At 31.5% G+C, this 143,141-nt stretch overlaps 13 protein-coding genes across 38 annotated transcripts; 8 read left to right on the top strand and 5 right to left on the bottom strand.

Moving 5' to 3' along the window:
- Window positions 1–5,871: 5,871 nt before the first annotated feature.
- LOC123198158 (delta(12)-acyl-lipid-desaturase-like) lies at window positions 5,872–9,083 on the bottom strand. 2 transcript variants are annotated; one of them, XM_044612802.1, is made up of 3 exons: window positions 8,953–9,073; window positions 8,371–8,430; window positions 5,872–7,168 (listed from the first exon to the last, which is right to left on the bottom strand). In XM_044612802.1, exon 3 carries the CDS (start codon window positions 7,156–7,158, stop codon window positions 6,007–6,009), a length of 1,152 nt encoding a protein of 383 aa, XP_044468737.1. In that variant the 5' UTR covers window positions 7,159–7,168; window positions 8,371–8,430; window positions 8,953–9,073; the 3' UTR covers window positions 5,872–6,006. The 2 variants fall into 2 exon arrangements, with proteins under 2 accessions (XP_044468737.1, XP_044468730.1); XM_044612795.1 differs by lacking the exon at window positions 8,371–8,430 and having other exon boundaries at window positions 8,953–9,083.
- Window positions 9,084–17,003: 7,920 nt separating this feature from the next.
- Window positions 17,004–22,821, top strand: LOC123209446 (nucleolar complex protein 2 homolog). Of its 2 annotated transcripts, XM_044627512.1 has the most exons (12): window positions 17,004–17,106; window positions 17,256–17,293; window positions 17,420–17,619; window positions 18,241–18,312; window positions 18,399–18,935; window positions 19,552–19,854; window positions 20,605–20,934; window positions 21,021–21,227; window positions 21,416–21,502; window positions 21,887–21,981; window positions 22,064–22,201; window positions 22,286–22,821. In XM_044627512.1, exons 2-12 carry the CDS (start codon window positions 17,275–17,277, stop codon window positions 22,626–22,628), a joined length of 2,331 nt encoding a protein of 776 aa, XP_044483447.1. In that variant the 5' UTR covers window positions 17,004–17,106; window positions 17,256–17,274; the 3' UTR covers window positions 22,629–22,821. The 2 variants fall into 2 exon arrangements, with proteins under 2 accessions (XP_044483447.1, XP_044483446.1); XM_044627511.1 differs by having other exon boundaries at window positions 17,046–17,293.
- Window positions 22,822–29,880: 7,059 nt separating this feature from the next.
- Window positions 29,881–40,934, top strand: LOC123208441 (alpha-glucosidase 2). 8 transcript variants are annotated; one of them, XM_044625970.1, is made up of 26 exons: window positions 29,918–30,007; window positions 31,335–31,371; window positions 31,655–31,703; window positions 32,223–32,341; window positions 32,861–33,152; window positions 33,282–33,350; window positions 33,435–33,572; window positions 33,805–33,922; window positions 34,744–34,826; window positions 35,009–35,104; window positions 35,330–35,498; window positions 35,572–35,714; window positions 35,790–35,876; window positions 36,106–36,291; window positions 36,514–36,681; window positions 37,536–37,656; window positions 37,758–37,827; window positions 38,254–38,341; window positions 38,457–38,577; window positions 38,707–38,900; window positions 38,974–39,082; window positions 39,235–39,390; window positions 39,551–39,653; window positions 39,907–40,086; window positions 40,233–40,378; window positions 40,598–40,934. In XM_044625970.1, the coding sequence occupies exons 4-26, from the start codon at window positions 32,241–32,243 to the stop codon at window positions 40,789–40,791; spliced, it is 3,132 nt and encodes a 1,043-aa protein (XP_044481905.1). In that variant the 5' UTR covers window positions 29,918–30,007; window positions 31,335–31,371; window positions 31,655–31,703; window positions 32,223–32,240; the 3' UTR covers window positions 40,792–40,934. The 8 variants fall into 8 exon arrangements, with proteins under 8 accessions (XP_044481904.1, XP_044481908.1, XP_044481910.1 ...); XM_044625972.1 differs by lacking the exon at window positions 31,335–31,371 and adding an exon at window positions 30,162–30,248 and having other exon boundaries at window positions 29,992–30,007; XM_044625969.1 differs by lacking the exon at window positions 31,335–31,371 and having other exon boundaries at window positions 29,881–30,007.
- Window positions 40,935–59,897: 18,963 nt separating this feature from the next.
- LOC123208594 lies at window positions 59,898–73,273 on the top strand. Its single transcript, XM_044626130.1, has 26 exons — window positions 59,898–60,033; window positions 61,617–61,702; window positions 62,861–63,152; window positions 63,282–63,350; window positions 63,435–63,572; window positions 63,806–63,923; window positions 64,744–64,826; window positions 65,009–65,104; window positions 65,330–65,498; window positions 65,573–65,715; window positions 65,791–65,877; window positions 66,107–66,292; window positions 66,505–66,672; window positions 67,524–67,644; window positions 67,746–67,815; window positions 68,231–68,318; window positions 68,434–68,554; window positions 68,687–68,880; window positions 68,954–69,090; window positions 69,213–69,318; window positions 69,789–70,747; window positions 70,802–70,949; window positions 71,675–71,877; window positions 72,239–72,418; window positions 72,572–72,717; window positions 72,937–73,273. The coding sequence occupies exons 3-26, from the start codon at window positions 62,910–62,912 to the stop codon at window positions 73,128–73,130; spliced, it is 4,167 nt and encodes a 1,388-aa protein (XP_044482065.1). The 5' UTR covers window positions 59,898–60,033; window positions 61,617–61,702; window positions 62,861–62,909; the 3' UTR covers window positions 73,131–73,273.
- A 41-nt stretch (window positions 73,274–73,314) lies between these two features.
- Window positions 73,315–78,445, bottom strand: LOC123208443 (zinc finger CCCH domain-containing protein 14-like). Its single transcript, XM_044625978.1, has 3 exons — window positions 78,174–78,445; window positions 76,229–76,289; window positions 73,315–74,366 (listed from the first exon to the last, which is right to left on the bottom strand). The coding sequence occupies exons 1-3, from the start codon at window positions 78,253–78,255 to the stop codon at window positions 73,613–73,615; spliced, it is 897 nt and encodes a 298-aa protein (XP_044481913.1). The 5' UTR covers window positions 78,256–78,445; the 3' UTR covers window positions 73,315–73,612.
- A 7,349-nt stretch (window positions 78,446–85,794) lies between these two features.
- LOC123207470 (protein NRT1/ PTR FAMILY 7.1-like) lies at window positions 85,795–89,007 on the bottom strand. The gene is made up of 6 exons (XM_044624935.1): window positions 88,805–89,007; window positions 88,310–88,372; window positions 88,049–88,187; window positions 87,702–87,919; window positions 87,061–87,617; window positions 85,795–86,893 (listed from the first exon to the last, which is right to left on the bottom strand). Exons 2-6 carry the CDS (start codon window positions 88,358–88,360, stop codon window positions 86,029–86,031), a joined length of 1,830 nt encoding a protein of 609 aa, XP_044480870.1. The 5' UTR covers window positions 88,361–88,372; window positions 88,805–89,007; the 3' UTR covers window positions 85,795–86,028.
- Window positions 89,008–93,296: 4,289 nt separating this feature from the next.
- On the top strand, window positions 93,297–94,451 carry LOC123208593 (AP2/ERF and B3 domain-containing transcription factor At1g50680-like). Its single transcript, XM_044626129.1, has one exon. The coding sequence runs from the start codon at window positions 93,297–93,299 to the stop codon at window positions 94,449–94,451; it is 1,155 nt and encodes a 384-aa protein (XP_044482064.1).
- Window positions 94,452–99,305: 4,854 nt separating this feature from the next.
- Window positions 99,306–103,255, top strand: LOC123209812 (enoyl-[acyl-carrier-protein] reductase [NADH], chloroplastic-like). 3 transcript variants are annotated; one of them, XM_044627966.1, is made up of 13 exons: window positions 99,306–99,491; window positions 100,166–100,479; window positions 100,974–101,083; window positions 101,188–101,243; window positions 101,329–101,413; window positions 101,506–101,553; window positions 101,863–101,937; window positions 102,014–102,125; window positions 102,229–102,280; window positions 102,375–102,426; window positions 102,536–102,593; window positions 102,673–102,771; window positions 102,868–103,255. In XM_044627966.1, exons 2-13 carry the CDS (start codon window positions 100,203–100,205, stop codon window positions 103,020–103,022), a joined length of 1,179 nt encoding a protein of 392 aa, XP_044483901.1. In that variant the 5' UTR covers window positions 99,306–99,491; window positions 100,166–100,202; the 3' UTR covers window positions 103,023–103,255. The 3 variants fall into 3 exon arrangements, with proteins under 3 accessions (XP_044483901.1, XP_044483903.1, XP_044483904.1); XM_044627968.1 differs by having other exon boundaries at window positions 100,154–100,479; XM_044627969.1 differs by having other exon boundaries at window positions 100,128–100,479.
- Window positions 103,256–106,840: 3,585 nt separating this feature from the next.
- LOC123208424 (calponin homology domain-containing protein DDB_G0272472-like) lies at window positions 106,841–111,697 on the top strand. Of its 2 annotated transcripts, XM_044625943.1 has the most exons (3): window positions 106,842–107,443; window positions 107,540–108,269; window positions 110,433–111,697. In XM_044625943.1, the coding sequence occupies exons 1-3, from the start codon at window positions 107,103–107,105 to the stop codon at window positions 111,486–111,488; spliced, it is 2,127 nt and encodes a 708-aa protein (XP_044481878.1). In that variant the 5' UTR covers window positions 106,842–107,102; the 3' UTR covers window positions 111,489–111,697. The 2 variants fall into 2 exon arrangements, with proteins under 2 accessions (XP_044481877.1, XP_044481878.1); XM_044625942.1 differs by having other exon boundaries at window positions 106,841–108,269.
- Window positions 111,698–116,039: 4,342 nt separating this feature from the next.
- Window positions 116,040–118,168, top strand: LOC123208423. Its single transcript, XM_044625941.1, has 2 exons — window positions 116,040–116,534; window positions 117,753–118,168. Exons 1-2 carry the CDS (start codon window positions 116,180–116,182, stop codon window positions 118,073–118,075), a joined length of 678 nt encoding a protein of 225 aa, XP_044481876.1. The 5' UTR covers window positions 116,040–116,179; the 3' UTR covers window positions 118,076–118,168.
- A 192-nt stretch (window positions 118,169–118,360) lies between these two features.
- Window positions 118,361–122,871, bottom strand: LOC123208422 (protein EMSY-LIKE 3). 13 transcript variants are annotated; one of them, XM_044625938.1, is made up of 12 exons: window positions 122,534–122,865; window positions 122,125–122,228; window positions 121,441–121,541; window positions 121,117–121,325; window positions 120,913–121,022; window positions 120,567–120,804; window positions 120,263–120,490; window positions 120,118–120,186; window positions 119,418–119,663; window positions 119,266–119,334; window positions 119,113–119,176; window positions 118,361–118,762 (listed from the first exon to the last, which is right to left on the bottom strand). In XM_044625938.1, the coding sequence occupies exons 4-12, from the start codon at window positions 121,216–121,218 to the stop codon at window positions 118,635–118,637; spliced, it is 1,254 nt and encodes a 417-aa protein (XP_044481873.1). In that variant the 5' UTR covers window positions 121,219–121,325; window positions 121,441–121,541; window positions 122,125–122,228; window positions 122,534–122,865; the 3' UTR covers window positions 118,361–118,634. The 13 variants fall into 13 exon arrangements, with proteins under 13 accessions (XP_044481873.1, XP_044481861.1, XP_044481871.1 ...); XM_044625926.1 differs by lacking the exons at window positions 121,441–121,541; window positions 122,125–122,228 and adding an exon at window positions 122,264–122,375 and having other exon boundaries at window positions 122,534–122,867; XM_044625936.1 differs by lacking the exon at window positions 121,441–121,541.
- A 5,254-nt stretch (window positions 122,872–128,125) lies between these two features.
- Window positions 128,126–134,113, top strand: LOC123208421 (protein adenylyltransferase SelO). Its single transcript, XM_044625925.1, has 8 exons — window positions 128,126–128,534; window positions 130,061–130,170; window positions 130,804–130,860; window positions 130,946–131,245; window positions 131,624–131,871; window positions 132,615–132,921; window positions 133,018–133,291; window positions 133,665–134,113. Exons 1-8 carry the CDS (start codon window positions 128,157–128,159, stop codon window positions 133,917–133,919), a joined length of 1,929 nt encoding a protein of 642 aa, XP_044481860.1. The 5' UTR covers window positions 128,126–128,156; the 3' UTR covers window positions 133,920–134,113.
- Window positions 134,114–138,277: 4,164 nt separating this feature from the next.
- Window positions 138,278–142,239, bottom strand: LOC123209466 (cytochrome c oxidase assembly protein COX19-like). 2 transcript variants are annotated; one of them, XM_044627538.1, is made up of 5 exons: window positions 141,997–142,239; window positions 140,590–140,677; window positions 140,313–140,401; window positions 139,664–139,761; window positions 138,278–138,585 (listed from the first exon to the last, which is right to left on the bottom strand). In XM_044627538.1, the coding sequence occupies exons 2-5, from the start codon at window positions 140,597–140,599 to the stop codon at window positions 138,492–138,494; spliced, it is 291 nt and encodes a 96-aa protein (XP_044483473.1). In that variant the 5' UTR covers window positions 140,600–140,677; window positions 141,997–142,239; the 3' UTR covers window positions 138,278–138,491. The 2 variants fall into 2 exon arrangements, with proteins under 2 accessions (XP_044483473.1, XP_044483472.1); XM_044627537.1 differs by having other exon boundaries at window positions 140,590–140,656; window positions 141,997–142,238.
- Window positions 142,240–143,141: the final 902 nt, after the last annotated feature.

Below are 143,141 nucleotides of genomic sequence, written 5' to 3'. Positions count from 1 at the left end.
AAAACAATTTAATTTATTTTCATTTCATTCTCAGCATTTTTTCCTCTTTTCTTGTAGACGGGTGTTTTTATTATATAATTGTATGTTAAGGGGTAAATAATAATTTTTGAAAATATCAAGAGTTTTTATGAAATTTTTGAAAGGTTTATTTGATATTCAATAAAGTTTGGGGACTTCTGGAAAATTTTAAAATATCAATTTATCTCTAATAGTTAAAAAAATGACAATTAAACCCTCAAAAAATTGAATAAAATGCAACAATGTTTTTTAAAGGTCAAATTATTATGTTTAAAATATTTGAGTACCATTGAAAGTGGTTGCTTTTTATTTTTAAAATTAATATATAGTAAATTTACTTACCAAAAAATTACTTACCAAAAAAATTACTTACCAAAAAAAATTACTTATCAAAAAAATTACTTTTTATTTTTTAAGTCTTTTCTATGCTTATAAAATCTTAAAAAAATTATTTGTTATAAAATTATTATTTTACCCTTACACTGTTAGTTTTTTTAAACAGAATTTGAGTTTAGGTGAAAAACTGTTGTTTATGAAAAATGTGGAAAAGCGTTTTTAGACCAAACCTTGAGTGGGAAAATGTTAATTACTCTTCCTTTGACAAAGACAAGTTTGTGAATTAATTTTTTTGATATTATATATAAGTTTTTATTTTTTATCAACTTAATGATATTAAGAAAGGGTTGAAGGATTAATTATTTATAATGTCTATTCAGAATCTCCTAATACTATTAGATTGATAAAATTTGTTAAGAATTAATCAAATTGAAGATATAGCATCATCATTTGTGGGAATTGAAATATCTAAATGCCTAGGTAAAATTTTATATTTATTGTTAGTGTTACATTTTTCTAATTTCAGTAAGTTATATTGTTCGCTTATAATGGATGAGGTTTGTCGTTTGCATATAAGACAACTCAAAATTTAGTTTTTCATTAATGAAAACATTATTTCGTCTTTACTCAAAAAATATTTCTCAGAAAGTGAACCATACCTGCTCTCTCTCAAAACTTTCCGACATCCTTGCTTCTTATATGATAATTTTCTTGTCTTTTTGCTTCTTTTTTTTGAAGATTTTGTGGCCACTTATGGTATCAAAGCCAAAGATGATTAGCATTGATCTCATGGTTGATGAAAAAAGTTCTTTATCTCTGAAACGAGTTCGTTTGTCAATCTCTCATATGCAACTTCTATGATGTTAGAGCAAACTCTCTCTTTATCTGTCTTGTCATCAATCTGTAGTCAATCTCACCGAAACTCATTAAATCTAATTATTGGTTCTAAAAATTACAAGTCTTGTTTATTGTCGTTGCGTATAACTTAGAGGAGCATCTCACCAGTATAACCAATGTCTTATGACGTTAATACATTTTCAAGTTTCTTACTGAGCTTATGATATACTCAAAAAATCGAATCTAGATTACTTATTGTGGAAAAGAGTAGATAAACTTTTAGTCAACTAATTATTGAGTTCCATATTTGAAAGTGTGTTTCGTATAATTTCAACTTGAAAATTTGCTTCAAAAATCTAGAATACACTTGGATATGGGTTCTCAGTTAAGTCTTGGTCTCAAATGATATACCCATTAGGAATTTTCTTTGAAGTACTAAGAATAATGATTTGAGTATCAGTCAGTATGTTCTTAAGATAAAGAATTATGCTGAAATATTAATTTTTGATGGTCATAGTTTAGCAAACGAGGAACTAATTAATTACATACTAGTAATATTTTTAAAATCAAATCAGTTATCTTACTAGTTTGTAGTTTAAATGGTTCAACTTATTTAAAAATTATTATATATTTCTTGAATAGTATCAAATATTTATCACGTTTTTAAACATAAAACATACTAAACATAATTTCAAATATATTAATTAAACAATCGATATTTCATTACATAGATAAAGAAAAAAAACTAATTATAAATTTTATCATTATTTTACAAATTATAACTATTTTAAGTTTTAATACAATAAAATTATGTAATATTATGTAAACCCGATTTTGTTTGTTTAAATATTTTTTTCAGTTTAACAGATTTATCTAATTTGATTGAATTTTAAATTAGTTATTATTTATATATAAATTAAATTAAATTATAAAATCAGACCAGATTATAAATTAATTTATAGTTTAACCCGTTGATTCGTTCCAACTTAAAAAAGACGGCATATTAGATAGTTTGGGTTTTGACTATGATGTTGTGGTGGCTAATTTAACCTCTAAGTTAAAATCCATAACGGATGCTCTCTCTACAAGAGGCGCAATTAACATGAGTTGAGTGGAAAAAACATCTAAGGCTCTTAATTATGCAGTGGCTATGGAGTTTCAATCAGGCTTTACAAATATTGTCAACTTAGAATAACAAACCTAGCCCAGTGGCAAAAGCCTGTATCCACATAACATTCATCAATTGCATACTACGGTGAATCTTTCATTCACACGGTCTACACATAGTGGACAGATTAGAATTCACATTACAGCAACCGGCCCCACAACTCCTGGAACTTTTCAAGTACCTATAATCACTGTTAATCATTCCTATTCATCCTACAACCCCTTAGTGGCCCTCTATCTGATCAGGTCTTTCAATACAATAATGCTAGTGGCAGGGTAAAGGATATGGTAGGGAAAAAGTTGCATGTGGAGTGTGTGGGAATCATGGGCACATGACCCTAAAACGTAATTTGAATAACAAAAAAATAAATTTTTATGTATAAAAAAATATGAATTTAATTTTTTTTAATAATAGATTAAAATTAAAATTTTAATTTATTTGATTTAATAATTATAGAATTTGTCACTAAATCTAAAATTTATTCTATTTAATATGATATAAAATATAACAATTCAGTTTGAGTAAGATTTTTCGTTTTAAAAGAAAAAAAAGGATTCATGACCCTCCAATGTTAGCATTGATTCAATATAGCCTATAATGTGCCTGTAGTCATCCCCCAATTCCACTTTCTCTCAGGACACACTAGAACGCCTGTAGCGCAATTAATGTATCCTGTTCTTCACACTGAGCATTTAAAAGTGTCTGATCCATTCATGTCAACTAACTAAAATACTTACCAACCAAAAGGAACAGTTAATACATATTTTCTCGTTGGAGTCATCTTCTTCCCTAACAACCCACCTGGACACCCAGTCAATTATACCTTTCCATCACCAAGCTATCCCCCACCTACACCAGGCTATCCTTCATCCATTCTTATCATAAATACAGCCACCTAAGCCTTTGTATCTCATCAACAACCTTCTTTCTTACGCAATAACAATCAACCATTGCTTCATTCCAATCCTTCAGCTTAGCTGCCCCTAAAACCATTCAAGATGTTGCTAGTAAATGGACTAAGGAGCCACTAACCACATGACCTTAGACCTGTCTCAACTCTCAGTTGATGCTTCTTATCGTGGTTCAGATCACTTGCAAGTTGGTAACAGTGAGGATTTCCCTATATCGTACCCTGATCATACTATTTCACCTAGTTATTTCTATTCTAAAGCATTGCATTTAAACAATGTCCTTGGTATACCTCACCAAGAGCTTAGTTAATATATAAAAAATAACTATAGATAACAATGCTGTTGCGGAATTCTCTACTGATTACTGTGTTATTATAGATGAAGTCACTCATGTTATGTTATTAGAAATGGAAATTAACAATGATCTATATCAGTTATTTCCCTCCTTTGAAAATCATTAACCATTTGCTCTACTAACACCACCTGTAGCTAACATTGCACTAAATTAGAAAGACACATTCTATCAATGTTTGGTGGCACGATAGTTTATAGGTTAGGATATAAAGGCCCTTGCATATAAACTTAATTACTTGTAATTGCCTCATCAATTCCCATCAACTTTCTTTTGTCCACCACGTCAATTTGGGAAATTGTCTCAAAGTAATTTACTCAAAAATTGTCCCATAGTCACATGGCCCTTGAATTAATTCATTCTGACAATTGGGGTCTTTCACCCCGTATTTCAGTTGAACGGTATAAATATTATATTTATGAATTAATATGGGCCCTTCACCCCATATTAATTCGTTATGGCATTTAGTGCCAGAGGATCCTAAAGCTGTCGATATTTAGTTGGATAAAGATGAAGATAACGTATCATTATCTCTTCATCAGACAAAAATGATACGAAAATGTTATGATGGAAAGGCCAACTGCGGGAGAAGAAGACGGTGGAAAGGTTAATTGACAGTGAAAATATATTTTGATTACCAAAAAAAGAAAAAAAATCATAAGAAAAAAAATAAAATTTTCAAACTTTTGAGTGAAAAAAATATTAATTTTTTAAACTAAAAGAGAAAATAAAATAAAATTTTAGTTTTAATAAATTTTTTTATCAAATGATAATTCTACCTTTAACTTTAATAAAATTTTTTAATAAAAGAGTAAATATTTATATTTTTGAAACTTTATAAGAGAAAATTTGAAAATACAACAAATCTGAGGTGGGAAAAACAAAATGATCACTTATTAATAAATTTGATATGAAATTATAAATCATCAATTCACGCATATTTTTGAAAAAAAATGGAAGGGTTTGCAAATGATTTATTTTGTATATAAATACAAATAAATGTAAAAAAGAAAAAAAAACTTAGTTAAATATTGTTTGTATAAAATTGATTTTGCATACCCAACCAAACATTCTCTTTATCAAAGATTTAAACAATTTGAATAGGTATTGAACTTTTATGTTAACTGTTACTACTTAATTCATAGTAAATAAAAATATAGTTACCTACCGAATAAATTGGAATATCTCTAGTTGCATGATATTAGATATATGGCAAATTAATTTTCATATTCTTTAATTGTTGGAAACTTAACTAATTGATAGCTAATACACACATAATAGCTATATGGCTTAAATTCTAAGTAATAATGATACTATAATATTGTTAATGACATGAAATAAAATGTTTATAACTAAATAATTTAATTGACTACAAATTTGAATATTTTATAGTTAATGCACAAATAATAGATATATAGTTAAACTATTAGTTAATAATAATATTCTATATAGAGGTGGATACAAACCAAACCGAATTTTAATAATCTTTTGTTTGAGTTCAGTTTGAATGAAAAATAGCTCATTCGAGTTTCGTAAGAATTCGTTAAGCCAATAATAAATGTGGTTCAAATTTGATTTGAATGAAAATAATTTAGTTTGAATTTAACTTGAATTTATAGTTTAATTCTATGACTTAGATACGTGACTCAGATTTATAATTTGAATCCTTAGCTCATTGATAAAACGATGTTATTGAACAATTACTTAACATAATTTGAAGTAAGCATGAGTCAAGTTCAAATCTAATCAAGTTATCTATTCAGCTGACGAGTGAAATGAAGTTGAACTCTCTCTAACTCGAGTTTGACTTGGTTTTAAAATGAGTCAAATTTCATAATTTGAACTAGGCTCAAATTCAAATTAAATAAATTCAAATTGAGCCGAATCAAGCCAAACTAACTTTCAAACCCAAGCTAGCTCAATTTGGGTCCTGCACTAATTATATGTCATGGATATAAAATATTTATAACTAAATGCCTTAATTACTATGTTTTCCATAACTAAAGCATTGTGCTTAAACAACTAGCTATTATTACAATTTTAATAAGTTAAACAAGGGTCAAATATTAGTTCAAATGATGAATTTTTACCATGATTTCAATTAGTTATAAATATTAACTGTGGTAACTATAATTATGTGTTTGTAGTTGTTTTTTAAATTTCCGCAACTAACTTTAATAGCTATATGTCGATAGTATTGTAGTGCATTTTTATGAACGAGTTAGTAAAAATAGGAAGTAGATGTGATATTATTTAACAAATAATGCGTAATTTTCATTCATTTATAGGCATTACATGCAACCACAACCATACTGCAGATACTGCTAGGGTGCAACTACTAGATAGCATTGCTTGTTATTCAACCTCGGCCGACCGAAGCAATATCAGATTTTGTTCCGATACCAGAAAACTCCTTTTGCCGGAGAACCCTCGTCCGGCTCAACATAAATACACTCTCTAGCTTCCCTCCACATTGCCTTGTAAAATGGAGTATCATCAAATTGGTAATACTCACCCAATATTGGCTTGATTGCTTCGGTCGCCTCCATCGCATGGTAATGTGGCATGGTGGAGAAGAGATGGTGAGCTACATGTGTATCTGTAATGTTATGGAAAACCTTGTTCAACACCCCATAGTCTCTGTCTGCAGTCGCCAGAGCCCCTCTCAGCCAGTCCCATTCTAACGAGTCGTAGTGTGGCAGTGCCGGATGCGTGTGCTGCAAGTATGTGATCAAGACGAGGAAGCCATTGACAATAAGTAATGGAACTCCATAAATGCATACAAGCCAAGCTAGCCCTTTCGCCATTGCCACAAGGTAGAGAACATATATTGCGGTGAAGATGCCAGCATCAGAAATGAAAATTTGAATCCTTTCGCGATCTGAGTATATGGGACTATAGGGATCATAATGGCACGCAAAACGATGATAAGGCTTGCCTGAAACATTGAAGATTAAATACAAAGGCCAGCCGAGAGTCAGTGTGACTAGAAGGGTGAAAGCTCTCCCCGGAGGGTTGTTTAAGTATTTGGAAAACCATGGGGTTTGGGACTTGGTTTTGGGGACGAATACTTCATCTCGCTCGAGAGAACCAGTGTTTGAGTGGTGGCGACGGTGACTGTACTTCCACGAGAAGTAGGGGACTAAAAGGGCGGAGTGGAGGATGAGGCCAACGGTGTCATCAACCCATTGGTAGTTACTAAAGGCATGGTGACCACACTCATGGGCTATGACCCAGATGCCAGTGAGAACACAGCCTTGTAAAATCCAGTAAAAGGGCCACGCAAAGTAGCTAAGCGGATAAGGGAGGAGAGGGAAATAATTGGAGGCAATACAGTAGAAGATAGACACCAAGGTAAGGTCATAAACAACGTAGGAGAATGACCGGAAGAGCAAGCGCTGGAAGCAGTGAGGCGGGATGGCATTCTTCAATTGGCTAAGAGTGAAAGGAGGCTTCGTATAAGGTGCACGCCTGATAGGGCTTTCCTTCCCCGCGTGCTTACCGTTGGCGACTGTCATCCGGCCACCGGCTTCCATTGTTGCTTACCTATAATTCAAATGTAGGTTCACATTATCTAAATTTTCTGTTAAATTTGCACAACAGCCAATTTAGTAAATTAAAGGGCAAATAAATGCAAATTTTTAATTTTACATATATATATATATATATATATATACAGATTCATATTTAACTACATGTCCACCCATACTTAATCACAGGCCAACCATTTTTCATGTCGCCATATGGGGACGATAAAGTATATACATGAGACACAACAGTATGGCCAACCATTTTTCAAGTCGCCATACGGGGACGACAAAGTACATACATGAGACACAACAGTATGGCCTGATAATAGTGAACCATTTCGACCAAAAGAAGATAAAAACAAGAAGGTTTCTGATCGATGATCAGTGGCTATGAGTTTTCAAGACTGACGTGTGGACAAAATTTATCGTCATGCGAATGTGAACAAGTAGAGCACAATGTTCCGAATTCACAATCCCATGTGCTATGAAAAAGGAAAGGTGCACAACCAAAACTACAACCAAGGTGGTAATAATGAGAAATTTGGCGGACCCCTTTTGCTCACTTCATAAATCTCATTTATGTACACATTATATTAGTTGTCACATCTAAAAATTATATATACTTATTTTTAAATATATAAATAAATATATATTTATATATATTATTATATAATTAAATATTATTTTATTTTTAATTTAAAATTATCAATATATATTAAATATAAATTTATTTATGGATTCTATCTCTCTGAAAAACTTCAAAGAAATCTAATAGAATTCTATCAAACTCACTATTATTCAAAAATGGTGATGTCAAGCAAGTGCTTTAAATTCTTTTTAACAGATGGAAAGGTAAAATACTTCTTGAATCTTTACTCCTCGACCTTGACATAATGGGAATAAATTAGAAATTAAGCAAGAATTTGCTTCTTCTAAAAACAGAAATATGTTTTATAATAAAAAGAAAAAAAAAAGAAAAGGAAAAACTACAATAATTTAAAAGGGATGAATAAGCAGTCAGCCAGGTAATTATAAATTATATACGTCCAGACAAGTCTGACAAGATATACTAATAAAAAATAGCTTTGAAAACAAATAAATGTAGCAATTAAAGTGAGTTACAAAATAATAATAAAATGACGTCAATACCAAGGGAAATAATGAGAATTAATTACACAAAACAGAAACTGCAGATAATCAGGGAAATATCATAACCACCTGAAATGACCGACTTCTTCTACTGTATTTTCTCACCAGCCAAACACGTCCTTATTGTAACTAAAACCACAAGCACCACGATCATCCTCTTCATCGTTTGATAATTTGACTTTATTTTAAAAAAAAGAAAAAGCCAAACACTAAACTTGACAAGCCATTTTAGATATGAATCCATGGAAACTTGATACAGTTTGATTCGAGTTTAGCGAGTTGTGTGATTCATGAGTGATGATACATCTTATCTGATATATCCTTTTTTTTATGACCTAGTAATTTTTTGCTTGTTTAATTAATCTGAGTTTAAAACTCAAAATCAAATTTGACTGAACTTAAATTATGTAAAAATTCAAGGAAAATACATAATATTTATAAGTCTCATAAATGGAAATTTTCGTATGGATATTTTGAAAATTCTTTTCGTTTTTTCGCCGAAAAACGGAGAAGCATGGAAAGAGAACGCGCATTGCACCAAAAATCACAAAAAAAAAAAATAATAAATAAATAAATAAATTTATGAAATAAAATAAGAGTAGCAAGTATATGCAAATATCTAGACATGCATGACGAAGAGGAAGAAGTTACCTGATGCAGTAAGCGTTTTTTCTCTGGAAGCACTTCAGGGAGGGCAGAAATCTTTCTCTCTCTCTTCTTTCTTTATTTGTGTTTATTTTCTTCCTTCTTTTGAGTTGGCTTGTGGTCACTTACAAATGGCTTCCGTATTTAAGCACGCAAGTGATAGTCAGATGGTAACATCTGCACGTGAGGACACGTGGAGGATATTCATTGGAAGAATTCGATACGTAAGAGATGAGAATCATCAACAGATTAATCAGTAATCAAGAAAAGAACGTTTTAGATTTTGCTTGTGTTTCTGAAGTTTGTAGGTAATACGAAGTGTGTTTTTTTTTTTTTTTAATTAACATATAAATAAAGCCCAAATGACTATTTCCCGACCATAGTCACATAAACCAATAAATTCTCATTTTTTTAGTTTAAAAAGTTTAATTTTTATCAATCATCTATTTTTGTTAAAATTTTGTTACGTGTGGAAGAATAAAAATGTTATTTTAATATAAATTATAAATAACAATTCAAAAAATATTTAAAATATATAATTTTTTTTTATTCACAATATTTGCACATGTATCTTTCTCTATTTTCTCATTGTTATCTATTTCTCTTATTATCCTATTTATTTATCTTCAATAAATTTTAACATCTCCCTTCATCTCTCCTTTTTTTTTTTAACTAGAAAATCCGATCCGATTTTGTCAAAAAAATAAACTCTGAGGTACAATAATCAAACTTATAATTATTATTTTAGATACACTAAGAATTTGCCTTGTATGGTTACTATTTAATCTCAAGTTAATCAATCCAAATTTCATTCACATGAGTAATCATACTATTTGAACCTTGACCTTTTGTCTTCCTCTTCTTTATTCTACCCATTTTCACTCATTCATTTTCAATAAATACCCATCTACCTTGTCCACTTCTTTATACCACTCAATTTTTTTTTTTCAATATATTTCAATTTACCTCTTTCTCTTTAATCTCCCACTCATTTACTTTCAATTTTAGTAATTGTAAATTTAGAGTTATAGGAAGACTTTCATAAGGGAGGCCTTCTTCAAACAACGGTCTCAAATTCAATGGCTCGCCTTGGGAGATAAGAACTTTTCATAAGTCACTAATTCATTGACAAGATAGGGTCCACAGCTTAATGGATGAGGATGGTAATTGCGTGCACTAGTGATGGGAGAGACATGGGGAACATGGCTGTGAGATATTTTCAGAGCCTACTCGTCCCCTTTGCCAGCTTTGCTTGATAATGCTTCTAGGTGATTTTCGGGTTGGATTCTAATACGGTGACTTCTTTGATTGCTCTCATTACTAATGAAGGGATTGATCATACTTTATCCTCAATTTTTAATAGGATCTTGGTGGGCACACTTCCCTCTTTTCCAAAAAAGCTTGGGACATTATTGGTGCTAACTTTCTTGTTGTTATGAGATATTTATCTACCACCATGCCTAGATGTCTTACTTTGGACCCTAAAGTTAAGAATCCAACAACTATAAGTGAATCTCAAGGATAATTGTGAGCTGATTGAAGGCTTTCCTCGTTGAGGTTATTAGGGCTTCTCAATCGGCCTTGATCCCAAGTAGACAACTTAAGTGAAATCCTCCTTTCTTAAGAGAGACTACGTAATTACCATTTTGACAGTAAATCATACATATGCCTTTTTTAGGTAGACATCCATAAAGCTTTTGATTTTGAGAGCTAGGATTTTATTTTATTGGGGCTACAGACTAGTGGTATTCCCGATTGTTTGGTTTGTTGCATTGAGGCTTGTATGACTTATCCGTATTTCTCAGTGGCTATTAATGGGGAGTTACATGGTTTCTTTCCCTCATCCGAAGAGTCAGGTAAAGAGACCTATTCTCTCATTATCTCTTTGTTTTGGCTATAGAAGAATTGAGTGCTATTCATATTGCTTCTTCTCAGACTCCCGATATCCAATTCCACTAGAGATGCCAACATACAGCTATTACTCATTTCTGCCTTGCATATGATTTAGTGCTTTTTTGTCATGCAAATGTTTTTTTCCATTAGGGTTCTCAAGTCCAGCCTAGACTTGTAGCTAACTTTCTAGTTTAGGTACACATGCAAAGAAAAGAAACCTTTTTCTTATTGGTGTTGATAATGAGGTTTGATCTTAGATATAATATGTCTTGGGTTTCCAAATGGGCAAATTTTCAGTTAGATTTTTAGGAGTCCTTTTAATCACTACCTGCGTCTAACACTCTGATTGATGACCTTTATTGGAGTAGATTGTTTCCAAGATCAGACTATGGACTTAGCTTCCTTGACTTATGTGTGTCACTTTTAGTTTATCAAATTGGTTCTTTTCTGCATCTAAGTCTCTGGTCTTCCATGTTCCTTTTACCGAAAGCCACTGTAAAGAATATTAAAAGTATTTTAGCTACCTTTACATGGAAGGGGACTTCCCTATCTTCTTCAAGAGCTAAGGTAGCTTAGGCATTTGTCTGCTATCTTTTGAAAGAAAAGAGTTTGGGGATCAAGCGGGTATAAGATTGGAACCAAGAGATAATCCTCAATCAGGTCTGGTGTCTACTCACTGACCACCACTCTATATGGTCCTCCTGGGTTCGTTCAATCCTCTTGAGTGGTCGATTCTTCTGGTATATCAAGGTGACCTTCGAGGTCTCATGGACATGGAAAAATTTTTTTCTTAATCAGGATTGGTGTAGGGGTCTTATGGTCTCACGTACAGGGAATGGACAAGATACCTCAGTATGACAAGATTATTGACTTCTGCAGGGACCTTTATGGGATATGTTTTCTTTTCAGACTTTATCCTCCATAGGTCTACCTTTAAATGCCTGAGTGCTAGATATCATCTCTGATGGCTCATGGGGTTTTCTATCGAGCAGCCCAGACCTCCAACACATATAGGAATATACATATATTGATGCATGAGATAATTTTCTTTTGATTTAACGTATAAATTAATAAAGTGGCAGTAGCAATTGAGATCGAAATGATGGGTTGAGATTGTGAGCCTTGTTGTGGTATTACTGTCTTGGGTGTTTCGCTTAGGCGAGCTTTTTTTTGTCCTCTGGCTCCTTGCTTGAGGTTTCGGTTTTGTTTTGTTTATAATGTACTTGCTTTAAAAAAAAAATGCTTTTACCGTTCTTTCATTTAGCTTGGGCTTAGGTGCCTCCTCACTTTGAAGTTACATTTGAGTTTTGAGTTTAAATTTTGTTTTTATTGTTTATTTTTCTCTCTTGTGTTGTATAGGAAATGTTAATGTGATACATAATTTGAAGACAACAAATTATATACAATGATAATGAAAAGTAATATTAGTTTATTATATAATGGTCTCATAGCCAAGAAAAAAGAATTACATATAATGTCATTATAAAGCCTAGTGCAATTACCATTAGAGTCAAAATATTAACAAAGACCACTCAAAATAGAAGATAATAATATATATTATAAAAGCAAATTTGTCTTTGGATATAATGGGCAACTCAAGTTAGAATTTCGCATATTCAATCTTTCTAATCACACATTAACTAATGTAAGCTTGGTATTGCTAGGATACAATATAAAAAGCTCTGAATCCTGGCATAAAAACATAAAATTATATTTGGTTATTTGTGTGACAAGAAGGATCAGATAAGTAAAGCTTTAACACTTAGGATATAGTGATTAAATCTACAATTATTGTATCAAGTAAATAAAAGTTTTATAAATATGACAAAAACCCAAATTTTAGTCCTTATCTTATAAGTTTTAATATTCCATCAATTTTACTAATTTTTAAGGTTTAACTTGAGGTATTGATTATATCTAAATCACATTTTCTTTTATAATGTATATTATCATTCATTTTTCAAGTAATCTTTGGAATCTAATCCCGTTTGCACTAAATTTTATCACGACATATGCAATCAACTCTCCTTGGTTGTTAGAATAATAAAACCAATTGATATCACATATCAAAGTAATTTTATTGCAATTTTCATAAGAGGAGTAGCAACTCTTGCTGCCACTTTGCCTTGTATCCTAATTTATGCTTTAGATTAAATTGGGTTAGGGTTAAGTTTTTTTAAAGCAAAATTTATTTTGAATTACTCTTATACGGCTCGAAATTAAATAAGATAGTATTAAAGTTCACACGAAAATAACCTAGCACGATTCGAATTGCCTCGAATGTCCTAGAGAAATATTACTTTAATAGAATTTACTATAAATAAATTATAAAAATGTTAAAAGATAATATCAACAGTATTTGAAATCTTTATAGGTTTTATATAGTTATATATTCATACAATTGTAATTTATGACATTACTTTTTATTTTTATTTAAATATTTTATTTTATTATTAAATAGTATATATATAATTTGGTTAGTTAGATTATTAATATACTTTAAAAGTTTTAGTATATAATTTTTAGACAATTTGTAAATAAGATAGAATATTATATTATGTGTTTTATTAATTGTAAATTAGAATAAATTTAGTGGATCAATTAAGATAGAAAAAATGTTTTAGAGAGTGAAAACAATAGATAATTTTAGATCAATTTAGGTTGAATTGGATCAATTCAAATATTTAAGGATTGAATTAGGGTTAAAAATTTCAATAAGATTCTAATTCAAATTGGGTTAGAGTTAAATATATCTGACACAAAATCCAAATTAATATAACACAAACACAACTCTATGCATGAACTATCAGGTCTGTTCAAAGTTTTTCTAAATGTCAAAATAATGTTAGTTTTGAGCAATTTTTTGCAAAACAAAAAAAAAAAATTGTAGGAAAGACCAGCTAATGTCAATAACAGACAACTTCTAAGTTGTTTCAAACAATATCTTGGGTAAAAGCAATTAAGACATATTTGTCCCCCATTTATTCTTTTTCTATTCTCGTCCCTAATTAATTATTTGTATCCATTTTTAATATATAAATATATATACACTTATATGTATCATCATATAATTGATTGAGTTTGAATTAAAAATAAAAAAAATAAAATTTAATCATTTAATAACACAAATAAATGTATATATATATTTATGTACTCAAAATGAATATATATAATATTACTGTTACTTATTATAGCATAGAGACATAAACTATAATCTATGGTAATTTGGTCATTACAATTAGTAATTTACAGCTGTTCCAAAATAATTACCAAGAACTTAATCATAATCTAAAATGCAAATCAAATTAAAGTTTCATTCTATTATTATATATATTGAACCATTATAATAACTAAATTATAATTGTGTCATGAATATTGACACTTCTAAGATCATTCTTAATAAAAATTACAACCATCAATATTTGATACTTCTAAGTTCCTTCTTTGAAAAACTACAACCATCAGCATCTAATCAACTAAGCAATTTTAAGTTTCATTCACTTAGGAGATGAGAGCATAAGACATATTTATCTTGATAGTGTCATCTACAGATTCTTACTCAATAAGATGAGCCCCAAATCTTACGTCCATCTCTCACATAAAATAATACATATTGATATTGTTTTCACCACCGCCATTTGATATTGTGTCTATCACCCACATTTTTGTTACCATGAAGCAGAAAAATTGCACCGCCAACATATTTTGATCTTATTCTTGCAACCATCACTCACGTATTGGAACCTTATATTGACTACGATATTTCTAATAGAACCAAATTTTTCCGGCAAAAACTTGAATTTTCTTTAAGAAGGACAACCAAAATAATAGTCCATCCAATGAACACCAAGTAACAAAAAAATCAATTAAGAAAAACAATGGTTTTCCTAACGTGTTATAAAAAGTTACTTGTTATTTCACAACCATTTTAACAGATACCTTATATCCGACAACACATAAATATTTGGGTTGGTTCCACAAGATTTATACAAAACAAATTGAGTCACAATATTTAAAGATGGAGAGAGATTTTTAGGGTTTGCATTAGAGGCATCCATAGAGTTCTTTGTTTGATGGTGGAGAGAAAAAGGGAAATTATAAAAAATAGCCAAAATTTAGGGGGTCTAACAAAATTGCCCAAAATATTCAGGTTTAAGCAAAAATGCCCAAGTTTTGTGAAATGACGAAACTGCCCCCATATATAAACACAGCAAATTTCCTTACTTCTCACGGTCATTTCACTGTGCAAATTCAAAGAAAATTCAAAAATTCCTACTTTCCCACGGTCATCCCACGATCGACCAAATTTTCGTTGATTTTCTTGCTTTCCGACAACCGCAAATGGCAAAGAAGGTTAATATATCTCTCATAATCTTGTTTGAATCAAGTTATTGCTCATATTATTGAGATTTGATTAAAATTTTGAGGTTTGAAATTTTAGGGTTTCGATTTGAACAATACTTAAAATGTTTTGATTCTTGGTTGTTTTCGTTGAATTGATTGAGGAGTTTTGTGTTATACAACGTGTAGATTTGATTTATGTGGAATTCAGAGGTCGAAACAATCAAATTTTGGCCGAAAATGGCTGCCAAAGGATCGACAGTCTGACCGTGGGAACAGTGTTTCCCATGGTCAAACGAATTCTCCCACGGTCAGTAGACATTGACCGTGGGTTAGGGGGTAAAATAGCTTTTTTAAAATATTGGGGTGTTGGGGAGAGTCCTTAGCCCACGACAGGTTTTTCTAAAATTTACTGCTTGACCGTTGGTTTTCCATTCTCCCACGTTCATCCCACGGTTCGAAACTTCCCAATCAGATTTTCTTCGATTTTCTTGCTTTCCGACAACGACAAATGACAAATAAGGTTAGTATATCTCCCGTAATCTTATTTAAATCAAGTTATTACTCATATTATTGAGATTTGATTGAGATTTTGGGGTTTGAAATTTTAGGGTTTCGATTTGAACAATGCTTAAAATGTTTTAATTCTTGGTTGTTTTCGTTGAATTGATTGAGGGGTTTTGTGTTATACAACGTGTAGATTTGATTTATGTAAAAATCGGAGGCCGAAACAACCAAATTTTGGTCGAAAATGGCTACAAAGGATCGGCAGTTCGATCGTGGGAATAGTGTTTCCCACGGTCAAACGATTTCTCCCACGGTCAGCAGATATTGACCGTGGGTTAGGGGGGTAAAATAGATTTTTTAAAATATTAGGGAGCCAACGGAGATTTCTTAGAACACAATGGGTTTTTTGAAATTTGTTATGTAACAGCAGACCTGTTTACAATATAAAATATCTAAAAACCCTCTCATATTTATCTAAAATTTATTTAACCCTTATAGTGAGTGAGAAGTTAAATAAATGAGGGGAAGGATAATTTTGGTATTTTTTGCTTAGAAATAGTGATTTTCGGTATTTTTGCTTGGAAATAGTGATTTTGGGCATTTTTACTTAATAAGAGGCTATTTCAACCATTTTTTAAAATTTCCCAGAGAAAAATGTTGTGTTTGAATTAAAGGTATTTTTGTAACAAATATTTGTAAACCGTGTGGAGTGACACAAAAATAAAATGTGCTAGTTCTTAATTCTTGCCTCTAAATATTTAATTTTTATCTTTTAGCTCCCCTTCCTTTACATAGTATTTGATTAGAATTGAGTTGATTTGGGCTCAAAAGCTAGTTCAGCTGAAATTATTTAGTTCAAATATGAACTGAATTTAAGTTAAGAGGTTCATTTTGTTTTAAAACTGAGTCAAACTCGAGCTGATAAGAGTTTGAATTGCTTTGACTTACGAGCTAGATAGATTACTCAATTCAATACAAACTTGGCTCGTGGCTCAATTCAAATTATGTTAAGTAATTGTTAAATAATATCGTTTTGTTAATAAATTATGAATTCAAACTATGAATCTGAATCATATATCTGAGTTATGAATATAAACCATAAATTCGAGTTAAACTAAACTCAAACTGAACTTGAATCACCCTTAATGTTAGCTTGATGAATTTAAACCAAACTCAAATAAAACTATTTTTTATTCAAATTAAACTTAAAACAAAAGATATTCAAGTTTGATTTGATTTATATGGACCTCTACCCTTGCACAAGCATTGCTAGTCTAAATACAAGAGCCTTTTAGTACCCCTAAAAATATTAGGGGGCAAATGATAAGCTTCAAAATATAGAGCTTTATGAAAAACCAAAGGTGAAAGGAGGCCAGAGAATTAGCCGCAAGGTCAAAACCCTGAAAATCAAAACCATAGGTTTTTAGTTTCGTTTCTCTCAGTGCCCCCTCTCTTATCGTTCTTCATTTTCTTAGTCGTTCCATCTATTCACTTTGATTTCGAAATCTTATTACATTTTCTTGTTACGAATTACGATTTTTGGATTCTTAATTGGATTGTCTGTGCAGTTGTTTAGCTATTATCAAAATGGGCGCCAAAAGCAAAGGTCTTTTTATTTATTTTTTATTTTCGTAATTTATGATTGATTTGTAAGTTTCTTGATGTTTCTGTATGTACTTGCGGATTCTGAATTCAATCACTTTTTCTTTGGTGATCGCTGTGCGGAGTGTAGACTATGAAGGCGATGAAATGGAAGAAGAAGTAGAGGAAGTGGAAGAAGAAGATGGTGATGAGGAAGATGGAGAAGAAGGATTTGAAGAATTGGAAGCAGAATATGATGATGAGGAGGAGGAGAAAAGTGTGCCAGTATCGAAATCTCGGAAAAAATCGGCAAAGGAACATAAGGAGCAATTACAAAGGCTTCAGAAGAAGGTTGGAATTTTTTTCTCTCTTTTTTTTAAAATCTTGAATTGATTATTTTACCAGCAATGACGGGTTGAGCTGATCAAGAATTATTTAGAAAATTTCTGTATATGGGAAAGGTTATTGTTAAATGTGTTGGCTGGTACTTTTTGAGCCATTTGTGAAGGTCATGTTTGTTTTGTATTCTGGATAGATCATGTGATGGGGGATTTCTGTAGGCTGCTTTGTCTAGTGAGAGTAAAGTTTAAGGAACTGAATGTTGTTATGAGGTCAATATATTGTGGCGTGTAGAATAATTTGTCTCTGTTGTTGGTTGCATTGAGTCACTGTTGTGTTGCACCATTAACTGTATTTTTGCTGGAATTCACTTTAGCTACTGCAAATCTTGGAAAAAAAAAATTTTGGTTGTACGGTTGAGTCATCCTAGTTTTGTTGTTGTACTGTGATTTTGTTTTTACAAATTTGATAACTATGATGGATATGACTATTTTATTTAATGCAATTATTCATAAAAGCTAAAACATTATATTATGAAAACTGAAGTATGGAATTTTTAGTTGACTTCGTGAAATTCTGATCTGCATTTGGACCACTGTAGTTTTTACTGATCTTGATAAATGTTTTCTGCAGGACCCAGAATTCTATAAGTTTCTGCAAGAACACGATAAGGAGCTTCTAGATTTTGATGATGAGGACATTGAAGTGAGTCTTGATTTTTTTCAAGTTTGTAATAGTTTTAGTATGTGTGGAACTGATGGATGCATCAAATTTGTTGCAATGCTATGCAGGATGATGATATGGAAGATACAGAAATGCAAGTAGACAAGGAAATTGATGAGCATGATGTGGAAGAGGAAGAAGAGAAACCATCAAAAAAAGTTATAACTACTGCAATGGTTGATTCTTGGTGTGTTTCAATAAAAGAAAATGGACAGTTAGGTGCTGTTCGTTCTCTTATGAGAGCTTTTAGGATTGCTTGTCACTATGGTGATGATGCTGGAGATGATTCATCCATGAAGTTTAGTATAATGTCCAGTAGTGTCTTTAATAAAATTATGTTATTTGTCCTGAGCGAAATGGATGGAATTCTTAGAAAGTTGTTGAAACTCCCCTCTTCTGGTGGAAAGAAAGAGACCATAACAGATCTGATGCACACACCACAATGGAAGAAACACAATCATTTAGTGAAGTCTTACCTTGGAAATTCTCTACATGTTTTAAATCAAATGACTGACGCAGAAATGATATCATTTACTTTACGGCGTCTCAAATATTCATCCTTATTCTTGGTTGCATTTCCAAGCCTTCTAAGGAAATATGTTAAGGTATGCCCAAAGCTGTAAAGGTTGATGTCTTCATTGAGTTTCTTGTCTGTCCAGTTATGTGATTAGTTAGGGTCTTCATATGCTGGTCTATTTCAATATAAAATTATGCATGTGCATGCTTGCTTTAAAGGTTTGAAATTTCCAATTATGATGGTCAGGACCTTCATGATTTATCTAATGACTTAAGTTTTGGGTCGAATATATCAATATGGTATTGGAGCCTCTGTGTGTGTGTGTGTTTGTGTTTGCTTGTGACATTAAAAATCAGATGTATTACCCTCTTAAGAGGGTCTACATGTATATTGGTTGTGGAATAATTTGACATTGCTAATTTTTGAGTAATTGAGTTTCTCATCTCATTAATGCTTTTTTTTAATCAATTTATTAATACAGATATTTATGTTTAGATTTGAATCATGTGCGGGCTAACATGAAGCCTTTTAGATTGTGTGACATGAAGTTTAGAGGATGCCTACATGGGGCATTATTGAAATGCACTCTATGTAATAGGTTGCCCCACTGTTGTAGGTTTTGGTTAGATAATTTTTCATTCTTTTGTTATTATATTTTTCTGTTAATTATAAATGATGCATGGTTATCTTCTGATTATCTCCAGGTTGCACTTCATTTTTGGGGTACAGGAGGAGGTGCACTCCCTGTGGTTGCTTTTCTGTTTCTAAGAGATATATGCATTCGGCTGGGGTCTGATTGTTTGGATGACTGTTTCAGGGGGATATACAAAGCTTATATACTGAACTGTCACTTCATAAATGCAGTAAAATTACAGCATATCCAGTTTCTTAGCAACTGTGTTGTAGAACTTCTTGGAGTTGACCTTCGAACTGCATATCAGCACGCCTTTGTTTTCATCCGGCAGTTGGCAATGATTTTGCGGGATGCATTTAATGTTAAAACAAAGGTTCTTTTTTTTGTCTCCTTCTTAAGAAATTGTAGTTTCACTATTTCCTTTGTACATAAGATTGTTGATTAACCTAAATTATGTTGTATTACATCTGCCAATTAGTATCATCGGATCGTGTTCGGGTTTTGTGTCAAAGACCTGCAACTCTATTCTGATTTGAATTGGAATTATGTCAAAAAATTTTAACCCTAAACCCGACCTTTTAATGTTCAAATTGACCCAACACACCCTAATTTGACTCAATATTGTCTATTGTTTTCACTTTCCTAAGTGTTTGTAGCATTTTTTATTTTTTCACCAAATTACCTCAACCTACTATTAATAAAACATACAATATAACATTTTTTTAGTTTACAAATGTTTCAACGTTAACACTATCCGATTTAGTTTTGAATCGCGTTGAGTTGACTCGAAATAAATTTTATGTAAAAAAAACCTTAACCCTAACTTGATTTTGTCGTGTTATATTATGTCGAGTTAACAGATTGTATTGAAAATTGTCAACTCTTTGTTGTTCTATGGTTTATTTTGTACCTCTCATCTATTCTCTGATGTTGAAAGATTTACACATTATTTTATCCCATTTAATTTGGGAAAATGTGATCTTCTCATGGGTCTCCAATCCTACCAGTTTACACTGATTGACATAGTACGGTGCATCTCACCATTACCTTGCTGCTGGCTGGCCAATTACTTCACCTTCCTTAATACCATTTTTTCACTGTAGTTTCTCTCCCTTTCTTGTAGGAAGCATTCCGAAAGGTTTATGAGTGGAAGTTCATGAACTGCCTTGAGGTCTGGACTGGAGCTATCTGTGCCTATGGCTCAGAAGCAGATTTCAAGCCCCTTGCTTATCCATTGACCCAAATAATTTCTGGGGTTGCTCATTTAGTTCCAACCGCACGCTATTTTCCCCTTAGATTGAGATGTGTTAAAATGCTTAACCGCATTGCTGCTTCTACTGGTACTTTTATACCTGTTTCTTTGCTCCTTTTGGATATGCTAGAGATGAAAGAACTGAATAGGCCCCCCACTGGAGGTGTTGGTAAAGCTGTTGATCTGCGTACTGTGCTCAAGGTATTTTAAGCATGGATATCTCACCAATGTCAATTTACTGTTGCCCCATAAGTTTTTTCTTTATGACTGGAGGATCTCTATGGCAGGTAAGCAAGCCAATTGTGAAGACACGAGCATTTCAAGAGGCATGTGTTTTCTCTGTTGTTGAAGAGCTTGCTGAACATTTAGCACAATGGAGCTATTCTGTTTCTTTCTTTGAGTTGTCATTTATTCCAGTTGTGCGGTTGCGTAGCTTTTGCAAAACTACAAAAGTTGAAAGATTCCGGAAAGAAATGAGGGAACTTGTTCGTCAGGTATGTTCCTTAATAATCAAGATTTGCTCTGCTGAGTAGAAGTGGATCAATGGGAATAATGTTAAAAGGAAATAAGAATACTCTTAATTCTTATTGTTTAACTGGTTCAGTTTTCATGTATAAATAATCCATTTACATTTATGGAGCTTTTGTGCATTCTCTAATATTTTAATTCTTTCATTTTCCAGATTGAAGCTAATTCCAAGTTTACAAATGAAAGGCGTATGTCAATCAATTTTCAACCAAATGATCCTGCAGCATTCTCATTTCTTGAGGTTTGCAAATTATTTACTCTTTTTTCTAGTTGTATACTGATTTTTATGTGCATCCAAGATTCATTTTCAATTTTTGTGTTGACCTTTTTCAGTACATAGTTTATGTATAGTTTTCAGCTTTGGATAATTCATTAGAGTATGCTGACTATGGGACATGTATCTATGCTTTGTTACATGGTCAATGAGTTGGTGACATAAGAGAGTGAACTCAGAAGAATTGATTAGCACTTGGCCAGCTGTGTAAAAAATGTATATATTGGCCTTGGAGCTGTGTACTTAATGTTTTGTGATACTTCCAACCTGTCTTCTCTGATCTCACAAATGCTTCAATTTTGCTTCACTTTATGCCATTTGGAGAAACTGATGGATTGTATTATGTCATAGGATGAGAAAAAGTCAGGGTCTAGCCCTCTGTCACTATATGTTGCAACTCAACGACAGAAAGCAAAACAAAGACATGATTCATTGCTGGAATCCAGGTTTTCCATTGTCCCTGTTTGATGCCTTTGTATATACACATTGCCATGTATGTAATTCTCACTTTGTTCTTGTCATTTACAGTGTTCTGGTGGGTGAGAAGTCTTCCATCTTTGGTGGTAAGAAAATAGCGGAGAGTGATGAAGAAGAAGAAGATGAGGCCGGGAATGAACCGGGTGCTGCTGTTTTCAGTTCATCCTGGTTACCTGGAAGCACTTCAAAGTATGTTTATCAGAATTTCCCACTACTCTCTCTAGTTTCTTGCCTCCTGCAGTTCATTATGGGTGCATCTTTTTTTCTGTGTAGAGATAAGTCTCCTAAAGAGGAGAAGAAGGAAAAGAAGAAAAAGATGCGGCAAGAGGCAGAAGCAGTGGATGAAGATGTTGTTGAGGACTTGATTCTGAGTTCCGATGAAGACGGCTCTATAAGTGATGCCCCTTGCAATGAAGACGGTTCCATGAGTGAACACTCCCAGTCTGATAGTGAAGATGAAAACTCAAAGCCTGTGCTTCTAAGAGGACATTCCAAGAAGCAGAAATCTGCAAACTTGTCAGAGAAGAGGAGGCAAAAACCTTCAAATGGGACAAAGAAAAATGTAAGATCTGGCGGAAAGACGTTGAGAAAGAGAAAGAGATCAGGTAAAATGTAGTCATAAGGCCAATGTATTTAATTTTTCATTTTAAATGTAATTCGGCATCCCAGGAATTTTTGTTGAACATTTTCTTAACTTTGAGGTTCTCCAAATTTAATTTTGTGAAGGTGACCTCATAAATGCTCGTTAAAATTTTGTACGAGAACATTTGAGTTGGGGAGAACAGTTTGAATTTTTTTTTTTTCTTAAATTTTGCATATAACCCAGTTGAGTTAAAAGCATAATGAACACAATCAAATTTACATTTACTAATTTATAATAATAAAGTGAAATTCTAGAAAAATGGCCGGATAATTATATAATAATCTTATCGGTTCACATGAAGGTATTTGTCTAAATTGTTTTATAAATTTAATATAATTCTTACATCTATAATTGTAGGTTGCAATTGCAAAGCCTTTGATAATATGCATGGCCTATTCAACTGGGCAAGGTGTATAGGGAAGCGTTTTGTCTCTAAAACATGTGCTTAAAGCACTTAATGGTAATATAAATTGCCTAAAGTTATGATTAAATGATTTTAAATTAAATATTAAATAACATTTAATTATATGATAATATATAATTTGTGAATTAAAAATGTATATATATAGTATTGCTCTTTTTTAATAAAATTATGTGTACATATTTTTTATGTACAATTTATGTATATAAATAATGTATTATGTGATTGGATAATTTTAAATTAAAGATAAAATAACATCTAACTATATAATAACATATTATTAACATTGTTTTTTTTTCATACTGGATGGATGTACACATAAAATCATGCTTTTTTTTTTTTTCATATGAAAAAAAATCAACACTTTCTAGAATGGAGGATCTACAATTTGACATGATTTGATATACATGCTATAAAAAAAAAAGAGTAAAACTTATTTATATAAATTGAAGGGTGTTAATATGTGATTAAATTATATGATTGTTATCTTTTTTTCATTTCAAAAACACACAATCACGTATTGTGGTTGTAAAAATAAATTAGTATAATTAATTTATACATATAATAACACTCAAAAGAAAAAATAACAATATTATTTGTTATTATAACGAATAATAAAACTATATTCATTTATAATAACTATCAAATTAAATAATAACGATGATGTGTCACTATGTAATTGAGTAATTTTGAATTAAGAATAAAATAATAATTAATTACCAAATGACATATCATTTTTTTTATTATTGATTTTAATATCAATGATGATATGTTATCAATTAAATATTATTAATACCTATATTAATCCTCATTATAAAGTCCAAAAGACTTGTTCTCACCTAAGGTTAGGGGTAACCTCAAACTTCTACCCTTGAACATTAAAAAACTGAAAATCTTATTCATAAATAAAATTCTGTTAAAATCAACAGTTAAAGTTAAAGATAAAATGGTCATTTAACAAAATAATTATAAAAACTAAAATTTTATCACATTCTCTCCCTCCCCAGTTTGAAAACTAACATTTCCCCCCATCCAAAGTTTGAAAAGTAACAATTCACCCTCAGAGTTTTGAAACCATTGTCAAAGATAGCAAAGTTATCGTCAACGGCATTCGTCCTCCCACCCGAGCTATCTTTTCTTGTCAACTTGTTCCCACCAACCAATTAAAGTGATTAACTCTAACAAAGACAAAATTGTCTTTGTCAAAGGATATCACTATCGTCAATTAGTGAAAACAAGTCGGTAAGAGAAGATTAGCCGAGAGAGAGAGTCAATGTGATCGGAGATGATAAACTTTGTCATCTTCGACAATGGTTTCAAAACACTCGAGATGAAATTACTATTTTTCAAATTTTGAGTGAGAGAAAATTATTAGATTTTCAAACTAAGAGAGGAAAATGTAATAAAATTTTAGTTTTTTAATTTTTTTGGTTAAATGTTGATTTTGTCCTTAATATTAATTAAGTTTTTTTACATAAGTTTACTCATTAAAAGAAGTTTAAGTTTTTGAAAATTAGAACATATGAATTTAGGATTATACTTACCCTTGGGTGGAAATAACCCATTATAAATTCATGTAATATTACTGAAAGAAAATTACCCTATGATAACAATTAAAAAAAAAAAAACTTCACATTAGTCCCTTAAAAACTTCAAATCTGCCTACCCTAAAAAGAAAAAAAAAAAAGCTTTAAATATGACATGTCTTGTAAGTATAATTAAACACAAATGAAAAGTGAAAAGAAAAAGATGCAGTAAAATTTTGTGATTCTTTAATGTATATCCGTGTAAATTTTCAACAATTCTACGCATTATTATATATCCTAAGTGTCATAAATAGTTATATCAAAACATAAAGACTTTTGAATCAGAAAATTTTTGGTTCAATACTGCATAAAATTTAATTGTTTTTATGATTATATAATACAATCCAAATAATAAAGTGGACAATTTTTCTAGTATAAATCCTCTTACGAAGACATTATTAATTATAAAGATGAATTATGTATCATTTTCACTCATAGTTTTAATATGAAAACCATTATTTCTTATATCTTTAAAATTAAGTAAATTTTTTTTTGATCTACTTGAATATAATGCATCATTAATATTTAATTTGGACCTATTTTTTAACAAAATTATAACTTTTCTAGAGCCTTCAATTGACACTAAAGTTAAAAAAAGTTTCTTTTCTTTCAATATTGTGTGCGTTATTATATTATCCACCAGACATATGTTTCCATCACCTATTTTAAAGTTAACACTTCAATTTTAGAGTCTATATCATTTTATTTAAAAATTATGTTAATCATAACATACACAAAATATTGAAAGGAAAGAGAATATGATAATAAAACACAAAATAACTACTTCTAGTAATTGTATTCACTTCAGAAAATGATGCAATACTTGTGGGACAAGTTTAATAGTTTTTCATTAATGAAAAAAATATTAATTTATAATTTCTTTTCCCAAAATTACTACTACAGGCGCATATTATAAAATGAAAGGTAAAAAATATTTTTTCTTCCACATTATCTCAATTAGGAAAAAATTATGAATATCATAGAGTTGTGTTAAATTACAGAGTTATTAGAAGTATTATTGAATTTGATATTCAAATTTATCTTTTAAATTTCTCCATGAATCTAGGGGATTTATTACTATATACATATATTCGGCTTGTAATCTTTTAGAGATATAATGTCAGTAAAATAACGGTCGTAGATTTATTCTTCTGAGATATTTTATTTAATCAATTTCTCAAGATGTATAAATTTTATAGGAAAAATTATGTAAAAAACACATTTAATATTATTCATTCAATTTTAGAAACTTCAAGTTCAAATATTATCATATTTATACAATTTCTGGTTTTGTAAACAATATATATGATTTAATCTTTGAAATTTTAAGTTCAAATATTATCTCATATTTATTGATTTTGTAGGAGACATATTAAAATTAATTTTTGAAAACTTTAAATTTATATATTATTCTATATTTATAAAACTTTGATTTTATAATTAGTATTTAAAATATTTGGATCATTTGACGTGTTATTTATTCTTATCTTATCTTCTTCTTATATTTAACGCATCTCATGCATATATTCTTCTTATATTTAACACATTCTCATCAAATTTTCAAACTTGCATACGTGGTGGATAATCCACCATATATAACAACGGGTTATATTTCCTACTCCAATTTTAAAGGGAAATACTCTTATTATTAATTTGGTTTAAGAACACGCAATACAAAATTTTTCAATGAACAATAAAATGTTGTGATTCTTTAGTGTATGTTTATATAAATTTTAATAATTTTATATATTATTATAGATTATGGGTATCCTAAACGATCATATCAAAATATAAAAATTTTTAAATCAAATAACTTTTGGGTCGATGTTGTGTAGATTTTAAATGTCTTTATGAATGTATAATACAATCTAAATGATAAAGTAGATAATTTTTCTAGTATAAGTCTTCTTTCAGAAATATTACTAGTTATACTGATGAATTATGCACTATTTTCACTCATAGTTTAGATGTGAAAACTATTATTTCTTCTATCTTTAAAACTAAATAAATTTTTTCTTGATCTACTTAAATAAAATGCATCATTGATGTTTAATTTTGTTTCATTTTTTAACAAAATTATGACTCTTCGAGAGTCTTCAATCAGATTTATTGATTTTGATATAGTATTTATTTTAGTTTCAATTGGCGTTAAAGTTAAGAAAAATTTCTTTTATTTTAATATTGTGCGCGTTGTTGCACTTCTACCAGATATATGTTTCCATCACCTACTTTTAAAGTTAACGCTTCAATTTTAGAATTTATATCATTTTATTTAAAAATTACGTTACTCATAACATACACAAAATATTGAAAGAAATGAGAACATGATAATAAAACATAAAATAATATTCATGACTCAAACATAATTATATATGATAGATTTTAATTATAAAAATCTTGGGCATTCATGTTACTATTCAAGTTACCCATATTTTTATTTTTGAAAGAAATTTTAAAACATCAAAATTTATGAGATTGATAAGAGCTAAATCATCAAAAATTTAATTTTTATGAATGTTTAATATAGATTCATCCAATGTTTGTGTCTACTACAGATACATAACTAATGATATTTATGATCATGTCTATTGTTTTATGGTTTACTTTGTATTCTTCTTTATTTTATTTCAGTTGTGGTCCACTTCTAGTGGTATGATTAAGATTTTCTATTATAACCATCTTCGGATGAAAAATTATTTCATCCATGATCTTATTCACACCCATGATAACTAATTTTAATAATTGCATTCACTTCAAGGAACGATACAATACTTGTGAGACAAATTTAATGATTTTTCATTAACAAAAAAAATATTAATTCAAAATTTCTTTTTCCAAACTTACTACTACAAGAGCATATTATAAAATGAAAGGTGGAGAATATTTTTTTTTCTACATTATCTCAATTAGGAAAAAATTTTAAACATCATAGAGTTATATTAAATTACAGAGCTATTAAAAGTATTACTGAATATGATATTCAAATTTATCTTTTAAATTTCTCTACGAATTTGGTGAATTTATTATTATATACATATATTCGACTTGCAAATTTTTTAGGAATGTAATGTTGGTAAAATAACGGTGTTTGATTTATCTTTTTAGAATATTTTATTTAATCACTTTTTTAATGTTCATAAATTCTAAGTGAAAAATGGTGTAAAAAACCTATTTAATATTATCTATTTAATTTTCAAAATTTTAAGTTCAAATATTGTCATATTTATATAATTTTTGATTTTATAGATAATATTTATGATTAATTTTTGAAACTTTAAATTTAAATATTATCTCATATTTATTGATTTTGTAGAAAAAATATTAGGATTGATTTTTAAAAGTTCCAGATTTATATATTATTCTATATTTACAAAATTTTTGATTTTATAATTAGTATTTAGAATATTTGCATCATTTAACCTTTTATTTATGCTTATTTTATCTTCTTCCTATATTTATCGCATCTCATGCTTATATTCTTCTTATATTTAACGCATTCTCGTCAAATTTTCAAACTTGCATACGTGGTGGATCATTCCCCATTTATGGCAACGCGTCATATTTCCTAACTTTTAAATAATTAAATCATTAAATTAGTAAAAAATTTAATAAATAAAAGGCCAAACGACTATTTCCCACCCAAGGTATGCTGTAATGACGAGTTTCCACCCTTTAACTATGAAAACACCAAACACCCACCCATGGCCGGTTAGATTTAACCAAACCCTAACGGTGACAAGGGTAAAATTGTCATTTTCTCTAGAATATTAAAAATAAACTAAAATAGAATATATTTTGCCCCCCTAAACTTTAAAAACTAAAATTCCCCCCCAGCCTAAGTTTTCAAAAATCGCAGTTTCACCCTCCCGAAGCATTGCCGACGGTCTCCGGCTCCACTGCCGACGGTCTCTCCCTCCCGAAGCATCCTCACCTTCCAGAGAACTCTTTTCTCCCATTTGGACTTCCAATCGGAGTCGGAGAAGCTGTGGAAGACGAAGAACTTCGTCGGGGAAGACGAAGTTCTTCGTCTTCCCAGTCGTCGTCGTCGTCTGGGAAGACGTCGTCTTCCCAGACGAAGACGAGACGACGAGACGACTCGTCGTCCTCTGGGAAGACGAGTCGTCTTCATCTGGGAAGACAATCGTCTTCCCAGACGGCTTATCTCTGCGTCGGATACGTTGAGGTCGAGTTGAGAGGCGCCGTCGGTGGAAGAGAAACCGTCGGGAGGGGAAGACGGCCGGTGATGGCGCCGGAGAAAGCGACGGAAAAGGGTTTGGAAATTGGAAGGGTTTGGAAATAAACCCTAGGGGGGGAAATGCAATATTTTCAAACTTAGCTTAGGGAAAAAATGTTAGTTTTTAAACTTTTAGGGGGGGAAATGCAATTAAATTTACCACCGTTAGGGTTTGGTTAAATCTAACCGGCCATGGGTGGGTGTTTGGTGTTTCTATAGTTAAAGGGTGGAAACTCGTCATTACAGCATACCTTGGGTGGGAAATAGTCGTTTGGCCTAAATAAAATACCATTCTTAAGGGCACACAAAACAAATTTCCAAACAGAAACGTCAAGGCATGTTGTATTTTCTAAAACAAATAACACGTCGTTTAAGTGTTGGACTACAAAACGATAAGGGAAATTGAAATTTTTAGCACTATTTTATTTCGTGTATACAAAAATATCATCTATTCTAAAGCTTTCATAAATATACTATAACAGTAATCACCTTTCCCAAAATACCCCTCTTCAATCTTTTATGCATAAATTCTCTCTCTTCTTCTTTATAACTTTTTTTTCTCTTCTTCCTCTTCTTACAAAGTGATAAAGGAATCATTGTCTCTTCTTCCTCATCTTCGAAAATAAAAGTAAGAAAGAAAATACTGAATTCTTCATATTAAGAATTCTTCAAAGTAAAGATTTAAAAAAAAAAAGAGTAACTCACAAAAAACTCAACCACATCTATTGTACATACATGGAGGAAATGACGATCGGAGAAGACCATACAACAGTATTTAATTGGAAAAAGAAAAAAATTGAAATTTAAGGATTAAAACTGAAAAAAAAATTTTGTTTTAACTGAAAAAAAAAAAGTGAATTTTTTTTTCAGTTTTAACCCTTAAATTTCAATTTGACCTTAAAATTAAGTGATTTAAACAACCATGGGTGGGTAAATGGGATTTTATAAGCCAAGGGGGAACCTGGAAAAATCAGCATACTTTGGGGGGAAGGGGAGGGGAGAATGAGCTATTTGGCCCAAAATAAAACCCGATCTTGGTTCTATCCGCCAGTCTCACTGTCAGTGGCTCTTCAGTTCACTTCTCCCTAATTTGGCTCAGACTCTCGGTTAGGTGAAGAGGTTTATCATTATTATTATTTTCTTTTTACTTTCTAATTTATTAAATTTTGAAATACTCCTCATTCTTGATTCTGTTCGCTGCGATCGTGTTTATGTGACTGAATTGTAGTCTATTTATCATCTAATCAATTGACGTTGCTTGATAGGTGCTTGATCAAACGCCTATAAAGAATTTGCTTAGTAGCCGCATTATTAACATTTTGGGAACGACTTTTGCTCGTCAATTTGGAGCCGTAATATATGGATTTGTTGTTATAATCATAAAAATATATGAAATGAAATTTTAATTCTTACAACTTTTTGTTGATCAATTTTCAGCCTTACTTATTTTTTTTATGTTACTGTTAATTCAATTATTTTAACACCCATTGTTTTGAATGTTTATGTAATTTCATGGTGTAGCTGTTTACTAACCTTGGTTTTAGCAAATCTCTATGTGGAAAGAGTATTATGAAAATGAGAAAATCTGTTTGGTGCAATATTTGAAAATAATAATACTACATGTGAAAAGTTTGCATAAAAAGTCTCCCATACAAAATAATGTGGTGCAAAATAACTCATTAAACAAGGATGGATGATGTGTCAATTGATGGACATTGTCACATTACTTTGTATGTATAATTTTGCATCCATCTTTTGTATGTGTAATATGCGTAGAAGTACTCAGCTGAGAAAGAATGAAATAATTCAATATATGGCCTTGATATATTATTAGACTGGTAACTTTACTGATATGCTGTTTTTAATGATGTGCAATGGTGTTTTAATAATTTACGACAATATTTTACTATCATTAAGCATTGAGGTTTTAAGATGTTGAATGTTACTGAAGGTCATTTTATATGTTTAGAGTAAATTATATTTTTTGGGCAACATTATCATTCCTATAAAAACAAAGCAATCCCAATTTTTATGAAAAGATTAGTTATCAAAAACTAAAAACACCAAATGATGTTTTCAACTTCTATTCAGAAAACTGAAAATTGATTTAGCAATTTGTTTTTGAAAATAAGAAACAATATTCAGAAAACAACAGTGAACAAACACCTTGATGAAAAGCCATGAGTTCCTTTCTTTTTAAAAATTTTAAAGTTTGGCAAGGGTCTCAGTATTAAAGTTGAGTTTTTAAGCATGTTCAAAGATTTATGGGTGATCAGAGAGAAAAAAAAAAAAAAAAAGAATTTTTTTGTATGGTCTATTCTCTAAGTTTTTCTTGACAATTTTCCCTTAGGATGTTGTAAGGTTGAGTTGTTGTCATGCGTGCACTTCCTTTCTTCAATGAAGTTGCTCAGTAGTAACACGTGACTTTATTTAAATAGGTGGCAGTTCAGCTACTCAAAGGATGGGATTAACTTGGTAACAGACTTTGAGATGCAAAATTTCCATCTTATCCATTAATTTCTACTTTGACGATGTGATTAGTACTCATATGTTGATTTCTGTTTTATTATATTAGTTAGCACTATTTGAGTTGAAGTTCATACTCAAATTTCATCTCTGATTGTGCATTGGCTTCTTGTGCTTACCATTTGCTTAGATGTCTCTTTTAGTTTGCATAAGTTAAAACTAGCTGAAGTTGATCAATTTGTTTTGTGGACATAGATGATATTCTTGATTCAAGTCCTTTTTACCATTTCAGATCTCTGACGAAGTGTAAAAGCCACTATTGGACTTTCCGTTGGCTTGAGGTTGGTGAAAAATTTTGAGCAAAATTATTGCTTTTCTGTGCCTTGTGAATTGGTGCTTCTCATGAAGCTCTCTGATAGTGTGTGTTTGTTGTCATATTGTTGACAGCAGAACAGATGATGATGTAGTGTTCTTAAATCTGGTTTTCATGTTTTTTCTTAAGTCATCTCTTAGTAGGATTTGCACTTGGAATGGAGGAATGAATGGGCATTTTTTCAGTTTGGCTTAATATTTATTGTTTATATTTGCTATGATTTATTGGTTAATCTTTTACTCAAAAATATTGTTGATATTAAATATACTAATCGGAGGTTATCAGTATGTGTGAATTGCAGATACTTACAATATCTTTAAACTTGTGGTCCTTTCTGGTTTTCTTGTGAATATATTCTGGTATTAGATTCTGTTTTAGTTAATGGCTTCTTGTCGTATTCCGTTTTTGTTTTCAAAAGATGCATTGCATGAAATTTCTTTGAAAGATGTTAATTGCTGATTCATTATTTTTCAATATGATGATGAAGCGGTTCACTTTCTTGATAATGCAAAGCAAAATCAAGTACCATCAAGCAATATTTTTAGAACCTCGGTTCAAGTTTTCATGCTACAGCTTCAAGACCAAATTGCAGATCAACCCTGTCAAGTACATTTTTTAATTTGTTATTGTTAGATGGTGTTGTTTTTTATAAAGAATTTTGCAATTTTATATGTTCGAAATATGGCTATGAAATTCTTTTTTATTTTATATTTCTGATATCCAAATAACTAATTTGCCAAAAGGTTTGGAAAAAAATTTAAAAAAATATATACTATAAAACAAATGTGTAAATATATCAGTGAAATAGATAATTTTAATCAAACAGCTGAATTACAGTACATAATAATTATGGTTAAACTATTGTTTTCAAGATTTTACTAACAAATAATATAATATAAACCATGATACTTAACATTTGGGGGGACAATTATGTGGAATTATTTGCTGATGTTCAATTTAAAGAAAAAGAAATATGAACTCTTCTGGTTTAGTGAGGGAAAGAGGTAAGCACACCATTAAGACACATGCAGTCACACATTTACAAAATTAAGTCGATCTATCGTAACAATACTTAACACAAAGACAAATTTAACTTAAATCCCATTACTAATTACTGACATGCAGAGAGTGGAGACTGAACAAGAAATTAATCGGTGGAAGAGTGATAGCTAGAATGGCAGATTACAAAGGGAAGGTGATCACCACAGGTGATGTTTCAGGGGATATGATTTTTCAACCTATCTTGGAGGATGGGGTTTTCCGATTTGATTGTTCTGTGGATGATAGAGGTGCAGCATGTCCCAGTCTTTCTTTTGTAAATAACAAGGATAGGGACATGCCAATCATGACTCATAAGGCCCCTTTATATACCCCAACCTATAAATCTCATATGGACCAGCAGATTGTACAACTTGAGGTCAGTTACTATATTATCTTTTGACACATTTTACCTCCTAAAATGCTTTTTGTGATGTGTATAACCTATGTTACTTGTTATGTGTTTTTCTGTACCATCATTAATTTGGTGGATTTGGTTCTGGTTTAGCTCCCTGTTGGTACCTCGTTTTATGGAACTGGGGAAGTCAGTGGGCAGCTAGAACGGACGGGAAAGAGAGTGAGTTTTGTTTTAAACTTCTTTTAAATACCAATAGTAAAACATATTTCTGCTCTCAAAAATTTGATGTTCCTTTTTCTGTAGATTTTTACATGGAATACAGATGCATATGGTTATGGTCCTGGAACTACATCCTTGTACCAGTCACATCCCTGGGTGCTTGCCGTCCTTCCAAATGGAGAGGCATTGGGGGTTCTTGCTGACACAACAAGGTGTTGTGAGGTGGGGTGTCCTGCCACTTGTGAAGATCTTTAGTTATTATTGCCCCAACCTAGTATCAGAGCCTGATGGACCAAGATGTCAGGAGCTTAGTTGCTTTTGTTGGGTGCTTTCCAATTTTCTTAAGCTTTTGGGATTAAGAGTATTTCAACAAAAGTAAAACTGTTTCAACACTTTATGATTTACATATATTTATACATTGTTAATGGTCCACCACCCCATTCTTTGCTGGCAGATTGATCTGAGAAAAGAATCAACTATACAGTTCATTGCTCCATCCCCATATCCCGTGATTACATTTGGTCCTTTTACTTCTCCCTCTGCTGTTTTGGTTTCCCTGTCTCATGCAACTGGTAATCTCCTAGACAATCCAGGCATTCATTTCTTCAAGTGCTCCATATTTATTTATATGTTTTTTATGATACCATGATGACTTCCATTTATTAATTGGTGCATGTGTAACACAAGTTAACTCTTTTGTTGTTATCATGTTCAATGTCATTTAAAATTTTGTTTCTGAGACAGTTGTCTTACTGAAAGTTTGCTTTGTTGAACACTGGAGGACCGGTTGAATTTGATAATCACAGGGAGACTTCTGAAAACCTGAACCTCCAATTCTGTAAGAAACGTAGGATGTTCTAGTCAGCATATGCAAATATACTCAAAGTATAACAGCATATGTATGTGTGAGTGTGTCCAAAAGCTCAGATTCTCTAGATAAAGTAGATATGGTGTGTCTGTGTGCCTATATTTTGGGGGTTTTGGTGTCTCCTGCTCATTTATAGTAACAAATAATAGTTTGACAGGTTAAAAAGTTTGAGTAACACCAAGTCTCTGACTCTGGCATTTGCACTTGATGGTTTGACTACTCTAAATTCATTGCTTATATTATTATTTATAAGTTCTTATCTGTGCATGACCTTGTTTCCTTGAGTGTGCCTGTAATTTACTGTCTAGAGTAAAATTGATAGCATTCTCAGGCTAAACTGGGCAGTGATGGTCATGAAAAAGTTGTCTTCAATTTTGCATTGTCATCGCTTATCACTTGTAGAGAATTGCTGCCTTTTGGCATATAGGTTAATGCTTAGGTAGCTTTTTGAATCTTCTTTTATTTGGTTCTTTGATGTTATTATGATTGGGACTAATGCTGTATAATTGATGACATTCTCATTAGGAACCGTATTTATGCCTGCAAAATGGTCCTTAGGCTATCACCAGTGCCGTTGGAGTTATGATTCTGATCAGAGAGTTCTTGAGGTTGGTATCTGTTTGTTCTTACTGATCAAGATTGACAAATGCAGTCTCTAAATGAGGTTCTCTTTCTGATTGCTGTTATTTATGAAGAAAACAACTTTAAGTTTTGTTATGTCTAAAGTTTGTTCGCCCAACACTTCTGTTTTTGAACATTTTCTCATTATTGATCCAATTTGCATCTGTAGGTTAGCAAAACATTTCGCAAGAAGGGTATACCATGTGATGTCATATGGATGGATATTGACTATATGGATGGTTTTCGTTGTTTTACTTTCAACAAGGTATGGATGACAACTGCAATCAATTGGTATCCGTTTTTGGAATTGATAAACCTTCATATATAGTTGTTATTTTCTTTCAGTGGTTTTTTCATTATTATTTTATTTTATTATATAGATAGATGTTTTAAGCAAGAATAAAAAGAAATAAAGAGGAAATCTAGGTGAAATGGCAAATCTAAAAGTATCATTTTGACAGCTGAAATGTGTTATAATGATTTCTTGCAGGAGCGTTTCTCAGATCCAAAATCTTTGGTAAAGGATCTGCACCATATTGGCTTCAAAGCTATCTGGATGCTTGATCCTGGAATCAAGCATGAAGATGGTTATTTTGTGTATGATAGTGGAACAAAAAATGATGTCTGGATTAAAAAGTCAGACGGAACACCTTTTGTTGGTATATTTCCTTAATTTGGTATTAAATCTTTGTCCGGGTTGAGGTGTTAAAGTTACCCATGTTTATCTTTCAGGGGAGGTATGGCCTGGTCCTTGTGTCTTTCCTGACTTTACACAATCAAAAACTCGTTCTTGGTGGGCAAGTCTGGTTAAGGATTTTGTTTCTTGTGGAGTTGATGGTATATGGAATGATATGAATGAGCCAGCTGTTTTCAAGGTAAATCTTACATTTGCCTCTGCTTGATGGGCTTTTATCTATTTGTATACTGGTTTCATTATATTCTTCTTGCAGTCAGTAACTAAGACAATGCCTGAGAGGAACATTCACAATGGAGATAAAGAACTTGGAGGTTGCCAGAATCATTCTCACTATCACAATGTATAGTCTTCAACTCTAGTCTGGTATCTTTTATGATACATGCTGTACATTTCTTTTCTTGGCAATTTTAACTTGAATACATCCTCTTTAATCCAGTAAAAGTTTTGCCAGCATAAAGATAGCCATCCACTTAATAAATTATTTTTTTATGATGGCTGTACTTCTTTGTACTTTCTATATCACCAGACATTTCAAAACTTGATTTCTTGATATTGGTTGCTGATATTAGGTATATGGCATGTTAATGGCAAGATCTACACATGAAGGCATGAAATTAGCTGATGAAAATAAGCGTCCTTTTGTTCTGACCAGAGCTGGATTTGTTGGTAGCCATAGATATGCTGCAACATGGACAGGAGATAATCTTTCAAATTGGGAGCACCTTCATATGTCTATTTCTATGGTACTTCAATTGGTAAGTAGATTTGGGTGTTTTTGCTGTTTGTAGGAAGCATGTTTTACACACTAAATATATTGTGCCTTTTGTTACAAGTTGTGCCTTTATCTATCTTTTCCTCCATTTGTGCACAATGTACTTTCTCAACTTAGAAAAATTTTAGAGCTGCATGTTGTGATCTTTAGCTACAGTGGAATTGTAATTTTCTATGCTCTAATAAATGGCTTACTTTGTGTTCAGGGAATGAGTGGTCAACCACTTTCAGGACCTGATATTGGTGGTTTTGCTGGAAACGCAACGCCCAAACTTTTTGGACGGTGGATGGGTATAGGTGCCATGTTTCCTTTTTGCCGTGGGCACTCTGAAACAGGCACAACTGACCATGAACCCTGGTCCTTTGGTGAGGAGGTATATCCAAAGCTTTGTCTTTCTGTAGAGCAATTTGATAATAACCTTCTTTCTGATTGTAAAACTGAGTCTGTTGGTTACTTCAATTAATAACTATGCCAGCAGTCTTACGAATTAGAGTTTTGAGAATATGTATTTTTGAACTATTATTGATCTGTGAAAAAAACTCAATATATGTTGGAAAATTAGCATTTGTAGACCTCACTATATACAGAATTATTGCTTTAAATGCTTTGGAGAAAAAATCCTTTGCTTAAAGAAATCTTGAAAATGTGTTAAATATTTTGAAAATCTTTCAGGAGATGGGTAGCTAGAATATTTAAGCAAGATAATATGCTGACTAATTGAAGGGCAACTGATTTGATGTGATGGGTTTGCTTACTGAACAAAAGTACTCAAAACTTGTATAACATTTATGTTATCACAGTAAAGGAGGGAAGATTGTAATTCCTTAACTAGAGGATGCCAGAGCAGAAATGTCTCAGTAATTTTGGTGACAAACATGTTGCATTACTTTGCTGAAACTCTTGATTGAAATATATGTTGCTTGTCCTCAAAAGAAATCAATCTCCCGGGGGAGAAACAGAGCTAGTGCTGTATGGTCATCATCTGAATTGGCATAACCAAGAGCTGGGGAAATAAAATTATGTATAGTGAGTAGTCCAACAATATTGAGCTGGGCTAAAAAATTTATATAAAATGAGTAGAAAGCACTGCCTGAATCCTTCGCTTGTAGTCACCTGGAATAGTATTATTTTTTATTTGGGTGAAAATAGCCATGATTCTCTTTGAGTTTAGATTTCAATCCACTGCCAATCTTAATATGTAAGACTAACTACTGGTCTGTTGATCAGTGTGAAGAAGTTTGTCGCCTAGCCATAAAGAGGCGCTACCGCCTTTTACCACACATATACACTCTCTTTTATATTGCTCATACAACAGGCATTCCAGTGGCAACTCCTACCTTTTTTGCTGGTAGGTTTATGTAGTTTGATTAATATGGTTCCATTGAGGTGCTTCATGTAATATGTTACTCTTTTAATGTTGGATTTTAAACATATTTGTTACTTGTGCAGATCCAAAAGATCCCAGCTTGAGAACACTTGAAAATTCGTTTTTGTTGGGTTCACTTTTAGTTTGTGCAAGGTACTTGCTTTCTTCTATGCAGTAATAGTGGACACTGGAACAATAGTTGTATTTGTATATCTGAATTTCCAATTTTAATTTTCTTTATCCTTTAGAATATATTTGTAGCACATTAAGGTTTAACCATATATTTTATTAACTTTAAACCTTTCCATACGTTGAAATGCATTTTTTCATTTGCTGCTGAAGATTGCTTTTTAAGTTACGGCCTTCAGTGTCACAGAAGTCTGCAATAGTTCCTTCTTATTCTGCAATATCAGATTCTGATCCGTTTTATTTTGGATTTACATATTGAAACTGTTTGAACTTTTACTACCGGATGCTATCTACTAGCATGGCAACCATATGCTGTTGAGAGTGGGGTTAAGTTAGAGAACTTTATGGTTTACTTTAAATATACTAACATCACAATTTCTTGTTGATTAGCTCTATGCCTGATCAGAGGTTGGATAAGTTGCAATGTACATTGCCGAATGGAATTTGGCAAAGTTTTGATTTCGATGATTCACATCCGGTATGCATTCCTGGAGAAATTTGTGTACATCTTTTTGTGGACTATCTTGTACTCCTTGACAATTCCTGATGTTTTTAGAAGTTTGTTTTATTTTGGTTGTTTTTTGGTATTTCAGGATTTACCAGCTTTATTTTTGCAAGGTGGATCTATCATACCTGTAGGTCCTCCTTATCAGCATGTTGGTGAATCTGATCCATCGGATGACTTGACACTTCTTGTGGCTTTAGATGAAAATGGTATTTTTACGCATTCAATATTTTCAGTAAATGAATAGAACCACTTAAGATTAACTCTTCCAACTTTCTGCAATGATGTTATGCTGCTCTCTGTTAGCTGCTATATAAGTCGGTTCTTTTTACTTGCAGGAAAAGCAAAAGGTATTCTATTTGAAGATGATGGTGATGGATATGGATTCACTGAAGGTCAATATCTACTGACACACTATTTGGCTGAGCTTCAAGAATCAGTGGTTACTGTTAGAATTTCTGCAACTGAAGGATCTTGGAAGAGGCCACAACGACATCTGAATGTCAAGTTATTGCTTGGTGAAGGTGCAATGGTGAGTCTTACATTCATTGAGAGTTTAAATTATGTCTTCAGTGGTTTTTAATAATCTAACTTTCCTCTAACAGATCAATACATGTGGGATGGATGGAGAGGCTTTGCAAATTAGACTGCCTTCAGAAAATGAAATTTCTGATCTAATGTCTGCTAGTAAAGAGCAGTACAAGAGACGATTGAGTAAATATTGCTTAGCCATTTTTGTCTGGTGCTCAGTTTTTTTTTTTTTCCTTTCAATAGTATCTTGAACTTTCATTCAAACTAGCTTCATGTAGTGCAGTCGATCTCAGTCAATGTATCCATTGATTCTGATGAGTGATTGTTTAATGCAGGAAATGCGAAGCCAATTCCAGATGCGGAAAGGGTTTCTGAGCACATGGGAATGGAACTTTCAAAAATCCCCATTGAACTGAAAAGCGGTGATTGGGCTCTTAAAGTTATTCCATGGATTGGGGGTAGAATTATTTCCATGGAACACCTCCCTTCAGGTACATGTAATCTGTTGTGTGGTGTACAATTTAGGGTTCAAGAAACAAAGTTCGTTTTTAGGTTACACACACTAACCTCTAGCCTGAGTGATAATTTTCTAATGGGTGTTGTGATCGTAAGTGCTGATCATTTGACTTCAAATTTATTTGTATTTTACAGGATCTCAGTGGCTCTGTAGCAGGATTGAGATTGATGGATATGAAGAATACTGTGGTACAGAATACCGGTCTATTGGGTGTACTGAGGAATACAATGTGCTAGAGTGAGTTGCTAACTAGTACATCAAAAAGCACCTTCCTTTTTGAAGGAGCATAATTTTAATATTTCTGATATATTACTTGATGAACATGGAACTGCATAGAGATATTTGTGATAGAGTTATCCTTTTGTATGTGTTGGTAACTATAGCCCTAAGACATGTTTGTTTTATTTAACTGACGGTGGAGAAAATCAAGCTAATAGCAGTATGCTTAATCCAAATGTTATAAACTTTCTGTTGTTTTATGTTTCTGTAGGAGGGATCTTGTGCATGATGATGTTGGAGAGGAGAAATCACTTCTATTAGGACTTGATATCGGTGGTGGGCTGGTTCTTGACCGGAAGATAACCATGCCTAAAAATAATCCGACGGTCTTTCAAATTGATTCTAGCATTAGAGCTCTCAAAGTAGGTGCCGGATCTGGTGGATTTTCAAGGTATGCTCCTTTTTCTTTTCTTTTTTTTTTAAATCTTTGTAATGTTTACTGGTAAAAACGCTAATTCTGAATCATTTAGTAATATATTCAACTCTCCACATTTCATTCGCATCATGCATACCTTCAACAATGTATTTTGTGTACAGGCTGATATGCATAAGAGTCCACCCAACGTTCAACCTTATGCATCCCACAGAATCTTTTGTCTCATTTACCTCCGTCAATGGGTCTAAGCATGAAGTGTGGCCAGAATCTGGGGACCAGTTTTTTGAAGGAGACCTTCTGCCCAACGGTGATACTCTCTATATTTTCTTTAACTTGAAAAAGAATATTTGCCAGACCATTTAGATTTGAGAATCAATAAACTGAGCCAACAGATGGATGAACATTGACAATAGCTTGGAGAAATTTTAAACTAGGACTAAACTGGATCCATTTATGTTCATTTTTGTCTCTTTGCCCTTTTATTTATCATTGATTCATTTTGGTTTTATTGTGATTTTCATTCCAGGCAAATGGACTTTAGTGGATGGGCGTGTCGGTTTGGGGCTTGTGAATCGATTTAACGCCGAGGAAGTTTACAAGTGTTACATCCACTGGGGACCAGCCAGAGTCAATTTGGAACTGTGGTCTGAAGAGAGGCCGGTCTCCAAGCAATCACCTCTCAGAATTTGCCATGAGTATGAGGTGATAAATATCGTTTAGCAACTCGGTGATTTTCTATGAATAATATTCGAACAACTTTCTTTATTTGCAAGAGAATGTAATGTCAGTAAACCCTATAAATAAATGGAATGAAAACCTCTCTGATCTGAAATTCAATACAACAGTATTGATTAATTTAATAACTCTCAATTCGTATTATTTCTAAATATTAAATGGAAAAAGAAAATCAAACGTAAAGCTTATTGACATGCCTGAAATAAAAGTTTCATATAATAATGTCCTGCAAAGACGGGCATTTTCATTTAGAAGAGTTGTACAAGGAATTGCCAAAGGCCATCTCACTAAATCTTTAAATGAAAAACCTAAATTCTTGTGCATATGTAATTTTGTCCGTCTCTGCATCCGGAAAAACAAAAACCTTAACCATAAACAAGCCAAATACAATAAGCTATAACAGCAATTAATAGTCCTAAAAACAGGGGATAAACATGAAGAAAATCAGGCCATGGGCACCATCAACCCTCATATCACCGATTTGCGTAATTCTTCAGCTCCGTTAGCAAAGTGACATCTGTAGCCAAAGGTACAAGAACCTTTTGCAAAGTTATCACAGAGCTTCGTCTTGAAGTTGTTTGACTGAGTCGAGAAATTTGACTTCAGTGTAGGTCCAGAGCCAGAACCGACATTTACAATTAACTCTTAATAATATTAGACTGAAAATAAGGTGAATACTAATTAATTAATTAAGAATTATTTATATTGTCTATTCAACATCACTTAAAAAATTAGTTTATATTCATCTTAATTTGTCGATTTAATACTGTTAATTGATGTCGAATAGACATTATAAATAACTAATCTTTAAACTTTTTCTTAGTATCATTAAGTAGATAAAAAAAAATAAACATTCATATATAATATCCAAAAAAATTAATTCACAAACTTATCTTAATCAAACGAATTTCAAATCTCTTTTTAATGTCCTAAAAAAAGAATATCATTATAAAAACTAAACTAATAATAAAATTTGTCTTACATAACTATTACTTATCATATATGTCTTAAATGCTCCGATTCTCTCCCAGCATAAATTAAACCTAAAACTATTTCATATGCAATAAAATGACTATTTTCCCTGATAAAACAAGACTCCATCATCCATTTGATACAACTCACAAAAAAACTTTAACAACTCTTCATTCAATACAACTTCAACTTTCTTTCAATCTCCCTATATAGACATAGATCCGGATTCTCTCAATTAAGCCCTGGTTTTCCTTCTAAATTGCCCTATGCAAGACCACTTTTCATCCCCAATGATAATAACCACAAGTCCTCCATGGATCTCAACCAACTCCCTTTCAACAACATCACCAAGTCTAACTCTCTTCCTCTTTTTCTTGCAAATAACCCCATTGAACCTCTTCACTAGACCCATGAATTCATGAATATCCTTTCTCAAAGAGGCAACCAACTTGATCCAAAATACCATCATGACCATAACCTACTTGATCTGGGGGCAAAGAATGGTTGATTCAACATCACAATCACCGTATTCAACTTGTAGAAGAGTTCATGTTCACAATGTCATTGACTACATTTCGGTGTCAAACTGGTGCGAATCAACAAAGCCACTATTAGCAAAGTGAAGAAAATTCACTTTTTTCTCTAACCTCAATCAGAGATCGTCTTTCCACTCCAATGGAGGGTCAAGATTTGAGTTTTCCTTAGGTAAACCAGTTGTTTATGAATCATTCATTCAATCAAAATAAACAACTTATTCATGATTTTTATCTCTCAATCTTTTCACTCAGCCATTCCGACACCATACTAAGCAAAATTTCTATGCAAAATCTCTAGCCTTTTAAAAATGTTAACTACCTTCACAATCCAACACATTCAAATCTTGATAATTTCTTAAACCTCAATGTAGATCTCTATCAAAATCCAATGGTGATAACTGAAGCCATTCTTGATCTATCACCATTGAATTTTGCATTTTTTTTTTTAGAATAAAAACAATCAAAACCAAAACCCATCTCAGGAACAAGTCAATGAATTTGTTTCCACTACTCCAACAAAAGTTTATCAAAATGATTGTATTATAATTTCTGATGATAAAGAAGATAAAGACCTTGAAAATGATGGAAAGACTCATATCCTTCGTCATAGAAAATTTGACCCTTACATTTGTCCTAAATGCAAAAAGGTATTTCAGACTTCTCAATTTTTTGTGTCTTCTATTCATACAACCTATTATAGGTTTGAAACAAAAGCGTAGAGGAAGAGAAGACTTGCAGCCAAATCCAAGAATAATAAAGATTTTCATGTTGTTCATTCAAGTGACATAATTATTGTAGTGCCAACTAGTGGTGGTGGTAGTGGTGGCAAGTCTATGAAGACAAAACCAAGAACACAAAGAAAGATGATAGGGATGATAGGAGATATGAAAAAGCAAGTTGATGATACAGTGAAAGAGCTAAAGGGCACTTCAGGAACAATTGTTGCAATGAAGGATTTTCTTGTTGAGGTCAAAGAAGAATATACCTAAGTTTTTTTTTTTTAATTTTAATATGTTGAGAGTTCTTTGAATAATTGAATGTTAAACAATCCAAGGTTCATTTGTTTTGTTTGTCTTTAAATTAAGTTGTGCTAGAATTTTATTAAATTTTACGTATAACCAACAACCACAGTAATTAAAACTAAAAATAAATTTAGGGAAGACAAAGTAAATACAATATTTTCTTACATGATTCAATTAAGCTTAACATAACCTACATTCATGTGACTAACTCCATCAAACATTAATATTCACTAAGGAAAAAACCAGCGGTCAAGTACAATATGAAATTAAGTCTCAAGAAAACTATTATTATTCGCTTTTTTAATTTCTAAAACTCTCTTGTAGTAGTTGTTTATCCTCAAGTGTAAACACCTACTAGACTTGAAATCATTTCAAAATCCAGTATTAGAAGTGCACCCCGCGATTTGAGCAAGTAGGCAACTTATAAGACAAATAAAAGAAACACACATGGAAAGAAATGGTAGAAAAAATTAGACTTAACAAAAAACGAACCCAACAAACAAAGCCTTAAAATCAATCCAAAAATTAGAGAATATTTAGGTTCCTTCAGCTCAAAGAAGAAAACTAGCTTAAATAACAAAAGCCAAACAAATTGTAATACCTATGGGTGTGCAATAACAAGGTCATTTTTGTATTGAGTTTGAATTTATGTTAATGTGGGCTAAGTAAAAATTTGGTTAAATCAAAGAATTAACAAAAAAGGTAGGGCAGTGAATGGTTTTTCTACAAGATAAACATTAGGTCAACAAGTGTTAAATGGAGGAATTAGATAATACGTCACATCAAAATTAAATTAAGTGTCGAGTGATGAATAAACAAGTGTCATATTATAATATGTCATATGCATATTCAATTGTATATTTACAAGTGTATACATATTTTTTATTGCCTAAGTAATGATTCTTCTACCAATTATTTTAATTCTTAAAGTTTAAAAGCTTATTAAAATTGGAACGAATTTCATTTCAAATATAAATTTTTCTATGGTTATTATAGAAAGCATATTAGCCAAATTTTGTGAATCCAGTGACAGATTAGACACTTTAAATGTGATTATTAATTAATCAAATCTGAGAGGCCTAATCCTCCTGCCCAATGAAAATTAGGGATGCGGTGAATCTTGTGTTGGAGCGTGCTAGAACATTATTATTATTTGCTCCCGTAATAATACACTAGCCCCCTTTTCCTAAGAACAATAAATTATTCAAGGAATTTATGATAACAGCCCCTTTGAAGGCTCCGAATTAAAATTCTTCTATTATTAATAATCTTTTAAACTTTAAGAGTTAAAATAGTTAGTAGAAGAACAATTAACTAAACAATAAAATTGTATATATATATTTTTTAATATATAATTAGATATTAGATAATGCATCATAATATGATTGATTAATAATTTTAAATTATAGATAAAATAATATCAAAGACACATTATCTATATAGATAATTGTATACTTAAAAATATGTATATATAATATTACTGTTAACTTAAGTCATGATATTATATTATGTTCAAAATTTAATACTAAATATATAAATAAATTATACAAACTGAAGTAATAATATATTCTTGAATGATTTTGAAGTGAAAGAAAAGGTAAACACTCATATCACCTTCTCATAAGTTATTACCTTAGTATGTGCATATAAATTTATACAATTAGTTTGAATACATAATTTTATTCTTGTCTTAATAACAGTTTCCCACTAATATTTTCGCTACCCACCACCAGTACCCTTACTCCACCATAAATCAGTCATTGATTATTGGCATTAGTGAATATTGGCATTAGTGGGTTTCGGTTTAATGGAGAATGTAGCCTATGTTCATTTTTCTATGAATTGATTGTCCAAAGCAACAAAATCGCCCTCACTTATTAGACTTCAACACAATCATTAAGTTTGAAAGGTGTCAGATTTTACTTTCAAGGGAAATATCCATATATATATATATATATATATATAAGGACCTTTATATCCTAATCTGTTGTGCCATAGAACGTTGATTCAATGTGCCTTTCTGATTTAGTGCAATGTTAGCTACAGGTGGTGTTAGTAGAGCAAATGGTTAATGATTTTGAAAGGAAGGAAATAACTGATATAGACCATGGTTAATTTCCCTTTCTAATAAAACAACATGAGTAACTTTATCTCTAATAAAAAAGTAATCAGCAAGAAAATTCCACAACAACATTGGTATCTCTAGTTATTTTTTATATGTTAACTAATTTCTTGGTTGTATGAGGTACACAAAGGACATTGTTTAAATGCAATGTCCTTTGCCATCGTGCAATTTATTCCTATTTTCTAAGTTCTTTAAAATAGGAATAACTAGGTAAAGTAGTATGATCAGTGTGCAGCGAGAGGCAGAAGCAGTGGATGAAGATGTTGTTGAGGACATGATTCTGAGTTCCGATGAAGACGGCTCTATAAGTGATGCCCCTTCCAATGAAGACGGTTCCATGACTGAACACTCCCAGTCTGATAGTGAAGATGAAAACTCAAAGCCTGTGCTTCTAAGAGGACATTCCAAGAAGCAGAAATCTGCAAACTTGTCAGAGAAGAGGAGGCAAAAACCTTCAAATGGGACAAAGAAAAATGTAAGATCTGGCGGAAAGACGTTGAGAAAGAGAAAGAGATCAGGTTAAATGTAGTCATAAGGCCAATGTATTTAATTTTTCATTTTAAATGTAATTCGGCATCCCAGGAATTTTTGTTGAACATTTTCTTAACTTTGAGGTTCTCCAAATTTAATTTTGTGAAGGTGACCTCATAAATGGCTGGTTAAAATTTTGTACGAGAACATTTGAGTTGGGGAGAACAGTTTGAATCTTTTTTTTTTTTTTAATTTTGCATATAACCCAGTTGAGTTAAAAGCATAATGAACACAATCAAATTTACATTTACTAATTTATAATAATAAAGTGAAATTCTAGAAAAATGGCTGGATAATTATATAATAATCTTATCGGTTCACATGAAGGTATTTGTCTAAATTGTTTTATAAATATAATATAATTCTACCATCTATAATTGTAGGTTGCAATTGCAAAGCCTTTGATAATATGCATGGGCTGTTCAACTGGGCAAGGTGTATAGGGAAGCGTTTTGTCTCTAAAACATGGGCTTAAAGCACTTAATGGGTCACATAAGTGGCCCAGAGTTGCTAGGGATTTACTACCATTAGTTATTAGAGTATTATCAAATGTTACGTGTATTTATAATGAATACTAATTTAAGTATTAATAAGAAGATATTATCTTATTTTTAATAAAATTATGTTTACATATTTTTTATACATAATTTAGATACACAAATTTTATGTTATCATATAATTGAATGATTTTGAATAAAAAATAAAATGACACTCGATCGTATGATGACATATAATTTGTGTATCAAAAGTGTATACATATAACATTGCTCTTTTTAATAAAATTATGGGTACGTATTTTTTTTATACAGATAATATATTATCATGTAAATAGATACTTTTAAATTCAAGATAAAAAAATATCCGATTACATAATGACACATCATTAACATTTTTTTTTTCATATCGGATGGATGTACACATGAAATCATACTTTTTTTTTCATATGAACAAAAATCAACACTTTCTAGAATGGAGGATCTACAATTTGACATGATTTGGTATACATGTTAAAAAAAGAAAAGAATAATACTTATTTATAAAAATTGAAAGGAGTTAATACATAATTAAGTGATATGATTGTTATTTTTTTTCTCATTTCAAATTAAATAATCACGTATTTTAGTTGTAAAAATAAATTAGCACAATTTATTTCTACATATAATAATACTTAAAAGAAAAAATAACAATATTATTTGTTATTATAATGAATAATAAAACTATATTCATTTATAATAAATATCAAATTGGAGAATAATGATGATGTGTCATTATGTAATTGAGTGATTTTGAATTAAAAATAAAATAATAATTAATCACCAAATGACATCATTTTCTTAATAATCAATTTGAGTATCAATGATAATATGTTATTAATTGAATATTATTAATACTTATATTAGTCCTCATTATAAAGGCCAAAAGACTTGTTCCCACCCAAGGTTAAGTGCAACCTCAAACTTCTATCCTCAAACTTTAAAACACCCAAAATCTTATCCATAAATAAAACCCTATTAAAATCATTAGTTGAAATTAATAGTAAAATTGTTGCTTAATAAAATAATTTTAAAAACTAAAATTTTATCACATTCTTCTCTTCAGTTTAAAAATCTAACATTTCCCCCCATCCAAAGTTTGAAGAGTAGTAATTTCACCTTTAGAGTTTTGAAACTATCACTAAAGACAACAAAGTTTATTGTTTTCAACCGCATTCGTCCTTCCACCTAGGTATCTCTCCATGTCAACTTGTTCTCACCCAACAATTAAAGTGATTAACTATGACAAAGACAAAATCGCCTTCGTCAGAAGATAACACTGTTGTCGGTTGGTGAAAAAAAATTGACAAGAGGAGATTAACCGAGAGAGAGAGTCAATGTGATCAAAGAAAACGAATTTTTCCATCTCCGACAATGGTTTTAAAACTCTAGAGGTAAAATTACTATTTTTCAAATTTTGAGTGAAGAAAAATTGTTAAATTTTTAAATTGAGAGGAGAAAATGCAATAAAAATTTAGCTTTTTCAATTTTTTTGTTAAATGGTGATTTTGCCTTTAATATTAAAAAAGTTTTTTAACATAAGTTTATTTATGACAGAAAGTTTGAGTTTTTGAACATTAAAAAATATAAATTTGGGATTGTATCTAACTTTGGGTGGGAATAAGCCTTCTAGCCATTATAAATTCATATAATATTATTGAAAGAAAAATAACCTATGATAACAATTAAAAAAAAAAACTTCACATTGGTTGTTTAAAAACTTCAACTCTACGTACCCAAAAAAAAAAAAACTTAAAATATAACACGCCTTGTAAATATAATTAAACAAAAATGAAAATTGAAAAGAGAAAAATGCAGTAGAAACAGAGAAGAAAAAATATATATAAAAGAAAAAGTAATTCCTTCAATTAAATTGAGAGAAGGTATTTATATGAATATAAAGCAAAATTAGTGTGTTTACAAATGGAGGCGGGGGGTCTTTATATAGAAGAACGCCCACCCCCTCCCCCCAATTGTACACATTTTATGTGTATCTTTTTTCTTATATTTAATGTATTTTTATCAAATATTCAAACTTGCATACGTGGTGGAAAATCTACCATATATAATATTTTCCCTTATATTTTTACTATTTATAGATAATTATATTAATTTTACTAAGAAAAAATTTAGTAGGATAAAAATCAAAACAGAGAAACGTAATTATTTAATGTCCTATAAAGTGAGGAAAGACATACTTAAACTATCTTATTAAGAAAACCTAATGAGATAAAATCTAGTGAAGAAAAAAATAGTATAGTACATATTTTATCCAAAATATAATAAATTTAAAAAATTTGCTCCCCTGATGAATGTATCCTTTCTTTGTAGTGAGATTTAACTTAGTTATTTATTGAGTCATTGCATACTGATATTATACATTAATTTTTCAAATATTGATGTTGATATGTCTTAGTGAACAAATTTGTAAAACTCTCATTCAATCATATTTGTTTGACATCAATTTTTTTGCTCTATTAGAACTCATGTGTGTAAAAAATTTCAATAAGATATGTTTGATTATGTTTTCTTTAATATATTCATCTCTAATTTTTGGCAATATATATTGTATTATCTTCATATAATATGGAAGAATTATCTATTATAAAAAGAAGACTAAATATATTTCGGATATGATGGATGACAAACCTACCCATATGCATTTTTGACTGGTTTCATAGAGCGTTGGAATCTCTGAATGATTTGAAGACGTTACAACCAAAGTCTGTTTAGTATAATGTCAGGATATCGTTGTGTCATTATAAGTAAAAACATATCCCGCTGTGAGCAGACTTTGTGAGGGTTGAAAAGATAACTAGCATTTTTATATCCAACCAAACTAGGATTTTTAAAAGATTTGACATAATAGAATATTCTCAAATCTCTAGTCGCACATTGGTAATAAAGTATACGTTTGATTTCATTTCAGTAGCGATGGGTTAGTGTATAGCTAAATCGAGCCAATAAATTGACTAGAAATGATATATTCGGTTTAGTGTATTGGACCAAATATAATATAGCTCTAATGATAGTAAGATACAGTACTTCATGACCGAGTATTTGTTCATCTTGTTTTTTAGGACCAAACAGGTCTTCTTTAGAATCGAAAAACCAAAAAACTATTGGGATGTTTAAAGGATACGTTTTATTCATATTAAAACATTTTAATAATTTTTTAATATATGTTGATTGATAGATAAATATTTTATTTGAATTGTGTTTGATCTGTAGGCTGAGACAATATTTTGTTTTCTCTAAATCCTTCATCTCAATTTTTTTTTTTTTAGATATTCAATAATTTTTTAGAGTTCTTTAAGAGTCTCAATTAAATTCATATCATCAACATAAACTGTTATAATGGTAAATCTAATTCTAACATTTTGATAAAGACACATAGACATATAAAACCATTCACATAATTATCTTTTTTCAAATATTTATTGGAACAATTGTACCACATTCGTTTGGATTATTCTAATTTGTATAATGATCTTTGTAATTTAATTAAGTACATATGTCTTAAGTTGACATTTTTGCTTCAAACAATTCATATCTTTAAATGAGTTTCATATCAATTTTAATATCTAAATTTTCTTATAAATAAGTTGTAACTATATCCATTAGACACATATCTAGTTTTTCAGAGAATGTTAAATCGATTAAATATCTAAATGTGATTATAACCATCACAAGTGCATATGTTTCATCAAAGTATATTCTTGACCTTCACGATAAGTTTTGCGCTACAAGTCTGACTTTTTATTTAGCAATTTCATTTTCTTCATTTTTTTTTTCTCACAAATAAATATTTATATCCAACAGGCTATACGTCCTTAGGTGTTGAAACTATAAACTCAAACACTTGATGTTTTGCTAGAAAAGCTAGTTTTGTTCAAATTGTTTCTTATCATTTAGGTCAATCATGTCTTTCTTTATACTATACTATAGTACGTGATTCAAAGTCATTATCATTTATAGTTTCAAAAGTTACTGCAAATGAGAATATATTATCCATATTAACTGTTTCACGGTTTCACATCTCTCATATATAAGTATAATTTAAAGATATTTCAGTATTCTGATTTTTTCGTTCTTTAGGATTTTGTACCACTTTAAGAGTTTATGTCACTTCAGAGGTTTGAATCTCTCAAGAATCATAACCTCTTCTGAAAGAATATTAGAGAGTGTGGATTTTTCATTCATTTTTAGAATCATTATGATTGATATCTATTTGATTATTTGTCTTTCTTTTTTGAAGGACAATATCCTTCCATCTTTCCGTCTAACAAGTTATCACATTTCTGGTGTGCAGTAGATTGATTAGTCATAATTCGAATAGACTATTCAATGATCAAATTAATTCTTGTTAGTGCATTAACAGTTAGTATATGTGATCTTGTAACTTTTGTTGTATCTACAATAACATCAAACATTTGGTTGATAATAATTTATAAATGCACTATCCTATACTCTTCAATTTCACTTTATGATGTGCAAGAATTTAGACAAGATATGATAGATATATATCAAATAAGTTTATATCTAATTTTAGGAGACATTTTTTTTTTCAAAATGTAGGAACGTTGTCTTATTAAAATAATAATCTGTAAATCATGCAGTAAAAAGATTACTTGTTAAAGTAACAATCTGTAAATCATGGGAACGTTGTCTTATTAAAGTAACAATCTATAAATCATACAGTAAAAAGTTTCAGATACTTGATAATAGATAGTGAATTATATCCAATATAAATTCTCAAATGACGTTAGAGTCCTATTTTTGTGCATTGAAGAGACGTAATAAAAACATATACAACACAACCAAATATTCTCAAATCAGATATGCTGGGTTGGTGAGCAAAAACTAATTGTAAGGAAAAATATTGATGATAAGAGGAATGTCGGAAACAAATTAACGCTGCAATATGTAATATAATATATCCCTACATAAAAGTTGGTGATTGAGTTTTTAATAATAAGATAGGTACAATTACTTGAAGTTGTTTGATAAGAGACTCAATTCTTCTATTTTAAGTACAGACATTTGAGACTGAATGTTCAACATTAATCTCTATAAACTTGCAATAATCAACAAATATTTTGAATGTAAATTCATCAACATTATCTAGTCGTATTGACTTGATAGAATAATCTACAAAATGTGTCTTTAATTTGATAATTTATATTAATAATTTAGCAAATGTAACATTTTTAATTGATAATACAAATGCATCAAGTAAGACCATAAAATAATGAAATAGCCAGGTTAGTGGATGAATAGTTCATATATGTCCCTTTGAATTTTTTATAGAAATGATGGGGTTCCTACTCCAATTTTAAGGGGAGATGCTTTTATTATTAATTTGTCTCAAGAATAGACAATGCAGAATTTTCACTGAACAATAAAATCTTATGATTTTTTAATGTATATTCATGTAAATTTTCAATAATTCTACATATCATTGTAGATCCTAAGTGTCATAAATGGTCATGTCAAAACATAAAGACTTTCGGCTAAGAGAACTTTTGATTTGATATTACGTAGATTTTAATTGTCTTTATGATTGTATAATACAATATAAATGATAAAGTAGACAATTTTTCTAGTGTAAGTCTTTTTTTAGAGATATTACCAGTTACACAAATGAATTTTGCATCATTTTCACTCATAATTTTAATGTGAAAACTATTATTTCTTTTATCTTTAAAATTAAGTAAATTTATTCTTGATCTATTTGAATATAATGTATCATTGATATTTAATTTAGTTGCATTTTTCGATAAAATTATGATTCTTCTAGAGCCTTCAATCAGATTTATTGATATGATATAATATTTACTTTAACTCCAATTGGTGCTTAAATTAAGAAAAATTTCTTTTCTTTCAATATTGTATGCGTTGTTATACTATTCACCAGACATATGTTTCCATCACCTGTTTTTAAAGTTAACACTTCAATTTTAGAGTTTATATCTTTTTATTTAAAAATTCCATTAGTCGTAATATACATAAAATATTGAAAGAAATGAGAACATGATAATAAAATACAAAATAATATTTATGACTTTAAAATAATTATATATGATGAATTTTAATTATATAAAACATTCATATTACTATTCAAGTGCCCATATTTATATTTTTTAAAGAAGTTTTAAAACATCAATATTCATTAGATCGATAAGATCTAAATTATAAAAAATTTAGTTCTTATTGATGCATAATATAGATCCATTCAATGTTTGTGTGTATTACAGATACATAACCAATGACATTTACGACCATACCTATTATTTTATGGTTTACTCTGCGTTATTCGTTATTTTATTTCAGTCGTGATCCACTTCTATTGGTATGATTGAGATTTTTTATTATAACCATCTTCGAATTGAAAATTATTTTATCCATGATCTTATTCACACCCATAATAACTACTTATAATAGTTGCATTCACTTCAAAGAATTATGCAATACTTGTGGGCAAGTTTAATAATTTTTCATTAACATAAAAAAATATTAATTCATAATTTTTTCCAAAAATTACTATTACAAAAACATATTATAAAATGAAACGTGGAAAATATTTTTTCTTCCACATTATCTTAATTAGGAAAAAATTCTGAACATTGTAAAGTTGTACTAAATTACAAAGGTATTACGAGTATTATTGAATTTGATATTTAAATTTTTCTATGAATCTAGTGAATTTATTTTTATATACATATATTCAGCTTGTAATTCTTCAAGGATATAATGCTGGTAAAATTACGGTCTTGGATTTATCTTTCTGAGACATTTTATTTATTTATTTTCTCAAGATTCATAAATTCTAAATGAAAAATTATATAAATTATCTATTTAATTTTAAGAACTTCAAGTTTAAATATTATCATATTTATACAATTTCTGATTTTATAGATAATATATATGAGTTAATCTTTAAAATTTTAAGTTTAAATATTATCTCATATTTATTGATTTTGTAAGGAGAAATATCAAAATTAATTTTTAAAAGTTTTATATTTATGTATTATTTTTGTTATAAATATAATGAAATAAATGGCAAAATAAGTGAATTGCAAACAGAGAATTATTATCTCATTAAGTCAAAGCTACGAAAGAAGAAGAAAGAGGCAAAAGTGAAGAAACAAGAAGCAAATCTTGGATGAAGAAGTGTGTATATTCATGAGGAGATGAGAGGGGGTATTTATAGGGAATTTGCCCCCCTCCAGTCAATAAAAATGGCTTTCTTCCAAGCTAAGTTTTCAGGTATTTAATGTCTTTACATTACCATTTGGCTAAAGTAAAAGACATGTGGTGGAAAAATCCACCATACATAACACTCCTCATTGGATTTCCACTACTTACAGATAATTATATTAACCTTGCTAAGAAAAAATCGAGTGGGATAAAAACCACAGAAAAGGAACATAATTATGAAATATCTTATAAGTTGGTGTCGGATGTGCTTAAACTGCCTCATTAAAAACCTTACTAGGAAAACTCAGTGGGACAAAACCTAGTAAAAGAAAAAAGAGTACAGTGCACATTTTATCCAATATTTGATAAACTTCAAAATTTGTCTGACAAATGCTCCCTCTGATGGATGTTCCCCCTCTTTGTAGTAGGATTAATTTAGTTGCTTGTTGAGTCGTCGCATACCGATGTTATACACTAACTTCTCAAATGTTAATATTGGTAGTGTTTTAGTGAAAAAATCTGTAAGATTCTCATTGGCTCTTATTTGCTTGACATCAATCTTTTTGCTCTGCTGGAGCTCATGAGTATAAAAGAACTTCGGTGAGATATGTTTGGTTCTATCTCTTTTGATGTATCCACTTCTAATTTGAGCAATACATACTACATTTTCTTCATATAATGTGGAAGAAATGTCTATTGTAGAAGAAAGACTACATACATTTCAGATATGATAAATAACAGATCGTAACCATATACATTTTCGACTGGTTTCATAGAGAGCTAAAATTTCTAAATGATTTGAAAAAGTTACAACCAAGGTCTGTTTGGTGGAATGTCATGATATTGTTGTATCATTATAAGTGAAAATATATCCCGTCTGTGAACGAGTCTTATGAGGTTCAGAAAGATAACCAGCATCTGCATATCCAACCAAATTAGGATTTTTAGGGGATTTGACAGAATAAAATAATCTCAAATCTCCAGTTTTACATAGGTAACGGAAAATATGTTTGATTCTGTTCTAATGATGACGGGTTGGTGTAAAGCTAAATCGAGCCAATAAATTAACTGCAAAGGATATATCTGGTCTCGTGCATTGGGCCAAATATAATAAGGCTCCAATGACATTAAGATATGGTACTTTAAGACCAAATATATTTTCATCTTCTTTTTTAGGACGAAATGAGTCTTTTTTTTACTCAAGAGACCTAACAATAATTGGGGTGATCAAAGAATAAACCTTATATATATTAAAACGTTTTAATAATTTTTCAATATACGCTGATTAATGGATAAGTATTTCATTTGAATTGTGCTCGATTTGTAGGCCGAGATAATATTTTATTTTTCCCAAATCCTTCATTTCAAATTCTTTTTTCAGATATTCAGTAGTTTTTTAGAGCTATTTAGGACTCTCAATTAAATTCATATCATCAACATAAACTGTTACAATAACAAATCATGATTCTTACCTTTTGATAAAGACACATGGGCATATAAGGTTATTCGCATAACCCTTCTTTTTCAAATATTCACTACGATGATTGTACCACATGCATCCGGATTGTTTTAATCTGTACAATGATCGTTGTAATTTAATTAAGTACAAATCTCTTGAATTGACCCTTTTTGTTTCAGACAATTTGTATCCTTTAGAGAGTTTCATGTAAATTTCAGTGTCTAAATTTTTATATAGATAAGCAGTAACTACGTCTATTAGACGCATATCCGATCCTTCAGAGACTGTTAAACTGATTAAATATCTGAGTGTGATTATATCCATCACAAATATATATGTTTCATCAAAGTCTATACCGAGCCTTTGGGAAGTCTTGGGCTACAAGTCTAGCTTTATATCTAGCAATTTCATTTTTTCTCATTTCATTTTTTTCACAAATACCCATTTATATCCAACGGGTTGTATCTTGAGGTGTTAGAACTACAAACCTAAACACTTGACGTTTTGCTAGAAAAACTAATTCTGTTTGAATTGTTTCTTCTTATTTAGGTCAATCATGTCTTTGTTTACACTCAGCCATAGTATGTGGCTCAAAATCATCATCATTCAGAATTTTAGTAGTTATTGTAAATGAGAATATATAATCAATTACTATTGTTTCACAATTCCACATCTCTTGTGTATGAATATAATTTAAAGATATTTCAATATTTTCATTTTCATGTTCTTCACGGGTTTGAGTCTCTTCAAGGACTATAACCTCTTCTAGAAGAGTATTAGAGAGTGTGAATTTTTCATTTATCTTAGGATCACCATGATTGATATTTCTTTTTCAAGGAACAGTGTTATTTAATCTAACACGCTACCACGTTTTTGGCGTGTAGTAGATTGATCAGTTATAGTTCGAATAGACTGTTCAACAGTCACATTGATTCTTGTTAGTGCATTAGCAGCTGGAACATGTAATCTTGTCACTTTTCTCATATCTACAAATGCGTCAGACATTTGGTTGACAATAATTTGTAAATGCACTATCCTTTGTACTTTAGTTTCACTTTGGAATGTGCGAGGATCTAAATGAGACATGATAGGTACATACCAAGTAAGTTCATGCCTAACTTCATGAGACATTTTCTTTTTCCCTAAAGACGGCAAAGTTGTCTCATCAAAGTGACAACCTGTAAATCGTGCAGTAAAAATATCACCTGTTAATAGTTTTATATACCTGATAATAGATGGTGAATTATATCTAACATATATTCCTAAACGACGTTGAGGCCTCATTTTTGTGCGTTGAGGAGATGCAATAAGGACATATATAACACAACCAAATATTCTCAAATGAGATATATCAGGTTGGTGACCAAAGACTAATTGTAGGGAAGAATATTGATGATAAGAAGAAGGCGCAAGCGAATTAACGCTACAACATGTAATATAACATATCCCCACATAGAAGTAGGTAATTGACTTTTTAATAATAAAGTGCGTGTAATTACCTGAAGTCTTTTGATAAGAGACTCTACTAATCCATTCTATGTGTAGACATGCAGGACTGGATATTCAACCTCAATCCCCATAGACATACAATAATCATCAAATATTTTGGATGTAAATTCACCAGTATTATCTAGTCGTATTGACTTGATCGAATAATCTGTGAAATGTGTCTTTAATTTGATAATTTGTGCTAACAGTTTAGCAAATACAACATTTCAAGTAGGCAATAAACAAACATAAGACCATCGTGCAGATGCATCAATTAAGACCATAAAATAACAAAATGACTCACTTAATGAGTGAATGGGTCCACATATATCCTCTTAAATCCTTTGCAAAAATGATAAGGATTCATCTTCAATTTTAGAGGGAGATGGCTTATTACTAATTTGCCTTGAGCACAAGCGGTGCAAAACTGTTCACTGAATAATAAAATTTTATGATTCTGTAATGTAAGTCCATATAAATTTTAATAATTCTACGCATCATTGTAGATCCTAAGTGGCCTAAACGATCATGTCAAAGCATAAATGCTACTGCGTAAGTTTCAATTTCCTTTATAATTGTATGATACAATTCAGATGATAAAACAGACAATTTTTCTAGTATAAGCATTCTTCCAGAGGTATTACTAGTTATATAGATGAATTATGTACTATTTTTACTTATGGTTTCAAGATGATAACAATTTTTTCTTATATCTTTAAAACTTAGTAGATTTCTTCTAGATCTACTTGAATATAATGCATCATTGATACTTAATTTGGTCTCATTATTTAACATAATTGTAACTCTTTCGGAGCCTTCTATCAGTTTAATTAATTCTGATATGGTATTTACTTTATCTTCAATTAATGCTAAAGTTAAGAAAATTTTCTTTTCCTTGAGAATTTTGTGTGTTGTTGCACTATCCACCAAACACATGTGTCTCACATCAGCTTTTGAAGTCAACGCTTCAATTTTGGAGTTCATTTTCTTTCATTTAAAAATTACGTTAGTTATAACATACACAAAATATTGAAAGTAAGAGAACATAATAGTGAAAGACAAAATAATATTTATGACTCCAAAATAAATATATATGATGGACTTATAAAAATCTTGGGCATCATTGTCACTATTTAAGTGACCCATATTGTTATTCTTTGAAAGAAGATTTGAAACATCAAGAATCATTAGATTGATAGGATCTAAATTATTAAAAATTTAATTCTTATGAGTACTTAATATAGATTCACCCAATGTTTGTGTGTACTACAGGTACACCACCAATGACATTTATAACTGTACTTATTATTTTATGGTTTACTTTACATTATAATTTACTTCCTCTCAGTCTTGGTCCACTTCTGGTGGTGTGACTGAGATTTTCTATTATTTCTCACATCCATGATAACTACTTCTGGTAGTTGCGTTCACTTCAGGGAACGATGTAATACTTATGAGAGGAGTTACTCATACTCACGATAACTACTTCTGGTAGTTACGTTCACTTCAGAGAATGATGTATAGTGAGAAAATATTAATTCAGAATTTTTTTCGATATTGCTACTACATGTGCATAAAATAAAATATGGAAAATATTTTATCTTCCACATTCAGGAAAAGATTATGAATATTGTAGAGTTATACTAAATTATAGAGCCATTGAGAGTATTATTGACTCGATGTTCAAATCTATCTTTGAAATTTCTCTACAAATTTAATAGATTTATCATTATATCTATATTTCGATTTGTAATCCTTCAGGGATATGATGCTGAAAAATAATAGCCTTGTATTTGTCCTTCTGCGACATTTTATTTAGTTAGTTTTTTAACGCTCGTAAATTCTAGTGGAGACTCATGCAAAAAGCCATTTAATATTATTCATCCAATTTTAGGAACTTCAAGTTCAATTATTGTCATATTTATAAAACTTCTGGTTTTGTAGACAATATATATGAGTTAATATTTGAAACTTCAAATTCAAATATTATCTCATATTTATAAAACAACTGATTTTGTAGGAGAAATATTGCGACTAATTTTGAAAGCTTCAGGTCTATATATTATCTTATATCTACAAAACTTCTGGTTTTGTAATTAATATTCAGAATATTATAATAGCATTCTGATTATATTTTGGACTTCAAGTCCATATTTTTCACACTTTATGCAAATTTCAGGTTGCAAAGGGGATATCATTATTCTTAAATAAAGACTTTGATGAAACTTGCAACTTCCAGAGCATATATATGTATTCTTATGATTTTACAAACTTCAAGTTATAAATTGTAAAACTTGGGACTTCAGACACATATACATATATTCTCACGATTTTACAAGTTTCAAGTTGTAAATCGGATATAAATAAAAATAAAGATTCAAATAAATAAAGATACAAATAAATAAATATTCAAATAAATAAAATACAATAAAAATAATTATTCAAATAATATCGGGATTTTCGATTCAGATTTTTGGTTTTTGTAAACTTCAGATTACAAATGATAACTGATCGTGTTGATAACATGTATAAATATAATGAAATAAATGGTAAAATGAGTGAATTGTAAAAAGAGAATTATTATCTCATTAAGCCAAAGCTACAAAAGAAGAAGAAATAGGCAAGAGTGAAGAAATAAGAAGCAAATTTTGGATAAAGAAGTGTGTATATTCATGAGAAGAGGAAGGGGGTATTTTTAGGGAATTTGCCGCCCCTCCGGTCAACAAAAATGGGTTTCTTCCAAGACAAGTTTCTAGATATTTAATGTCTTTACATTACCATTTGGTTAAAGTCAAAAACATGTGGTGGAAAAATCCATCATGCATAACAATTTTATATTTATAAAATTTTTGATTTTATAATTAGTATTTAGAATGTTGGGTTCATTTGACGTGTTATTTGTGCTTATCTTATCTTCTTCTCATATTTGACGTAACTCGTGCTTATATTCTTCTTATATTTGACGCATTCTCATCAAATTTTCAAACTTGCAAACGTGGTGTATAATCAACCATATATAACAACGTCTTATATTTCCTAACTTTTAAATAATTAAATCATTAAATTAGTAAAAAAATTAATAAATAAAATATCATTCTTAAGGGCACACAAAATAAATTTGCAAACAGAAACGTCAAGGCGTTTTGTATTTTCTGAAACAAAAAACACGTCGTTTAAGTATTAGACAACAAAACGACAAGTTTATAACTAGAAAATGACCAAAACGCACAAATTTTCAACGCACGGCAATCTAAAACCCGATCTTCGTTCTATCCGCCTGTCTCACTGTTAGTGGCTCTTCAGTTCACTTCTCGATCCAATAGTTTCTTAATTTGGCTCAGACTCTCAGTCAAGTAAAGAGGTTTATCATTATCATTGTTTCGTTTTACTTTCTAATTTATTAAATTTCGAAATACTCCTCATTCTTGATTCTGTTCACTGCGATCGTGTTTATGTGACTGAATTGTAATCTATTTATAATCATCTAATCAATTGATATTGCTTGATAGGTGTTTGATCAAACGCCTCTAAAGAATTTGCTTAGTAGCCGCATTATTAACATGTTGGGAACAACTTTTGCTTATCAACTTGGAGCCTTAATCTATGAATTTTTTGTCATAATAATGAAAATATATGAAATGAAATTTTAATTCTTACAACTTTTTGTTGATCAATTTTCGGCCTTACTTATTTTTTTTATGTTACTGTTAATTCAATTATTTTTACACCCATTGTTTTGAGTGTTAATGTAATTTCATGATGTAGGTGTTTACTAACCTTGGTTTTAGCAAATGTCTATGTGGAAAGAGTATTATGAAAATGAGAAAATCTGTTTGGTGCAATATTTGAAAAGAATAATACTACATGTGAAAAGTTTGCATAAAAAGTCTCTCATACAAAATAATGTAGTGCAAAATAACTCATTAAACAAGGATGAATGATGTGTCAATTGATGGACATTGTCACATTACTTTGTATGTATAATTTTGTATCCATCTTTTGTATGTGTAATATCCGTAGAAGTACTCAATTGAGAAAGAATGAAATAATTCAATATATGGCCTTGATATATTATTAGACTGGTAACTTTACTGATATGATGTTTTAATGATGTTCAATGGTGTTTTAATAATTTACAACAATATTTTACTATCATTAATCATTGAGTTTTTAAGATGTTGAATGTTACTGAAGGTCATTTTATATGTTTAGAGTAAATTATATTTTTTGGGCAACATTATCATTCCTATAAAAACCAAGCAATCCCAATTTTTATGAAAAGATTAGTTATCAAAAACTAAAAACACCAAATGATGTTTTCAACTTGTATTCAGAAAACTGAAAATTGATTTAGCAATTTGTTTTTGAAAATAAGAAACAATATTCAGAAAACAACAGTGAACAAACACCTTGATGAAAAGCTATGAGTTCCTTTCTTTTTAAAAATTTTAAAGTTTGGCAAGGGTCTCAGTATTAAAGTTGAGTTTTTAAGCATGTTCAAAGATTTATGGGTGATCAGAGAGGAAAAAAAAAGAATTTTTTTGTATGGTCTATTCTCTAGTTTTTCTTGACAATTTTCCCTTAGGACGTTGTAAGGTTGAGTTGTTAGTCATGCATGCACTTCCTTTCTTCAATGAAGTTGCTTAGTAGTAACACGACTTTATTTAAATAGGTGGCAGTTCAGCTACTCAAAGGATGGGATTGACTTGGTAACAGACTTTGATATGCAAAATTTCCATCTTATCCATTAATTTCTACTTTGACGATGTGATTAGTACTCATATGTTGATTTCTGTTTTATTATGTTAGTTAGCACTATTTGAGTTGAAGTTCATATTTCTGATTGTGCATTGGCTTCTTGTGCTTACCATTTGCTTAGATGTCTCTTTTAGTTTGCATAAGTTAAAACTAGCTGAAGTTCATCAATTTGTTTTGTGGACACAGATGATATTCTTGATTCAAGTCCTTTTTACCATTTCAGATCTCTGAAGAAGTGTAAAAGCCACTATTGGACTTTCCATTGGCTTGAGGTTGGTGAAAAATTTTGAGCAAAATTATTGCTTTTCTGTGCCTTCTGAATTGATGCTTCTCATGAAGCTCTCTGATAGTGTGTGCTTGTTGTCATATTGTTGACACCAGAACAGATGATGATGTGGTGTTCTTGAATCTGGTTTTCATGTTTTTTCTTAAGTCATCTCTTAGTAGGATTTGCACTTGGAATGGAGGAATGAATGGGCATTTTTTCAGTTTGGCTTAATATTTATTGTTTATATTTGCTATGATTTATTGGTTAATCTTTTACTCAAAAATATTGTTGATATTAAATATACTAATCGGAGGTTATCAGTATGCATGAATTGCAGATATTTACAATATCTTTAAACTTGTGGTCCTTTCTTTTTTTCTTGTGAATATATTCTGGTATTAGATTCTGTTTTAGTTAATGGCTTCTTGTTGTATTCCATTTTTGTTTTCAAAAGATGCATTGCATGAAATTTCTTTGGAAGATGTTAATTGCTGATAAATTATTTTTCAATATGATGATGAAGCGGTTCACTTTCTTGATAATGCAAATCAAAATCAAGTACCATCAAGCAAATATTTTTAGAACCTCGGTTCAAGTTTTCATGCTACAGCTTCAAGACCAAATTGCAGATCAACCCTGTCAAGTACATTTTTTAATTTGTTATTGTTAGATGGTGTTTTTTCTTATAAAGAATTTTGCAATTTTATATGTTCAAAATATGGCTACAAAATTCTTTTTTATTTTATATTTCTGATATCCAAATAACTAATTTGCCAAAAGGTTTGGAAAAAAATTTAAAAAAATATATACTATAAAAAAATTGTGTAAATAAATCAGTGAAATAGATAATTTTAATCAAACGGCTGAATTACAGTACATAATAATTATGGTTAAACTATTGTTTTCAAGATTTTACTAACAAATAATATAATATAAACCATGATACTTAACATTTGGAGGGACAATTATGTGGAATTATTTGCTGATGTTCAATTTAAAGAAAAAGAAATATGAACTCTTCTGGTTTAGTGAGGGAAAAAGGTAAGCACACCATTAAGACACATGCAGTCACATATTTACAAAATTAAGTCAATTTATTGTAACAATACTTAACAGAAAGACAAAATTAACTTAAATCCCACTACTAATTATTGGCATGCAGAGAGTGGAGACTGAACAAGAAATTAATCGGTGGAAGAGTGATAGCTAGAATGGCAGATTACAAAGGGAAGGTGATCACCACAGATGATGTTTCAGGGGATATGATTTTTCAACCTATCTTGGAGGATGGGGTTTTCCGATTTGATTGTTCTGTGGATGATAGAGATGCAGCATATCCCAGTCTTTCTTTTGTAAATAACAAGGATAGGGACATGCCAATCATGACTCATAAGGCCCCTTTATATGCCCCAACCTATAAATCTCATATGGGCCAGCAGATTGTGCAACTTGAGGTTAGTTACTGTATTATCTTTTGACTCATTTTACCTCCTAAAATGCTTTTTGTGATGTGTATAACCTATGTTACTTGTTATGTGTTTTTCTGTACCATCATTAATTTGGTGGATTTGGTTCTGGTTTAGCTCCCTGTTGGTACCTCGTTTTATGGAACTGGGGAAGTCAGTGGGCAGCTAGAACGGACGGGAAAAAGAGTGAGTTTTGTTTTAAACTTCTTTTAAATACCAATAGTAAAACATATTTCTGCTCTCAAAAATTTGATGTTCCTTTTTCTGTAGATTTTTACGTGGAATACAAATGCATATGGTTATGGTCCTGGAACTACATCCTTGTACCAGTCACATCCCTGGGTGCTTGCTGTCCTTCCAAATGGAGAGGCATTGGGGGTTCTTGCTGACACAACAAGGTGTTGTGAGGTGGGGTGTCCTGCCACTTGTGAAGATCTTTAGTTTATTATTGCCCCAACCTAGTATCAGAGCCTGATGGACCAAGATGTCAGGAGCTTAGTTGCTTTTGTTGGGTGCTTTTCAATTTTCTTAAGCTTTTGGGATTAATAGTATTTCAACAAAAGTAAAACTGTTTCAACACTTTATGATTTACATATATTTATACATTTTTAATGGTCCACCACCCCATTCTTTGCTGGCAGATTGATCTGAGAAAAGAATCAACTATACAGTTCATTGCTCCATCCCCATATCCCGTGATTACATTTGGTCCTTTTACTTCTCCCTCTGCTGTTTTGGTTTCCCTGTCTCATGCAACTGGTAATCTCCTAGACAATCCAGGCATTCATTTCTTCAAGTGCTCCATATTTATTTATATGTTTTTTATGATACCATGATGACTTCCATTTATTAATTGGCGCATGTGTAACACAAGTTAACTCTTTTGTTGTTATTATGTTCAATGTCATTTAAAATTTTGTTTCTGAGACAGTTGTCTTACTGAAAGTTTGCTTTGTTGAACACTGGAGGACCGGTTGAATTTGATAATCACAGGAGACTTATGAAAACCTGAACCTCCAATTCTGTAAAAAACATAGGATGTTCTAGTCAGCATATGCAAATATACTCAAAGTATAACAGCATTTGTACGTGTGAGTGTGTCCAAAAGCTCAGATTCTCTAGATAAAGTAGATACAGTGTGTCTGTGTGCCTATATTTTGGGGGTTTTGGTGTCTCCTGCTCATTTATAGTAACAAATAATAGTTTGACAGGTTAAAAAGTTTGAGTAACACCAAGTCTCTGATTGTGGCATTTGCACTCGATGGGTTGACTACTTTAAATTCATTGCTTATATTATTATTTATAAGTTCTTATCTGTGCATGACCTTGTTTCCTTGAGTGTGCCTGTAATTTACTGTCTAGAGTAAAATTGATAGCATTCTCAGGCTAAACTGGGTAGTGATGGTCGTGAAAAAGTTGTCTTCAATTTTGCATTGTCATCACTTATCACGTGTAGAGAATTGCTGCCTTTTGGCATATAGGTTAATGCTTAGGTAGCTTTTTGAATCTTCTTTTATTTGGTTCTTTGATGTTATTATGATTGGGACTAATGCTGTATAATTGATGACATTCTCATTAGGAACCATATTTATGCCCCCAAAATGGTCCTTAGGCTATCACCAGTGCCGTTGGAGTTATGATTCTGATCAGAGAGTTCTTGAGGTTGGTATCTGTTTGTTCTTACTGATCGAGATTGACAAATGCAGTCTCTAAATGAGGTTCTCTTTCTGATTGCTGTTATTTATGAAGAAACCAACTTTAAGTTTTGTTATGTCTAAAGTTTGTTCGCCCAACCCTTCTGTTTTTGAACATTTTCTCTTGATTGATCCAATTTGTATCTGTAGGTTAGCAAAATATTTCGCAAGAAGGGTATACCATGTGATGTCATATGGATGGATATTGACTATATGGATGGTTTTCGTTGTTTTACTTTCAACAAGGTATGGATGATAACTGCAATCAATTGGTATACGTTTTTGGAATTGATAAACCTTCTTATATAGTTGTTATTTTCTTTCAGTGGTTTTTTCATTATTATTTTATTTTATTATATAGATAGATGTTTTAAGCAAGAATAAAAAGAAATAAAGAGGAAATCTAGGTGAAATGGCAAATCTAAAAGTATCATTTTGACAGCTGAAATGTGTTATAATGATTTCTTGCAGGAGCATTTCTCGGATCCAAAATCTTTGGTAAAGGATCTGCACCATATTGGCTTCAAAGCAATCTGGATGCTTGATCCTGGAATCAAGCATGAAGATGGTTATTTTGTGTATGATAGTGGAACAAAAAATGATGTCTGGATTAAAACGTCAGACGGAACACCTTTTGTTGGTATATTTCCTTAATTTGGTATTAAATCTTTGTCCAGGTTGAGGGTGTTAAAGTTACCTATGTTTATCTTTCAGGGGAGGTATGGCCTGGTCCTTGTGTCTTTCCTGACTTTACACAATCAAAAACTCGTTCTTGGTGGGCAAGTCTGGTTAAGGATTTTGTTTCTTGTGGAGTTGATGGTATATGGAATGATATGAATGAGCCAGCTGTTTTCAAGGTAAATCTTACATTTGCCTCTGCTTGATGGGCTTTTATCTATTTGTGTACTGGTTTCATTATATTCTTCTTGCAGTCAGTAACTAAGACAATGCCTGAGAGCAACATTCACGATGGAGATAAAGAACTTGGAGGTTGCCAGAATCATTCTCACTACCACAATGTATAGTCTTCAACTCTAGTCTGGTATCTTTTATGATACATGCTGTACATTTCTTTTCTTGGCAATTTTAACTTGAATACATCCTCTTTAATCCAGTAAAAGTTTTGCCAGTGTAATGATAGCCATCCACTTAATAAATTATTTTTTTATGATGGCTGTACTTCTTAGTACTTTCTATATCACCAGACATTTCAAAACTTGATTTCTTGATATTGGTTGCTGATATTAGGTGTATGGCATGTTAATGGCAAGATCTACACATGAAGGCATGAAATTAGCTGATAAAAATAAGCGTCCTTTTGTTCTGACCAGAGCTGGATTTGTCGGTAGCCATAGATATGCTGCAACATGGACAGGAGATAATCTTTCAACTTGGGAGCACCTTCATATGTCTATTTCTATGGTACTTCAATTGGTAAGTAGATTTGGGTGTTTTTGCTGTTTGTAGGAAGCATGTTTTACGCACTAAATATATTGTGCCTTTTGTTAAAAGTTGTGCCTTTATCTATCTTTTCCTCCATTTGTGCACAATGTACTTTCTCAACTTAGAAAAATTTTAGAGCTGCATGTTGTGAAAGTGGAATTGTAATTTTCTATGCTCTAATATATGGCTTACTTTGTGTTCAGGGAATGAGTGGTCAACCACTTTCAGGACCTGATATTGGTGGTTTTGCTGGAAACGCAACGCCCAAACTTTTTGGACGGTGGATGGGTATAGGTGCCATGTTTCCTTTCTGTCGTGGGCACTCTAGAGCAGGCACAACTGACCATGAACCCTGGTCTTTTGGTGAGGAGGTATGTCCAAAGCTTTGTCTTTCTGTAGAGCAATTTGATAATAATCTTCTTTCTGATTGCAAAACTGAGTGTGTTGGTTACTTCAATTAATAACTAGGCCAGCAGTCTTACGTATTAGAGTTTTGAGAATATGTATTTTTGAACTATTATTGATCTGTGAAAAAACTCAAATATATGTCGGAAAATTAGCATTTGTAGACCTCACTATATACAGAACTATTGCTTTAAATGCTTTGGAGGAAAAATCCTTTGCTGAAAGAAATCTTGAAAATGTGTTAAATATTTTGAAAATCTTTCAGGAGATGGGTAGCTAGAATATTTAAGCAAGATAATATGCTGACTAATTGAAGGGCAACTGATTTGATGTGATGGGTTTGCTCACTGAACAAAAGTACTCAAAACTTGTATAACATTTATGTTATCACAGTAAAGGAGGGAAGATTGTAATTCCTTAACTAGAGGATGCCAGAGCAGAAATGTCTCAGTAATTTTGGTGACAAACATGTTGCTTCACTTCTCTGAAACTCTTGATTGAAATATATGTTGCTTGTCCTCAAAAGAAATCAATCTCCCAGGGGAGAAACAGAGCTAGTGCCATATAGTCATCGTCTGAATTGGCATAACCAAGAGCTGGGGAAATAAAATTATGTAGAGTAGTCCAACAATATTGAGCTGGGCTAAAAAATTTATATAAAATGAGTAGAAAGCACTGCCTGAATCCTTCGCTTGTAGTCACCTAGAATAGTATTATTATTTATTTGGGTGAAAATAGCCATGATTCTCTTTCAGTTTAGATTTTCAATCCACTGCCAATCTTAATATGTAAGACTAACTACTGTTCTGTTGATCAGTGTGAAGAAGTTTGTCGCCTAGCCATAAAGAGGCGCTACCGCCTTTTACCACACATATACACTCTCTTTTATATCGCTCATACAACAGGCATTCCAGTGGCAACTCCTACCTTTTTTGCTGGTAGGTTTATGTAGTTTGATTAATATGGTTCCATTGAGGTGCTTCATGTAATATGTTACTCTTTTAATGTTGGATTTTAAACATATTTATTACTTGTGCAGATCCAAAAGATCCCAGCTTGAGAACGCTGGAAAATTCATTTTTGTTGGGTTCACTTTTAGTTTGTGCAAGGTACTTGCTTTCTTCTATGCAGTAATAGTGGACACTAGAACAATAGTTGTATTTGTATGTCTGAATTTCCAATTTTAATTTTCTTTATCCTTTAGAATATATTTGTAGCACATTAAGGTTTAACCATATATTTTATTAACTTTAAACCTTTCCATACTTTGAAATGCATTTTTTCATTTGCTGCTGAAGATTGCTTTTTAAGTTACGGCCTTCAGTGTCACAGAAGTTTGCAATAGTTCCTTCTTATTCTTCAATATCCGTTTAATTTTGGATTTATATATTGAAACTGTTTGAACTTTTACTACTGGATGCTATCTACTAGCATGGCAACCATATGCTGTTGAGAGTGGGGTTAAGTTAGAGAACTTTATGGTTTACTTTAAATATACTAACATCAAAATTTCTTGTTGATTAGCTCTATGCCCGATCAGAGGTTGGATAAGTTGCAATGTACATTGCCGAATGGAATTTGGCAAAGTTTTGATTTTGATGATTCACATCCGGTATGCATTTCTGGAGAAATTTATGTATATTTTTTTGTGGACTATCTCGTACTCCTTGACAATTCTTGATGTTTTTAGATCTTTGTTTTATTTTGGTTGTTTTTGGGTATTTCAGGATTTACCAGCTTTATTTTTGCAAGGTGGATCTATCATACCTGTAGGTCCTCCTTATCAGCATGTTGGTGAATCTGATCCATCAGATGACTTGACACTTCTTGTGGCTTTAGATGAAAATGGTATTTTTACGCATTCAATATTTTCAGTAAATGAATAGAACCACTTAAGATTAACTCTTCCAACTTTTTGCAATGATATTATGTTGCTGCTCTCTGTTAGCTGTTATATAAGTCGGTTCTTTTTACTTGCAGGAAAAGCAAAAGGTATTCTATTTGAAGATGATGGTGATGGATATGGATTCACTGAAGGTCAATATCTATTGACACACTATTTGGCTGAGCTTCAAGAATCAATGGTTACTGTTAGAATTTCTGCAACTGAAGGATCTTGGAAGAGGCCACAACGACGTCTGAATGTCAAGTTATTGCTTGGTGAAGGTGCAATGGTGAGTCTTACTTTCATTGAGAGTTTAAATTATGTCTTCAATGGTTTTTAATAATCTAACTTTCCTCTAACAGATCAATACATGTGGGATGGATGGAAAGGCTTTGCAAATTAGACTGCCTTCAGAAAATGAAATTTCTGATCTAGTGTCTACTAGTAAAGAGCAGTACAAGACACGATTGAGTAAATATTGCTTAGCCATTGTTGTCTGGTGCTCAGTTTTTTTTTTCCCTTTCAATGGTATCTTGAACTTTCATTAAAACTTGTTTCATGTAGTGCAGCCAATCTCAGTCAATGTATCCATTGATTCTGATGAGTGATTGTTTAATGCAGGAAATGCAAAGCCAATTCCAGATGCGTAAAGGGTTTTCGAGCACATGGGAATGTGTTGCAGAGTAAACTGAATGTAGGCGTGCAGAAGTTCGTTGGCAGTGGTGTTTGAATAATTGATAGAGTCATACGACAATGTAGATGGGTTCAATAAGTCAATAGTCATGCGGTGTCGTTTGTCGTTTATGGATTTGTAAATACGATGTCGTAGCAATTGTCCATGTAAATAAAGAAGGAGCTTTGTACTACAAACATTTTGGCTTAAGTGGAAAAATGAAAAACGTGTGACTGTCTTTTCTTTCAGAATTCTCTGTATCTTCTTCTCCTTCTTTTGTGTGTGTTTCTGTATTAGTGTGAATTAGACTGAGTTGTATCGTTGGTATCAGAGCATCGCTCCTGGCAATGGCTGACGGTACAAGAATACAGGAGATGCGGTGAGAGTTTAGCCAGATGGTTACGAGTTTAGTTTCGGAATTTGAGAAGCGACAACAGGAATTCGTGAAGGAATCAATTGATAAGATTAGGAAACTAATAGGCAGATTGAGCCTTTAGCAAACAGAAGTCATTACGCAATCACAGTTGGCTACGAAAAAAAGTGAAAAAGGTAACTCTAGAGGAGCATCAGAAATGCGATCATCTTGGGAGAAGGTGACGCGTCTAGATTTTTCGCATTTCGACGGCGATCATTTTGACAGCTGGATTACCAAAGTTGAATATTACTTCGACGTGGATGGTACTTCGAATGAGGATCGAGTAAAGGTAGCAGCATTACATTTGGAGGAATGCGCCATTCAGTGGCACCAAGGATTTATGAAATCTAGAACTGATATGGTGATAAATTGGGAGGAGTATGCAACTGCTATGCGTGCTAGGTTCGGAAACTATTTCTATGATGATCCATTGGCTGATCTAAGGAATTTAAGGCAGGTTGAATCCTTACAGCAATATTTGAATGAATTGGACGAGCTTTATCCTAGAGTTGGAATCAAAGAAGATCAGGCACTGAGTTTCTTCTTGTCTGGTCTAGTGGATACTCTACAAATGCCAGTAAGAATGTTCCGACCAAAGACATTGTCAGAAGCTTATGCGTTAGCCAAGCTACAGGAGATAATGGTGGTAGCCATTAAGGATCAACCGAAACCAGTGAATCGCACGCCTTATGTACCCTCCGCACCTAAGGCTTCTTCCTATCACTACAGCGTTACTACATATCCGCAGAAACCGTTCACTAATGTTGGATTGCTACCTGCACCTAATCCACCTCGGACAATTAATTCAACTAATTCTATTGTTAATAATAAGGCTGGTCCTAATAGAAATTTCGACGAGAAAAGAGCTAAGGGTATCTATTTTTGGTGTGATGAAAAATACACTCCCAAATATAAATGCAAACGGAAACAGACTTTCATGTTGCAACTGAATGACCTTGTGGAAAAGGATTCTAATGAATTGGATGAACTAGAGGTTGTGGCTGAAGAGCAAGGTCTAATGCAACTCTCACTACAGGCGTTGCAAGGAATCGGTGGCTCGAGAACCATGTGAGTCAGGGGAACATATGGTAAATGGTTTTACATTCTTATTGATTCTCGCAGTACACATAATTTTGTGAATGGGCAGTTGGCATGTAAGGTAGGATGTACTTTGAGTAAGGTGAATGGAGTAAGAGTAGTGGTTGCTAATGGAGAAGAGTTGAGATGTGCTGCTTTGTGTGAAGGATTGGAATTAAAAATTCAAGACCAGGTGTTTTGGGTTGATGCTTATACATTACCCTTGAATAGTTATGATATTATTCTGGGAGTTCAATGGCTAGCAAACCTAGGAGATATTGTCTGGAGCTCTTCAAGCTACAAGGCGTTCATTTGTAGTATTCGACAGCATATCATCCACAAATCGATAGGCAAACTGAGGTAGTCAATCGATGCTTGGAAGGTTACTTGAGATGCATGGCAGGGGACCTTCCCTATACGTGGTTCCATTGACTGTCATTGGCTGAGTTTTGGTATAATACCAGCCACCATTCGGCTATTAAAATGTCACCCTTTGAAGCTTTATATGGATACCCTGCCCTTCTTCATATCCTTTATTTTCTGAAGGACTCTCTGGTGGCTGAGGTTGATACCATGCTATAACTACGAGAGGTCACCATTAACATTCTTCAGAAGAATTTGCAGAAGGCTCAACATCGTATGAAGGCTCTAGCTGATAAGGGTCGGACTGACAGACAATATAACGTAGGTGATAAGGTTTATGTTAAATTACAACCCTATAGGCAGGTGACCATGCATCGTGGCAACCAAAAGCTCCATCCTAAATATTTTGGTCCATTTGCTGTGACTGATATTATTGGACCAATTGCATACCGCCTCTAGCTTCTTTTCGATTCATTAATCCACAACATGTTTCATGTATCTGAACTTCGTCCTGCTTATGCTCGTGTTCAGGCGTCTCCTACGTTGCCTCCCTAGTGCCAGCAAGGTCTTTGTCTTCCTCATTCAATCCTTGATCGGAAGCTTGTTCGTCGGGGTGATGTGGCTGCAGCTAAGCTTTTAATTCAGTGGCAAGGAGAACCGAAAGAGATTGCTATATGGGAATTTGCTGATGATCTTCGCCAGTGTTTTCCAGGCTTCCTTGAGGACTCGGAAGCTAAGGAGAGGGGCACTGTTGCAAAGTAAATTGAATGTGGGCATGCAGAAGTTCGTTGGCAGTAGTGTTTGAATAATTGACAGAGTCATACAACGACGTAGATGGGTTCAATAAGTCATGCCGTGTCGTTTGTCGTTTATGGATTTGTAAATACGATGTCGTAGCAATTGTCCATGTAAATAAAGAATGAGCTCTATACTACAAACATTTTGGCTTAAGTGGAACTGCATAGAGATATTTGTGATAGAGTTATCCTTTTGTATGTGTTGGTAACTATATCCCTAAGACGTGTTTGTTTTATTTAGCTGACGGTGGAGAAAATCAAGCTAATAGCAGTATGCTTAATCCAGATGTTATATACTTTCTGTTGTTTTATGTTTCTGTAGGAGGGATCTTGTGCATGATGATGTTGGAGAGGAGAAATCACTTCTATTAGGACTTGATATCGGTGGTGGGCTGGTTCTTGAGCGGAAGATAACCATGCCTAAAAATAATCCGACGGTCTTTCAAATTGATTCTAGCATTAGAGCTCTCAAAGTAGGTGCCGGATCTGGTGGATTTTCAAGGTATGCTCCTTTTTCTTTTCTTTTTTTTTTAAATCTTTGTAATGTTTACTGGTAAAAACGCTAATTCTGAATCATTTAGTAATATATTCAACTCTCCACTTTGGTTATTTCATTCGCATCATGCATACCTTCAACAACGTATTTTGTGTACAGGCTGATATGCATAAGAGTCCACCCAACGTTCAACCTTATGCATCCCACAGAATCTTTTGTCTCATTTACCTCCGTCAATGGGTCTAAGCATGAAGTGTGGCCAGAATCTGCGGACCAGTTTTTTGAAGGAGACCTTCTGCCCAACGGTGATACTCTCTATATTTTCTTTAACTTGAAAAAGAATATTTGCCGGACCATTTAGATTTGAGAATCAATAAACTGAGCCAACAGATGGATGAACATTGACAATAGCTTGGAGAAATTTTAAACTAGGACTAAACTGGATCCATTTCTGTTCATTTTTGTCTCTTTGCCCTTTTATTTATCATTGATTCATTTTGGTTTTATTGTGATTTTCATTCCAGGCAAATGGACTTTAGTGGATGGGCGTGTCGGTTTGGGGCTTGTGAATCGATTTAACGCCGAGGAAGTTTACAAGTGTTACATCCACTGGGGACCAGCCAGAGTCAATTTGGAACTGTGGTCTGAAGAGAGGCCGGTCTCCAAGCAATCACCTCTCAGAATTTGCCATGAGTATGAGGTGATAAATATCGTTTAGCAACTCGGTGATTTTCTATGCATAACATTCGAACAACTTTCTTTATTTGCAAGAGAATGTAATGTCAGTAAACCCTATAAATAAATGGAATGAAAACCTCTCTGATCTGAAATTCAATACAACAGTATTGATTAATTTAATAACTCTCAATTCGTATTATTTCTAAATATTAAATGGAAAAAGAAAATCAAACGTAAAGTTTATTGACATGCCTGAAATAAAAGTTTCATATAATAATGTCCTGCAAAGACGGGCATTTTCAATTAGAAGAGTTGTACAAGGAATTGCCAAAGGCCATCTCACTAAATCTTTAAATGAAAAACCTAAATTCTTGTGCATATGTCATTTTGTCCGTCTCTGCATCCGGAAAAACAAAAACTTAATCATAAACAAGCCAAATACAATAAGCTATAACAGCAATTAATAGTCCTAAAAACAGGGGATAAACATAAAGAAAATCAGACCATGGGCATCATCAACCCTCATATCACCGATTTGCGTAATTCTTCAGCTCCGTGGGCAAAGTGACATCTGTCGCCAAAGGTACAAGAACCTTTTGCAAAGTTATCACAGAGCTTCGTCTTGAAGTTGTTTGACTGAGCCGAGGAATTTGACTTCATTGTAGGTCCAGAGCCAGAACCGACATTTACAATTAACTCACGAACCATCGCACTGGCTTGTTTGATCTGGTCAAATGTACCCTCCAGCTCAATGTTCCTCAAGTTGGGATCTGTTTCATGGTCTCTAATCGAAAGTTTGGCTCCAGTGAGGCGACAGATTTGTTTGGAGTTCACACCATTTTTGCCTATGATGGCTCCAGCAAGCTTTGCATCAATGCTGATCTTAGCCGTGGCTGAGGCCCCAAAACTAGCTGCAGCTCCAAGACTTTGTGGAGGATGTTCAACCCGACCTCCCATCCTGCCACCCATGGGTCCCATAGAACGAGGGTCTTCATACGATGGAGCAGTTGGCCTGCCAAGCTCCCACTCACCATGAGCAAAATGGCATTTATCACCGAACTTGCAGCCGTCAGCCGTGTTGTATTTGTTGCACAAACGGGTTTTCACAGCTGGAGGAGATGAGCCGTCTGGAAACGATGGTGGGACTTGAGAGTTTCTAGCCGCTGGAGAAAGAGCAGGGGTTCCACTAAGGTTCAGCATTTGAGACACAGCTTTAAAACCACCGGGAACATAATGCAAGAAATGGCATCCCTCTCCAAAAGGGCACCCAGAAGTACTACAAAACAAACAAAAGCAGTGCATCAGAGCCCTTATGAGATAGATGCATATAGAAATTCCCCAATCGCATAGAGAAAGAAACAAAATACAGTTAAAACTCAGAAACTCTAACAAATAAAGTACTGTTATTTAATTAAATGTCAAACTGAACTCTAGGCCTTGCTGAAACAGTAAGCCATTAACCATTTATTAATAGAGCTAGGACAAAAATAGCCACACACATCTATCACTACATTGAAGACAATATGTGGAGTGAACTTTTACACACTGATGGCATAAAGAACCTTATTTGAAACAAACGTAAAATTGAGTAGAACATAAATCAGTCAAAACATTTTACTTTTAGTTGACACATACCATAAGTAGACTAAACAGAATATTAGCCAAAGAATGATTGAAACTTCATTCAGTGTGAAGTATTATCAAATTATAAATGGAAACCAATCAATTCATCCCATCTTGTCTATGTATCACCAAGGGTGAAATAGACAAGGCATGCATAGGTTTTCAGAATCAAAGGCGAAGAATAATTCTCCCAAGACAGCCTGAAAGTCTAGAAACCATGTCCCAAGACACATTGGTCAAAACAAAAGAGCTAATAAGCACAGATTATAAATAAATTCAGAGAAGACTAAGGAAAAAGAGATTGTGCTAACACGGATTATCATCACAAAAAGTGCACGTTTCCTTAAAAGGCAATTGATAATCAAAACAATAACTTATATTCTTAACGAAGGAATCCATTAATTAATGCATTCATATGTTAAGGCATGAAATTTTCAAATGCAAAGTAATGAGCTATATTCACAAAGATATTTATAGAGAAAACTTAAAAACATACACATATCATAGAGGGCTAAAATATTATCTTAGTAGCTAAGGCAAGTATTATGACAATATTAGCAACCCTACTTTGGATCATTGTACATTAAAACTACTTTAAATTTTAATTAGAAAACAAAATGATATTTTGATAGTTAAGAAGGCAAAAATTTTAAAAATGGAATTGTGAACTCTAGTTTAGTCATAAACATAGCTGTATTGGATAACAACAACACATACCGTATATATATGTTCTTGTTTCAAGGCATTTTGGGATCTTAATAGAGGCATAGCTTTAATCTCATTGCATCATAATAATCATAAGACATGGTAAAGTCCACATAATATATTCTCGACACCAGACCAATTTCACGAAAGAACAGTTTCATCCTTAAAACAGATTCGAAATAAAGATATGATACAAAGTTTCAAATGTAGTGGAAACACTTTGATATATATCAACTTTTTGCAGCACTCTAGCTGAGAAAGATGTAAATTCATGAAAAGTAATTGAGAGAAAAACTAAAATTAAAAAAAAATCTCAACAGGCAATGTGACTCAACAACATAATGAATACACACAGTGCACCAAGCAAATCATATCAAACTCTTGCAAAAAGAAAAGAAAAAGAAACAATAACAAAAATAACCATATCCATTCAAAAACTCTAGATGTCTATTCATTGTTCCAGATTTCATGGCTTTTACTCGCAAAAGATTGTAATAAATTATAATTAGTCATTATATGGTGGGTAAAATTTGCACGCCAAGCAACTGCTTTCAGTTTACATAAAGCTCTGCAAGTGGTTAACTGACGGTACTCTCAGAAATCAACCATTTCTGTGTTCAATAGTCTTTGTTTTTGTGATTAGAACAAAAGTATGACCTGTACCACAACTTAAGTTTCCAATTCATTAGTCCAAATCACATAAATTTTCTTGCAAAGATTGTGTAAGAAAATTTTCTTACAAATTATAAATACTGCAAATAGATAGAACTACATTTACATTACTCATTTTAGATAGGTTAAGATTTGAACCTGAAAAACTTTGTGCATGGCTTCGATTTGCTTCCTATACCAGTTGGAATGGACTCCATTTCTGTTGCAGAACATTAATTAATTTCTCTCAGTTACAATTTCAGTGAGTTATTAATTTTGGAACTTTAATGAATATCTAATATGTTACAACTTCCCATACTTACTGACAAAGTAATCTTTCTGAAATTTAAATAATCAATAAATATTTTTTATGTAAAGCATATATATACCACAAGATTCATTAAAATTAAAAGATTCAACTAGTGGAAGAGCAATTATATATTTAGGTCCAAGTGCGGGAGAGGTTCCTAAAATGTTATGAATCTCTTACATATTGTCAGTGTTTCACTGTAGATAATTTAAGAGACTAAGAAAAAGGAATATTTAAATTATGTTTATCATTCTTTTGGTTCCCAAGAAACAAAATTAATCAGCTTAACTAAGTTGTACAAAAGTAAACTTGGCTGAGTTAAGTTTTCAACTTCCAAAGGAATAAAATTGCTGGTGGTTGAAAAATTGCACATTCTTTTACTTTTCATGGATCTGCTCAGTGTACAATCAGTATATATAATCTATGTGCAGATTGCATAATTTAACTTATATAACATAAATATAAAAATGAACATCAATGATTTCCACATTTAAGAAAGGAATGCCAACATTATCAGAAAAAAGCAAGAGAAAGAGAAGAATAAGATATGGTAAAACACAATCCAAAAAAACCACATACCGTTTACACAGCTAAAAGTTCACCTAGAACAGATGCAACCAAAAGACTTAACTTCCACTCAACTTAAAAGTAAGCATCATATTGAAATCTAAAAGTGTGCAACCATGGTAGACGAAATAAATACAAAAAATGCAATACCAAAGGAAAGAAATCCATCAACATCAACACTCCTGCAATGCAACGATTCCAAAATTATTCTTTCAGCAAAATTAGCCCAACCCTCATAGAAACTAATAATTTTCAGTAAAATATCCCGAAACCGTGTTATATAAATATAGACCATATGGTAAAAACTATGGCACAAGGTCAATAACAGATATCAAGGAATAAACAAAGACAAAAGGGCTTTCAAATCTTATGTTTCTTCTTGCATAAACTCATCTAAATTCAATTAACAAAAATAAATCTGTAGTTACTTTATTGCATTACTTCAAGCTTGCACTAGCTTGCATTACTTCAAGTTTGCACTAGCTTGTATTATTCAGCTAAATGAAGCTCACAAAAAAAAGAGTTTTGTCCCACAAATTTTTTAACCAAAAAAAAAAAAAAGAAAAAATATTAGAAACCCAATTTCCACATTTTTAATTTCCAAGGACAACAAAATTAGGCTTTACTTGTTTACTTGCTTGGTCACTCACTCAAAAGGACAATACTCAGACACCACCTACGCATTATAAACAGGACCTATCCCCCAATATTTCAGTGCAAAGTGCTAAATCACAGCTCTTGCAAAACATATGCCGTTCCCCATATATTCATTTGACAAAATATAACTTCATAGTCAAAGTTCAAGCCATTATATCTTAGGGCAAACTATGTACCAGATTTTAAAACAATGTGTATCTAAACAACTTCTAAATTGTTTTGTCACAAATGATACCATACCTAACTTAACACCACGAATGTTACAAACAGTATGCTCCGCGTTACTACAAAAGCATCTATAACATTAACAAGATCTAAAAATCAAATCAATCTAACAATTCATAAAATCGAATCCAGCCCCTATATTCTAATCGATCTAACAATTCGAGACTTCAACTTCAGCATTCAATTTACTTTCTCAGCAACTAAAAAAGCTTGAAACTTCAACAATTTCACAACTTTTCTACTTAAACACACACTCACTCGGTACAGACGAGCTTCGCACAACGAAATTCAAAGCACTTCCACAAAACGACGACGTAAAACTAACAGAAACGTAAAAACACTAACCTTGCTTCGATTTCTTCATTCCACCATTGCCGTTCAGCGCCATGTCGGGCCTTCCTCGCTTGCGGCCACCACCGAAGTCCATCTTCAATGCACGCGCGAGACGCGGCGAGATTCGAAGCGGAAAGAAACGAAAGAAGGAGAGGAAATTTGAGGAGAAAGTGGGGGGAAATATTGGAGGCAAAGAAGGAGAAGAACCCTAGAGAGAGAGAGCTAGGGCTCGAGAGAGGAAGAGGGAGAAAAAACAACAAGATTTTTAGAAAATTTTATATAGAAATAAAATTGAATAAAGGGGCGGAATCCAAAGTGAGGTTTAAATGCCGTTGATAACGTGAGAGTACGATTATTATCCAAGGCCACGTCAGGTGAGCTCTTGTCACAAGTGAGTACTATTTTGTGATTGCATTGCTGGTGATGCTTCCAGCTTTTGGATGTTGTCTCTCATGCTTATGTTTTGGCGAAGTTCATTGAGGTAAACAGTACAAATTTAGGGGGCACTATTAAAATGGGCTTCTATAAAAGGCCGAACAGACTGGTTTCCTGTAATTTCGAACTTTCTTTTTTTTAACTTATAAAAATTAAAAATTTTACTCATAAATAAAACTTTATTAAAAATTTTGGTTAAAATTAAAAATAAAATTATTAATAAAAATAATTTTAAAAACCAAAGTTTTATGATATTTTTTTCTTCTTAATTTAAAAATTAAATAATTTTTCTTTACTCAAAATTTAAACAATTTTCCCTCCTCTTTTTATAGATTATATGGATAAAAAAAGAAAATATATATTTTTTTAAATTGTAATGATCGAATTCGAGTTTGGTTTGTGTTTGTTGGACCAAAATTAAGAATAGTTTAAATTCAGTTCGAATAAAAAATTTATAGTTTAGATTTGTGACTTAAGTTATTATTTATTGACAACATAATATTGTTTTACTCAATCATAGGTAAAATAATGTCATTTTATTAATGAGTTATGAATCCAAATCATAAATTTAAATTAAACTCGAATCAAATCAAACCATATTCACTTTATTTTGAGTTTGATTTAGTTTAAAAAACAAATTGATTCTTTCTACGAAAACTCAATTTGATTTAAGTTAAACAAATTTAAGTTGTATCAATCAAAGCCGAACCAACTTGGTTCAGGTACATAATTTCCAACAAGTTAATATTTTCCTTTATAATTCAAGCACGCTATTAAAAATACTCATCCAATAGAATATTAATCATGCTTCAACATTCATTATTTCAAAATTAGATTCATAATATTTGTTCACATCATCCTAATGTATTAAAAAAAGGCAACAATCTCTTACTCACACGGATTCCTAGTTGTTGATTTTGACATTTTTCACTTTTCAGTCACGGTTTACCTTCTCTATCGATCGAGGCCAATACAAAAATGAAGAGAACCATTTTGCAATGCAAGGATAAATAAGATCATGCCTTTTTTCATTGAATGTGTATAAGATAACTATCAAAATGGATATTCACCTAGCATAATAGTCATTCGTCACTTAACCCACTCGTATAATGGTATGTTATCTGATTGTTTTTATTTGATACTTGTTAAATAGATATTTACCTTTAGAACAATTGTCCGTCTCTCTGTTTTTTTAAATTTATAAACTTAAACTTAATTTTATTTAATCCTACGTTTAACGGAATAGAATATTCTGATAAAAGTATTATAAAATTATTATATCTTATTGTTTATTTGTTTAATAATTATGATAATTCACAAAAAAGTTTGGAATTGATAAGGATTTTCCCTTTTTTTGTGTGTGTGTGTTCTGAAACTTAGCAGGATTTATGAAAAATGGCCCCATGATTTTCTTGGCTTAAAATTTGTAGTCTTGGACAACATTTGTCCACAGAGGCCCAATTTCAAAGAATTTTTAGCGGTACTTCAGAAACCCAATAGTAAATTACTCAATCTTACCCAATGGGTTTGATTTGGGCCCAAACTTGACTCAGGTTTATAGAGTCAAGTTACTTTTTCATTGGTTTTAATTTGCATTATACAACAATACTACTAGTACTCAATTCAAGTATTTAATTGGGTATTTAAACTTATAATTAATTATTTTTAATTTAAAATTATTTAATTAAATATTTAAAATTAGATTTGTATTATTGTTATATCATATTATCTATTATTATTTGTGTACAACTTAGATCGATACAAAACTCAAACTCAAACCATCATTTTCATTCAATTAAGAAGGTTGTGCCTCGTAAACAAATCATATGCATTTTTTAACCATTTAGATGAACCTTTTTTAATCAAATAAATACAACAATTATTTTTTTTTTCTCTTTTTAAGTATGAGATAAATCTTCATTCTAAATATGTTTTTTGGGCAACTCTTCTCCTTAATTGCTAAAAAAATTTTAACTAAATTTCCTTTTAAATATGTTTTTAGGATATTATGCTAACATCGTTACTTTCTTGACATAAAAATATGAATCACATAACCCCTTTCAATATTTGTATAAATTAACATATAAAGTATCATATGATTCAATAAGTATCATGAATTGGAGGGGGAATTTGGCGCATCCATTAGGCATATAAACAATCTATTTATGCCAAATCAATGCATTTATGCACAACATACAAGCCTACCCTCCTAGGTTGATTATACATATGATAAAACTACGCATATATATTTTTTATATACAATTTGAGTATACAGATAATATATTATCATGTGATTTGATAATTTTAAATTAAAGATAAAGTAACATTCAATCATATAATAAAATACCATCTATGCATCTAAATTATATACCAAAAATATATATACATAACATTATTCTTCTACGTATATCAAGTGCACAAAAGTTAAATAGTTTCCATTCCAAATGCATCAAACGTTGACTGAATTTTCAGCCAATAGCACCATTGACCAATTCATGGCCTGACACAGGCCAATCACTAGAGAATTATAATCAAACATACAATGAGTGATATCTTTCTTGGCTAGATGGGTTTGCATGTTAGTTCATGACATGGCTGATAAATCAATTGGTCAACTTTCTAAGCTGGCAGCTGCTGGCTCGTGGTAGATTATATGAAGCAAAATCTCTTATGTCACATCATAGTTTTGGACAATATATTATGATTATATTCTAGCCACTATTTGAGTCCCTACAGCATAATGAATATTGAACCAAATATTAGGTCATTAAAGTTTTGCTACAAAGTTTTTATGATAATTTGATATGCAAATTGAGACTTGCTGGTGCTCTTGAGAAGCCATGTGGTGCTTGCCAGCCACACTAAAGAATAATCTTCTGGTTTGAAATGTTTCATGTGAAAGTATATGCTATCTTTTCCTTGTAAATGAGAGGTAATGGTGATAATTCTAAAGCTAGAAATTGACTCCATTTTTTAGTGCTGTCACATTTTCATTCTCTCATTTGTTCAATCCATAATTGAATCATATATAGCAATTTAAGCTTCTTGGTTGAATAATATCTTAACATGATATCGTAACAAAATGTCTAAGTTCGAATAATTCAAATATTATATATTAGATAAGATAATATCTGTTTAGTTGAGTTAGAGTTAAACAACCTTAAATTGGCAACATTTTCTAGTGCAAATAAATAGCATTATTGCTTTTACCAAAGGCTAATAAGCTAGCACAAGGAACAATGTTATATTGAATTCATGCCAACTCTCTTTGAATATCTTTTACTATCGCATGTTGAACTAGATGACATATATTCAATTGGGTTTGTCAATTATTAGATCAAATGATATTTGTTATATTAAGTTAAACAAAACAATGTATTTGGATATGGTGACTCAAGTTCTAAAATAGGTTTTCTAGGTTAAAGAAAAGACATTCCAATAGCTAGCAAGCATTCCATATTGAAAAATGGGTGTTTCATCTAAATCTCAGAATCATGGCAAAATGTCAAATGACAAAACGATTATGACCTAAAGTTCCAAAACGAGTGTTCAATTGCAAATATAAATTTCTTCTAATTGTGAGTTCTATACAATTTTCAAGAGGTTTAAGTGAGTAGCTGGGGTCTAAGTTTTCTGCCGTTGATATTATAGAAAGCTTTTAACCTCTCGTTCTCCTTGTAATAAAACTTTAGTATTGATGATTTCTCTTCTTTCCGCCTGTGGCTTTTCCCATTTTGAGTTTTCCGTGTAAATATTTGTGGTCTTTTGCTCTTGCATTGATTGTTAATATGTTGCTTTGATTATTTTAATTCTGAGTTTTCGTATAAAAAGTGATATCAAAGCATTGATTTTAATGGCTTCTACTTTAACATCATCAATTAAGAGCTGTGTTAATTTAAATTCAGGACAACCCCTTAAATCCATCAAGTATCGATCACATGCTGAATCGAATAAAGTTTATTCAATTGAGTCTAGAAAAAGCAGCCCTAGGATGCATATACTACTGCATAGAAATAGTATTATCCCAAATGCCAAAAGCTGACAAGTTAGCCTAAGGAACAGTGTTAATTTGACTTCATATGGCCACTCCCTACTCTACTAAAGAGGGAAACCACCGATTTGAGGGAGAATGACAGATCAAGGAGGCATATAGCCAAATGTGTGTCGTTCTTACAAAACAAAACTATAGTTTTTCAAGGTAAGTAATCTAAAGTTTCCAGGGACTTTTTGGACCGCAGACTTAGTTCTCATTCTGTCACGATAGTTGCCTGTCCAAACTTAGTTTCATTTTCTGAAAATGAAAGGAGCAAAGCAAAGGATAATTACTTTGTGGAATTTGGTACTGCTTCAATGGTTCATTTAGATCTGTTCATCTCATTGCAAAGAATAGTATTAAAGTTCTATTGGATAATCGAAAGCCACGGATAAAAATGATAGAATCTATAGAACTGTTCCAGACAAATCCTAAATTTTTTATATTATAAAGAAATAGTTAATGTGACTGAACTGCATTTGTGCCAGCATATCGACAGCAAACACTGTTGTTGATAGGCTCTTTGAGAATTATTAGCTTTGAAATTCAGGTGGGTTGTTTTGTCTTGCCACTTTCTTCATTGCAGTTTGTCTGTGAGGTATGAAAACACTACGATGAAAATTATGAACTAATAGGCAAGTTGCCAAAGGAATTATACCCAACTAAGGATTGGTCATTTTCCAAATTTTTACATTTTTAATTTTGAAAAACCGTTTTACTTACTCATTGATGGTTAAAGTTACCAAAATCTATTAATTTTAAAATTTTATCTCATTTTTATCATAACCTTAAAAAATAATAATTTCTCCCAAACAAAGGTTTAAAAAATAATATTTTTCCCTCTTAGGGGTTTACTCTTTAATCTCTTATTACCTCTCCAACACCGACACCATCTTTAACGATCTCTCCCTTCGAACGTCTTTTTTCTTCCGATGGTCTCTTCTCCTCTAATTGACGATCGTCTTCATATCTGGGAAGATGATTGTCTTCCTAAAAACCCGGATAATGGTCATCGTCTCTTCCCACAAGCCCGGATAATGTTAATTGCAGTATCTCTGAAGACGATTGTTTTATTCAAAACCCGGATATAATATCATTTTTCTTCCACCTTTCACCTTATAATAACGCCAATACTTGCTTATTGAGAGCTAGAAAAATGATTACATATCATATATTGGAGAACGGAGACACTAATATCAGAACTACCAAATCTTGAAAACTTAATTACAAGAAAGCAATCCTCCCTTACCGATATTATTTAGTATCAAATCAGTTTGGATACAATAATGATATCTCAACAAAATTAAAGTCTAATTATAGACATGGCGAAATTTAATACAACCCGTTAACTCAACACAATATAATACGAAAAAAAAGGATTAGAGTTATGAGTTTCGATACGAAAAATAGTTCAAACTAACCCTTAAAAAATTAGGTTGGATTAGGGCTGACATGAAACCAACTTAAATTGACCTAAACTAATCCAAACATTTTAAATAAAATATCACATGACATTATAACGGTAAAAATTTTTTGATATATTTTATCTTCTTCATTTAATAGAAATAATTTCAATCTACTAAATCTTTATCTCTAATTTGAATTAATAAAAAAATTAATATTATATCACTAAACACCAAATTCACATTACCTAAAGATATTCATTTTAATTTAATAATTTTTTTAACAAAATTGTAAAAAACTGTTTTTAGTTTTTTTTTTTGTTGGTGTGATATAAATACTATTGATTTGAACTTATTATGTTTGATATGTCATATATTTATTAATAGTTTTAATATTTACAATAGGCACATTTATTATATGGATTAGAAATTAAATTTAAATATCTAGCAAGCGGTTGTTAATCTAATTGGTTACCAATTGTATTATTTAAAAGTTAAAGTTATAGACTTATTTGAGTTATCGATTATGATATTCTATTGTTTTATCCTTATTAGAGGTATGCATAATTCAGTTTAAACCGTAAAACTGGATAAAACTATTTAAAAATTATGATTTGATTTGTAAAATGGTTTGATTTGAATTGATAAATTTCTTAAAAATAATTTTCAATTTGTGTTATGGTATTAGGGTTGGATTAATGTGAAGTCGAGCTTGAGCTTAGTTCGATTTGCTTGGAACCGAGCTCGAATTCGAGCTCATTTCAAATAAGCTCAGGTTTAGCTCGTTTCAAAAAAGTCAAGCTCGAATCGAGCTTTTAACTAGCTCGTTATTAAAATCACGTTATTTTAATACATATTGATCAAAATAATGTTATTTTGTATCAAAATTTTTAGCTTGCGGTTTGACAAGCTAAACACTCCAAAGCTTGAGCTGGAGCTCAAAAACATTGAACTTTTAGGCTTGAGCTTAGCTCGTTTCAAGCTCATTCGAGCCGAATTTAAGCTTAAGCTCAAACAAGTTTGGTTCGAATTCAACCCTATATGGTATAAATGATTTTTAAACTAAAACAAACTGTAAACTGTATTTATATATATATATATATATATATATATATAAATATATATAAAATTGTATTTGATAAAAATTTTTAATAAGTAATTAAGTATACAACTTATTTTTTCATATTTATTTTATAATTTTCATTACCTATATATTTCATATTTATCTTACATATTAATATTATGTTCTAAAAAATTATAATTTAATTAATTTTATAAAATAATATATATTTATAAATAAATGATTTTAATAAGTTCAAATTGTAATTCAAATTAGACCAAACTGTAATTTTTCACTTTGATTTGAAACCTAATATTGTTTACTTTAATTTGAAAATTACAACACCAAATCAGATAGTACATACCTCTAATTCTATAATTGATCATATAAAATGATAATAAACAAACTATTACTATTAACTTGAAATAGAACAATTTTATTTTAATAAAATATCATTTCATGTTAAAATATTTTTTGTGTATTATTTTGTAACAAATTATGTTATTTCTTGACATTTGACAAAGTATATTGTTTCCCTATAAATCATGTTTGTCATTAAATATTGTGTGATACGACTTTACTTATTATATAATTTAGATTATTTCATATCAAATCACGTCAATACCAAAAATATTTCAATTCAGTTTAGAGTTAAAAAATTTTAATCTAATTTTATTTTAGATCGAATTAGAGTTTAAAGTCTTCAACTAAAATATTAATTAATACAACATAAATATGATCCAATAACACAAATTAACAAGTCTACCTAATTACATGGTCATTGATACTCAAATTTAATTTCACGCGTTTCTCTGACCTTCAACTTTCACTAATTAGAGGTCAAGCTTTCCTGATCGTGAGCATCGATCATATTCTAATGCATTTATTATTAACCACTAATTCTAAAAACAAGCTAAACAACCAAACATTAATCACTTAAACTTTTCTAATCACCTCATCTTCTTGAGCTTCTTCCTGCTGAATGAATTCCTTCTCATCCCCTTCAAGATTTATGCACTTGTACCACTTAGCACAAAACAAGTAAATCATAAAATCAACGGCCGTAAGCGCCGCAATGAGAAAGTAAAATCTGTCCATATGGCCTGTGTTCAAGTCATCCGGAATCCACCCGGGGCTGCTGCCCCTCGCCGTGATCCCCATCACTATGTTCACCAGCAAGGTGCTCACATAATTCCCGAGCGAAATGGACGCCATGCACAGCGAACTCCCAAAGGATTTGATCCCATCCGGAGCTTGTCCGTTGAAGAATTCCAACTGCCCTACATACATGAAAACTTCTGATGCACCAACAAGAACATACTGAGGAATTTGCCAGAAAATGCTTAAAGAACTTGTCTTTTCTCCAGGAGTTACACATTTGAGCCTTTGGATTTCTGTGACACCGGCTGCAACCATCGCTAACGTTCCAATGATGAGTCCGATTCCCATTCTTTGAAGCTCGGAGAGTCCTCGGGGATTTCGGGTAAGTTTTCGAGCGATGGGGACGAGGATCTGGCGGTAGATTCCGGTGGAAATGAGGACGCTGCAGATGTCGAAGGCGGACATGCTTGCAGCTGGGAGGTGGAAATTTCCGATGTTTGAGTTCATTACATCTCCTTGTTCAACAAAGAGGGAAGCCATTTGGGTGAAAACTACAGAGTAAATTATGGTACAGAGCCAAATGGGTAACATTTTGAGGACACATTTGGCTTCTTCAACTTGAGTTACAGTGCAAAGTCTCCATGGATCATTTGGTCCTCGGAGATCATCCTCTGTTATTGTTGCTGCCTTGTCAAAAAATCTGACCACAATTTTGACAAAGAAGCAGTAACATAAATTTAATCTCCGTATAGAAATAAAATTAACAGCGACACCAAATTGATAAAGAAGAAATAAAAGTAACAGTAAGTAAATTTTTTAGGAATTATAAAATCCAAGTATATACGCAAAGTGAAATTCATTACTTACTGAAAGTCTTCACTGTGAAGGATCTTTCTACTTCCTTTAATGGCAGATTCGGTTCCTGCAAGTTCATACAATTCATTAGGATTAGCAGCAGGAACGTGCCGTTTCCTCCCGGTGGCGAAGAACACCTGAGCGACACGTGTTAACGGATTGCCGCACGCCTCGAGATACCGGTAACCGGAGCTCCCCATCAAGTACGAAACGAGAGCTAAAACTGCAGAAGCCAAGGAAGCAATGAACCCTAGAGTCCATTTCCCTGAATCTTCAAAATACACCAAAATGGTGTTTGAAAATAGAGAACCAACATTCAGTGCAAAGTAGAAGTAGCAAAAGAAAGCAGCTTTTGATTCCATTTCTTTAGGGTTTGATTCATCAAACTGGTCGGCACCAAAAGTGGCTATTGTGGGTTGATGTCCACCATATCCAAAGGCTACCAAATATATCGAAAAGTAAAAAACAATAGAATAGATCGATGAAACCGGCATGCAAGCTAGCTCGCCATTGCCGCAACCGTGCGGCTTGATCAAGAAGAAAGACGATGCCGATAACAGACCGAGACCCTGATCAAGATACACAGATCTATCAACAAATTAACAGACGCTTACGTTAAACAACAGAATTTTACAGTTTTCGATACAACGTACCAAAACAAATATGATCTGAAAAATTGCGCAAGTCAAGTAACGACCCCAATAAGAATCGCTTAAAAAAGCACCAATAAGGGAGCACATATAAACAGTTCCAGTCCACTTGCTGACATTATTTGCAGCATCAGCATTATCTTGACCAAGAACTCTGGTTAAGAAGAGGACCAAGTTGACACCAACTCCAAAGAAGGCCAAAGTTGCCAAGCCCTGATTAGCTGTATATAAAAATCATTTATATGAAATGAAATTACAATAATCAGAATCACTTTTAATTTCTACATTGTGATAACATAAAGAAATTAAAAGTGATTCTCATAAGAAAATGCTTTCTTTTAAGTGCTTACCAAGCAAAAGGGCTGCATACTTCCACCCACCTCTTCTCTTCTTGACAAGGGTTTTCTTACTTGTGCCTGAAGTTTTGCGGTTTGCATCTTTAAAGCTGCTTTTGTCCATGGCTTCTAGGTGAACAGTTTCTTCTGTCACCTAATTTTATTAGTTAACAATAATAAAAATGATTAATACTATCTAATTGCATGATAATTAAATTTTTTTAAAAAAATTTTGCTAAATTTTCTGATTAAGTAATTGATTAATTGTTTACTAACCCTTACGGCAGCTTGAAAGTTGGAGACATTGAGGGAATTCATAGAAGCCATCGGAGGTTTGTTCTGCAAATAAAATAAATATTAATCAAAACCAAGTCAAATACTATCCAATTTTGTTGATTCAAATAGTAATATCCAAGTCAACAATAAATTTGTAATATAACTATGTATACAAACAATATGTACAATTTTATATCATCTATAATTAGATAGTTTTTACATAGTGATATGTTAGTATTTGTGCACATACTGTTGCTCATAAATTTAACTATCATAAGCAAATAGCAAAAAATTAGCGAAAAATTATTTCAAATAAAAATTCTAACAACATATAAAAATATTTAAATATATAAAATAAAAAGCATATTAACCACTAAGATGATAAAAACTAATGATCAGAAAGACTAGTAATGTGCTAATATATTTTTATAGGAACCTCGACGGAGCAGGTAGTTTATTAAGAAAACAAAATAAAACTAAGAAATTGAAACTTACCTAGAGAGAAATAATATGAGTTTTGTGGGTGATAAAAAACGGAGAGTGAGAGTTCAAATATATAGACGAGGAGAGGGAAGGGGTATCACTTTCAAAGAAATTTATATTGGCCACGGGTGAAAATTTTGTTGAAGAAAATTGAGGTTAGAAGACTGTGTGCCACAAACTTAGTCATTTCTTGCATAAAATCTTGGTGATAGTGGAGCTTTTTTTTCATATGAAAATGATGCTTTTTTTATATATATATAATTTCTCTCCCTCTTTACCCAAATTTCTATTTTTTTTTTTTTTCTGATTCTGATAATCTCCCTTGAATATCACCCTTCTGGAAACTTATACAATTTCATCACTAAGCATAAGGAACAGTATGAAGTAGTATTCTTTCAAACCACATACTTATTAAAATAAAGAAATAGTTAATTACGTCAGTTCAAAGTGACAAACGAAACAAAAATGAATTTCTATTAACGCCCATGTGAATACAATAACGTATTTATTGTAATGTAAAAATTCTATTTTGGGCTACATGTCACTTGTATTGTTAAGTGTAATTATCTATCACCATACTTTTATAGTATTGACAATTTTATGGCTGTATATCTTGTTTGAATATAAATTAACAGCCAAATAGGGAAAAAAAACTTACCTACTTAAAGATTACAAGATTTCTAATGAAAGTAAGTACGATTTGAAAGAATTATGTTACTTGAAAAAATAACAATAGAAATAGAAATGATATAACTGTAACTGTCAAATATATCATATTTACTTGAAAGATTTCTCCTTTTGATTTAATTGCAAGATTTGTAAACTGAGCAATATTAAATATATTCATTTGTATACTCAAAATGAGTACACATAGTTTAATTGTATATAATAATATGCAAAAAAAGGAAAAATCGATATAATTGTATTTTTTGAATGAGGAGACAAATGCAGTTGAGCTTGAAAATATATCAAAAGCAATCGAAATCACTAAATTCAAAAATTTCTAATGTATTTGAACTTGAAAATATATTAAAATTAACGGAAATTACTAAATTCAAAATTTTAGTAGAAACCAAAATCATTGAACTCAAATATACCAATAGAATTTGAAAACCATTAAAAAAGCGCAAAAATAATGCAAACTTGACTAACAAGAAACAAGAGATATATAGAAGCAACAAAGAGTAACAAAATAGTGAGAAAATATAATTAAACGAAACCCTAATTATTTACCAAGTGTTACAAACCTTTTATAGAGCTTGGTGACAGTCAAACTAGGGTTTTGAAGCTCCGGGGATGGTGAAGACCGAGTGTCTATGATTTTAGGTGGAAAACTAGGTCTGAAAATGACTAGAGTGGCCAGAAAATAAGAAGAAAACAGGTGGAATAATTTTGTCATTTATTGATAAAAATTTGAGCAAAGAAATTTTCACTACACAGCAACTAAGAAATATGCCCCAATCCCTCTCTGCTAGAAGCTGATGAAAACAAGCAATCTCATAACTCAAATAGATTAACCACAAAGTGTACAAAAATGTAAAAAATTATGCAAACTAATTCGACTAAGAGAAGAAGAAGAGGGAAGTGAAAAATAGAGCTAGAAGATAAGGAAGTTGCATGGATATTGATATAATAGGAAGGGTGAGTTTTATAAGGAGTTTGTTGAGAAGATAAGCACTGTCCTAGTGAAAGTCGCTAAGCTTGTTTAACTCCTTCCAGAATGTCAGGGATTTTGACTTTTAATTTTGTTTTTTTAATTTAAATTTTGATTAATCAATATTATAAGTATTATTTTTGTCTATTTGATTATAATTGATTAACGTAATCCTTTTTTGAAGGGTTAATTTCAGAAATCATCCTTATGTTTCCAGAAATTGTTAGTTAGCTGCTAATTTTAGGTCTAATTATCAAAACCCTTCTTTTATGAAGAGACAATAAAATAAGGGCAATTAATATATAAGAAATTGACTAACTCTTTAAGGGTTCTATAACCGAAACTCAAATTTAAATACCAAAATACCCTCCTTATTTTTTATATAAATTTTAATTTTTTATACAGACTAATCACACCTAAACCTTACGAAATTTTAAATTTCTAATTTACACACTCTTACTAAATTTTAACATCATAATTTCAAAATTAACATAAAAGATTTGTTACATTTAGGTATTTTCACGATCAGTTCATGAATAACTCACATTAGCATGGACTCTTATTGTTGATCACTAACTTAAACCAAAGATCTTAGAAACAAGTTTCCTACTTGTACTCTGCTTGATGAATTCACAGTAGAAAATAGCCCTTGCTGTCACAAGACTTTAACCTCTGTTGGCTGGAATTCACAAATCAAGATACAAATGATGATAAGTTCTGAAAATCATGGGTGTTGGATAACCATAATGTGTGGATATGTGCCTCCTTATATAGAAATTCAAACTGTAACAGTTGGAACAAGAGTTCAACTGAATTAAATGATCATTCATCTATTTAAATAATTATATACGATATGTTATCTAGTTTATCCACCAACAAGACATGAACAGACATATCCCTTCATACAACCAATTGATAACTTAAATTTTCATATTTAAATATTTAAAAGATTTTTTCATTTATCAAATGCAACAATAAACCAAAATTAATATAAAAAGACATAAATGATCTTGCTACACACTTGTAAAATGATAATCCTACCCTTTAAATTTCAAAAAACTAATTTCTTACCCGTATGTTTAATTTATTAACAAAATATATTTAATTTTTTTATAAAATTGTTGATAATTCAAAAAACCCTTAAACTAAATAACATTTTTCAAAAAAAAAATTATTAAATTATTTTTGTACTCTAATTTATATCATATCAATTAAAAATAATAAAAAAATTTATTTGCACAAATATTAATAAGGTGTGAGTGATGTATAATCATATGTTTTGGGGTAAACTATAATTTTTGAAAAAGTTAGGGTTTTGGTAAAAATTTTAAGGGGCTTTTTAATTTCAAAAAAGTTTGGGTTTTTTCAGAATTTTAAACTATCAATATGCCTCTCAAAGTTTTAAAAATGACATTACACCCCAAAACAATGAAAAAATTGTAACAAATTAGTAATATAAGTGTCATATTACTAACCGTTAAGGCTATGATTCTGAAATAGATATGCAAAATATCCATTTGGTTTAGTAAGTTTTAAAAAATTGGTAAATACACCTCTACAATATTGTCAATTACAAGCTAATTACAACTCAAAGACAAATTGATGATTAATTACACCTTTATTATAATATTTAAATAAAATAATATAAATATCTTTCAACTATTAAAATTAACCATTGGTTTTATCAGACGTAGGAGAAATTGTTTTCTTAAATTTGAAAGAGTGGAAATATGTCATTTGATCGAAATAGTCATGGCCAATGTTTTATAATAAATGAACAAAATGTAATAAATCTTTTCATTTTTTTTTTTATGCCTTTCTCTACTTTGAACAAGTAAACATATTTAATTTAAAACTTTTTGTTTTAAGGATTGCTAACAAGAATTCTATTTATTTTGAATATTATTAATTATTTATATTATAATTAATTGATACATGTATTATTAATAAACGCCCCTAAAATTGATATGGTAATGACTATTTTGTTGACAGGGTCAACCTAGAATTTCACATTTTAAAAATTTTTGCATTATCCGAAATATTTTTATGATTCTAAGCTTCCAAATAAAAATTGTGTATATATAGCATTATTTAGTTACAATAAAACTATATGTACACATTTCTGATACAAATTTTGAGTGTATAAATGATATATTATTATGTAATTATATGATTTTGAATTAAAGATAAAATAACACTCAATCGCATAATGACATAATATATATATAATTAAATTATGTAGACATAATATTGCTCATCGAGTTAACTATAAATTAAACTTATCTTTAGAAAAGTAAAAAACAGCAAAACTATTAGTCCTACATGGAATTAAAAATTAAATACAAGTAGACAGCCTGCCCTTGTTGATAAGATTAGTGTGGTACTGAGAGATATAAAATATTTTTTTATTTAAGTAACAAACTTTTAAATAATAATAACATTTTAATCTATTTTAAGCCAATTAATTAAGAAAATTTCAAGTTTGTTTCAACTTACTAACCTTCTAACTCTAATGTGAGCCACAATGCTCTCCTCAAAGTCATCTTTATGAAAATTGTTTTAACCTTTTTTCTTATTTACTGAATGAAGCATTTTGGATAGTAATTTTGTTTCAATTTTCTGTCAGTTTGATTACATTAACCTAATTTTGTTTTTTCTTCGAAACTCTCCACCTTCCAAATAGAAACACATTACCATTTTCATGCAACAGAACATTATCATGTGATTACCAGATTACAAAAAATTTTGTATTTTTTTTCAACCTCTTTCCCTTCATATATATAAAATCATCTTCTTCTCTGCTTGAGTTCAACTCATCATCTCCATCATCACTTTTTTAATCAGTTTTCGATGGAAGAAGATGCATCCAGCATGGTTTCGAATGCGAAAATGTACGTTCATGGCGAAACTTCAGATTCAAACAACAGTTCGTTTACAACTTTGCCTCCCGGCAAGAGAATGAGAAATGACCACCACCTCCATCTTCAGCATCGGCATCAATATCACAACAGGAATAATAATAATAGTAATTCTAACAGCAATAGAGATAATTACAGCAATGTGTCAGCTGTGAAATTTAAAGGAGTTGTGCCACAACAAAATGGGCATTGGGGAGCCCAAATTTATGCCAACCACCAAAGAATCTGGCTGGGCACATTCAAATCAGAGAAAGAAGCAGCAATGGCATATGACAGTGCAGCGATCAAGATTCGTGGCAACGATTCCCACCGGAATTTCCCATGGACAGACAGCAACAACCATGAACCAAATTTCCAAAACCAATTTACGACAGAGGCAGTTTTGAACATGATTAAAGATGGAACATACCAACCGAAATTTGCCAGTTTTCTTCGAAATTTATCCCAAAGAGAATATCAAAATTACAGTGGTGGTGGAACTGCAAGTCTTAACCAAATAATGGTGCAGGGAGATGAAAAATTCTCATGCAGACAATTGTTTCAGAAAGAATTGACTCCAAGTGATGTTGGTAAGCTGAATCGACTCGTGATTCCAAAGAAATATGCAGTGAAATATTTCCCCTATATTAGTGAAAATGAAGAAGAAAATAATGCCCTAAATGGAGGAGTTGATGACGTAGAATTAGGGTTTTTTGATAAACAGATGAAGCCATGGAATTTTAGATATTGTTTTTGGAGAAGCAGCCAGAGTTTTGTGTTTACAAGAGGGTGGAATAGATTTGTGAAGGAGAAAAAATTAAAGGAAAAAGATATAATTACTTTTTATCGTTGTGAGGGCACAAATAGTAATGAGGAAAAAGAAGGGGAAATTTTCTTTTTAGTTGACGTGATACAACACGATGAATTAGGGCTTGAAACTCAGTTGCAATTGGAGCAAAATAATAGTAATGCTGGAAAAATTAACAATTTCAGCTATAATTCAAAGTTGGGATTGAGAGATTATGATCATAAGAAGAAGAAGACTGCTTCAAATTTTGACCATGAAAGCGAGGGGATTAGGCTTTTTGGTGTACAAATTAGAAGATGATACCTAATTCTTGATTTAAATTACTCTTCATTGATTGATTGCTTTTACGGCTTGATCAATACAGCGACGCATGCATGAAGAAAGGTCAAGGATTAGGATTTTGGTCTAATCGATTGCTATTGATTTGTGACGAATTTTTTTTTTTTTTTAAAAAAAGCCTGAAGTGCACGATATTGTTCTTTGTTCTGAAATGAAGTAGTTGATGAACAAAAGTCGTTACTTTGCTGTTTGAAGACACAAATTCGCTAACAGAAGCACTTGTTTTCAGTCAAGAAACCACTTGTTTTTACTATAAGCAGCACTTCCTTTACAAAAAAGCCAATTTCAAAAGAAAGATGATAAAGATAGGTCCATATATATATAACTTATTATAAAGTCAATAACATTATACAAAAACTAAATGAAAAAAAAAAAACAGATAAGTGTTGATGGAAATTTCAGTTGTTTTTATCTATATCGATATAAGTTGTCTCCCACTAAAAAATTTGACTATTTTTCTTCTTCAATTTATATTAATTTGTTCATAGTAAAATTGTCTCCCATCTTATGTGAGTTTTAAAAAAATTATTTCAATTGAAAAAACCTTAATTGGATCTTTGAGGGTTGAAATTGCAAACAAGTGGCATCCATCAGTTGATAAAATTATACATCATAAATTTCTTAATTATACTGTGGAAGAACAATGGTTTTTTGGAAGATAAAATTAGGTCAACTCATGGCAATATTAATATATAAAAATTGAATGACCTAATTAAAAAAGTGAATAGTTTATAATATAATCATATTGTTGAATTCAAAATAATAAATTACTCATAGTAGACATATCAATTTGGGATTAAGATTATTTTAACAATCAATCTCTTTGGAAAAAAAAAATTGAACATAAATTAATATCAAGAATATTGATTAGCCCCATCAATAATAGTCTCTCCCACTACAAATGAAATGCATGCATGATTTTTATACGTTCAAAAAGGAAAAAAAATATATTAATTTACCTTTCTTCTTTTGGTGGGTTGAAAAATTTGCAAAAGTTTTTCACAAAAATGATAGATAAGTGACATCATATTACAATATTTCAAATCGAATCAGAAGAAAATACTTTAGAATATAGTTCATTTCATGGTTCCCCTCAAAAGTCTCTTGGGGGAAGACCATGAAATAGTTGTTCATGTGACACTTACCAAATTTTTTTAATAACAAAATAATTTAATTTTCTAAATTCAAATGATTATAACTTTGTTTCTGAAATTAAAATTGAGAGGCAGTCATCATTTTTTGTTATTGTTTCTGGAGATAATAAATGTTTTTAATTGCATACCACTGGGTTTAGTGGCATCTTTTGCATCAGACCAAGGTAATAAATTGTGAAAGGGAAGGATCCAGAAGAAGGTCCCGGAGAAGAAAACAGATTAACTGAACAACAAAACGACGACGCATTTGAGACTAAACTCCTGCGAAATCACTAAAAATAGTACCGAACATCTCTGAGAGCAGAACCCAGGCGAAGGCCAGTTAAAAGTGTCAAGAGACTGCCGTTGGCGCAGAGTTTGGTCATTTTTCCCTTTGAAAGAGCATGTGGATTGAGCTTCTCTCAGTAGTCAGATTAACAAAGAAGAAGATGGAGATGAAAGACAAGTGTTAATGGTGCACATAGATGGGCTCTACTGGTGCTTTTTAATGGATCTGCTCATTATAGGAGCTTCTCTCAGTAATCAAAAAGATCTTACTCCTACAATAGATGGGCTTCAGGAATAGCCATAGTTCATGAGATTCAGAAATTAAATATGGAACATTAAAAAAAGATTTGAAAAAAAAAAAAAAATCTCTCTTCTGATCAAAACTATTTAGACCGGAGGCTCCCTTTTCGGCTTCTTTTCCATGATAAAAATAATGGGCTATAAAATTGAACTTAATAATGTGGAGTATAATTGCTATTATTATACCCTTTTCTTTAACTATTTTATTACCTGTATGGTTTATAAGTGAATAGTTAGAATTTTCAAAATTACTAATGAAAATTTATCATTTCAGTAAACCTTAGGTGTAAAAGAGTCTTTCGGTCCATCTATTAGGTCAAAAAACTATTTTTCACCCAAGTTTTAATACAAAAACAAAAACACATTTATAGAATTTCAAAAATCTAAATACCCATTTATGCCCAATTTTTGTTAAAAATCTATTGGAGATAGTCATAAGTTCTTCATCTCTTCTTCAAATGGTCATCGTCATTGGAGAGGAGAGAAAGAAAATCTAGAGATTTAAGAATAAAATTGTCACTTTTCAAAATTTAAAAACTTTAAATAGGAGGAAATTGTGAATTTTTAAACTAAAAAATAAATAAAACTTTAATTTTTTAAATTATTTTGGTAAAAAACAATTTTATCTCTAATTTTAATTAAAATTTTTAATAAAAATTAGGTCATGAATAGATATTTGAGTTTTAAAATATCTCAAACATATGTTTATCTTTACATTAAAACTTAGGTAAGAAGTAATCTTTTGGCCTTCTATTATTTTGAAACCCTCAAGGAGTCATGGGGATTAATGTCTATTAACTCCTTTTCTAATTTATTTCACAATTGCTCAAGTTTATAGCATTCTTGAAGAATAGTTAAAAAAGGAAAAATTGATAATAGGACTCGAACTAATCTTTTTAGGTTTAATTAAAATGTAAACTATACTCAATATCATTTTAATTACTTGATTGTTCAGATGCTTCGGACTTCAATATTCAAATTAAGGCACATGACATGATATATGTAGGTATCAGAGCTCACCTCCTCCTAATAGATTAATTTTGTGTGCTTAAGATTGCATTATTTTCTTGGTTTTTTTTTTCTTTTTTTGAAAAATATGAATGAATTGTATTTGTTGTATGTGTGTAAATTCATGTATAAAAGACTAGTATTTATATTAGTATACAATGAAATATTAAAAATCAAAAAATTAATTTTTTAATTGCTTAATTTTTGTGATTGATGGGATTGTTTGATTTTTGAGATTGATTGATGATTTTGATTCTTATTTTAGATTAATTGATGATTATTTGTTTGATTCTTATTTATTGACGAATATTTTCAACATTTTTTAATGTGTTTTAAGTATTCAAGACTACTTCATTTTGATTTTAAATCATATATAATTCATGATTAGAAAATTTGGAAAAAATAAAATAAAATACCATTTAAGACAAATTAATTATAACATAGTTATATCCAAATTGAACTAAATAGATATATATAAATCTTAATAATTTTGATGTGAAAAGCTAAGTGTGTTGTAATATATTGTATATTAATTGTATATTAGCAATATTATATATACATTTTTTTATATATATATAAAATTCAGAATATAAATAATATATCATCATGTGATTAAATATTATTTTATCTTTAATTTAAAATCATTCAATCATATAATAATACATTATCTGTATATTCAAATTATATACAAAAAATATATATATAATTTTATTGATCATATATTGGTATAATATATTTATTTTCTTGCACTTCTCTATGATATTAGATACTAATGAGTTGAGTTGTAGTAGTTGTAATAGAAACATGAATGTTGTTTATATTTTGTGAAATCATAGCCAAACATAAAATATAAATTATAAAAGCAATATTAAGTATACTAATAATAAGTAATGATTTACGTACCAATGATGACGTATCACTAAATTATTAAGTATTATTTTATTATTAATTTAAAATTATTTAATCTGGTGGTAAAATATCGTCATTATAAATACGTACAATTTTATTAAATTAACAAACATATTAACTTGCACAAATAATATAAATCAATTAAATTAAGGAGAATAAATGATAAAACAATAATGTCTTATAAATTTATATAAAGAATTCATATATTATGTGAAATTTTTATATAATTAAAGGGAAATCTTAGTTTACACATTTTATGGGTCATAAAAATGCAAAAAAAAAAAAAAAAAGATTAACTCAATATGCATAAAAAAAAAACATTTTATTGTGTTTAAGATTATTGAATTTTGATTATAAATTATAATTATAAAAATAACTAATTATACGATATTTAATTATGATAATTTGACAAATATTTTTAAAAATTTTGATTTTATATATTAAAATATCCAATATATCTATAATTGTAGGTTTTTGATTAGACATGTAAAAAAGTTTCATTAAATCTAATAATTCAATAATTTAAAAAAAAAACTAAATCTATTATATTTTAGATTATAATTTAAATAAGTTAAAAATATGTTTATAATCTATAATTAAATTATTCAAATAAACCATTTTAGAGATATCTTAATTATTTATATTATATAATATCTATATTAAGTAGGATATAATTCAACAAAACAAAATTTAGATTTATTTATATAAATTATCTAAAACAAGGCGAGCTATGAGGGCATCAAAGGTGGAAAGTATCACTAGGTTCAAATTCTTTGGCGCACTAAATGTTTTTATAGTTCCTTCTTCTTCCTAATAATTATTATATTCAAAACAAATTCTCATATATAAAAAAGTATGAATTTAAATATTTTTTTATAATATATTAAAATCAAATTTTTGATTTATTTGATTCAGTTATTATAAAATTTGTTACTAGACTTAAAATTTATTTTATTTAATATAATTAATTCAACTTTGAAAAAATTATTTGATTTGAATGAAATTTCTCATTTAAAAAAAAAAGTTTTTAAGATTTTTTAAATAAAAAAAGAAAGTAGCCCTAAAACGAAAAAGCCCATCAAAAGTCTCCGCCTATTTCTTACCAAACCAGAGGCCCACTTTTTTAATCACCTGTCGTAAAACTTTCCAGAAAGAGGAAAGCTAACACTCAACCCCCTTGAAACTCTGGACACTTGCAAAGCCTCCGTTAACTCCATTTCAACTAAATCAACCCTCGGTCTCATCGAACACTTTCTTGCTTCATCTCTTGAAACCTTCGTCACTCTCTTTGTTTTCCCACCTTTAAAATCCTTTCTTCTTTGCTTCTTCTTCCACTCACATTGGTGCTCTATCTCTTTTAAAGGTACCATTTTCCCTCTATATTAGATCTTTATGATTCTACACTTATGAAATCTAGAATATTTTGCTCACTTGGAGCTTTTGTTTTTTTGAAGTTTTATAGTTTACGGTGAGGTGGGTCCGTTTTGGACTCATGGAGTTCTTGAATTTTTTTTTTTTTTTTGGTTTTTGGTAGATTTAAGGTTTCAGTTGATCTTTTTTGGTAGTGAAAGGTTGAGACGTTAGTTGGAGGTTTTCATATTTATGTTTATTTTCTTGAAACCTTAGGGGAGCTCAGTGAAAATTTTGCGAATTTTTTCGCGTTTATTTTGTAGTGCAAGGACATTGAGTGACTCATTTATTGGTATTTTTGGTTAGCGTGGTGTGATTTTATCTTTTTTAAGTCGGATTGTGTGTTGGTTTATGGAGGGAAATTTTGAATTGTTGAGTGTTATGTGATGTGTTGTTTTTGCTTAAATTACAATTAAACGTTAATGTGGTAGGCAATTTAATTTGTGGAGGTAGTGTATTTAAGCTCTTTTTTTCAGAAATTAAGGCATATTGCCAAAACCATATGGTTGATGTATGCCTGAAATCTTGATGATAAACAGTCTACAACTTGAATTATTTTAATTAGTATATGGCTGAATTGTTGATGCAGTTTGCATTCTTTGGTGAGGAACCTAGTATATTTTGCAGGTTTTAATATTCCTCTGCAAAAGTTGGGTTGTTGAAAATGGCAGCAACAGCAGCTTCCAGCCTTCAGATGGCAACAGTGAGGCCATGCATTTCAACTTCTCACAGAGATGTCAAGGCAGGTGTTGCCTTTGTTGCTGGAGATTCTAAGAAAGCATCATGGGCCATGCTTGCAAGCGCATGTCACCTATCATCTGTGCAACCTCTGCACCGGCATTTTATGTCATCTTCAGTAAAACTTGATAAGGCTGTAACAAAAGCAATGGCTGAATCCAATGATAGCAAGCCTGTATCTGGGTTGCCAATTGATTTGAAAGGTTCATTCTTGTTCAACTTCCTCCAATTTTTATCCCTTAGAAAATGTTTAAATTTCTATATGTTATTTATATATGTGGATTTGTAAGGTTTTACGTTGCAATGATTTCGGTCTCTTTGTTTAGTTGTTGCTAGGAACTGTTAATGTGTTTTTTTCTCATTAATCTCTTTAATTAAACCCTTATTCTCATATAATCTTCCAAATGCTTGAAGAGAAACCGTTAAAATGATAACCTGCTTTACAAACCAAACAATCAATGGGTGTATATACAAACAAACTACTGAAAGGATCATATGCTTGTTCTTGTTGAGGGTGGCTGAGTTTTTTTTAACACGGAGGTATTATTTATCAATTTTGGGACAAAATCTCATAAAACAGTTCAACCGCCATCATGTTGAAGCTGCATGAATCATTGTTTATCCAATTTAGCATTAATGTCCTTTCAATCATTAAAAGTTTAAATTTGCAAACTAACTCTGGAACTGATGTGTTCAGGTAAGAAGGCATTTATTGCTGGTGTAGCTGATGACAATGGATATGGTTGGGCTATAGCAAAATCTCTTGCTGCTGCTGGTGCAGAAATTTTGGTGGGGACATGGGTGCCTGTAAGACACTGAACCTTCGTTCTTATTTTCTTCTCATTCTTAGAAAATCTAATCTTTTTCAAGCCTGGAAAAAAGATGTTCATTTACTTACATTTCTTGTTTAGGCATTGAACATTTTTGAAACCAGTCTGCGACGTGGAAAGTTCGATGAATCACGCGTGTAAGTTATTAGCCTTGGTTTATGTGACATTATAATGGGTCAATTCTTGGTGAATGGTTCAGCTGAAAGGATTTTCACATTCCAGGTTGCCAGATGGTTCTTTGATGGAAATCACCAAAGTATATCCCCTAGATGCAGTCTATGACAACCCTGAGGATGTTCCTGAAGATGTAAGGATGTCTCTTTTTGTTTCAGTAAAATACATGAAGAATGTTAAGATAGTTCTATGATGCAAATTTTCTTATCCTGTCAACTTTTGCAGGTGAAAACCAATAAGCGTTATGCAGGGTCCTCTAACTGGACTGTCAAGGTATATAACCTTATTGTTTCATTCCCTGTCATTTGTCATCGAGAAATTTGTGATGTCATCGTTGTTATTGAACAAGTTATTGAACATTGTCTGACTGAAAGATGGATTTGATATGTAATTTAGTTTTATTTGTAACATTTTCATTCAGAATTTTGCAGTAATTTGTTTCTTAATTTTTTTTTTTAAAAAACTATATAACCAGTCTTGATTTTAGAATGGACCTTTATTTCTCTCAGACCAAAATAATTGGTATCTACCATTTTTTTTTTTTTTAAATTTAAGTTTGGTAGCTTTTTGAATGTGTTGCAGGGAGTTGCTGAATCTGTGAAGCAGGATTTTGGCAGCATTGATATCCTTGTGCATTCACTTGCCAATGGACCGGAGGTACTAAAGTTTCCATAGACGGTATCTCATTAAACCATTATTTTAGTACTTTGACAAGAAATAATCTTATTAATAGGTGAGTAAACCTCTACTGGAGACATCAAGGAATGGATATCTTGCTGCTGTATCTGCTTCAAGTTATTCTTATGTTTCTTTACTCAAGCATTTTATTCCAATAATGAATCCAGGCATGCTTCTCCATTCTATAATCTGCAGTGTCTTCTCATATAACACGTGATATATTGTGGCAAGATGTGTGTCTAGAATCTAAATTTGGTTTTATTGATGTAGGTGGTTCATCAATTTCACTTACATACATTGCTTCTGAGAGGATCATTCCAGGGTATGTTTGATGTGCAATGATATCATACAACCATAAACGTTTGTGTTGTCATAAATCCTTTTCATGTTACAAAAATTTAACTATTTTATAACAGATATGGTGGTGGAATGAGTTCTGCAAAAGCTGCACTAGAGAGTGACACCAGAGTGAGCTCTTATATCTTCTTTACTCGTGTTTCACATTCATTCTAATATCACTGCTCCTAAATTGTTGTGTATCGGTTGATTCATTACTGTGCTTTACTTGACCATTCAGGTACTTGCTTTTGAAGCGGGAAGAAAACACAAAATCAGGGTCAATACCATTTCTGCTGGTATCTTTCTGACACTTTATTATCAAATTTTTAATTTCTCTTTTGAGAACACGAAATCCATTATTGTTTTGGCCTGCAGGTCCACTAAGAAGTCGTGCTGCAAAAGCAATTGGATTCATCGACACAATGATTGAATATTCATTAGAGAATGCACCACTGCAGAAAGAACTATCTGCAGGTATCTGCTAGAACTCATTCCGTAACTTAGTTTCTTTTTTCTGCTCGTGCTATGTGTCACATGGGATTAGTGAGTTTAACAAACCGATGAAAACAGATGAGGTGGGCAACACGGCTGCCTTCTTAGCATCACCTCTGGCATCCGCAATCACCGGTGCTGTTATATACGTTGACAATGGTCTTAACGCAATGGGAGTCGGAGTTGACAGTCCAATATTTAAGGACCTTAACATTCCAAAGAGCAGGCACTAGTGTTACAATGGTCTTAGGACAGCTAGCTCGCAGTGCAATTTCGGGTGAGATGTTTTCCTAAGGGTTTTTTACTTCAGGGATTGTAATATTTTCTGATGAGGCTTTTGTTTGATGGAAGATTTTTGTCAAATGAACAACTCGCAATAATGTGTTCAATGTCAGTGCCAATCAGAACGTGTAACTTGCAGGGTTGCATAGTGGTTCAAAATTATTGATCTACAAATCATTAGTCACATAGTCTGGGCCTGAGCCCATCTGAGATCTGATGTGGTTAACATGAGAAACCAAAGAAGATGCATGTGCTACAGAGAAAAGTTATGGCATTTCTCCATTAACCATAAATTTCGCCTGTAAAAAATTCCGCGAAATTATTGATAAAGAACTTCTAATATTCATTTTACATAAACTTAAAATTAAACTGGATGGCTATTGAAAACACATAATCAAAATTTAGAATGGACCTAATTAGTGATGTGATTAGAACTGTAACAATTGAAAAACTTAAACTTTTAATAAAACTATGCTAATCAATTTTGGGTGTATCAATAAGTATGCATTTAATATATGTTATTAAGTAATTGAGTGATTTTGAATTTGTATATTATTGTTTGTGTATAAGTTTATACTTATTGTATGCACACATAAAACTACTCTTTAGATTTTATAACCAAATGTTTTGATGATATCTATTTACCTAATTACCCTCATATTTATTTTAACACCGAAAAAATAACATACGAATGTTATTATTATTTCTACAGCCAGAGGGTTACTTTTGTTAGTGAACTACACCTGAGGGGGATTCCTGGTATTAACCCTTAATTTAATTTTGTCATATGTCTTTTTTTTTTTTTAACTTGGAGATTGATTTTCCCGCGCGGTGAATTACATGATTAGGTCTTTTTGAATGAGCTTGGGCTTCGGCTTGGGCTTTGGTTTGGATATTTACGAGGGAATGGATCAATCAGAGAGGGAATTTTGGTTTTAATGGGGCTAATGTTATTGGCAGAGATTTTACCCTCACCAATTTTTTATTTGGAACAACATTTCAAATATTTTTTAAGCCGCAAATTATATTAACAATAAAGTTATACGTACCTATTTTTTATATATAAATATATCATAATATAATTTAGTAATTTTAAATTAATAATAAAATAATATTTAATCATATGATAATATATCTATATGTATAGACATTTGTATAAAATTGTTATATATAGTATTGCTCTTATATTAAATGACATTGCTTGGAGGCAAAAATTTAGAACTAGCATATGTTACTTTTTCTCTTAGTAAATAGACAGTCGGCCGTTGTTCTCTTCAGCTTCAAACATTATAAATCGATATTTTTGTTTAAATTTTGTGAAATCAATTGGTATGTCTCACCACTTGCTGTTATATCCACACAAAAAAAAGTAGAAAACATAGCTACTTAGTGGAAGTGGATGCAAATGGACTTAGTCTAGTTTAGGTAGTTGTTGTTTTTTTTAATAAGTCATAAAGTGTCGATATTTAGCTTAATGGAGTGTTGGTCTTCAACCTTAGTAGAGTTGTATATATAGTCAAGAATGTCTTCAATAAAGAATATGGTTCAAAGCCAAGTTTTCCCTTTCATCTCCCTTGTCTTCTTTCCTATCAACATTCAATGTAGCAATGGTATCATAGCTTTAGCAATCTTGGTTGTGAATTTGCTTGTAGCAAAAAAACAAAAAATTACTTCTCCACACTTCAATTTACGATACATTTCTTCTTGAAATACTCATATAGTTTAAATTAATCATATGAAGGATAAAATAGGATTTATCATAAATTAATGCATAAGATATAAACTACAAACACAAATTTAAGAAGTGATAGAGTTTGAAATGCTTAGAACGGTTCAAAGTTTTTCATCTCTAACCTTTCCTGATCACTTTTTTAAGCCAACCATTTAATGTTCTCCTAGAAAAATATCAATATCTACCCTAATTATCTGGGTAGACATAACAATAGACAATGGCAGATCGGCTTTGACATGCTGATCGTGCCTAAAGGTCAAGTAATAGCCTAACAGGTTAAATTAACTTACTATGATTAAAAGACTTGTAGAACAACCAAAGGCCCTGCTTGGGTTGTGCCTTTGCAAGCCTTTAACGGTTGAGGCACACGCTTTTGCAGGTCTGTCAAATTATATATTTAATTTTAATTATTTTTAAATATTTTTAATGGGTTGTGTTGCAAGCTAACCCAACCATCTTGATATATCTATATTTGAGGTTACACCCAATTATAATAGATTTCTATCTGCACAAGATTGAATACAAAAGTTTTGAATATAATGCAATCAATAATGTTGATCACAACAAATGAAGAGCATGTGTTCTCTCAAAGCAATGAAATAAGAGCTCAAAGAGAGTAAAAGTGCAAGGCTTATGGAGATTGTTTCTCTCCATCTTTGTTAAAAAACAAGTGAGATAAATGGATCTCATAAGATCCACATTCAATAAGAGCACATTAATATCACAAAATGAAAAAACTCTTAAATCTGACATGGTAATATCATAGTTCTAATATATTTCATATAAAGCTTGAATGATTTACTAAATTGTAAAACCTATTATCTTATATTTGCGTCTTAATATAACTTCCAATATGATTGCAAGGTGAAAATATTTTTGCTTTTTTTGGTTATAAACAAAAATAATTTTGGAAGAATAATAAGTTAAGATAATAATTTCTTAATATATCACATTATACTTAAAATTATTAATATGTGGTGATTCAAAATTAAAATACTTATGTTGTATTATTTATCATTAATCTTATATGTATGTGACATGACAACATCTTAATAGGTCTCACATAAAGTTAAAATAATTTACTAAACGATAAAATATATAATCTTAGAGCGTCGTTTTAACGTAACTTTTAATATGATTAATTGCAAGGTGGAAGGATTTTTATTTTTTTCAATATAAACAAAAATATTTTGGAAGAATAATAAGTTAAGATAATAATTTCTTAATGTATCCGATCATATTTAAAATTATTAATACATAGTGATTCAAAATTAAAATAACTTATCATTTGACATATGAGATAAATGAATCCCACAAAATTCACATTCAATCTTAGAGGTATATGAATCTATGTTCATATTAATATTACAAAATAAAGAAACTCTTAAATCCGATATAATAACTCTTAGTTTTAATGAGTCTCATATAAAACTCGAATGATTTATTAAACAATAAAACATGTTACCTTACAAGTGCATCTTAATATAGCAAGTATCTTTATTATTTTCAGTACAAACAAAAATCATTTTGAAAGAATAATAAGTTAAAAATAATAATTTTTTGATATATTATATTTAAAACTATTAATACATCGTGATTCAAACTTAAAATATTTATGTTGTTTCTCAAATTTATTTTTTCTTTTATCATCTACATCATAAATCATTTTTTAATATTTTATTTTTTAAACTATAATAATTTATTTATTAAAATAATTTTAATAACAAATTGATTTGTGAGATGACTCCCCGTGTTACCATGGTTAAGAAACTTTGATCCGATTTTGAAATATACTGAGAGATGACGCAATAAGTAAAAGTTTTTAAATTAATAAATGAATTTTACCAAAAAAATATATTGAAATTTCCTATAAAGATCTTAAGTGGACTATTATAAGGGTACTTTAGTCCTTTCATATAACCCAGTAGCCTGGTACGAAATTAAAATCAGGCCAGACCCGAACCGCCAAGAGAGAAAAATCGAAACAGAGCCACAGCCTCTATAAATATAAACCTTAATCTCCCAATCCCATTTTATTTTATTGAAAAAACAAAACATAAAACATATAATCAACAACGAACGGAATATAAGGGGAAAAAAAAAAAAAAACAACAAACCAGAAGAAGAACCCAATCAAAACGGCAAGGCCAAAACCCTAAAAAGATAATCTAAATGATGATGAAGGAGAAGTCGTTTTCGATTATTATGGTGACGACGACAAAGAAGGTTTGAAACAACCGCCATGAGATGAGCAGCGTCGTCGACGTGGCAGTAGTTATAGTTATATTAGCTTCGTTTCATGGCTAGAGAATTGGAAACGACGTCGTTGTCGCAGCAGCAACAAGAACAGCAGCGGCAGCAGCGGTGGGGGACGTTGGAGGAATTATTGCTAGCGTGCGCCGTGAACCGCTACGGGACCAAGAGTTGGGACTCCATAGCCATGGAAGTAGCCAACCGAAGTTCAAGCCTGACGTCGCTCACTCCAGAGAGTTGTGAGGACAAGTTTCGTGATCTTAAGCGACGGTTCATGGCTTCAAACGACGCCGAATCGACTAGTTTGGTCCCGCTTGTTGACCAGCTCAGACAGATTCGTGTTCAGGAGCTGCGCGACGAGGTTCAACGACGCGACGTTTCGATCGTGTACATTTTTGTAGATCTGAGAAAGAAATTTTCAGTTTTCGTTGAGATCTATGGAACGACGTGTCACGTGTCATTTTTTCTATTCGGTTTTTGCAGGTCTTTGGAATTGAAGGTGAAGAGTTTAGAGGAGGAGAGAGAGAAGAGCTTACAGGCGGAGGAAGCAGATCTAGAGAGAGAGAGAAAGGCCTCGCCGGATATCATCGCCGGTAAATTCTCCTCCGCGGACGGCGACGAATCCGATGAGCGCGAGAACCGATCGTTTAACGAATCCAATTCCACGACTCATAAAGCAGAGGAAACGAAGAGCAGGAAACAACAAAAAAACGACGTCGCGGGAGGAGAGAAGAAAGAACCGAAAGTAAAGCCTGAACCGGATGGAGAGGTTCCGGTTCAAACCGGATGTGGACCAGACCGGGATCGAGATTGGTCCTCAAACGGTAAATTAAACGGAAATGTCGAGGAGGACGAGGAAGAGGATGACGTGGACAATGACAAAACGGTGTCGGAGGACAAGATGGAAAATATTAATAAGAATAACAAAACGATTGGGCTCAGTGAGTTGAACGAGTTGTGGGACGATTGGAAGAGGGAGGGAAAAGAAGTTGGGGTGGCGTCGAAGCAGAGCAGTGATGTACAGAGCTCGGCTAGTTTGTCAAAGAACAAAAAACGGCGTCGTAATAGCAGTGGTGAGGAGCCCGATGTTGAGGAGGTTTCTCCCGCCACGAAAAAGGTGTTGACCGTGAAATCTGAGCCATTAGTTATGTTTCTTGAGATCATACGGTCGCACCGGCTCAGCTCACATTTTGAGCGGCGGCTTCGGAGCCAGGTACACTCTAATTCGAATATTCTTTGTTTGAAAAAATTTAAAATTAAATCCCGTCTGATATTTAAAAAAAAAAATTGGAAATTCATTTGTAAAAGCGTAAACTCTGTTGACGAACACGTCTTACCCGAACTCACCCAGTCACAGCCTTGCAATTCGCATCATTAGGGGACTTCTTTGTCAAAAACAAAAAAATTTGTAAGCATTTTAGTCTTTAAAAATGTTCACTACATCGAATAACATAAAGAAGTTTTCGTGTCAATGCACGTAAGCGTCGGTTTTATAAATCGACGATGGGGATGGATTTTCCTAAATGGAAATGGGTCCCAAACAGATACTAGGATTTTGGAAATCATGTAGCTTTAGAGCGTACGGTTAAAGTGTTATCTTTTGGGTTTTTTAATAAACAAACTAAAGAAAAATAAATCTATTACTTGTTTATTTGTTAGATTAATTAGCTTGATGCAATATCATAAATTAGATTTAATCTGACCGATGATTGAGATTTTGTTTAGAAAAGAATACCCTTTTAAAAAGATGATGTGATATATCTCATTGCGGGAATATTTTTCTCATTCTAAAACATATGTGAGTAAACTCTTAGTTTAAAAAAATTTAGCACCAAATTTTAACCTACTCCAGTTTTGGGTGACGTTGTGCTCGAATGTATAATACAGAATAATATAGATAGAATATAAAAATAAATTAATAAATAAATAAATTGTTATTGATGTGTAACTTTCCAAGCCAAAAAAGTTTGTGCCTTATCTACGTGTCTTCGGGGTGATTTATTGTTTTGGTCCTTTCGGCCGCCTGTCTTTTGCTATATATAGAACGAATGTCGATAGGTAGAATTGTGTTAAACTTAAGCCCAGGTTGTTTTGGATTTGGACCAGGAGGAACGACACGCTGTCGTGTTTTTTCTTCTGTTTGTATAGGCAGGAGAATCCAATGGCTGAAAAAAAGTCTAGGGTTGTGTATTCTACGTATCTCGATTTTGTACGTGCATGATGTTGTTATCTCATTTTTTATCTTGATTTAATGGTTAAAATCAAAGTCAAACCTAATAAATGGGTAAATAGGGTAGACATGTTACATAATTAACTTGAGGGTGTCGGGGGGAGGGGGATGACATATGTATATTTAGGTTTAAAATAAGTCTGAACTTTTTGAAATAATTAAAAATCTCTTTTTGTTAATGCATATTTAGTTAGTCTTTAAAACTTGTAATTATCATTTTTCTTTTTATTATTTTAGTAATCTTAAAGGTTGTGTTAAATTTTGTGGAAAGATTTTTTTCCAACGGTGATTAGTGAGGGCCGTGCTCGGCGTGTACACATTCGTGTGCTGTTGACGAAATACAACTGTGCTTACGTGTAAGTGAAAAGTTACAAGACATAGAAAGAAATTTATCTTCTGTTTGTTCATTCTCTCCGGAACTGGAATTGTCGACTGTAACGAACAGAAAGAAGAAGCGTTATACGTATATCATTTACTTACTGACTGACTCGACTGACTCCCATTGAATGGTTCTTCTCTTTACCACCTTTCATTCATTCATTCTTTCCCACGTGGGACATTCCATTTCCTAATTACTTCACTGCTGTTCTGCTTCTACTTTTCTAAGCATTTCATTTTGGTCCTCTTCTCCTGTCAAATCCACCTAGGGTACCAATCTCCAACTCACCGGGATAGGAGGCCTTTGATTAGATGTCGGGTTACATAAAATACCCACGCGCAGTCGAACCCACTTCTGGTGCTACTATGCTTCCCGGTAGGTTTACTGGGATCGGTCCAGGTATTGTTCCCTCTCAAAATGGTCGTCCTACTTGACCCGGTAACAAATACTGGGGATTGGTAATTGTTAACCCCTCTCAACATTAGTAAATTACGAAAGTTCCCTTGTGTATACTTTGGTTCTTAAGTCTTATTAATCTGTTTCGTTTCTTTTTTTTTTTTTTTTTTTGGTTCATTATACATCGCAATCTTATATAAAATCAAATTATGCGATTTTAACATAAAAAAATGATATCATGACAGAAGTTAGGTCCGTATGTCATTAACGAATTTAGTCAAAATCTTATGATTGATTAATTGCAATATTAATACGTCCTCGTGTAATCATCAGCTGTTGAAGGAATTGCGTTTACAATTTTTATTTTGCAGGAATCTGAAAGGTACAAAAAGTTGGTAAGGCAACACATGGATCTTCAAACGATTCAATCCAGGCTTCACAGAGGGCTTTACTCTGACTGTTTTCAAAGATTCTATAGAGATCTCTTGCTCATATTCAACAATTTCATAATTTTCTTCAGAAAGAGCTCCCAAGAATATACTGCGGCACAAGAACTCCGCGCTCTTGTAATCAAGGAAATGACTTCCAAGCTCCAGAAACCTCAAACACCTGCGGTTAAACCAGAGCCAGAACGACAACAACAGAAACCACAAAAAGAATCATCTGTTTTGCTTTTGAGACCCGGCAGAGCTTCAACCATGGTCATGTGTGGTAAGCGAAGCTCCGCCAAAGCAGCATCAGAGAATGCTGCTAGTAGAAAAGGTGACAAGAAAGAGAGGGAAATCGAGGAAAAACCAAAGATGAATGAGAAGAAGATCAATGGATCTTTTGTTGGTATTGATGAGAAGGGTATAAAGAAGAAAAGGAGTAGTGAAAGGTCGGTTTCAGGGTGGAGGAATTTAAGGACCAGCAACAAGGGAGGAGCAGAGGTTAAACATCAATACGGTGGTAATGAACTTAGCTCTCATGATGCTTTGGAGGTTAAGATGGATAAGAAAGAAATTGCTGTTAGAAAGAAGCAAGGGGCAGCAAGTTTCTTGAAAAGAATGAAGCAAAACTCGCCTAGCAAATTGGTGGAAAATAAAGATGACGACGACAGTGATTGCAATGAGGACAATGAGGATTCAGAAAACGAGAGCAAAGATGGTAGAGTAGAAGAGGAGGCAATAAAGAAGAATGGAAAGAAGAGAGACGTGGGAAAAGAGAGGGTGACAAGGAGTTCTAGGGGAAGAGGAGTAAGGGAAGAGAGTAAAAGAATGAAGAGAGGGGTTGGCCGGCCACCGAAAAGATCAGCAGCAAGTCCTTCACAAAAATTGGTAGCAGTAAGCCCGCCAGGGACAACCGGAAAGAGAGGGAGAGACAATGGTGAGAGTGAAGTTGGGGTGGTGGTTGGAAGTAGTAGGTCTAGGAAAAGAACAAGAAGGTGAAGATGATTGTTGTATAATGTATATTATTGGGAAGTTTCTTATTTTTGGGGTATTTAGCTTTTCGTTTTTTACTTAAGAGACTAGGATTGGAACAGGGAGAATGCTTGGGAAAGAAATTTGTATTGTGCACTTACGCAGAATGTTTTGTTGCAGCCATTGCATATACACCACATCTAGAATTAGAAATGAATTATAGTATTATTTTTTAATTGTTTATATAAATATTTTAGCCAAAAACGTGAACAACATATTAAAAAAATATTCAGTATGAAAAGGTTATATTAAGTATAAGAGTCATACATATAATTTTATTAATATTTAAATATTACAAACATGAGGTTACTTGCCTTATTGGTGTTGGTAGTAGAATTGTTATCTAATCTTTAGGGGAAAAGGACAATTTCTTATCCAAATTTTAGGCCACTCTCAATCCTACACCCACAGGAGATGAAAAACCCCTTCTCTCACCCATAGTTAAACTGTCGTTTAAAATTTTAGTTAGAGATAAGGGTAAAATTATTATTTTAACTATAAACTTTAAAACTTTAAAATTTTATTATTCCTCCTTCCAGGTTTTAAAAACTAAGACCTTAACTCATCCTCAAAGTTTGAAAATTTTAAATTTCACCCGTAGGGTTTGTTTTCTTCTTCGGCCACCATCGTCAGCCGATGTATTCTACCGATCTCTTATCTCCAACTACAAAAGACAACGTAAGATGATCAACAATGAAGGATGATCTTTCGTAGCCCAGATTTGGACGACGAAGCGTCGTTCAAATCTGAAAGAACAGACAAAGGATGATGCTTCGTCGTCGCATCTGGACAATGAGACGAGCGACTCAGATGACGAAGAGTCGTCCTTCGTTGTCTAGGTGGTGTAATGAAGAGAGATCTCTTTGTCGCACGATGGTGCGACAAAGAGATCTTCTTTGCATCATGTGACGAAGAGATCTTCGTCGTATCATGCGACGAAGATCTCTTCGTCGTATCATCCATCTCTTTGTCGCACCATGCGATAAGGAGATAAAGATCTTTTTATCGTACCACCGCCATCGCACAAAGAGAAAGAAGAGGCCGGAGACAAAGTTGGAAGATGAAGTTGAAGAATGAGGGTGAAATTGTTATTTTTGAAAGTTATGGGGGGCAATTGAGTTTTAAAAAAATATGGAAACCCTAGGTTTGGGGGTGAAAATGTTACTTTTCAAAGTTTAAAAACTTTATGTAAAAATGAAATGTTAATTTCTAAAACCTGGGGAGGCGGGGAGTAATAAACTCTATAACTTTTTAATATAAATAGTAAAATAACTATATTATCCTTCCCTTTAACTGAAAAAATTAATAGAAGCTTAGCTATGAGCGGGAGAAGAGGTTTTTTATCTCCCGTGGATATAGGTTTGAGAATGACCTAAAATTTGTATGGGAAATAGTCTTTTTCCCAATCTTTATTGCCTCTTGGAGTGGAGCAAGGCTACTGCGAATCTCAGTTTCATTCAGACAAGAAAGTAAATTCCCTGTATATTCTTATATATTAGATTTTATTAAATATAGGGCAACAATACAGAGGGATGGGGTTGAATACCTTATCTTTTATCCACGTCTTCAATCCATCTTTGTTACAAAGATAACAATAATTCTTCATTCTTTTTTTGTTAAAAAAACTCTCTTTCTATCCCCTACACCGGGAGAAAATTCTCTTTCCGTCCTCGTACCAAGAGAAAAAATCATTTCTCTATATTCTTTAAACACAACATAAATATATTAAACAATAAAATTAACTAAAATTAAAATCAACCTATTTTAATTGTCACAAATAATATATCTTAATTACCTAAATATGCATAATAAAAAAATGAATAAATTTAAAAAATATAAATAATTTAAAACTATAATTATACGTTAGCATTTTAAGTAAAAATATTAATATAAAGGGGTTAGGACGAGACACATGCATATTCATCCCTAATTACGGAAATATTTTTCGTCATCATCTCTATCCCATTTTTCATTTCTATCGAAGAATTATTTTCCTGTTAAAGTCGAAAACTCTAAATTCAAATTGAAATTATCATCTTTACATGAATATAATGAGATACATCCGACATGTTTAAGATATTTTTTGAGTTGATACTCTAATTAAATACCGATTTATCTTTAATTATTTGAATACTCAATGAATACTTAAAATTGAATATACATCGTTTTATTTTAAAAATATATGTGATTTCATCAACTTACTAAATATCCTTTAACCTTATAAATACAAAATCTATTATTTAATTATAGAATAAATACCATTTTATAATAGGCTAAAACACTATTTTCCACCCAAGATATAGTGAAATCCTCAAGTGATTTCCTCTAACTTTGAAAATTTAAATACCCATCTATGCACAAAATTTAATTAAAAAACTCAAATAAAATTAAGGATAAAATCATCATTTAACAAAAAAAAATTTTAAAACATAAATTCATTATATTTTCTCTCAAAGTTTTGAAATCTAATAACTTCACCTCCACCGAAAGTTTTTAAACTTTGAAAAATAGCATTTGTGCCTCTCCAAACTTAGGGTTTTCTTCCTCCCAACTTTGACCACTATTTTCGACGAATGACGGTTGGTTTTTCTTCCTCTTGGTAAACCCTCTTTTTCCAACGACCCCAAATGACGTCTAAATCAAAAAATCCAAATGAAAGAACCCTTCATTTGGACGTTGTAGACTTTTAAAGTATATGATTGAACCACATTGAAATGTATGTCTCTTTACATATTATATATTTTTTATATTATTGTATTCAAATCTCCTTGATTTGATGTACTTATTGGTTGGTGCATATTTACATATTAATAATTTGTTATTTATTTTGGGGGGGGGGGGGGGGGGGGGGGGGGGGGGGGGGGGGGTGTGGGGGTGTGGTTGTGTAGGTTAATATTTTCTTGATTTTCATTTTATGATCAAGTATATACTATAACAATATCTTCGCGTTTTGAAAATCAAATTAGTATGAATATTTTACGTTGGAATATCTTATAAAGATGTTAGTATTGTTATAATTTTGGATATAAAATAATCTAATCAAATTTTTAAATCCGTTACAATATTTTTTTTTCCTTTTATCTCATATATTCTTACGATGACATGTTTCTATGTACACAATTATATATTCAAAAATATATATACATAACTTTTTCTTTGTGATGAAGAATCTCATATGAGTTGGATTACTTCTTTGAGATTGAATCAATTACATTAAATATAACAAATTTCAAGTCCAGTATACAATATATTTTTTCACTTTTTATATGATTATATTTTTATAATGGCAAGTCTTTGCATATATAATTATATACTAAAATATATATATGCATAATATTATTCTTATATTTTACTAACAAAACTTCTATTGGGGGTATCGATGGTAGTTTTTTAAACTTAAAGGGGGTGATTAATACACTATGGTACTTGTCATTATCCGAACAATGCTTCAAGTTATTGACTTACACAAGACAAGATCAACCAATCAATGAAATTTGTGCGGATTGTTAGTTGTGATTTTTAATGAATTTAATTATTTATTTTGTTGTCTTAAAAAGAGAGATTTAAAGTTTTAAACCAAACAGAAGTAGTTGAGATTGTTTGGTAGTAAAACAAACAAACAAGCACAAGCTAAACCTGACTACGTTTTTAATGTTATTTATGTGTAACAAGACCACGGTGCCTTAGAGTCTTACCCTAAACATCATCTAAATGTCATTTTCAGAGTTTCCGGACTAAAAGTTGCTTAGATCAAACTTGAAGGACCAAAAGTATTAACTGAATTAATACTTTATAAAATTTTGAGTATATTACTTTTATGAAAATAATAAATATTCTTATTAATATATTGTTACAAAAATTAAAGTTTGTCTTTTGTAAATTAGTTTTGAAAACTGAATCGAATCGGTCAATTGATCAGTTAAATTGGGACCTATTAATTAAAATAGTTTCGATTTGTTTGTTGTTTTGAGTAAATCGTTCTAACCGTTTGATTAAATTAGATAAAAAATTAGGTTTGATCTAATCTATCTAACAAGTAAAAAAAATTTTAAAAATTCATTATTTATTGACTGCAAAACTTTATCTATTAATTTTGAACATATTTAACATCAAACTAAGTTTATTTTAATATCAAAATATTTTTAATTATAAATTTAATAATAAATTATATAAAATTATTTCAAATATTATTTTTAGATAATTAATCAGTTTAATCACTGATCAATCAATCTGATTATCAATTGGATCAGACTATTCTTTTTACCAGACCGATATCAAATCTGATTCTGTAAACATTGATTTGTAATTTAATTTAACATTTGAGAGGTTTTGTTAATAGATGTGGATAGAATTGGCTACTTTTAACACCTTAAATTTCGTTGATAGATACTGACTAAATTAGTTTCTGTCGTAAATTTCGACACCTTAAATTAACATGAATGATATTTTCGTCATTTAGTTAAATCTTAGGGGTTTCTATTTATCTGTAAATTTTTTCTAACTCTCTCATGTCGTTTAACCAACAAAAACTACTGAAGTTTCAATTCAATTCATGACCCTTGTCTTTCTCAATTCTTCTTCTCCAAAACTTTTTCTCCCATCAAGTTCCCATTTGATCCCTCTCCCTCATCAAGTTCCCCTTTTTATGTCAGTACCCCATGTCAAACTTCAAACTTGAGTCCTGTACAGTCGAAACATCAGATGGGGTGAAGCTCCACGCAAGAGTGTTCAAACCCAGAGAAGAAAAGGACTCAAAAGATGACAACTTGGTGATTGTTTTGGTACACCCGTACTCAGTCTTGGGCGGCTGCCAAGGCCTCCTGAAAGGCATAGCTTCAGGGCTGGCTGTCAAGGGTTACAGGGCTGTAACTTTTGACATGAGAGGTGTCGGGAAGTCCACAGGAAGAGCTTCTCTTACTGGCTTTGCTGAAGTTAAGGATGTAGTTGCTGTCTGCAAATGGGTCTGTGAGAATCTCTCCACTGATAGGATCTTGTTGGTGGGTTCTTCCGCAGGTATTATTCTGTTGCTTGTTTTTGTTGTGGCTTTATGGATCATGTTTGATTCTTGTTTTGGTAGGTTAAGGATGTCTTTTGATTGATAAATTGTTAGATCTATGAAATGGATAGTAATTATGCTGTTAATTTAAAACAAAGAAGGAAACTTTGGATACATATGGGGAAAAGGTGTGATTTTTATAAGATTTTAATGGATAAAGTTTGTAGTTTAAAGTTTTGTTTTGGGATTGGGAATATGAGTATGACAATTATACATATGTGGAAAAAGAAACTTTTGACACATAGGAAAGAGATGTAATCATCCTTTTGGTTTCAGGGAAATTTTAATTATATTTAGTTGGTAGAGTTTATGGTTCCAGTTTGTTAAGTTTTTGAAGTTTGATTTGAATTGGGGATCTGATTCATCTTCTTGTGATGTATTTCATGTTTGCTTCTTGATGTAAATTGCTCTATGCTCAGTTTTTCTTCGATGCTTTTGTAAATTAGAGGCACACTTCAGGAGTTTCTTATGATAACTTGTTTGATTGCGTGGATTCTAGAATTGCTGACAGGAACATTTCCGAATTCGGTGAAGCTGAATATGAAAATTTGTTGGTTATTTTGCTTGTAAATCTCAAGGATCTATGTTGGTGATAATTTCATCAAGACAGTATCCTAATATGGTTTTTAAGTAGTGAATTTGGATTCATTATCTGGTAACACATTTCATGGGCATGATCTTATTCTTTCTTAGTTTTTGGCTCTAGAGTTTTCATGATTGGAAGTTGATATCAACAGATAACATTACTTTCTGTTTGGTCGAAAATTTAGTCCTTCTTGACACTTCGATGCTTTAGTTTCTGTTGTTGTCAGTTTCATAGCTTACAGCGAGAAGCCAGATCTTGACATCTCGATGGTGATGATTGAGCGAACATCGAGAAATGAATTATTTGGTGATAAAATCATCTCAGCATTTTACTATTTCTTTTCTTTGATGCATGTGTTTACTGTTTGTGAATGATGTCTCCTACACTCTGGGAATTGTATTCATCTATTTTCTAATACAATTTTTTTCTTGGTCTTGTTTGATTAACTCTTGCAGTTAATATGATAATAGTATTGCATATCTTGCATTGTGATGATAGATGAAATTTGGCTGTGCAGCGCTCTTTTATGAAGATGAAAGTATTTTTGATCTCACAGTACCTGATCTTATTCATTACAATCTGTTGTCAGGTGCTCCAATTGCAGGTTCTGCAGTTAATGAGATTCCGCAAGTTGTGGGCTATGTAAGTTTGGGGTACCCTTTTGGTATGCTAGCTTCAATCCTATTTGGGCGACACCATAAAAATATCCTTGAAACTCCAAAGCCGAAACTATTTGTTATGGGAACTCGGGATGGGTTTACCAGTGTAAAACAGCTGAAGAACAAGCTGTCTTCTGCAGAGGGGCGGGTTGAAACTCATCTTATCGAAGGAGTAAGCCACTTCCACATGGAAGGGCCTGAATATGATGCCCAGATGGTGACTCTTATCCTTGAATTCATTGCATCCCTGTAGTACTATAAACAACTTATTGGAGAAGTGCTTGTGCAGAATTGCTTTTCCTAAAATTACTTTTCCATATAAATGAACTTATGTCCATTCTGTGTATATGCTAATTTGTCACATTTGTTTGATTTGCAGGAAATTAAATGGTTGGATTGCATTGTCTCCACCATGAAATAGTGGGTAGTCGTCCCAGTTATATTAGTTACTGGTTTTTATTATCCCATTTCATAAAACAAGCGTTCAAAGACAAATACAAATACAATAAAGTATTTCATTTGTTTTCAACAAATGAGAGAAAGAAAGAAGAGCAAACAAATTAGTATGATAAATAATTGTTACATTTACAAGAGCATCTACTTGAATTCAGATGAATAAACTTACAATCAAGTCAACCTAACGGGTCACCAGCCATCAAGTTAGAAGGAATTGTGTAAATACAAGAGAACATGCAACTGGATAACCACTAAATCACAACAGTCATGCCGGCCTAATTGCATCGAAGTTCATAAGAATTAGGCATCAACGACTATCAGATGACTTTACACCGGGTAGGATGGGTCTCAATATTCTATCCTTTCTCCCCATCATTGGCCTCTGAACCTTCAACCATTCCACCCATATCACTATACAGTCCTTTTCTCCTTCCTTGTTCCTGGTCCATTGATTGCCCTTGAGAGAATCGCTTGTCTGCCTCTTCTGCTTATGAGTCAAGGCAAAAAACAGAACGATGGGATTTGTTTTCATCATCAAAAACAAATGAATCCACTGAAAGGGAATGATGACCATTACAAAACTCAGATCAAATGGCAGAAAGTTCTCATTTACAGAAAAGAGGACATTATATAAATGGTAAGTCAAAGGAAGCATTTGGGGTAAACTTACTTGAAAAAAATACACTAATAATTAACTGAAATTTTTTTTTACACAAATAGTACAGATCAAAATCTGAATCTTCAAAAAACTACTACAATGAGATGATACAACAGAAGACAGCGTGCTTTTATTTCTTATACCATAGAACATAGTTATATGTAATTAGTTATTACCACTCTCACCATCAGATGCATCTTCAAGCCTTGCAATTGCATTGACAAGGGCTTGTTCATGATCCTACATTCCGAAGGATTCATCAGAGTTGCAGGAATCGGTTAAAAAATAAAGCTAAACTATAGCAAGGCTGCAAGGGTCTTGATCCTTACCTTCAGCACTTTCTTTGCTTTCTCAATTTCAGAGGGATTGGGATGATTAGAACCAAAAACTTTTTCAACCTGTTCAAATGCACTACAATTAGGTAAAAAAATCACTTCATTTGCAAGAATTCAAATCCTATATCTTCCACCTGCTCTCCTACCTCCTTGATTAAAGTATCTGTGTGAAGAATTTCAATCTCACCCAAAACCTTCTTCCCAACACCATTCTGTGATAAAGGAATTTTTTTCTTAAGCTGGCCCTTCATGCTCCCTCTACCTCTTCCTGCCCCAGGAACAGAACCACCACGTGTCATGGATTTCTTAATCCCACGTCCTGGCCCTGGTCGAGCACCTTTGCGAGAAATCCCAGGTTCATCAGCATTCCATTTAATATCTTCCGGGGAAATCTACCATTATAAGACTGAAGATCAGTAGGAAGTAGGATTTTGAAGTTCAGCAGATGATAATTTCTGAAGAAAGATTTTTCCTTAATCACAAAAGCATGGATGCAGAAGTAAAACTGCAATGATATTAGTAAAAAGCCAGCCTACAACTGACCCTTTGTAAGGAAAAAAAAAAACTATATGTCAAATTGTACAAATCCGCACTGTCATTATAATAATTTATACACTAAACTTTGATGTTATATAGTTTAAGGGAAACATGCAAATATCTAATCTATTATATGTAAGAGAAAAAAAGGCTTATTAGATAAACATGCCGCATTCCAGATGTTTCCATCCAACAGATGATAAAAAGAAAGTGTGCTAAATATCTACCCATGAGTCAAAACCATTAACTTGAAAGTGTTAAAAGATGAATGATACATTTCAGAGGCTAGGAAATCGGCAGCAATTTTACCTCTTTGAGGTTGACCCATTCCCATGTTTCATCTGCTGTATTAATATCATAAACCAAAGCATGCCGCCCCTATCAATAGTGGGAAAATGTAAGATTAAAAGAAAATTGTTAATTGCACCAACACCATAGTCAATAACATAGACACCTCAATTGGGTTGAAATCAGTTATCACCGCCTCATAGAAGTGGTTGTCTTCAGGCCACCTTGTCCAAACTTTTCTTCCAATTAAGGGATCATAGGTTGCTGGCTCAGCAGGTTCATTTGGTGCAAAGGAACCTGAAGAGCCCCGATTACCAAGTTGGGCCCCTCCAGTAAGACCTGTAGATGACTGCATCGGTTTCAATGGAGATGCAGCAGAAATGTAGTTTGTTAACTGAACAGTAAATAAAAACCAAAAGAAACATCAGTTTCTCATTTTTCTTTTATATTCTAAAACATATAAGACTTACTGATTTTGGTTTCTTGCCTCTAGGGCCGGGTGGAGGACCTGGTCTCATGGCAAATGATGATGGTTGAATAGACTGATGCAAAGCAGGAGATGGTGCACCCATTGACAAAGACGCTACAGACTGAGAAGTTTTCGGTTTCTTATGTGATGCTGAAACAGTTGGACTTGGTGCAGGGTCATGAACAGGTGGGGGGATGCTTGACATACCAGGCTGGAGGCCACTTGCCTTTCTCCATTCCCTAAGAGCATGATTGATTTACAATTCCCGTTAAAAGGCAGAACTGATCAGTAACTGATTACCTATTTGACAAAAGCTGCTCAGAGAGCATGTCATGATATAGACAAACCTTATCCTCCAGATGATTTCATCGGCATTAACCCTGCATAGAAGCTCCCTATTTTCCTCATCTGATACTCTCAACTCCTTCCTAAGTTCGGTAATTAAACTTTCTTTCTCCTGAAGTAATATAATATGAAGGCACTTCAAACCTTCTAATTCTATTATGCAAGATAAACTGCATGAATATCTTAAAAAAAAAATTAACAGATACCCAAGTGATGGCATCAGATTGAGCTTTGAAGGCCCGAAGGACACAACTATATGCTTCCCGCTCAATGTTGTGGATCTGAGTTTCCATGTCATTCTGTGGCATCCTAGGTAATATAGCAGAACCTACAACTGCAGATCTTCCATTTCCAGCAGGGAGGCTCCCTCTTTGAAATCTGTTTTGATGTGAAGGAGGGAGGTCATCATCAGTTCCTGCAATTGTTTCATATAGAAGCAATTATTGGCTGAGTTTCTAGTATGTGGCAGCCAAACAAAAAAAGATTTCAGTGACTTCACAAGCATATCTAAAAGAGTTAATACTTTATACCTTGAGCAATGCCACTAGATTCAAACTAAAAAATGCTAATAAAACTAATGCAGACTATAACAAATGCCAGATTCCAAATAGCCACTTGCAAAGAATAGAACCTACAAATATTAAAACAAAATCATTTTATTGCTAAAGAAAATGTGTGACGGTATCTCAAATACATCAAAATACAAGCTTACACATCTCACAAGCAACAACTAGCACAACTGTAGGTCAAATAATCACATAAGAAGATAAAATAATTAAAAAACAAGAGCTTTATGAACAAATTTTTGAAATTTCACAAAGCTTTATTTTGAAGCTTCACATTGTTGATTTTGGCATGAAACAGTGAACTGTTGTATTGTAAGACTAAATCCAACAAAAAATGGGATGACCATCTAAGTTAAGGAGAAGTTCATCAAACAATTTAAACCAAATCTGGAGACAGGCCACAATTATTAGAACATTTAAAGTATCTTTTCACAGAAAAGAATGAAGACCAGAGGCTGAATTCAAATAAACCAAACACACAAGCCAAACAATTTCTCAAAACTGCGAATGACAATCCCTGATTCATAACTTTACAACTAAATCAAGCAATCTCAAATTTCTACAAAGAGTCCATAAAGCAACTAAAAAATCTTAACTCTTCTTTACTTCAAACTGCAGTAATCAAAACCTAACTAAACCCTTGCATACCTAAACTTACTTAGCAAGCTTGAGTTTGAAACTAGGACCTTTGCTTCAGAACTGGTGAATTTCGCCGCATAGCTAGTTATTCACATATACTAATTCCTGAAAATCTAGAATTTAAAAAAAAAAAATCAGCTTAACTCACCACTGCGATCAGAAAGATCATGATTCATCTATACCCTTTCAAATCAAATCTTCAGTAAACTCTACGCAGGTAGATGAAAATCAATTTTGAACTTGACAAGTGCTAGAAACAACTGAAATCAATTCAAAAGCAATTAACTCACGTCTTTGTTGACTTATTTATTCAACTGAAATATACATCACTACAGAAAGCTATAAACGCATATTTCAACAAAAGAAGACCTAAAAATTAACAAAAAAGGGAAATTTATTTTAAAAATAAAAAACTCACCGCTACTATCGAAATCATCAAAGTCCATAGCTCTTCCTCTTAAAAAATATCAAGAAGAACACTTCAAAACAACTTAAAACGACAATATTTTGCCCAAATTACCGAAAAAATACAAGCTTTGAGCGCCCCCGATTTTTGCAATTAAAGTGAGAATCGATCTAAGGAAGTGAAATTTAGGTCATATTTCAACATTAATTCGAATTATGCTTATTATTCCTTCCAAGTTTGTGGTGAACTGGGAATAAAATTAGGGTTTTTGATTGATTTGGGGAAAAAGATGTGTTGAATTGAAGAGAGAGAATGAATGCGGACTTGAAATTTGTTTTAATTATTTTTTTCAGTCAATAATTGAGTTTGAGTTCCGCCACAGTAATTGAGTGACTGATCGTTTTCGGAACGTAGTTTTGTCTGTAGAACGCACAATTAGACCATGCGACATCGTTTTGTGTCTTTCTTTTTTCAAATCTAACATTTTACAAGTAAAAATAATTTTGTGACAATTAAAAAATAAGGGTTCTTGTAATTTATACATAAAATTATGTATTATAATTGTTATATTGTTCCTGCAAAAATATGTACCAAAAGAAGAATGAAAAACTAGGAGTGTGAACTTGAGTTGGTAAATAATATAATTGGAATTACGAGTCTAATTTGATATAAGCAATAGATAAATGAAAACATTTTTTTAGGTTGTTTAATTCACTATTTAGAGTATACGTCTAATATTGTATTATTGAGTATTTCAATTAGAATTTGGTAAAGTAACAATACAAAGAAACTAAAAAGTTCTTAGAAGTTAGAAGAGTTTTTGGAGTCTCATGACTCTTATTTATCTATGCACAATTTATTATTTATAGGACAAAGAGAAAATGTTAATTAGTAAATTACATAATAGAAATGTTTAGATCTTAACACATATCAATATGGAAATTATAAATCATATTATCTTATAAAAATAAGAAATAATGATATTAATATCATTATCTTGTATCTGTAAGATATAAGGATAAAATATCATCTCGTTATTATCAGAATTTAAATTTGATACATTTAAGAGATCAAAAAATACTACTAATATTTTGTATCAAGTCCTTCTCTCCAAGTTGTTTTTAGGTAAAGAGGTTTTTACCCGTATTTTGGGTTGAATTGCATATAGATAATGAGTTTATCCTATGCGAATTGTTTGTATAACAAATCAAAATATAACGACTAATCATCATTTAGGTGTCATTGGTATAAGTTTGATTAAAGAGAAATTATATATATATTTAATAACTAATAATCATTTATGGGTTATAAATGTCCATGTCAACACATAAATCATCTACATCATCATTTTTAATAGAAAATTTGTCACATCATTTTCATTTAGCATCCCTTGATGTTAGGTAATAGTTTATTACCTTTAATAAAAAATATTAAAATTTTGATTTATTTAATAAAAAATTAAAAATTTTAATCTATTTAATAAAAAAATTAGAAGTTTAATCATTTGAATAGTAAAAAACAAAGTTTAGTCCTTTTAAGTGTTATTATTTGTTTTTTAAAATAAATTCTTTAAATGAATATACTACTCCGTTTTCGTATGTAATCAAGAGAATGATATATTAGAGATTGATAGTGAACAAATATTTACAACAAAAGGTACTCCTTTTGGCACTAACCCATATGTGGAATTTTTTGTTGCCAACTAAGAATACTCAATATAGTCTCATACAAAACATGTGTGACAGTGATAATCGATATTGTAAGATAATTTTGTTATCCACTATATCAATATCTTGATGATTATGGAAGTGAATGAATGATACAAACAAAGAGATTTTTAACATAGTTTGACTCGTTGGTCAAAAGTTTATATTCACAATTATATATCTCCGAAAAAAAGTTCTCATAAAGTTAGTATAATGATAACAAGAAAGTGTCATGTATATAGAATTTATAATAAAGTATCTAGAGTTTCTCTTTTCCTACTATTACTTTTGTATAGATCTTTTATATTTATAAAATGAAAAAAGTAAAGTTATATGTAGAACCCGAATCTAAGTAGTCTTAATTCAAATATAATTCTAAATATTTATTTCTATTATTAATTTACATAAACATAATAATTACATTGATTGCATTATTCTTATTTGATGGAGTTATTTTCATTATTTAAAACTACTGTGTTTGATGAGTGGATATATGAGGTGTAGGGCTGGATTCGAGCTAAGCCAGTTCAAGGTCGACTCAGTCAAACTCGAAACGAGTCGGCCTTAATCGAACTCAGTTCGAATCCAACCCTAGTGAGGTGTGTAGTTATTATCCCTATAGATTTTTGTTGGGTAATAGTCTCTTAAGTGTCAATTCTAATGAGATTGAAACACCCAATTTTTTATTATTTTATATGATAAACTTTGGATTTTGTTTTCTTTGTGTTTAGTATATTCAGTGGACGATTATTGTGGGTCTTTTCAATGATTATCAATTAAATTTGAAGAAATTTGGGTGAAGATTGACTTGTGTGCATGGGTGGGGTGGGTGGGCAGAGGAGAAGAGGGTATTAAGGTCATTTAACTGTGTTAGTTTTAACTGAAAAATGTTGACGGCTTATCATTAATATCAGATGGGATTGTATTAAACCTCAAGGGGTTCCAAGTAATTGTCCTTTGATGTTATTAAATTAGTTTTGGGCCTCACAGTCAACACATTGCTATCATCTTTATTGTGTTTAGAGGCCCAGTGGCCCACTTTCTCGTCATGAGTGGCCCCACTTAGCCAGGAATTTGGATTCAGGCTCGTGGATATGTATGGATCAGGATACGTGGTTCAGAACCTGACAGGCTCCTTTGCCTATGACAATTAGAATTTTGTCCCAAACATCAGTAATAATTATTTGTATAATTTTGAATAATAAAAAAAATATATATAAAAGAATATTAGCTTAAACTCGCAATATTTCAAGAAGTGTCCTTAATTATAAGCAAAAATATTTTAATTGTTTATTTTTGATTTTTTAATTTAAAAAAATTACAAGTGAGTCCTAATTATATTGAAATGATAAAAATATGTTATTAAAAATAATAATAAGATCTATTTATAAACAATATCATTTAAAATAATTCCAAGGTTTATATATTAAAAAATGTTAAAACAAGGAATCTAATTATTTTTAATATATAATATATTATAAATTATATATTTTTTTTGGGAGAATGATGTTTCCTACTAGAACTATGGTGAGATAAAAAAAATATTTTTTGCTTTTTGTCCAAATTTTTTGGTTAATTTTAATTAGAAAATGATATTTAGGAAATTTTTTACCTATTTAAAATGCTAATTATAATTATATAATTATATATTTTTATTTTTTAATTTTTCTTTATCTCTTCAATGATGATAAAAGTAAAGTCAACAAAAATAACAATAGAGAGAGAAAAATTGATAAAAGTGCTCGATTATATCACCATTTTACACTAACGAATGTTGATATTATTTTTTACCATTACAACCTCTATTAGGCCTTACCAATTAGGTCTCGTTCTTCTCACACATGACTCTTCTTGTTTTTATCCTCTCTCACCTCAACTTTAATAAATTAGTCACGTCAAATCCTTCTCTCTCTCTCCAAAATCACGAATCCCTTCTCTCCTTTATGAACACCTCATTTCTATGTTTCTAAACTCATTCCATAATTGTGGATCCCTTCACTCTTATACTTCCCCATAGCCACAATCACTCCCTCTCTTTGTAATCACATACCTCATTAAATTTTTTTTTTTTTTTCATCTCTTCTTTCCCATTTCTAGTAGTCTCTTTCTTTGTTACCTCTTCTCTGAAACCCAAGAGATGGATTTCTAAAGTTGAGAAGATTAAACATTGCCACCATGAAAGTCTTGCTATTTAATTCATGGTTTGGGGTTTGTCTTAGAAGGAAAAAGCATAAGCTCGATTTGTATGCTCAACCCTATTATGTTTTTTCTTCATTTACTTCAAGCTAATGCGAGTGAGTGTAATATGTTCATTGAAAGATTGAATCAAGATGAATTTTATTCACCATACGATTTGCCCACATGGATGGTGGTGATTGTGAAAATAACAAATATATTATTATAATAATATTCTTCTCTTTTTCATGTTTTACCATAAAATATAACAAAAAAATATTTCAAGTGATATAATTTAGGTAGAAGCATTGTTATTTTAGCTTAAATATTCTCTCTAAAAATTATAATATTTTATTAATTTTACTAATTTTTAGAGCCTACTTTATATATTTTAACTTTGTATTATTGACTAATCTATTTAAATATAATGTCTTCACATGAAAAATGCTGTTTTAATTTTTTTAAGATTGAAAAGGACAATTGAAAATGATATATTAAATTATTTTTTTCTACCATGTCAAGTTGTCATTTATAGTAAAAATAATAAGAAATTTGTTAGCTTTGAAAAAAAAAAAAACTTTAATCATACATGAATAAAAATATCAGGGTTATATACATAATTCAATTAAATGGTAAATAAGAGTGGTGTTATATATATAAATAATTTATATAATTTTATATAAAAAATAATTTATTATTATATGATTAAATAATTTAAAATTAGAAATAAAATAATATCAATCACATACTGATATATCACTATTTATATATAAAATTATATTTATTATTTGTATATATAATTTTATTGAGTAAATAAATAAATAAAAATCTAAGTAAGCTTTATTATCATAATTTATAACTAGTTTTAACTTTGAAGAAAAAACTATTTTAGGAAACAAAGAAATATGTTAAAAAAATTATTTATATAATAATATATCAAACGTTTAATAGGTAATATTACTTGTGAATATTATTTAAAAAAAAAAAAAATGTAAGCTTAGTGGCTCACTTTTCAACCCATCGATTATCTATGTATATTAATATTATACATTGACTTTAATATTTATTTGTCTTAAACCAGGTCAATTTATAATTAATTTGACACTTACATTGATTTAGGGTGGACCATCAAGGGCTCATATATTAGTTTGATTTTCTTAAAAGGCCAAAGGACCATTCCCACCTTATATTGGTTAAATTTCTAAGTTAGTATTTATTAAATATTAAAAATATAAATTTTTATATTTTGAAAAAAAATTATAACATTTAAAATTATATCTTAAAAAAATTATCAATTTTTAAGACCTTAAAAATAAATATTTTATCATTTTTAATATATTACTAAATAAATAATGATATGTAAACATAAATAACAATTAATATGTAAAAATTTAAATTTTTAATATTTAATAAATACTAATTCAAGGTTATCCAACCTTGGGTGCGAGCAGACATAAAATTTAAAAACTTAAAATGATAATACCTCAAATTTAAAAAATAAAATCAAATAAATTATCAATTACAAAAATCACGCAATTGACACGTGACTAACTTATTCTCTCACGTATCTGTTACTCAGCAGACCGTCAAAACAAAACTTCTGCCAATCCTCTCTCAATCACCCAAGAAAACACGTCACAAAGCGCTTTTCCGAAAATCACATCTCAAACCCCTTTTTTTTGTTTTTTTTAATTTCCTTAATTTTAATTAATTAATTATTCTTTTTCTCAAACCGAAAGGAAAAAAGAAAAAAAATGCTTCTTCTTTCTCTTTCTCATTTCTCGCCAAAACCTTCACTCGCTTATTCTTCTCTCCGCCTTCTGCGCCAGAGCCAATCTCCTCGCCTCCTCAAATTACCGCTCTACTCTTCATCCGTTGCATGCCTTGTCAGCCGCCTCAGCGGAAGTAGTAGTAGTTTTAGTAGTAGAAGTCGTGTTCACATGGAGTCGAGCTCACTGCCTGCCACTGCGTCCGTCGACTCCGTCACGCATGATTTGAAGAATCAGAGCTTGGACAGTGGCCGCGACGGTGATTCGAATAAGTTTAGATTGAAACTCGAAGATCTGAATTGGGACCACTCGTTTGTTAGAGAGTTGCCTGGTGATCCTAGGACTGATATAATTCCGCGTGAGGTTAGTTTTATTCTTTATTATTTAAATTTAAGATTTTAATTTCTATTTGTATATTTTTGCGATGAGTTTTTTATTTGATTTCATTGATTTTGCTGTTAATGTTCTCACATTTGTGTTGGTGTTGGTTTTGGTTTTTTACGTTCAATTTTGGAGCTTGTATGGTAAAATCATGAACTCTAGGGGTTCAATATGGTATTTGCTGAGCTATAAAATGTAAAGAAATTATTGTTAGAATGAGACTAATTTGTTTATTTTTGCTCATTTGTTTTTGCTAATATCATTATTTGTATGGTGGTATCGTATTTTGAGGTGGTAGTTTGGAGCTTGGATTTTAGAGTTATGAACTTTATGGGTTTGATTTTGATAAGCTAGAAAATCGAAGAATTTATTTGTTGGATTGAAAGTCATTTATTTATTGTTATTGATTTGTTCTTGTTCAGATGATTATTAGTGTGACGGTTTTGTATTTGGACATGAAAGTTGGGAGCTTTTTTTGTAAAGTTATGAACTTTATGGGTTTCATATAGTGTTTGTTGAACTAAAAAGTCCAAGAATTATCCGTAAAAATGAGGGCCATTTCCTTTTTTTATTGATTTGTTGTTGTTAATATCATTATTAGTATGGTGGTGTTGTATTTATGAACTTTATGGATGTGATATTGAGTTTGATGAGATAGGAAATCTAATTATTTCTGTTAAATTGAATGTCTGTAATTTTATTTTATAGATTTATTATTATTGTAAATGTCTTTATAAGTGTTTTATTGTGATCTGGTGTTTGATGGGACAGAAATTTCCTTCTTTTTGTTAAAATTGTGGCCATTTTTTTCATTAATTGTGGCAGTGTTGTTTGTTTTGGTTAAAGTCTGAAGTTAAATTGAAAGTTTGGAACTTTATGTGTGTGATATGGAGTTTGGTGAGCTAGAAAATCTAAATATTTTTCTATTAAAATTAAGGTTGTGGTGTGGATATTATATCTGGCTGGTTTTATCTTTTTATTTTATTAGTTATCAAGGTTCTAGAGTTCACCAGTAGTCTCAGGTGTTGAATTTGTTATAATGGTTGAAGGATTTTGGGAGATCAAAAGGAGTAATTAAAGACAAGGAAACTGATATTTTTCTTGGTGGAACTTACATTTGGGTTGAAGAAGGGTGAAGGTGTGTTTGTTAAAATAGAATCTAACCAAAGTCAAATCTTTTGTTAATTGAATTTGTTAAAAGAGGAAGTGTGGTTGTTTGGGTTTTATTAAGAATGTGCATCTTAAGATAAGGAAAAATCCATCTGAAGAACATTGGTTTTTATTAGATTAAGGTTTTTGATTTGTTGACTTTGTTGTTGTGTTTGCATACTGAAGTTGCAAAATGTTGAAATGAATGAAATATTGTTGCCCTTTTTTTTGAGCTTGAGGTGATGTGTTAAGAAGGTTTGATTTGAGTTTTTATATCATTGTACAATCTAATTTTCTACTGACTGATTCTACATTGTCAATATATTTTGATCCACTTTGTTCAATCTCATAATTTACAGGTGTTGCATGCTTGTTATACAAAAGTTTCTCCATCAGCTGAAGTAGAAAATCCTCAGCTTGTTGCTTGGTCAGAATCAGTTTCTCAGTTGCTTGAGTTGGATCCTAAAGAGTGAGTCTTTCTTCTCTGACAGTCTTTACAAGTTCATGTTTCTAAAATGATGGATTTTAGAAGCTGAAGCCACTTAACTTTTACTTTGATGCTTTAATAGATAAGCAAATGACTTCTGATAGTCATGTATCCAGCCTTGGTTAGCCTTCTTTATATGTTATAGCTAAAGGATTAACAGTAACTATAATCTTAGGAACTAACCATCTTTTTAACCACAAAATTGTGATTCTACAGATAAGCCTTTTAGTGCTTGCTCTTGTTGAGAATTACTTTTAGCATATAATTTCTGGATATCACAATAGAACATAAATACCTGAAATTTATAATTATTTTTTGTGTACACATACTCAGGGTTATCATAAGGCAAATCTGGAGGTAATTCTATTGTTCAATTGCGAGGACACTTTAAGTAGTTTTTCTATAATATGATATGAATTCATGTTGTTTTTTAGCTGTTAATTTACCGCAAACTACTAAACATGAGAGTTTTTACTCACCATGCTTCTGAAATTTTCAGTTTCCACATTTTCAACACTTAATTCATGTAGATCTTTGCCTTTTTGTTTTATTCTATTTTTAAAAAGTGTTTCATTATTTCTTGGACTAATTGTAGAACTTTCTCTATGATCTCAGATTTGAGAGGCCAGATTTTCCCCTCTTCTTTTCTGGGGCTTCTCCTTTGGTGGGAGCGTAAGTTTTGCTATTCATGTCTTTTGCACTCCCATATCCTTTGTGATACTTGTTTTGCTCGTTATTGATCTCTTCCCTATTGCAGAGTGCCATATGCTCAATGTTATGGAGGACATCAGTTTGGTATGTGGGCTGGTCAGCTGGGTGATGGTCGGGCAATAACTTTAGGGGAGATTATAAATTCAAAGTCCGAAAGGTGGGAATTGCAACTTAAAGGTGCTGGGAAGACTCCGTATAGCCGGTTTGCTGATGGCCTTGCTGTGCTGCGTAGTAGCATTAGGGAATTTCTTTGCAGTGAAGCAATGCACTTTCTAGGAATCCCTACAACTCGTGCTCTTTGTCTTGTGACGACAGGAAAATATGTTACTCGAGACATGTTTTATGAGTATGTCCTAAAACTAGCAGGGTATTAATTATGATGAGCATGTTGTAACATGGTACTTTTGTGTCATATGTTTACAACATCAGGCTGTGTAATTTCCTAAATTCAATAATGTGACGCCCAGTAGAAAATCATGGTAGAGAATGAAAATAGTTTAGGCTTGGTCAACCTGTATTATGAGTGCAAATGTAGTTTCTGGTGGAACAATTGAAATAGCCAGTGGTTTTAATAATGTTTTGTAATAGGTTGATTTAAGACTATTAAAGTTTAGCTGGACCTACAAAATCTTGGCCATGTAAATTATGTTGTATTAATCTTTGTAGATGTTAGTTTATAATGTATGCTGATTTTGATAATATTTCTCGGTCTCTTCTCATGCAGTGGCAATCCAAAGGAAGAACCTGGTGCAATTGTATGCCGAGTTGCTCAATCTTTTCTGCGATTTGGTTCTTATCAAATACACACTTCTAGAGGAAAAGAGGACTTTGATATAGTCCGTGCTTTGGCAGACTATGCGATTAGACATCATTTCCCCCATATTGAGAATATGAGTAAAAGCGATAGCTTATCTTTTAGCATAGGTGATGAAGATCATTCGGTTGTTGATCTAACTTCAAACAAGTATGCAGGTAACTATGTTAATATGAGTAACTACATTGCGGCATAGATGCCAATTTAGTGTTCAAGAGGATTGTTTGTTAAATGCAATTGCCCATTTTTGCAATAAATACGTCCATCTATCTAGTTTCTGGATGTCCTGAATGTCTTTGTGCTGTTTCAAAGGTTTTAAAGCACAATTTCTGTTAATACAGCTATTGATTGATTTTTCTTACTGGAAGAACCTCTTAGGCTTCTTTGAGATAATCGTTTAGTGACCAGCGATCCTGGTCCTATAGATTGATTGGGATGGACTTACTTTAACTATGTGATACCTATAAATTACTGTGTGGAATTAGAAAAGAATTTTTTCATAAATTATGAATTACTTTGAACTGAAATAGGGGTCTCATGATTGGTTGGAGAGTGTCTGCGTTTATGCATTTTCTTCTTTGATGTGACAATTGAAAGTTCTTTTGTTTCTTGTCAGGAACAAAAAAAGGGTTTTTTTTTAGGCAGGTGGCCAGGCTCACGTTGTTATACTTGGACAATTAAACTTTGAATGCTCTTAACTTCTTATATTGACTGCATGCCATTTACTGCAGCTTATAATGCTGACACTGATTGTGTGTTCAGTTTTTGTTGACAAACTGTTCTGCTACCATTAGATCTCCTTTTATATATGGGTTTGTGAGTGCATTGATTGTTTCTGAGCATTCTTTGGGTACAGTTTTTTCCTTTTCTGATCTTTTTAGTTTTTCCTGGATCATATCAGCATGGACAGTGGAGATTGCTGAGCGTACTGCTTCCTTGGTTGCAAGATGGCAGGGTGTTGGTTTTACTCACGGTGTGTTGAATACAGACAACATGAGCATCTTAGGTCTCACTATTGATTATGGTCCATTTGGGTTTTTGGATGCTTTTGATCCAAGTTATACCCCAAATACTACGGATCTTCCTGGGAGAAGATACTGTTTTGCTAATCAGCCCGATATTGGCTTGTGGAATATTGCACAATTCACCTCAACTCTTTCGGCTGCCAAGTTGGTAGATGATAAAGAAGCAAATTATGCCATGGAAAGGTATGTTTTAGTAGATCTGGTCTTCCTTGTAAAAACCTCATTTGTTTTATAGTGGACGGTTGATGTCAGATGCCTGTATGCTTTGGCTTGTTACAGATATGGAACAAAATTCATGGATGAGTATCAGGCTATCATGACGAAGAAGCTTGGCCTCCCAAAGTACAATAAACAGCTGATCAGTAAACTTCTTAACAACTTGGCTGTTGATAAAGTTGATTACACAAATTTCTTCCGGTTGCTATCCAACCTCAAAGCTGATACCAACATTCCAGAGGACGAGTTGTTAGTTCCGCTGAAGGCTGCTTTGTTAGATATTGGCAAGGAGCGCAAAGAGGCTTGGATCAGCTGGGTGCAATCCTACATTCATGAGGTAAAATGCAGCTTTTGGCTATTTGAATGTATATGTTTTTTGTACGATTTTTACAACCAATATTGAAGTTATGTTATTTCTCATGAAAAATTTTCTAGGTGAAAATTAAACATTTTTTGTCCCTTTTTATCATTGTTTCCCTGATGATGAGATGTCTGAATCATTTTCATCCTTGTGTTTGCTATTTTACACAAATTTTGTTTGGAAGTTGGAAACTTCTGGATCATGGCTCTCTGTGGCGTAGAGTGCTAATTTTCAGTTTTCATGGCACATATACTAATCCCTTTATTTCGGGAAATGTGGCTTTGCGAAATATGTAGACTTGAAAGTTCATTTATGTGAAGCCAACATCTAATTCTTCTTGCTTCCACAGCTGGCCTCAAGTGGCATCTCAGACGAGGAAAGGAAAGTCTCAATGGATTCTGTAAATCCCAAATATGTTCTCAGAAACTATTTATGCCAGAGCGCCATCGATGCAGCTGAACAAGGCGACTTCTCAGAAGTTCAGAGGCTTCTCAAAATCATGGAACGACCATATGATGAGCAACCGGGAATGGAAAAATACGCACGCCTGCCACCAGCTTGGGCGTATCGGCCTGGTGTTTGTATGCTTTCCTGTTCTTCTTAAACTTTGTTGCTATCTCGCACATTATGTTATATACACATACCAAAAAGAAGATTACAGCTTCTTGTATATATAATAGCAGATTCAAGCTATTTTCGGCTGCTACAGTGAAAATGTAGAATTTGTATGCCCTTTATCTGTTTATGCAGTTGGGAATATTTTATTTAATTAAAATATTATTGCATTACATTTTGGTAGTTTCTTGTTCTTATAAATCTGCATAATTTTGTACTACTATTATATTATATATAATTTATGAATTTTTTATTTCTTAATTAATATTTTAATTTGTAGTGGTTAATTGACATGATGAGCACAAACATGGGTTGTAAAAAAAAAATAAAACCATAAATAAACATGAATTTTTTATTTCGTTCTCCATTTTAGATCTTGACTTGCTAATAGTAACAAATAAATGCAAAAATATATTAAACAATATTATTATATTTAAGTTTTTCATTTTTTTATTAATTGAAATTTGAGATAAAAAGCAAATTTTATTTCGAATTATTATTCTATCATTAATGAATAACTTTTTCTATTATTATAAAAAAATAATCCTTATTTATTTAGTGTAACAACATTTATTAAGCGAAACAATTTGGTAGCCCACATACGTCTATATTCTATATTTAAATTTTAAAATATTATATTTTTATTTCTTATTTCTTTTTTATTCTAAATTAACTCAAAACTAACATCGGATCTAGTGTTAACAAATTTGATAAAATATTAAAACTTCTAAAAGGAAAACTTGGATTTTAAGATTTATCCGTTTAATCAATACAGACAAGATTCTTGATTATCAAAAAAAAAAAAAAAACTCAAACCAATACAAATCAACACCTCATTCTAGATTAAAAATGAATAGGATTAGTAAAGATGACAAGCCAATAGATTTTTTAAATAATGAATATAATTAAAAATTGATTTGAAAATATATTTAATGGCATAAGTTAAAAATTTTAAGTAAATTTTAAATTTTGGACTTATTTTTTTTTTACTAATTATATTGAATTTTGTACTAGATCCACAATGATGTGGATAGTTTATTTTGAGAATATATTTTCTCAAAGTAAAAATGGTAAACAATGAAAAAATTTCACGCATCTTGTTCTGGTATCTGCATAAAAATGGCAAAAACTCAGCTACTAATGTGGAGAATCATTTTTGGAGCTTTTTTCTAGGGAGAACAATTATGGTGTCTTTTGAATACTGCGCTTCACAAATTTGACTGAATTTGAATAGAAGTGTTTTTGATCCTGAAAAATGATTTCTTTTTTTTTTTGGGAAAAGAGTTCTCATCATGTTCTTAAGTTTTTGTTGCTGTATTTCTTCTTGGTGATGAGATTTCACAATTTAGTATTGCTGTTGTTAGTTTAAATGCACGTGTGGGGTAGCAAGCATTTGCTTTCTTCTAGGTTTTGGTATGCATGGATTTGAAGCATATCTTCAGTCTATAGTGGATAGTGGGCACCATGTGATTGTACCCTCCCAATTATTTGAAATGGCACCATCTGGTGACTAGGCAAGGCTATGCAATTAATCGTGTCTTCATCTACAGGGAATGAGACTTCCTCAAAGTCTTCAGGTCTGGAAAATGGACTGTCAGGAAAAACTTGTGTTTGATAGGAAGATTAATAATAGGAGACATTACATTTCATGGTCCGCATCAAGCAATATTATATCCCATTGTTTTTTCTTTGTGAGATTGGAATTGGCGCTCGGCGTTTTGTGGAGAGACTTGAGTTAACTATGATTGAATTAGCATCATTGTATGGAGGAAGAGCTCTTGCTGGAAATACAGGTGAAACTGGGATTTGGGTAGGAGATAGAAATAGGCACAATTGGAGTGACTTCTCATGGATTGGCATTCAACATTGATCCTGATTTGAACTATTTTAAGCATATGGTACCTTGTGGGATTCCAGATAAACAAGTCACATCTTTAAGAAGGGAGACAGGCACTCTGCTTCCTGCTGAATTCATGAGCAGTTAGTTTCATTTTTAGCCAGAAAGTTTGGCTATGGTGGTCTTCTCAGGAAGGATAATGTACAAATGTCCGGTAATTAGAGCTTATAATGAGCTGTGGTTGTTGTATAGCAAACTGATCAAATTTTCAACTCTGCACTCGCATAACTGACTCATTGATACGAATTCTTTTGTTGTATCTTCTTTAGACATCTTTGGAACTTGCAGTTTCCAGTGCAGAACTAATAATGGCTTGGAAAATGGGTTTTGAAAATAGATTAAAAAGCTTCAAAAACAAAAACAGTTCTCGGAAACTGGTGGACAGATTTTTGGCAATTATGTTGATTCTTGACTGTTGAGGCAGTTAAGTGATGGATCACTGCTTCTGAAATCTTTGAATATCCAAGAAAACTTTCTGCGATTTCTGTTCTTTCAAAACTTTTAGGAGTCAGAAGACCAGATCTTGCCATTAAGGAAATGGGATTGCATTTTATGTAAATAGATAACTTTTAGGCACTACTGGAACTCATTGCTGACTGATCATTGAGGCAAAATTGAATACCCTTAGTAAAAGTGGAGGAAAGCCTGCTAACTTAGATATGTTTCTAATTTTGATTTAGAAATTGTTCCAGGTTGATACTTATCTTTAAAATGCCTTGTTGAGATCAATGTTTTCTGTTCACTCATACTTGCATCCAGGAAAACAGGCGGCCGTGTGGGGAATTTATAATCAAAGTTTTAGATACAAATCCTAAGGATTTTGTTCATGGCTGACAAGCCAGCTATGGCTTAGAAGATTGATTATAAGCGCCGTTGCTGCTACGGCAATAACACTGCGCCGAAACTGTTTGTATAATTGGATGCTTTTAGACAAGGATCAACTAGAAGATTTAGATAGAGCCAAGCCAAATTACAGAATATACTTGTTGGAAAAAGTGGAAGAAAAACTAAGCATTTCCTACAAGATGATGGGTGAGTGATTTATTTCTAGAAAACCAAGGCTTACCCGGCTAACCTTAGCTGTGCCTTGTTATACTCAATAAAGCAGTAAGGACAGTGATTGATTTGGTCTCATGCGATAAGTCACATGAGACATGTTTTAACTATATGGGGATTGCAGTGAAGTCAGAGAAAAATAGTACTCAATTCACCATCACATGATCAGCTGCTTCCAAGTTCCAACCCATTAAACAACAAACCAAGGAAACTACTAAGAATACATCTGCTACAGGAAACTGTTTACTGGGACTTAGGCCAGTCAAAATTTTCTTCTACAATATTTGAAAGCATGTTAAAAGTGGGAATCTTAACTTGCAACTTAGTGTTAGGTTACTGCTCATGAGAGATCCTTAAATGCCATCCACATCAAAAGTATTCAACAATTGTAATAAATTAAAAAGAAAACTGAGACTACAAACCTATAAATCCATCTACTTCTTGCATGGCTTTTACCAATCAATTCAACTCTTAAAAGGGCAATTTGGTTTATAAAATATTTTATTATCAAAATAGAAAGATTAAAAGATTACTAGATATAAATAATTATTATATTTGATAAAATTTAATAAGTATAAATAATTATTGTGTTTAATTAAATATAATAAAATAATACTAATAAATTATTTTATTTAAATATCTTTAAATATAAATATTTTTATATTACTTGTTATATTAATTAAAAATAAATTTATTTTGTATTAAAAAATTAATAAATAATAATATAATTATAATAAAATCAAAATTATTTTGATAATCTTTTAATGATAAATATGATAATCAAATTACCATCTATATTAATATTACAATAATATTTTATTATTAACAAACCAAACAAGATAATATAAATAATAAAAAATAGATTATCAAAGTAATCTTTAAATTCCTAGACCCAAACGCCCCTTAGATTAAACCATGAAAACCCTCCTGAAAATGGAAAAAGGGAGTGGTTGTCATTTTTTTAACAATCCTGATAGGAACAACGCAAACAAAATGATATGATCAAGATCCTTGGTAGTTTTATACACAATTGGATTATATTAAGGAAAATCAATCAATGTTAAACCTTTTCACAGTCTTCTTCCTTCTTTCTTAACGTGTACAGCACACGTCAAGTTACCAGATCTTGGATTCAAAATCATGTTGGAACATTTTAGGTCCAACAAGAACTCCTAGAAAAGACAATATTAGTCTCAGCTACTGCTGAAACTAGAAAACCTGATTACACCAAAAGATGGAACAGAGCTAAGTTATTAAGACTACTAAACTCTCAACTTTTCAAAGGAAAAATCACTTGGTAGGACAAGAGCAATTTTCCTTTGATAAGTGTTTGATGCAAATTAATGATGCACCTCAACAGGAAAAACTTTCCCTAATGGTTTAAAGATCTCACATTGATGAATCATGGTCTATATTCTTCCTGAAACAAATTTTTGTACATGTTTGTGCAGCTTTCAGACTTTCAATAAAAGCAGATGATCTATTCAGTTGTCAGTTGAAATACACCAGTAAAAAATTCATAGTTGCTGTGCTTTCTCATCCAGAGTTGAATAGAATGTCTTATCAAAATCCACAATGCTTACCACTTTTGGTGCTCAGCTTCAAAATTCAATTTTCTGATACATTCTCTTTTCTAGAAATTTCCAGCTCACGTTCTTCTCTAAATCCAAGTTCAGCCAAATCTTGTTTCGCCATTAAGTTTCTGCAGAAGACCAATGAAGGTTACTGGTACATAATAACTCTTTTATGTCTAAAGAAACTTTTGGGAACACAAATGCATCATTCTTATGATGCAAATTAGATTAAAAAATATGATTTCATGCAACATTGTCTAATTCTGAAGAACCCAAAAGAAGTCTTGATTCTAGCTTCCCCACTAGAACATAGAAAAATTACAATAGCATTTCCAATCAATTTGAACAAACTTCTTAAACCGATTTGAACTTTTAGTTCTAAGCGGTATTTCATAAGTCTATGTATATTGTTATATGGCATGTGTGCAATATTCTGAACAAAATGAATATGAGACACAGATTAAAAAAAAGTGTTGAAGATCAGGGTAAGCAGTGAACAAAATTTTCAAACTTCTTGAGCAGAGACCATAAACTCAATATTGGATTTTTCACTACCGAAAGTGTTGTCTAGACAAAATTTAAAGTGATAATATATAATATTTGCTAGCAACAAATATCACACAGAAGAAAAAACATTTAAGCATCTTTTTAAACAATTTGTACTACTCAAAACACTCCATATACACATGAGCAATGTAAACCTGACAAAAACAGGAACAAACAAAGCAATATACTTGTGAATTCATATGGCGTTTTCAAGTTGCGAGTACTAAACCCCTAATGCAATCTCTTTAAAAGCATAGCAAAAGCAAAGTATAGATAAATCTGTGCCCGTAACGACCTATAAAATGTCACCACTCATCAAGCCATTCTCTTTGAGCTGTAGGGCTAAGCAAAGTCAGATAAGAACAAGACGACTTCTTGCCTTATTTCACATTTGAAACTCAGAGCAACCATCACAAACATAATAAGTGACCATTAATGAAAACATTATTCTATATTATCTTTATCAACTATAGATCCAAAACTATAGGTATGAATTACAATAATCATTAAAACCTAATGACTCTGTCCATCAAAACACTATATTATTTTACTACTTGGAGAAATATCTTTTAAAAGGTCATAAGCCAAAGAAAAAATATTAATTAAACAAAAATTCACAAACCTAATTGCAAAACAGAATATAAGTTAAAAAATACTCACTTTGCCATTCGACATTCAAGATAATTTTTCGAGAAGAGCCGACACTTCTCAGATTGGTGACCAGCAGATTTAAGACAACCAAGGTAATCTTTCTTTTCCTAAAAACAAAAAAGCAAGGGAAAATGATATAACAAAACAAATATCCTTTTCTTAATTTAACAAACCAAGCTTACAAGTATCTATTTGCAATGTTTGGCTATGTTACTAATGGTATAACCATGATAAAAATTCATACAACCTGTGACATGAAACTTACAACATGCAATGCAGGACTTACAAAATAAATGGACCAAATTCTGAAGTTTATCACTGTAAGTTTTACATTGCAGATTGTAAAAATTCCTAGGTACATACTAAAATGCGGAGATAAAAACCCATAACCCTCAAAAAATCTGAAAGGAGTTTGCCAAATTTCTGTCTTTTTACTGCCAAGAAAATTCAGTAAAAGACATGATTCACAACTATTATCAAGCCTTCTGTACAAAAATTAACTTATGCACCAAAGAGTTAAGAAGTGAACCTCAAGAAAGAAGGAATAATAATCAGTATCATTCAATGTTGCAAGTTTTAATTTGAGGTCACTAAAATTCCCAACATACATAGAAAAATTCCATCTCTGAGGAAAAAATGAAAGAGAGAGAGAGATTACCAAATCACATTGATGCAAATGATCCAAAGGGAAGATTCCTTTTTCAGGTGGAACAGGTCTGGCTCCTCTATTGCCACCAAAGGCTCCTCCTGCCAAACCAAATATATATAATTTGATTTAATCATCATTTATTCTCACTTTTATCTACATATTACTCAATTAAATAAAAATTATAACTTGATTTGTTACTTCTCTGCTGATTCATCAAAGTCTCTACAACAAATACATGTAAAAATAAATAAGAAAAAAACAAAAACATAAGATTATTTGACATTACCGGCGCTCATCAAAAAGGGTTTTGACTGTTTTGCTCGTTCAGTGGTGTTGCCGATTGAATTGTTTAACTGCAGAGAAAAAGGATTCGACTGAAAGAGTTTAGCTAGTTGTGGGCTAGGAAAATAATCCACAAAATATTGCTTATGGGTTGACAATTTCGCCCCTGCCTAAGTTCTGTTTAACTGTTTTTGTCTCTAAATTTTGTGATTTTCACTTGAGGGCCCAAATAAAATGACGTTGCTAAAAAATTTTACAAGACTGACGCATTAATTAAGTCAAATTCCACTCCCAGATTGAAATTTTGGGACGAAAAATAATTTTCCCAATTTAAGGGTGGGTTGTGGGCATAACACACCCCAAACCAAAAAATCCGAACCAGACCAAACAAAACCAATCAAAGATAAAGACGACAGAGAAGAGGACAAAGGTTGTCGGAGGGTAATCACATTGGAGAGAGAGAGAGAGAGAGCATAAGAGAAAGGGAAACCTTACGGGGAAAAATAAATATTTTAAAGTTTAATCTTGAAGAAAAATTGTTAATTTTCTAAACTAAAGGAAAAAATTGATTAAATTTTTGAAGCAGTATCCAGAATCATACTTCATCAAATTAGTCAAATTTGGTATCCAACGAGTAATCAAACAGCAAAAAAAAACTGGAAGCAAACACAATCGATTTAACATGCACAAAAGAAAACAAACAAAAGTGATACAACTTCAAAAAAAATTATATGATTAGATTTCTCTTCAAACACAAAGACTATAGAATATAGACCTAAACAAAGTACACTAACTTACAGTGGATCTTTAATGATGCATGACACAGCATAGCAACCACAACAAATTTGAACATGTAGCAAACAAGATTGCAGTGATATCATAAGAACTTTCAGTAGCAGGTTACAACAAATTGGATCTACTTCAGGAATCAAATTATACATGAACATCAAATTGAACGCAAGCAGTAACATCAACAAGTGGATCTACACATTGAACGCAAATCCATATACTAAACATTGTGAACAAATTATCAAAGATCATGAAACATTGAAACACCACAACTGAAAAAAAAACGTAGATCTACTCAAGTAACTAACAGATCTATGAAGTTATAACAAGAACTCTCAACAATAGTCCACAACAAGATTAGATCAAAACACAATAAGGCCACAAACATTATCAAAACCAATATATGAACAGTGACCGAGATAGAAGTTTCTAACTCAAAAAAAATTGCAGTAGACAAAATACCAGAATAAAGCCCTAACAGATCATATACATTTCAGATCTTCACATATAAAGGCCAATCTAACTAAGCAGTAAAAGGAAACAAAATGAAATAACTAAACATAACTACTTTCACCAGATATCAGCAGATCACTAATGAATATATGCTGAGAGAGATACTGACCACAAACTTCCACAGGATTGACTTTCGAATCTGCGTTGCCTTTCGTCGCCAGGACTCATGACGTTAGTCTGTTGCTCTGATACCATGCTGAGACTTTCCTATTACTACGATTTAGTTAAGAAGTTATAGAAACGAAACCCTAGATCATGAGATTAAGTCGGAGACGAGAGAGAGCAAACGAAAAAGAAGAAAAATCTGGAAGAAGAAGAAAAATGTTTTATTAGAAAATGAATAGCATAAGTGCAATCCAAATATTTCACGGGCTTTTAGCGTCAAGGGGCACAATTACACGTTGCCCCTTGGCCATTTACAAAAGAACAGCAAAGCATATAAATATTCCAAATTTCCTGAAGGCACAGGCACATTACAGAAATAGCATTTTCACCCTTACATGGTAACACTCAGGAAATTAAAAAGAAAAAGCTCGTTTGAATCCACTCTAATCAAAAGTATTTACAATAATCACTATCTATAAAAAAAATATTTAGAGTTGTATTATTGAAGAAATAGTCAAATTTCAGACTATATAACTTTAAATCTAATTATAAAAATCATAACTTAATTATTCGAATTAAAGATTTGCATTTTCTTTGCTTACTAATTAAAAAACAAGTTAGAATGTCATACCTGGAGAATTGAACATCTGGATATCAATTATTTGAAGATAAAAATAAGTTAAAATAGTATAGTTAAAATTCTTCAATTTGAATGTCTGGATATATATTTTAAAAGCGTTCAATGATATATTAATTGTTTTATTGATTTTTTTATTCCCATTAAGTAGAGTAATTAAGTTCAAAATATTTAGTTCATTAAGGTCCAAATGATGGCTGGTTCAGTTTAATGATATTTTCGCATGAAAAATTATTTGTTTTTCTGGCAATGTTTTAGTTATATTCAAAAGCTTCATCACTTCTCTATGTGTCTGTGTATATACATGCACACTACAACTACAACTACAATATGTACATACAGATTGTACTTTGTGATCGCATTTGAACTGGCTCTTTCATTCTTGACACTTGACATATCTTTTTGTCTTCATTTGAATCCTTTTGAAAGGATGAATGTACTATTAAGATATCAATATGTGTCATCATCTTATTTGCTTGAGCTGGGTATTTAAACTAACCTGTATTCGTTTT

Source organism: Mangifera indica, chromosome 2 (genome assembly GCF_011075055.1).
Source record: "Mangifera indica cultivar Alphonso chromosome 2, CATAS_Mindica_2.1, whole genome shotgun sequence".
NCBI lineage: Eukaryota > Viridiplantae > Streptophyta > Magnoliopsida > Sapindales > Anacardiaceae > Mangifera > Mangifera indica.
The sequence above is the reverse complement of the archived record's forward strand: the minus strand, read 5'-3'. Positions and strand labels throughout refer to the sequence as shown.

Bases quoted from the DNA above. Each gene is read 5' to 3' on its own strand.
- LOC123208421 (XM_044625925.1), top strand. From the start codon at position 128,157: ATGCTTCTTCTTTCTCTTTCTCATTTCTCGCCAAAACCTTCACTCGCT. The intron at 131,872-132,614 runs GTAACTATGTTA...GGATCATATCAG, and splicing joins AACTTCAAACAAGTATGCAG to CATGGACAGTGGAGATTGCT. The intron at 132,922-133,017 runs GTATGTTTTAGT...GGCTTGTTACAG, and splicing joins GCAAATTATGCCATGGAAAG to ATATGGAACAAAATTCATGG.
- LOC123208422 (XM_044625926.1), bottom strand. From the start codon at position 122,291: ATGAATCATGATCTTTCTGATCGCAGTG. The intron at 121,023-121,116 runs GTATCTGTTAAT...ATATTACTTCAG, and splicing joins AATCTGATGCCATCACTTGG to GAGAAAGAAAGTTTAATTAC. The intron at 119,335-119,417 runs GTAGGAGAGCAG...GCATTTGAACAG, and splicing joins CAGATACTTTAATCAAGGAG to GTTGAAAAAGTTTTTGGTTC.
- LOC123208443 (XM_044625978.1), bottom strand. From the start codon at position 78,255: ATGGACTTCGGTGGTGGCCGCAAGCGAGGAAGGCCCGACATGGCGCTG. The intron at 76,290-78,173 runs GTTAGTGTTTTT...GTTCTGCAACAG, and splicing joins AATGAAGAAATCGAAGCAAG to AAATGGAGTCCATTCCAACT. The intron at 74,367-76,228 runs GTTCAAATCTTA...TTTGTTTTGTAG, and splicing joins CCATGCACAAAGTTTTTCAG to TACTTCTGGGTGCCCTTTTG.
- LOC123209466 (XM_044627538.1), bottom strand. The intron at 139,762-140,312 runs GTAATCTCTCTC...TTTTGTTTTTAG, and splicing joins ATTTGCATCAATGTGATTTG to GAAAAGAAAGATTACCTTGG. The intron at 138,586-139,663 runs GTGAGTATTTTT...GGTCTTCTGCAG, and splicing joins CTTGAATGTCGAATGGCAAA to AAACTTAATGGCGAAACAAG.
- LOC123208593 (XM_044626129.1), top strand. From the start codon at position 93,297: ATGGAAGAAGATGCATCCAGCATGGTTTCGAATGCGAAAATGTACGTT.
- LOC123208594 (XM_044626130.1), top strand. From the start codon at position 62,910: ATGGCAGATTACAAAGGGAAGGTGATCACCACAGATGATGTTTCAGGG. The intron at 70,950-71,674 runs GTGTTTTGGGTT...TTGCCTCCCTAG, and splicing joins AATTAAAAATTCAAGACCAG to TGCCAGCAAGGTCTTTGTCT. The intron at 72,718-72,936 runs GTGATACTCTCT...TTTTCATTCCAG, and splicing joins AGGAGACCTTCTGCCCAACG to GCAAATGGACTTTAGTGGAT.
- LOC123209812 (XM_044627966.1), top strand. From the start codon at position 100,203: ATGGCAGCAACAGCAGCTTCCAGCCTTCAGATGGCAACAGTGAGGCCA. The intron at 101,084-101,187 runs GTAAGACACTGA...TTTCTTGTTTAG, and splicing joins TGGTGGGGACATGGGTGCCT to GCATTGAACATTTTTGAAAC. The intron at 102,594-102,672 runs GTATCTTTCTGA...TTTGGCCTGCAG, and splicing joins GGTCAATACCATTTCTGCTG to GTCCACTAAGAAGTCGTGCT.
- LOC123198158 (XM_044612795.1), bottom strand. From the start codon at position 7,158: ATGGAAGCCGGTGGCCGGATGACAGTCGCCAACGGTAAGCACGCGGGG.
- LOC123207470 (XM_044624935.1), bottom strand. From the start codon at position 88,360: ATGGCTTCTATGAATTCCCTCAATGTCTCCAACTTTCAAGCTGCCGTA. The intron at 87,920-88,048 runs GTAAGCACTTAA...TTTTATATACAG, and splicing joins GTATGCAGCCCTTTTGCTTG to CTAATCAGGGCTTGGCAACT. The intron at 86,894-87,060 runs GTAAGTAATGAA...AATTGTGGTCAG, and splicing joins CTTCACAGTGAAGACTTTCA to ATTTTTTGACAAGGCAGCAA.
- LOC123208423 (XM_044625941.1), top strand. From the start codon at position 116,180: ATGTCAAACTTCAAACTTGAGTCCTGTACAGTCGAAACATCAGATGGG. The intron at 116,535-117,752 runs GTATTATTCTGT...ATCTGTTGTCAG, and splicing joins GTTGGTGGGTTCTTCCGCAG to GTGCTCCAATTGCAGGTTCT.
- LOC123208424 (XM_044625942.1), top strand. From the start codon at position 107,103: ATGGCTAGAGAATTGGAAACGACGTCGTTGTCGCAGCAGCAACAAGAA. The intron at 108,270-110,432 runs GTACACTCTAAT...TTTATTTTGCAG, and splicing joins AGCGGCGGCTTCGGAGCCAG to GAATCTGAAAGGTACAAAAA.
- LOC123208441 (XM_044625969.1), top strand. From the start codon at position 32,241: ATGCAAAGCAAAATCAAGTACCATCAAGCAATATTTTTAGAACCTCGG. The intron at 35,499-35,571 runs GTATATTTCCTT...TTTATCTTTCAG, and splicing joins AGACGGAACACCTTTTGTTG to GGGAGGTATGGCCTGGTCCT. The intron at 40,087-40,232 runs GTATGCTCCTTT...TTTTGTGTACAG, and splicing joins GGATCTGGTGGATTTTCAAG to GCTGATATGCATAAGAGTCC.
- LOC123209446 (XM_044627512.1), top strand. The intron at 18,313-18,398 runs GTGAGTCTTGAT...AATGCTATGCAG, and splicing joins TTGATGATGAGGACATTGAA to GATGATGATATGGAAGATAC. The intron at 21,503-21,886 runs GTTTGCAAATTA...ATTATGTCATAG, and splicing joins CAGCATTCTCATTTCTTGAG to GATGAGAAAAAGTCAGGGTC.